The sequence below is a fragment of the Schistocerca nitens genome, chromosome 6, assembly GCF_023898315.1.
Source record: "Schistocerca nitens isolate TAMUIC-IGC-003100 chromosome 6, iqSchNite1.1, whole genome shotgun sequence".
Classification (NCBI taxonomy): Eukaryota; Metazoa; Arthropoda; class Insecta; order Orthoptera; family Acrididae; genus Schistocerca; species Schistocerca nitens.
Genome location: NC_064619.1, coordinates 329,507,624 through 329,651,802, shown reverse-complemented (window position 1 = coordinate 329,651,802; position 144,179 = coordinate 329,507,624). Strand labels below are relative to the sequence as shown.

At 40.7% G+C, this 144,179-nt stretch overlaps 1 protein-coding gene across 1 annotated transcript; it reads right to left on the bottom strand.

Annotated features, from left to right (window-relative positions):
* Positions 1–30,580: 30,580 nt before the first annotated feature.
* On the bottom strand, positions 30,581–138,032 carry LOC126263715 (F-box only protein 28). The gene is made up of 5 exons (XM_049960859.1): positions 137,837–138,032; positions 102,552–102,800; positions 36,500–36,695; positions 36,322–36,419; positions 30,581–31,068 (listed from the first exon to the last, which is right to left on the bottom strand). Exons 1-5 carry the CDS (start codon positions 137,954–137,956, stop codon positions 30,739–30,741), a joined length of 993 nt encoding a protein of 330 aa, XP_049816816.1. The 5' UTR covers positions 137,957–138,032; the 3' UTR covers positions 30,581–30,738.
* Between the last annotated feature and the right edge of the window lie 6,147 nt (positions 138,033–144,179).

The following is a 144,179-nucleotide window of genomic DNA, read 5'->3' as shown; positions in this document are numbered from 1 at the left end:
ATTTGTTTGTGGATATGAAACAAATGTTACATATTAAGAAACTTCCAATTTCAGTGGAAGTGGACAAAATTTATAGCTTTAGAAAAGGTATGTACTCGGAAAATTAAAATTTAAATATAGTAAATACTATATTACCAGTTACTGTGTTGTTTTTACTTATAAATCTATATTTATCTCCATGCAGACAGACAGTGTACGACGACTACTAATGGTATGAAACATGGGATGACTACTACAGGGTTAAACACTATTGACATCAAATTCTACTGCACTATGTCCCATGGTAATGTTGCCATTATGATCCAGCATACAACATTAGCTCATCTCACTATCTTCTTCCTCCGCTGCAATTTTTTCCTTTGAGGGGCAGTTATTCTGTTGTTAATTTGTTTGTAAATAATAGCAGGCGCCTCCCCAATTAAATAGTGTCCCAGAATTAGTGTCCAAGATCTAAATCATGTATGATGGAAACTGAAGTAGTAACATAAACCCTATGAAGAAATTGGAGGTGTTTACGTATATGGGCTGACAGACTTGCATTTCTTAGCTTCAGAATCTTTCTAGGTTCTATACAGGGATATTAGTATCAGGAATAGAAAGGGAAATAATAGTATAGCACACTTGACGGATAAGATTAAGAGGCATATAACAGTGCATTTCGGTACATTTTTCTTATCTGTACCAGTGACATGAAGATAATAATGAATCATGATTTTTTACTGCTTTCATCATTTACCCTAATGTTTGGTTAGTCTTCAGAAAACCATACTGAGTATGAAAATCTATTAATTGTAGAGACTTCATAACTTGAGATGTAAATGTCTAACTCCTCCACAAAGCCTTGCATTATGGGATAATGTATTTCTAGAAGTCCATAATAGATGTCAGTTACAGTTAGAATTTTCTGACAAATAAACAATCCAGTAAACTGTTGTTACTAAGCAATGCAAAAACAGACATAGTGTCTGATAGGATAGCCGCAATCAGTGATTTTACAATGCTACTTATAATCCGTCTTGATTGCAAAATTATAAGTAACATTGTTGTTACTAAATTGATAATATTACCCATTCATGATAGTTTTAGTAGTTGTCTGTTAATGTGTAAATATTCACTACATGCTTACTCATTCACTGTTGGTTGAAGAATCCTGTTGTTAATATATTTGAAAAATGTAGTCACTGCTTCTAAACACTTCAGGATGATGATATATCTTACAGTGAACTGGCAGTGGTTTTCATGTTTCATTCTTTCTTTTAATAATAAGCCTCAAAAATTAATTTGTGGTTGGGTATTTTCTAATGTAAGACACCATGTCTTTCGCCACATCCTGAAGAAGAAACATATTGAATGCCATCTAATATGCAGTATGCCTATTTTATGACAAATAGTTGCACACTGAGATGCATAAATTCTCTGAAATTTCATCATCATTTTCTTTATGATGAATTTGTATGTGAAACAATAAAATAAATGAAATAATGGAGATCTGAGCTCTGCATTTCATATTAACATTCTGCATCACCAACCACAAGGGTCATCTCTCTTGTGATGGTATGTGTTGCTCATCTAGGAAAAAAACAAGTTTCAACTTTTCCTCACAATCAGATGAAAGATGTTAGTGTAAAAAAACTTATTTAGATAGGTAGTATGTAGAGAACTTCCTGCTGTGAGTGTTTTGTGCTGAAATACATGCAGAGATGATGAAAGAAGGGTGGGTACAGACATCAGTACAGCACGAGGATGATTGTTTGTACTCCACCTTCTGTGATGTGGTTGCTTATGGTTTGGCATCATGGCTTGGCTGTGTTTTGGCAGACAGAGAGAAAGAGGTGCTGTCTAAAATGTCAGTGTCCAGAAAGAATTGAACAAAACAGAAGAGAAATGTCACTCTATTCTGTGATGTTATGAGATATACTTGTTCTACTTCACACGAGATCTGTTCACCCAATTTCTATAAATGTTTCATAAGAGCCACAAAATATAGATGAGTCCTTTAAAATACAGTTACGTCATTTCATAACTTGAAAATCATAGAACTTGCTTACAGCCCTGGACCCTCTGCAAACAGAAACAAAGTCACATGGTGAGAGTTGGCACTGCACAGCAGATCCACAGCATTAAGTCACTACAAGAAGTCGATTGTTAGAAGAAAGTCAAGGTAAAAGTTCACAAGCACCATCAGGGTGACAGATCATTGGAATGTAACACGTCTTCTGAGCTCATAACAGCTGTTGGAAACCCTCTTTTTCATTACATTTCATCTTTAACACAAGACTGAACATGTTTGTGACAGATAATTTTGTGTCTTTAATCTTCATTGTAAACTGTGCAAAGTTATAATTTCAGCTTGCAAAAGATTAGGATAATAGAGATCGGAAATGGAGCAAGGACAAGACTAATTTTAAGTGTTGCATCAAGGATCCACTGTTGTGTAAGTGCTATAATGGCTTCCTTCTTTCCTTCCTTTTGTCACATTGTAGTCAGGCGAGGATGGGTCTGGTTACACAATATGAGCTGCTAACTTGACGTGGACAGCTACTGCACCAGTGTACTTGAATGTCAATAGTTCAACTCGCCTCACCTGGTCGCACATGTGCAAGCTGCTGGCTTGAAAGTAGACAGCTACTGCACATGTGTACTCGATTCTTTTCAAATAACAATGTCTCATGCAATGTTGTTACAAAATACATGGCAGGTCATTCATACCCTCATAAAATCAGTTAAAAAACTACTTTGTGCTGAAATACTTTGACCTGAAAGTGATGTATGGGGGAAAAAAAGCAGAATAAAAAAAGAACAATTTGGGTCAGAAATTGGATGGAAAGAAAAGGCACAATGCATACAATATTTAAAGAGCTATATAATAAAGATCCTCAAGGATACAAAGCTGTAATGAGAGTGATACTTACACAAGTGGAAATATTCTTACATTTAATTGCTCCACAAATTCAGTATGAAGATACACATGAGGGATGCTACACTTCAAGAGTGATGTTGGAAATAATCCTGTTATACCTTTCTTCTGAATATTGTATAGACCGTTGTTGATATTTTTCAGAATTTCAAAAGTATCTGTAATTAAAATAGCACCAGAAGTGCGAGGTACTATGAATGAAAATCTGAAATATTTTATAAAAGTAAATAATAATTATTATTTGCAATGAAATTCACAACTGATATTTTAACTTTTTTTGCATGTATTAAAAATGAACCTGGCATAGTAATACAGTAATATATAGCTTAGTTCATGATATTAGAGAATTTCATTATTGCATGAAGTACATCACTTGCAATTATTGGCGAGGATTGTTCCAGTTATGTGGGATGTCCAGACAGTGAAAGTTCATGAGACTGATAGAAAGCAGGTGTTATTGGAATAAAGATTAGTGGTGATGTTTGCAGGAATCCTATTTAGCTGTGGTAATGGAGCAGAAACAGAACTGTAATTAGAAAGTGTATACACGTTTCTAACACAGAGGACTTTCTTATGGCATCTAGAGAGTGTGGCACGTATTTCATGTGTTGCATCAATTCTATCAATTGGCAGCAACTTTCTGAGCTGCACTGCCACATGTCTTCCAATTACATCACATCACATTCATCTTCTGATTCTCGTAAACTCAGGGCATACACTGTGAAACTGTTATTTAGTTCCTTGACTTCATTCACAGATTTTTCAGACAACCAGTTCCCTGATGGTGATGCATGATGTGTTTTTTGAAATTAACACTGCTATTTTATTTCAGAATTTAACAGTAGTATTTTAAGTCAAATCACAGTTAACAATATCATTTTATTTCCAGATATCGAAAATGGAGGAATGGCAAGATATACAAGTAGGGTTTCATTTGAGGTGGAATCCCACAAACTGCTGTGGTGCTATTGATGTGAAACACACAACAATTTAAACACCACCAAATTGTGGTAGTGAATACTGTATTTGCATAGGAACAAACAGTATAGTGCTTATAGCCATTGTGGATAATGATTATTGCTTTAGAGGTGTAGATATAGGCTCATACGGTCATAATGCAGATAGTGAGGTATTCCAAAACTGATTGTTGTATCCTTATCTAGAAAACAACTTACTGCTGCCTGAAAATGATGTTCTAGTTGGAGTTGATGCCTTCCTTTAAAGCTGTACTTCTAAAACCCTACAAACATACACTATAAGGGAAAAGATCTATAATTATAGATTGAGCAGAGCAAGAACAATTTTTGAGAATGGTATTGGAATTCTAGCATCTCGGTTTCATGTTTTGCGAAAACCAGTTCAAGTTACAGAAGACACTGTGGTGAAGATCATCTTATGTCGATGTACATTACACAACTGGTTACATACCACTGCATCAAGAACCTATACACCACCAGGAATGACAGATTACGAAGACATAATGAACTTTCAGATCATTTTAGGGCAGTAGAGGACAGAAATTGATGAATTACAAAGCATATATTGCTTTGGAATCAATAATAGATCAAAAGCAATATCAGAGAATATGTGGGATAAACATAAAAACTACTTCAATGATGAGGGAGCAGTTCATTTGCAAACTAACGTGATTGTGTGATTATAAATATTATAAAAGTGTATCTTACTGTAGGCTTTCCCAGCGTAAACTGTTGTTGAAGGTTTCTCGGGTTTCCAGCTGGGTGGTAGTGTTGCTATATCACGACATTTCACGAAGTGTCATACTACCCATCTTCTAGCGAAGTGATTGTGCAGTTATTAAGGAAATTATAAATAAAATACTATATAATACGAAAATACTTAACAGAATACATTTTATATGTTTTTCTATTAGATTAATTATTTTCATAATGTAACCCATACCATCGAACAATTTGATGGATGGTTTATAGATTTGATCAGTGCCACATTCACTTTGTTTACTTTTCTCTGTTTTCAATAACTCCTGGTTGTATGTAGAACATAATTTTTTTATCTTTTTTTGTTGCTTCATTCGTGTCTTGCAAACCCAGTTTCATGTGAATGTGTTCAAGTGAGGCTTTATGCAAATCTCTGTTCTTATAATTACGATCCAAACAGTTCCACAAACTTAATATTTTGTTTGGATGTCCACCTATCTGTCATTTTATTATTTTAACAGCTCTTAGAAACACAAAATCACATGCAGCAGTGAAGAATGCATCCAGCACAGTCCCAAGTTTATGAGCTACTGTCATTTCACAATAGCGTGCAAGTTGGCGTCCGAGTCCCATGCGAGCTGGTGCTTGTAGCATAGTGGAGGAAGGCGAGAAGTGAATCAAAACAAAATAGTTTTCAGTAACTTGGATACAAGGTATTGACCAACTCACACACTACAGTAACTCGTACGATGTCGACACATGGTGCTAGTAGCTGCACTGCAGTAACTGACTAGGCCAGCTCGGTTGCCAGCTTGCACTGTGTAACCAGCCCCTAGGACGGGCTTGAGAATGGTGGCTCTGTGATCACTTCCTACTCGTCAATTTGTTCTCTCACTCACTTAAGCATGCAGGTTATAAAGCAAGTTGTGACAATTTTGCAGTTCTAATGTAGGACCGATAGCGCAAAATGACTGATTATCGGCATCAGATGGCCTGTAACGAAGCTGTGTTTGGTGGGGCTGCGGAGAGTGCTAGACAAAAACTGAGTGGTGCATTGTATCTAATAGCAAATGTGTTCCCTTGTAGGACGAGTGTTGCCTGGAAAAAGTTTGTTACTGTAGTCTAACCTTCAGATAAAAAAGTTTGTCCAGTGCAAACAAAACATTTGTGTTCTCCACCATGAGAAAACATGAGCTCACTCAAATGAAAACAGTGTGCAGAGCAAAAACACTTATGTCCCGGTGACCAAACAGCGCACCATTTGTGTATTGTTTGTAGTCGTGGAAACTTGTGTTCATGGGCAAATAGCAAGTTGTGTAGCTTATCATTTGTTAAAAGATTTATTTAAATGATTTATCACCAATCACAGAATACATTTCATTCTTGTGTCCCATTTTCTCATCCTATCATTGCAGATTTGGTAATGTGTTGAAAATGTGTGCATGCCAATGTAATTGTTATATGTTCTCCAAACAGAGATTAAATGTCATTATTATTTATTTATTTATTTGGCTTCTGGCTGCTAACGGCTATTTAGCCAACTAAAATAAGACACATCTAGTACAAACCATAAATTGATAACAATGATACATGTACAAAAACATTTAACGATTAACGTTGTTGTAGTGGCACAAATACAGAGTCTACCAGAAAAAGGTATACAGTCTTTGTCAAGCTCTCCATCGAGATACCGATATTGTCATTCGATTTGAGTTATGAGTGTGTTGTAGTATGGTCTTTGGCTCAACAGATGTCAGTACTTTCATCTCGGTATCGAGAAAACAAGATGGCTGCAGCACGCTTGCAATTCGAGCAACGAAAATGTATTGTGAAGTGGCTTTTCAAGTTTGATAATGCTGTTGAAGTGCAATGTCAGTGGAGGCAGGAGTTTGAAACAGAACCACCAACCTGCCTAACAATTAAACACCTCATTGACAAGTTTGAATTGCATGGAATGATTTGTGATATTCACAAAGGAAGATCAGGAAGACGGTGTAAAGCTACAAGTCCTGATTCGTTGGCTCTCGTATTGGAAACATTTGTCAATTCTCCACAGAAGTCTGCTACACAATGTGCATGTGAAGTGGGGGTTAACAGTACAAGTGTATGAAGAATTCTGAAAGCTGCAAAGTGAAAAGTTTACATTCCAAAATTACTGCACGCGATTAATGACAACAATTCTGATCGCCGAATGCAATTTTATGAATGGTATATGGTAACTGATGGCATACAATTTGTGATGAAGGTAGTATGGAGTGACAAGGCACATTTAAACTTAATTGAACCATGAATTGGCATAACAGTGTGTACTGGACACTGGAAAATCCATATGTTTATGTGGATAAAGCGATCAATCTACTAGGGGTTCATGTGTGGTGTGGACTGTCATCTAGGGGCTTAGTAGGACCCTTTTTCTTTGATGCTACTGTGACTGGAGAAGTGTACCTGGAAATGTTACACACATCAATTTTGCCAGGTATATGTGAGCTTTATGGAGCTGATGAATAGGTCTTCTAACAAGAGGAGGGGGACCCACCACACTGCCACCTAGCTGTACGAGCTTTCCTAGATGACAGTTTTACGTGCACTGGATTGGACGAAGAGGGCCCATTGAGTTCCCTCCATGGTCACCAGACCAAACACCTATGTACTTTTACTTGTGGCAAACTGTGAAAGATAATGTCTACCAACATAAGTCATGAACCTTGGAGAAACTTCACCAGGAGATTACAGTGACATGTGCAGTGATATCCACTGTAACATTGACTGACGTAGTTGCAGCAACTGCTCATCATTATGTTACCTGTATAGCCACCAACGGTGAAGATTTTGAACATTTAAAGTAACCATGTGCTAAACTGAAGGTTGCATAACATGTGTGATCAATTATTAAATGTAAAATAAACACATAAGTAATACTTTTCGTTCCTTAAAGTGTGTATACATTTTTATGTGCAGACTCTGTATAAAGATACATATATACACATAACAGAAGTGTTGAATATTATGTGAATCAATTTTACATGGACCCACAAGTTAATAGATTAAAAAAAAAAAGTAGGGCACTAGAAATTCAATTTTTCAGAGCCTAAATTGATATAACTATACATATTAACATAACAGTTAATCAAACAATGATAAATCCGGGATGTAATGTAACAATATTATGAGAAGGAAAGTCGCTACTCACCATATAGTGGAGATAGTTTTTGGTTTCAGTTGCCTGAGACTGCAGCCGTGTGAGTGTGGGTGCGTGCGCACATGTATGTGTGTCTTTAGTTGACAAAGGCCATTGGCTGAAAGCTTTAAGTGCGAAACTCCTTCTGTTGTGCCTACCTGTGACTCAGTATATCCTCTATATGGTGAACATAACAGTTAACATAGTTCCCAGAGCTAAGTTCTTATTATGATGTCTTAGCAGTAGTAAAAATTTGAAAAGCTCCTTGGTATATGCAGCATTATTCAAATAAAATAGAATGGTGGCACTCATAGGAAAGTCTACTTTCAGATGAACTGTACTATTTGGTCACACATAATGCCTTTCAACAATAGCAAGAGGACTGGAACATATCTCAACTACCTAGGGGAAGATACGCCCGTGTTCAGCCTGTTATCCCATGTAGACTGTGGTTTCACAATGTTTCCTTAACCAGATGGCTGATATATACTGTCTGTCATATGAGATTCAACCACGGAAGCTTTCACCACATTGGAATTGCTCCAAATCTGCTCTGTGACTGTAATAACACTGCAGAAGGTGACATCAATTACTTTCTCTTTGCATGTGCAAAATGGGAGAGGAACAGGCCATCCTTTTGACAACAATTCCATCAGAGGGTGACAATTTTAGGTCAATGGAAGTTACAGATGTGGTGGCTTCCTTACAAAGAATATTGACTTCTCCATTACGAATTGTCACAATAAGATTTAACCCGCAGGAATTCTATCATCTGCCTTTGGATTTCACAATGGATGCATTGCCAAAATAAGGGTGCTGTTTTAGAATTCCACCTCTTATACCTTAGAGATTGTAAAACTAACAATTCCGATAAAATGAGGACCTTGGAAACATGAAGGGAGTTTGTAAGATCCACCCACCCTTTTTACTAAACCTCCAGAAGTATCTGTTTGGTTAGGGAGTCTGTAGAAGATGGTGTAAGAGGCACACAGTATGACTGGCCATCCTTTTTCATCCAGGACTTACAAAGATTAAGACAACGTGTTTTTGTGATGTTTAAAGCTTTTCCGTCGTACTGATTGTTCCATAAAAACAGGGGAGAACTGTCAGATGTCAGTAACGTCCTGCCATGATATTTCGGCGCAGAGTCTTCTGGCCATCTTCAGGTGAGTACCACTGTAGTAGTGCTGGCGAGTACGCACTGAGCTCTGCTATTTAAAGCCATACTGAGGTGACATTGCACCTGCACTGCTCAGCGTGCGTGTTCATAACAACTCCATGCACTGCGCCTTGCACCCTCCAAGGTGAATGCTTGGCGTATCGATATCAGGTTGATTTTTATCTTTATGCAGATAACTACGTCAACTACGTAGTTTCTCTATAACAGGATTCCAAGCAGAGTTTAGCTGATAACCGCTATCTCGATTGATGAGAGTCTCGTTGTCAGACAATCTTATTTCCCTGGATTCATTGATAATTGAGCACCAAAAGTTTGATGTATGGGTCAAAACTTTTGTGTCGTCGTAATTCATGGAGTGGTCTGTGGAAGTACAATGTTCGGCGATTACGGACTTGGTGGGTTGAAGGCGAGTATGCCGTTGGTGATCCAAAATGCATTCCTGGACAGTTCATGTTGTCTGCCCTATATATGATTTGCCGCATTCACATGAAATTCTGTAAACACCTGATTTACGCAGACCCAGGTCGTCTTTAACGGATTACACCAGTGATGAAATTTTGGAAGGAGGGCGAAAGATGACTCTCACTTGATACTTTCTCAATATTCTGCCTATCTGTGAAGATATATTTCCAATAAATGGTAGATAAGCAGTTGACCGGAAGGCCTCTTCCTCTTCCTTGTTCTGTTGTTTGTAGGTCTGCATCACTTTGTTCACTTGCCTAGTTGAAAAGCCATTCTTCAGAAATACTTTTTGCAGGTGTTCCAGTTCTGCTTGAAGACTGTCAGCATCAGAGATGGTATGGGCACGGTGGATCAAGGTTTTGAGAACGCCCATTGTTTGTGCTGGATAGTGGAAATTAGTAGCTTGTAGATACAGGTCTGTATGAGTGGACTTTCTGTACACCGAGTGACGAAGTGTGCCATCACTCTTACGTCACACCAAGACGGCTAAAAATGGCAAACATCCATCTTTCTCTATCTCCATGGTAAACTTTATGTTTTCATGTATGGAGTTCATGTGACGTAAAAATTCTTGGAGACAGTCCAGACCATGAGGCCACACTATAAAAGTGTCGTCAACATATCGTCAAAATACTGTCGGTTTAAAAGTGGCAGAGTCGAGTGCTCTCTCCTCAAAATCTTCCATAAGAAGATTGGCCACCAGGGAGACAAAGGACTCCCCATGGTGACACCGTCAGATTGTTCGTAAAATTCATTGTTAAATATAAAGTATGTAGAGGAGAGAGTGTGCTCAAACAACGCTGTAATGTCTGCACCAAACACATTGCCAATGAGGTGTAGTGAGTCCACAAGAGGCACCTTAGTGAAAAGAGAAACCACATCAAGACTGAGCAATAAGTCATTACTTTGCAGCTGTAGTGACTGAAGTTGGCTGATAAAATCACTAGAGTTCTTTATGTGATGTGCACACTTGCCTATCATTGGTTTGAGCTAAGATGCCAAGAATTTTGCTAGTGGATCTTAGGCAGTCCATATAGCCTAGGTGAAACTGAACTGTTTGGTTTCAGTCTCTTGATGACCTCCTTCGGTAGAGAACTATTTGATAAAAGTTCTGCTATTTTTTGCACCACTAGGCTCGTGGGATCATTATCGATTTTGCGATACGTTGAGTCATATAATAAAACATTGATCTTATTAATATAGTCATCCCTTGGAATGAGGACAGTAGCGTTTTCTTTGTCAGATTTTAAGATTACTGTATCCACATCTGCTCGTAAGTTACGGAGCGCTATCCGCTCCATGGACGAGATGTTACTCTTCATCGGTGCACCTCTGGTCAACACATGGCAAGACTCTCGATGAACTTCCTCCGTTTCATCTGTATCAAGACAGTGTACAGCTTCTTCAATGGCACTGATGAAATCCACTAGTGGCGGTGAAACAGGTGTGGGAGCAAAATTCAGTCCTTTTGCTAGCACGGACACAGTCGTGTCATCTAAAATTTTCTCTGTCAAATTAACAACAGATCGTCGAGTTGGAACTTCCTGTTGCAGCTGTGTAGAAAGTCTGTCAATCTTGGCAGTTTGCATCGTCATAGCTTTATCATGGCTCCAGTTTGCTTTAGCCCATGTCACACCATCCACCCAGTCCCACGACAGAGAAGATAGTCTTGCTGCCAATTCCAAATGTATGTGGAACATGTCCTTTGACACACAATCCAATTCACTCTGACTGAAACGAATCCTTTCTCTCACCAAAGCAATGCTTGCTTGTCTCTGCAACTTAATAAGAATACCAATGAGTTCAGCAGCCTCACTCTTCTTTCACGTAACTTGTCAAATCTTCGAATACATTCTATCACTTCCTCCCCGTAAAGTTGCTTGATGTGATGTTTAAAGCTTTCCCGGCGTACTGATTGTTCCATAAAAACACGGGAGAACTGCCGGATGTCAGTAACGTCCTGCCACAATAATTTTGGCCCATACATCAAAATTTGGAGCTCGATTATCAATGAATCCAGGGAAATAAGATTGTTTGACAATGAGACTCTCATCAATCGAGATAACGGTTATCAGATAAACTCTGCTTGGAATCCTGTTATAGAGAAACTTTGTAGTCAACGTAGTTATCTGCATAAAGATGAAAATCGACCTGATATCGATATGCCAAGCTTTCACCATGGAGGGCGTGAGGCGCAGCGCACGGAGTTGTTATGAATGTGCACGCTGAGCAGCGCATGCGCAATGTCACCTCAGTATGGCTTTAAATAGCAGAGCTCAGCGCATACTCGCCAGTGCTACTACAGTTGTACTCACCTGAAGATGGCCAGAAGACTCTGCGCCGAAATATCGTGGCAGGACGTTGCTGACATCCGGCAGTTCTCCCATGTTTTTATGGAATGTGTCTTTGGATTACTGTAAACTGGACCAATTTTGACCCTATGGAGCAAGTTTTTCCCATTTACAGGAAAAAGATAAATTATTTTCCTCCAGAGATTACATTGAAGATCCTGGAAATCCAGGTGTTCTGTACCCTCTGCTAGCTTGTATAGCATGTCTAAATTGGTCACACTGGTTTCCTACTCAATTTTGTGTTGGAAGTGTTGTCACAAAGTATTCCCTTCTCTGGTCTTGGTAAAGTAGTGTAATTACTCTCTAGTTTGTGGTTTTTAATTTCACCCTTAAAATTCGAGTAAGTACCAATTTCTTTACATTATTTAGTATAAAATAACATTAATTTCTGTGTACCTTCTTACAACATATTGAAATTACACTTGGTGTTGCAATATAGGTTATCTAGGACAACTTTATCCCAGGCCAAAGTTGCCCCAGTTTCAATTAAATAAAATATAATTGCTCCATACAGTATCCTATATGAATGGCACAGCACTACAAATGGAGAAAAACTCAAAACTGTACCTATGGATGTTTCCAAGATCTCTTAAGAAGCTAGTGACAGAATATCTTCAAGGAAAAATTAAACCATGGTTTCGTGTTTTAGGGGTTGTGGCATCTACTCTTTTCAAGCAAATGCAGTTCTGAAAATGCTGCTTAGTGCTGAACTGTCTGTGAATGTTGAATGCGCCAGTGAAGCATTCCTTGAAATGGTAATTAGTAAGAGAGCAGAGGCTATACCTGTTGTAAGAAGAAAAAGTAAATCGATAAATGTGGGACCTGGAAAAAGAATCACCTCTGCAGACTTGGAAATGCAAATGCTTGAATCATGTGTAAATGAGAAGGGGAGAAAAGTGAGAAGGCCAAGAGAAAATTACTCGTGTATCAGATCCTCTAGTGAAGAGTCTGACTTCAGTGCTGATGATTCTCCAACTGATGATGTGGATAGTGGACAGGAGGACTGTGACACTAATGAGAACCCTACAAAAAAAGAGGAGGAATTATGGAAGGAAGACCAGAAAGAAAATAACTGTATTGCAACCAATTGTAACAGACTACTCTTCTGGTTTTGTCACAGAAGATAGAACCAAGAAAGTTATGGGGGATGTGAATGGAGAAAAGTACGAAGTTTTGGAAGTGGCCTGCAGAAGGGAAAGAAGATGTAATAACCTATGATTTTTCAGATATAAAAATGAGAATAAATGAACCCAGACAAATTACGAGAGAATAGTACTCTGTTTTGGAACTGGCTAACTTCATTCTTTTCTGATCTCATCAACATACTTCTGGTGTTTGTGTTACACTCTGAAGTTGCCCTAACCCAATTAGTTTTGCACTCTGTGTTAAAACATACTCCGAAACCATCGCTTTTATCACAAGGGACTTTTTTTGAGGGGGGAGGGGTCAGGGGAACACAATAAACATCAATCTTGAAAAACTAGAAAAAGTGGGCCAAGGTTGGCCCAGCTTACGATTTCTTGGTGAACCGTCATGTAGGATTGTCTCCTCCCTGTTTTGCCACAAAGCTCTCTTAGTTGATGTCCACCACAAAAGCAGTGTCAGTGCCACTGGATTCTCTAGAAAGTGTGATTCTATAAATGATGAAGCGGAAAGCTATATTACATGAAATAATGTTTGTAGATGCCCTTGACATGTGTTTTTTTTACAAAATCACCATAATCTTATAATAAATGAAACAATATATTACTTGTTAAGTCAAAACTATCAATGTCTTGATTGAAATGACTACTTTCTTGTGTTGTAATGTTGTTGTAATAAAATGTTTATGACCAATAGCCTTCTCCTAATACCTGTAGTGGACAAGTGGCTTTTATTAGTAAATATTTATTTGACTTGCTTCCCGACAGAATAGCTGTGGTTTCTCTACTTATTGTGCATTGGTGTAACTGTCTTTGTCACAGATAGTCTCGGCTCCTCATCCCACCATCTACTGGCAATACCACCACATCAGTCAGTGTGAGAACCATAATCTTACTCCTGTTATGCATTCTACATTGCTGCCTGATCTTACTGATACCTGCAGACGTGATATAAAATGTAAATCTGGAAAATGAGGAAATAAAATGTAGTTTGAAAATAAAGGATACCTTACAAGCTGACATATTTAAGGCTAGTATGGTTACAGCTTGCACAGAAAAAAAACCGATGTTTCCTTCAGCAGTTGAAACATTTTTGACACAAATGATGGTACACTGTGTGGTGATCCGATGGCAGGGTATGGGTATGGCGAATGCCCAGTGAATGTCATCTGCCAGCGTGTGTAGGCCAATAGTAAAATTTAGAGGTGGTGGTGTTGTAGTGTAGTCATGTTTTTCATGGAGGGGGCTTGCACTCCTTGTCGTTTTGCGTGGCACTATCATAGCACAGGCCTACATTGATGTTTTAGCACCTTCTTGCTTCCTACTGTTTAAGAGCAATTCAGGGATGGCGATTGCATCTTTCAACACAGTGGAGCACCTGTTCATAATGCACGGCCTGCGGCAGATTGGTTACATGATAATAACATCCCTGTAATCGACTGGTCTGCAAAGAGTCCTGACCTGAATCCTATAAAACACCTTTTGGATGTTTCGGAATGCCGACTTTGTGCCAGGCCGCTATTGTAGTGCTGGGCAGTTGGCTGTTAACAGCGTATAGCATTGCGCAGTTGGAGGTGAGCCACCAGCAGTGGTGGATGTGGGGAGAGAAATGGCGTAGTTTTGAGAGCAGATGATCTGGACTAGTGGCCATCAGAGACAGTACATTTGTAAGACTGGATGTCAAGAACTGCTATATGTATTATGACTTTTGAACACTATTAAGGTAAATACATTGTTTGTTCTCTATCAAAATCTTTCATTTGATAACTATGCCTATCAGTAGTTAGTGCCTTCAGTAGTTTGAATCTTTTATTTAGCTGGCAGTAGTGGTGCTCGCTGTATTGCAGTAGTTCGAGTAACGAAGATTTTTGTGAGGTAAGTGATCTGTGAAAGGTATAGGTTAGTTATTCAGGGCCATTCTTTTGTAGGGATTATTGAAAGTCAGATTGCGTTGTGCTAAAAATATTGTGTGTCAGTTTAGTGTTGATCAGAATAGGTAAAGAGCGAAATGTCTGAGTACGTTCAGTTCTGCTCAGCTGTTTGAAAATCAAATAATGTAAGAGGTTTATCTGCATAGTAATTCATTAAGTTTTCTAAGGGGACGTTTCATATGTCGACCCTTAGCCGAGGATACCTCACTGGAATCTTCTGACTTTTTTTTTGTAGTTTCTGTAATTAGTGTAGCTATTGTTTATTGCTAGCACGTAATTATAGAGAGAATTTCCTTTGCAGTTGTAGTTTTTCATTGTTGTACAGTAAAACAGCTGTGGCATGCATATAGATTTGCACCAAGTATTTTGCAGCTGCGCTTGCAATTTAATAGATATTATTTTCAGTGCTATGTTAATGTGTTCTCTTATTTTTGCTCTTCAAATTGTGCTTTTCTGAGTTATCGTGTGAAATATTGTGACAATAATGGCGTGTGAAAAACGCAACACTAGGCTCCAAAGTAAACTGAGAAATAATAGTGACGACGAGCGTAGCTTATCAGCACCACTGTGTAATGAATTAAAAGACATTCAAAGTGGTAATTTGGTAATTGTACATAGGGAAATGGAGCGGGCGGCAAATAATGGCGGGCAGCAAATAATGGCGTAGACAGTGAAACAATTAGTGAACAGGGAAGCATTATCGATTGATTGGTCAGCAACAGCTCGCCTCAGGAATCCGAAATGACAGGACACAATCTCGCAGATACTGTAGATTCAGGTTTTGGATCCTCACTGTTTTCTCAAATAAGTTAAGACACATTTTCTGCTTGTCAAAATGTGAATGTTGCCAGTGCAAATGCTCTGCCGAAAAGCATAGAGGAACAGATTCCAGACACAAATACATTATTATTGCAATTAATGCAACAAATGAAACAAAATCAGAAACAAACACAGCAACAGTTAGACACAATGGAACAAAATCTTCAAAAGGTTAGACACAATGGAACAAAATCTTCAAAGGTTAGACACCACACTTGAACAAACATGTGAAGATTTAACTACTGAGTTACATAACATCGAATCGAAATGTCAAAAAGTCTGTAATGACATAAAAACACAAATTTGTGAGCATTTTCAACCTATTTTTTCACGGCATGAAAATGCATTACAGAATCACGAAGCAGCCATAAAAGAACTGCAAACTACTGTTCATGAAAATCACTAGACCTTGCGGGCTAAAATTGACTCAGTTGCATCTACAGATTCGGTTACGCTACTTGCAAAAACTCAGGAAAACTTAAAGGACACAGTAGATACTCTGAAAATTGGTTCAGAAAGACACGTGGAGGAAATTAGCTCATTATCAGAGAAAGTAGTCGAACTTTCGGATCAGCTAAATAATTTATCTATGAAGGTAGATGATAATCTGAATGACACAAGACTGGTAGTCTTTAATGATACAGAAGAGTACGAACAAATTAGGAAATTCAAACAAAATCAGAATCAAATTAATACGCAACATCAAAGAGAAATCCGGGAAGTACAAGATCAGTTGACAGAGGTAATACAAGAATTACATATTTCAGAGGACACTTGCGCTCCAATACGGGAAGAGGGACATAGAAATACGGAACAGCCACAAAATTAAAACACAGGGCACTTTGGAAATTATGAAAGAAATTGGCAAGGTACACCGAATTTTGAGATGGAACCGCCGAAACGACGTAACATGCAACTCGCTGACGTGATGATTTTGACTATAAGCTGTTTATTACTACACGTAAATTCAAAACATTTAAGAATTCTGGCAACGACATTCATCCACAAGCATGGCTTCATCAATTCTCTCATTGTTTTCCTCCCAACTGGTCATTAGAGCACAGATTAGAATTTATGTGTGGCTACCATGAATGAATGAACCAGCTGTAAGAATGCGATAGGAGAATTTTATCATGCCTTCCTCTCAGCATATTGGTCTCAAGCTACGCAAGACCGAGTAAAACATAACATCATAATGATGAAACATTTCGAACAATCTGAATTTTCCAGTCTTGTCAAATATTTCAAAGACATGTTACATAAGAATCAATATCTTTCAAACCCATACAGCCCCTCAAAACTCATCCGCATTTGCTTAATCAAATTTCCTGAACATTTACGACATATTATTTTGGCAGGACGTTGCAAAGACGACATTGAAGCTTTTCAGGGACTGTTACAAGAATTGGAAATTGACACTGACAATCGCAGGACGCGAAAACAGGAGCACAACAATTACAGGTCACATCCGTCACAATTCTGTGATGACAGAAATAATAACTGGACACGACAAGGCTGTTCTTACAACGTAAATCGTGACCAAAACAGACACCACCCGTATGACAACCGTTGGCAGAGTAGTAATAATTACAGAGAAACTTCCTGGCAGATTAAAACTGTGTGCCCGACTGAGACTCGAACTCGGGAACTTTGCCTTTCGCGGGCAAGTGCTCTACCATCTGAGCTACCGAAGCACGACTCACGCCCGGTCCTCACAGCTCTACTTCTGCCAGTATCTCGTCTCCTACCTTCCAACTGTGAGGACCGGGCGTGAGTCGTGCTTTGGTAGCTCAGATGGTAGAGCACTTGCCCACGAAGGGCAAAGGTCCCGAGTTCGAGTCTCGGTCGGGCACACAGTTTCAATCTGCCAGAAAGTTTCATATCAGCGCACACTCCGCTGCAGAGTGAAAATCTCATTCTGGAAACATCCCCCAGTCTGTGGCTAAGCCATGTCTCCGCAGTATCCTTTCTTTCAGGAGTGCTAGTTCTGCAAGGTTCGCAGGAGAGCTTCTGTAAAGTTTGGAAGGTAGGAGACGAGATACTGGCAGAAGTAAAGCTGTGAGGACCGGGTGTGAGTCTTGCTTCGGTAGCTCAGATGGTAGAGCACTTGCCCGCGAAAGGCAAAGGTCCCGAGTTCGAGTCTCGGTCGGGCACACAGTTTTAATCTGCCAGGAAGTTTCATATCAGCGCACACTCCGCTGCAAAGTGAAAATCTAATTCTGGACTACAGAGAAAGATCGCATTTCCATAGTAATGAATGTGACAGAGACAACCATAGAAACAGACAATATGGGAACCAAAACAATTATTATCAAGGGAGACAGAATAACTTCAGACGCAACGTTCCACCGTGCAGTTACGATTCAGGGAGAAATTCTCCACTTAACCGACAAGAAAGAAACTACAGGAACTACCGACATGACGACAGACGATATAATCATAACGACAGACCTGAATTTCATCAGAACTGGCGGGATTCAGACAGGGCTGGGCCGTCTCGGCAAGGTGAATTTGTAGAAGTTAGGTCTGCTAATCCCAATAACGACGCACGCCAACAAAGAGATAGCAGACAATGACTCGCACCGCAGGCAGCCACGTGCGCTGGCTGGCTACGAGAAAAATATCATAGACGCTAGCTAACCTTGAGAAAAATTTGAGCATTTAGGAAGAGTAAAGGCTTGCACCACATTTCACATGTAAAACCGATTATTGAAAGATAATCTGCTTTTTAACTTTGTCTTTGCCATAAAATTTTTCACTTCACGTTACTAGTATGCTTTGTCACACTTAGAAACTGTTAACATGCAACAATGTTTTAAAGTTAACTATCCAGTCTAGAAACTAGGGAACATATTTAGACAGTATTTACGAGTGCATTGTTATAGTGAATAGACGACATAGTGTTATTGTGTGTGTACATTCTTCCTTGTTAGTTGCACGATTATGTAACGACTATAAGACTCACATACTTAGAACATTTGCTGGTACTGCTAATGAGATTTTGATACAACATTTTGATTTACTTGAAAAGATGTTCTTTATTTGAAGTACATTCTGTGAGATTAAAGATGACTTAGCATTTGGTTTCTTTGATAACTACACGATTATATCACGACGCTACTAATATGTGACACAATTTACATTGTTGCTTTTGAGGCGTATCTGTTTAACTCTGGATAGTTTTTCTGAATTATTCTGGAAAGTAAAACATGTTTTAGTAGTAACTTTGTGGTACAGCTACAATGAGACAGCCTTTTCCGTAGCACAACAATACGTTACAGTACAGTACATCACGACAATAAGCGTAACAACTACGATATCTATAAGCATAGCAATTCACTTTGTTTATTACGAGGTAAGTACATTGACTTCTACAGAACTTTGCTTACGGATGACGATAACAACGACACTTCCACAGAATTATCTTACAACAAGACGCACAGTTTAGCGCTACAGTACACGCATTTGAGTGATTAATTGTGTACTTAAAAACATTTATTTTTAAAGATTTTTGAATTACAAAGATATAAAGGTTTTCCGTGATAAATTTCATTCCATTGCTGTAATCTGTAACACCTGAGGATATAAATACATTAATCCTCAGGGGGGTACACGCTTACTTTGTGTACCATGTGTTTGGCAAGCACAAGGAGCCCTAGCTAATATGGCATTTGCTTATACAACTTTACAAATTGGTACCATATTTCTCTAACACAGCTATCTGATCATTTAACTGAGAGACAAACATTTTTTTTACTACATCAGTGTCACATGTTTACACAATTACACAGTTGGATAACTTCACACTTACGAAACTGTATTTTGTCTGTACTGTGTGAACTGTTCATATTTTTTCAGAACCATTGTAATACTATGAGAGCTTTGAATGTCGTATTTGGTAAGGGAGCATGATTTTTGAAGTACGTTTGAGGTAGATGACTTTATTGAAGGTCTTGAAATTATTGAAAGAAGCTGCGGCGATTTTGAGATGTGACTGATCTGTTATGATGTTATTATTATGATGATGATGATGTGTATTACGCTGTTGAGGTATGTTTATGATCAATAAGATGATGCTACCATATATGAGGAATGTGAGTATGTGTTTATATGTATATGAATAATGAGTAGTGGTTAGGGACTCTGATTTGTGGAAAAGGATGTTGGAAACCAAGAATTGTACTTTAAGAATTATGAAATGTGTGTACATGTGTGAATGTATCACAATGCCACCGAAAATTTTTTGGACACTGTTGTATTTATAGGATTTTGTTTCTACACATTTGTAAAGCAATTTCTCGACCTGTGAAATTTTTATATGAGACTGTCACTGTAGCGGAAACTGCTGTCGTAAATATTTCGGTAAGAAAGGTAAGTGACCTTGACGTAATGCGTTTTGGGCGTCCAGCTGAAAGATAGTCGTCTGAAAAAAGAAAGCCATTAGGTGGAGAAAAAAAGAGGCCATTATCCTCGCTATTGACATTTCTTTGATGAAAGCATCGCAAATACGACACGCTCAAACTTGAAAATATATGATTACACTGTGGAGCTCTTAATTTATATTTACTAAAATGCCTAATGAAATGATGAGAAACATTTTACATCTATTGTCTTTCTAGTTGAGAGATTTTTTTTTGCCTTTGGAGACGCCATTTGCCTAGTGAATGACGTTTCACGCCTTGCCTTATGTATTTATTTGCTCATTTTGTTTAATATCTAGTTTCTAGCTGCACTGCAGCATTGGTTAAAATAAAATTTTATAGATGTACTAATATAGATATTTTATGCCTACAGATCCAGTAAATAATAACTTTATGATCTACTTAAAAAAAAAAACCGAGGGAGTACAAAAAGACATTTCCCCTCACAGGAATTGCATACATAATTTTTGTCAATGACTGGTAACTTTTTAGTAGTGTAAGTTAAGGTGATGCATCACTCTAGTGTTAAGATCTGACATAGTTATTAGACATTTCCTATCTTTACTGTGATATTTTTTCTGTTTGAGCTTTGTCATGTTTAGATTAAGTTATATCATTTGCTGCTGCTGTTTGCCAGGCATAGTGCTACTAAATTTCACTTTGTATTACTCTGTTGAGCCTGTTTTACTACTGATTTATTTTGCTTGTTGCTGCACATTGGCTCATATTAGTTGTAATGTTGCATTTGCTCCGGTAATTTAGATTTACTGCTGCTTGCTTTCCCAATTTGCATTTTTTTGTCATTGCTGTTTGTGTTAATTGTTTTTTACTGCTGCATTGCCTCGTCCCTTAGTATATATATCTGAGCTCATTAGATTTAAGTTAGCTTAAGAGGGGGTAGACTATATAAGAACCTAACTATGGAGAATAGGGAAAGAATGCATTGAGAAGTTATATGAAAAAGATTTGGGCCAAAATGAGTATTGTACAATGAGGGCGTAAGGTACAGTGAAGCGACTCTAACAGCCTCTCCTGTACAAATGTCAACCTCACCTACCCGAGTTGCAGCTAAGGATTGCTGCACGGTACACCCTGTTATTGCTAACGAGGCTCTGACGACCGAATGTTTCCCGGGATAAGGAAACCCCCCCTATCAAGTGCCAACGGTCTCAAAGAGAGTGGATGAGCGGATAGAGGCAGGGCACTCTCTTGTCCTTGGAGTGAGAAATTGCTCCTAAAGGCGGAAGAACTTCACAGTCAACGGCATAGGATGGAGAAGGCAACGGGAAACCACTCCATTAAAGATCACTCAAGATATCCCAAGAATCAGTAGCGCACCATGCCAGAATCTTCTGTTAAACATAAATCCGGAGTAATAGTCCCCCAATCGGATCTCCGGGTGGGGACAATGGAAGGTCAGGCAAAGTTGAAGAATACACTAAAAATAGCAACATGGAATGTAAGAACACTCCTCCAATGCGGGAAATTAGAGAACCTCAAACTAGAGATGGACAGAATGGGAACAGACATAATAGGAATATCTGAGATGCGATGGCCTGAACCAGGAGACTTCAGATCAGGAAATTATCGTATCATTCATACAGGTACTAACCAAGGAACAACTGGAATCGGTGGAGTTGGAATAATTCTAAAAGGAAAACTCGGGAATCTAGTCACAGGATATGTGCAATTTAACTCTAGGATAATACTAGTCAAAATTGGAACCAAACCAAAGAACACGGTAATAGTACAAGTCTATATGCCGACATCGGCAGAAGAAGACGATGTAATAGAAACAGTGTATGAAGACATCAACAAAGTTATAAATTATGTTAAAGGTGAAGAGAACTTAATTATAATGGGAGATTGGAATGCTAGTGTTGGAGAAGAGAAAGTTGACGGAATTGTAGGGAAATATGGTCTAGGAGATAGGAACGAAAGAGGAAGCCGGCTAATTGAATTTTGTGCCAAAAACAAGTTGGTCATAGCGAACTCCCTTTTCAACCACCATAAAAGAAGAAGGTACACGTGGAAAGCCCCAGGAGATACTAGAAGACACCAAATCGACTATATATTAGTAAAATCGCGTTTTAAAAACCAAATCAAGGATTGCAGAAGCTACCCGTCTGCGGATATTAATAGTGATCACAACCTTGTAATGATGAAATGCTTACTCAAACTCAAGCGATTAGAGAGAAAAACGAACAAAGTATGGAACAGAGATAACCTAAAGTCTGAAGAACTAGTGATCCCTTATGCACGGAAAACTGATGAGATGGCATCAAACATTATTCCCGGGAGTACTAACGAGGAGTGGAAACAAATCAAAGAAGGCATACATAAAGCAGCAGAAGAATTTATTGGGAAAGCCAAACCTGTAAACAGGAAAGAGTGGATAACACCTGAAATAATTTGTCTAATGGAAGAAAGAAGACTATACAAAAATGCCTCTGACGAGCAAAGCGAAAACAAATATAGAAAGCTTAGAAACCAAATAAACAGAGAATCTAGGAAAGCAAAAGAAAATTACCTCAACAGCATTTGTAAAGAGGTGGAGGAAAACATGGTTAAAGGAAAAACTGACTTGGCCTACAGAACAATAAAACAAAACTTTGCTAAACGGAAAGTAAAATCTTCAGGAACTATAAAGAACAAAGAGGGCAAGGTACTATTTGGATATGACACGCTGAAGAGATGGCAAGAATACATTGAAGAGCTATATCAAGGAGACCCTCTAACAGATAATATGATAGAATTAAGCGAAGAAGTAGAGAAAGAAGAACTAGGGGACACAATTCTGAAAGATGAATTTGAAAAAGCACTAAAAGAACTACCAGATAAGAAAGCGGCAGGTGTTGATGATATACCTTCTGAACTAATTAAGAAATCAGGAGACAAAATGAAAGCTACATTACTGCAACTCATACAGAAAATATACAAAACAGGTGAAGTTCCTGAAGACTATCAGAAATGCATCATATTCCCCATACCTAAGAAAGCATCTACTATGGACTGTGAAAACCATCGAACACTCAGTCTTCTTTCACACGCATCAAAAATTCTAATAAGAATAATTTTGAAAAGAGTTGAAAACCAATTGAATAGCACTCTAAGTGAAGACCAATTCGGTTTTAGAAGCGGTGTAGGGACGAGGGAAGCAATCTTATCTTTAAGACTAATAATTGAGAAACAAATTTCCAAAAACAAACAAGTATTTATAGCCTTCGTAGACCTCGAAAAGGCATTTGACAATGTTGTATGGCCAGAAATGTTTAGAATTCTGAAGAAGGCTGGTCTGAAATATAATGACAGAAGGATAATCTTTAAAATATACCAAAATGAAACAGCCTTAGTTAAGAAGGAAAACAAAGAAGAAACAGCAAGAATAAGGAAAGGAGTGAGACAGGGATGCCCACTATCTCCAGTAATTTTCAACGCATATATCCAAGAAGCAATAGATAAAATAAGAGAGAATATTGAAGTAGGAATAAAACTTAACGGAATGAAAATAGATATGTTGCGATATGCAGATGATATCGCCATAATTACAGAAAGGAAAGAAGATTTAGAAGCCGCACTCAATGAAATGGAAAACACCTTAAAAGAACAGTATGGAATGAAAATAAATAAGAAAAAGACTAAAGTGATGGTGAGTGGCGCCCTGAACTACAATGAACCCATACGAATAACAATAAAGGGAGAGAAACTAGGGCAGGTTACAGAATTTAACTACTTAGGTAGCAAAATAACAGCAGATGGAAGGAGCAAAAGTGACATTAAAAACAGAATACAACTTGCCAAAATAGCATTCAATGGAAAAAGAAACTTACTGACGAGTAGAAATGTTAGTTTAGACGTAAGAAAGAGAGTCATGAAAACCTATGTGTGGAGTACAGCCCTTTACGGATGTGAAACTTGGACTAGTGGAAAAGAAGAAAAGAGAAGATTAGAGGGGTGCGCTGATGACAGAAAGCATGGGTCACATTTCAGTGGTGTCGGTGGAGTCTATCAGCAGGACGGGTTTCACTAGACACGGCCTGCACCTCAACAGGTATGGGAAGGGGAGGTTGGCAAAGCTTATAGGTGACAGCATAGGTGGGGTTGGTGGGATCACTCATGGGAAAATTCCTGCAGTAGTGTGTGTTAGAGCTGCACCTTTTTTAGATTGAAGTCAGCTGATAGGTATTCCTGCTTAAGGGAAGTCTCTCTAACAAGGGAATCACTTTTGACAAAGCTTAGGTATCCGAGTAATGAGGGAATTAGTATATTTCATCAAAATATACAAGGTATTAGGGATAAAGTTAGTGAACTGCTTATAGATGTTGACTCTGAAATTATTGGTATATCTGAACACTTCTTAAATAAGGAGATAATTCAGAGGCTTCCTTTACCAGGATACAGGTTGGCTGGCTGCTTTTCGAGGAGCTCTTTGCGGTGTGGGGGAGTAGCCATGTATGTGAAAAACGGCATCGCATTTGAGTCAATTGATGTTTCAAAGTACTGCACTGAAAAGGTGTTTGAATGTTGTGCAGGTGTGGTTAAATTTAACGGAGTTAAACTTGTAACTGTTGTTATTTATAGATCCCCAGACTCCGATTTCACAGCATTTTTGCTAAAGCTAGAGGAGGTTCTTGGTTCACTTTATAGGAAATACAAAAAGTTAGTTATATGTGGTGACTTCAATATTAACTGCATAAGTGATTGTGCAAGGAAGAGGATGCTGGTAGACCTCTTTAATTCATATAATCTTATGCAAACCGTATTTTTTCCAACGAGAGTGCAAGGGAACAGTAGAACAACCATAGACAACATTTTTGTTCATTCCTCATTACTAGAAGGGCATTCTGTTAGAAAAAAGGTGAATGGCCTTTCAGATCATGATGCGCAAATTTTAACTTTAAAAGATTTTTATGCTGCAACTCGTGTTAAATATAGTCATCAGCTGTTCAGGAAAGCTGATCCGGTTGCTGTAGAGACCTTTGTAAACCTTATAAAGGAACAAGAGTGGCAAGATGTTTATAGCGCTGAGACAGTAAACGATAAATATAATGCTTTTCTAAAGACCTTTCTCATGCTCTTTGAAAGTTGCTTTCCGTTACAACGTTTAAAACAGGGTACTAGCACAAACAGGCAGCCTGGGTGGCTGACTAGAGGGATAAGAATATCTTGTAGAACAAAGTGGCAATTATATCAAAACGTTAGAAACAGTCAAAATCTAAATGCAGCAGTCCATTACAAACAGTATTGTAAGGTGCTTAAAAATGTTATTAGGAAGGCAAAAAGTATGTGGTATGCAGATAGAATAGCTAAGTCTCAGGATAAAATTAAAACCATATGGTCAGTCGTAAAGGAAGTTGCTGGTCTGCAGAGACAGGTCGAGGATATAGAATCAGTGCGTAGTGGGAATGTCCGTGTTACTGATAAGTCGCATATATGTACAGTATTTAATAATCACTTTCTGAATATAGCAGGTGAACTAAATAGAAACCTAATTCCTACAGGGAATCATATAGCGCTCTTAGAAAAAAGTGTTCCGAGACTGTTACCTGAAATGCTCCTCCATGATACTGACAAGAGGGAGATTGAGTTAATAATTAAATCACTAAAGACCAAGAACTCTCATGGATATGACGGGGTATCTAGCAGAATACTGAAGTATTGTTCTATGTATGTTAGCCCAGTACTTAGCCATATCTGTAACTTTTCCTTTAGGAGTGGTCGGTTTCCTGATCGATTAAAATACTCGGTAGTGAAGCCACTTTATAAAAAGGGAGACATTGATAATGTTGACAATTTTAGACCTATTTCTATGCCATCGGTGTTTGCTAAAGTTATCGAGAAGGTTGTATATACAAGGTTACTGGAGCATTTAAATTCACATAATTTGCTGTCAAATGTTCAGTTTGGTTTTAGAAATGGTTTAACAACTGAAAATGCTATATTCTCTTTTCTCTGTGAGGTTTTCGACGGATTAAATAAAAGGTTGCGAACGCTAGGTGTTTTCATTGATTTAACAAAGGCTTTTGACTGTGTTGACCACAAAATATTACTGCAGAAGTTGGACCATTATGGAGTAAGGGGAGTAGCTTACAATTGGTTCGCCTCTTACTTTAAGAACAGAAAGCAGAGGGTAATTCTCCGCAATATTGAGAGTGGTAGTGATGTTCAGTCCCAATGGGGCACTGTTAAGTGGGGCGTTCCCCAAGGGTCGGTGCTGGGGCCACTGCTGTTTCTTATTTATATAAATGATATGCCTTCTAGTATTACAGGTGATTCAAAAATATTTCTGTTTGCTGATGACACCAGCTTGATAGTGAAGGATCTTGTGTGTAATATTGAAACAGTAACAAATAATTTAGTTCATGAAATAAGTTCGTGGCTTGTGGAAAACAATTTGATGCTAAATCACAGTAAGACTCAGTTTTTACAGTTTCTAACTCACAATTCAACAAGAACTGACATTTTAATCAGACAGAATGGGCATGTTATAAGCGAGACGGAACAGTTCAAGTTCCTAGGCGTACGGATAGATAGTAAGCTGTTGTGGAAAGCCCATGTTCAGGATCTTGTTCAGAAACTAAATGCTGCTTTATTTACCATTAGAACAGTATCTGAAATAAGTGACACTTCAACACGAAAAGTAGTCTACTTCGCATATTTTCATACGCTTATGTCGTATGGTATTATTTTTTGGGGTAATTCTTCTGATTCAAAAAGGGTATTTTTGGCTCAAAAACGGGCTGTTCGAGCTATATGTGGTGTAAGTTCGAGAACCTCTTGTCGACCCCTATTCAAAAATCTGGGAATTCTGACATTGCCCTCACAGTATATATTTTCTTTAATGTCGTTTGTTGTTAGCAATATTAGCCTATTCCCAAGAGTTAGCAGCTTTCACTCAGTTAATACTAGGCAGAAATCAAATCTGCATGTAGAATGCAGTTCCTTGACTCTTGTGCAGAAAGGAGTGCAGTATTCTGCTGCATCCATTTTCAATAAGCTACCACAAGAACTCAAAAATCTTAGCAGTAGCCCAAACTCTTTTAAGTCTAAACTGAAGAGTTTCCTCATGGCTCACTCCTTCTATTCTGTCGAGGAGCTCCTGGAAGAGCTAAAAAATTAAGCAAATTCCAGTGTTACATTGTTGATTGTCTTCATTTAAACTTATGACTTGTCACCTGAATATGTTTTTTTTTTCTATATTTCATTTTATCTGTTTCTAATATCGTGTTATAATTTCATGTATTGACTCGTTCCATGACCATGGAGATTTCTCCTTAATTTGGTCCCACGGAACAATAAATAAATAAATAAATAAATAAAAAGAGGCATTCGAAATGTGGTGCTACCGGAGAATGGAAAAAATCAGCTGGCGAGACAAGGCTACAAACGAAGATGTCCTCAGAAGAGTGAAAGAAAACAGATCTCTTTGGCGAAATATACAGAAAAGAAGAATAACCTTCATAGGTCACATTTTACGGCATAACAATTTCATTAAGAGAATATTAGAAGGAATCATTGAAGGAAGAACTCGCCGAGGACGACCTAGATTAAGCTACATTCAACAAGTAATAAATGACATCGGGTGCCAGACCTATGCAGATATGAAGAAGAAAGTTGACAAAAGAACGGAATGGCGTGCTGCTGCCAACCAACCTGTGGGTTGATAACCGAAGAAGAAGAAGACAATGAGAAATAATTATGTTGAAAGAAACATGAATAGAATACAGAAAGGAGGTATAGATAGGACTTTTTGGGAATAATGATCAATGAAGGGAGATCTCCAAGAAGTAAAGAAAGTTTTGTTTGCAAAATACTGCAGTAAAACAAACCCTGTCCTTTCCTTTTGTATTATTCCGCTATATGTTTGTGTACCCTTGTGTATTTGTATTCTTCCTGTCTTTATATGTTTATCTGATAAGACTTATGCTGTAGAATTTTTCTAATACTCAGCTACATTCACTATGATGAGGAATACTGTTATCCTCAAATATAATTTGCATTAATAATATGTTATTTACTTTGTAAAGATGTTTAGACATTATTAATTCTGTTCTGTTTCAATGCTCATATGTGAAATTAATGTTTCGAAAACTGTTCTCATTATTTTATTTATTTACTTATGTCATAATTCCTGTAACACTGATGTACATGTTTATTTCTATTCTTTTGTAAAGCCTGTATTACAACAAATGTTATCTGTACTATTATGTTCCTTAATGATTTATTTTGTACCTTTGTAATTGTATTCTTATGTTGTAAATTTATAATTGTATAGACACCAGTTCATCAAATTAAGTTACATTTCACTGCACACTGTTTCTGTTGGTCATAGTATATGCACAATACATGAGAAGCTGGGACTGTTAGTGTTTACACGTGTGTTAATAATTCAGCAAGGGACTGATTAACAGCATTGCTGGTTCTAAGGACAATTCCAAAAACTTTGTGAGTGCACAAGTGGTGGTTTATGGACTTGCTATATTGTCCGCAAAACTCTTCGATGGTGATTGTGCACCTGCACAGTCGCAACAGATGGCTGCTGGCCGTCTCTACAAGGACTACAGTGGGTCTGAATCTTTGATGGCCCACCAATACCATTATTTCTACAAGGACTGCAGTGGGGTCTGCACATCTGGTGGCCCACCAATACCGCAATCTCTACCAGGACTACAGTGGGTCTGCTCTGTGATGACCTACTTACTAATATTCTTCAAAACTTCGACTGATTCTGCTGTGGGTTTGCTCTGTTGTGGCCCATTACCTGTCTGCATGTCAAGAGTCAGCATTATCTTTCCGTTGGAAGGACAACACTACTTCTTCAAGACTGCATGGAAATCCACTACTTCCATGTGCATTTTCTTTTACTGCTCAGACTTTGAGATAAAAAAAAAAAAAAAAAAAAAAAAAAAAAAAAAAAAAAAAAACCACTGGACTTTTACTGTGATGAATGATCAGGACTGTCTTTATAGACTGTGAGAAAATTTTAGCTTTTGACCAACATTGTATCAATAAATGTGTGCCTTTGATTTCTTTGTTATTGTAATTATGAAAAAAAATTTCAAATCTGCATTGGCCACTGCCCAAAACAATTTGTAAAATTTTTTGTGGGGAGCATGGGGGCTATGTAAGTAGGCTGTTTAGGTTCTTATATTGGTAACGCCACTGCCACGTAGCGCTCTGTATGAAAATCACTGGCTGTGCTGTGTGCAGTCTGTAGCTGGTTGGCATTGTTGTAATATTCGCTATTGTAGTGTTGGGCAGTTGGCTGTTAACAGCGCATAGCATTGCGCAGTTGGAGGTGAGCCGCCAGCAGTGGTGGATGTGGGGAGAGAAATGGCTGATGATCTGGACATGTGGCCATCAGAGACAGTACATTTGTAAGACTGGATGTCATGAACTGCTATATATATTATGACTTTTGAACACTATTAAGGTAAATACATTGTTTGTTCTCTATCAAAATCTTTCATTTGATAACTATGCCTATCAGTAGTTTGAATCTTTTATTTAGCTGGCAGTAGTGGTGCTCGCTGTATTGCAGTAGTTCGAGTTACGAAGGTTTTTGTGAGGTAAGTGATCTGTGAAAGGTATAGGTTAATGTTAGTCAGGGCCATTCTTTTGTAGGGATTATTGAAAGTCAGATTGTGTTGCGATAAAAATATTGTGTGTCAGTTTAGTGTTGACCAGAATAGGTAAAGAGCGAAATGTCTGAGTACATTCAGTTCTGCTCAGCTGTTTGAAAATCAAATAATGTAAGAAGTTTATCTGCATAGTAATTCATTAAGTTTTCTAAGTGGACTTTTCACTGACATTGATACATCTCCCCACATTCCATGAAGAATGGGCTGCCATTCCCCAAGAAACGTTCCAGCACTTGATTGAACGTATGCATGTGAGAGTGGAAGCTGTCATCAAGGCTAAGGGTGGGCCAAACACCATATTGAATTCCAGCATTAGTGATGGAGGGTGCCACGAACTTGTAAGTCATTTTCAGCCAGGTGCCCAGATGCTTTAGATCACATAGTGTATGTGCTACAGCCCAATAGTTTTTGACATCTGCTTTGTCTGCTAGTTTCCAGCCATTTTTCCATACATTTAACCAGTGCCATTTCCCTTCCACAGTATTTTAGAATTTCTGCTGTTGAATTATCTTCTCCATTGCTTGAAAAGCATTCGTGGAATTTAGAGTAGTTATTTTTTCTTCACTCCAGTTTGCACTTTGATTCCACACAATTTAGTGACTAAATTTTTTCAGTGTCTCGTTGTTGAATAAGTTCACTGGTACACTTATTGTACGCAGCATTACACATATTATTCATGCTGATAATATGATGAAGTTATCAAAGAAAACACTCTCTTCCATGAAAGCGGAAGATAAATATTACTTTTGGATCAATGAAAAAATTGAGAGCAGAGCTGTAATTTATGTCAGGGCTTCTTATTATGTTTATAAATAGGTTACTGATTATTTTAGTCTTAAATAGCTGTAAATAAATACATCTGTAAGTTTATCCACAAATTTTATTAATAAACAGGAAAGGTAATACAACACTGTCAGTATTATAAGAGGGTATTAATAATGTTATTACTGTAGGGTTTTAGGCTGATGGACAATAAGTCTTTCAGGTGAGTATTTTCTTTTTAAGCAGAATATTTGTTCATCATTCACCAACTTCCTCAACTGTGCTGACAACTTTCTGCTTTTTGACAGGCAAGTTGTCTTCATTAGAGTAACTACCACTACATACAGTCTCACATTTCCGTTTGCAACCAGAATCATTTGAAACAACTGTCTCTTCCGAGTGTTCCAGCAACAATGCATTGTCATCATTTACCCTGTTCACCTTTGCTTCAAGTTCTCGTAACTTATGATCCCACTCCTCCAGATGTTGCTTTAGTTCATTAATCTGGGCATCTTGTGCAATGAGTTTAGCATTTTGTTCTTGTAACATTCTGGCCTGTTTGGCAATTCGAATATTGCTTTTTTTCAGCTGAAACAATCATGTAAACAATGAATTAATACACACAATCACAATATACTAACAACTGTTACAGAGAAGTGGAAAGGAGATGGAAAGAAAACCAGCAAATTTGAAAAACTGACACAGATTTAAGTCTTGCTCTTCCCTAATAAGTGTCTTAACAATTCCTCCAACATTTTGTTCACACACAGTACGTAATGAGTTTCTTCACAAGTAGTGTGGAGATTTGAAATTTTGCTGCTAAACATACATACAGTAGGTGGACAAAAATATGAAAACGCAACAAGAAATACATGCTTGAACATACAGGGTGTTAGGATATTCCTGTTACAAACTTCTAGGACTTGTATGGGGACTCAGTAGACAATATTTTGAATTGTAACCCATGTTCAGAAATGTACCATTTGAAAACATGTTACCGGATAGTGATGGTAGGCAGGGCTTACATCCATCCTACCTCTCCGACCTGGTTCGAGCCTCATTCACATGTCTGTGAGTGTTGAAGCAACATGGCTGAGTACACATTTGCAGTATACACAGACATGATCCTTCTCAGTAACAAAGCTCATGTTAATGGAAGAGCTGCTCATTGCCTTTATCAAGATCATTAGCCACGACATCTGACTCCATAGCATATCCTTTTTTTCCCACAATTATTAAATGGCTTTGAGAAAGGCACCATCAGTAGGCATCACTGTGGTGCTGCAAGATGATTAACTGTAAACAACTGTGTTTGTGAAAACTGATTAAGTTTCCTTTTTGTTTCTTCGATTATTAATGACTGAACTGTAAAACAAGTGATGTACTGGGTCATATCCAATAAATTACTTGTAAAAGTGTTCTCATTACCAACATGTAATGGAAACAATGTATCTCCATGCATAGGTTCCTATTCAAAATATTCTGTACTCACTGCTCTCCAAATCCTTGAAGTTTGTAATGGGAACTTCCGAACACTGTTTAAATGCAGATGCTACCCAAGTTTGCAGGCTGCACTATATTATTTGACAACCCGTGCAGTGTCCTCAAAATGTTGCAAATGCTAGTCGTGATTAGAACAGCGTTCTGTATAGTTGTGATTGTATCAAATTTGAGCATGGACAAATTGTTGGTGCTCATATGGTGGCTGCTTTCATAACCATGATAGCTGAAGTATTTGGTATTTCAAGAGGCACTATATTAAACATTTGTACTGAATACAGGGAAAGCTGAAAAACATCATTCACCAAGTCACAGCATGGACGACAGTGTTTGTTGAGTGATCATGACAAACAGTCATTTAAGAGGATTATACTGAAAAATAAGAGGAGGACAACTGCAGAAGTCACTGCGGAACTGAACGCCGCATTTCTGAATGCTGTGAGCACCAAAATAACACAGAGGGAGCTGCAAAGGTAGGGAATTGCAGGGCGAGCTGAAGTTCTACAACCACTTGTCAATTATTCAAATTCCTGTAACAGAAAAACATGATATTATACACACATCAAAATACTTTGGCATCACCAAGGTTCTTAGAGTTCCAGGACCTGTACAGAAAATTGGAACAGAGATCAACATAAATATCATTTCCACCCATTTTATTGCTCATGAAAAGCACATGTTGCATGTTGTACCACCATACAGCGAGACTTTCAGAGGAGGTGGTCCGCATTGCTGTACACATCGGTACCTCTAATATCCAGTAGCATGTCCTCTTGCATTGACGCATGCCTGTATTCATCGTGGCATACTACCCAGAAGTTCATCGAGGCACTGTTGGTCCAGATTGTCCCACTCCTCAATGGCATAAATCCCTCAGAGTTTTTGGGGGGGTCCATAAACAGCCCTTTTCAATCCATCCCAGGCATGTTCGATAGAGTTCTTGTCTGGAGAACAAGCTGGCCACTCTAGTCGAGCGATGTCGTTATCCTGAAGGAAGTCACTCACAAGATGTTCATGATGGCGGCATGAATTGTCATCCATGAAAATGAATGCCTCACCAATATGCTGCCGAAATGGTTGCACTATTGGTTGGAGGATGGCATACACGTACCTTACAGCTGTTATGGTGCCTTCCATGACCACCAGCGGTGTACGTCGGCCACACATAATGCCAACCCAAAACAGCAGGGAACCTCCACGCTGCTGCACTCACTGGACAGTGTGTCTAAGGCATTCAGCCTGACCGGGTTGCCTCCAAACACGTCTCCGACGATTGGTTTAAAGCATATGTGACACTCATCGGTGAAGAGAACATGATGCCAATCCTGAGCAGTCCATTCGGCATGTTGTTGGGCCCATCTGTACCATGCTGCATGGTGTCGTGGTTGCAAAGATGGACCTCGCCGTGGACATTGGGAGTGAAGTTGCGCATCATGCATGCTATTGCGCACACTTTGAGTCGTAACACAATGTCCTGTGGCTGCACAAAAAGAATTATTCAACATGGTGACATTGCTGTCAGGGTTCCTCCGAGCCATAATCTATAGGTAATGGTCATCCACTGCAGTAGTAGCCCTTGCGCGGCCTGAGCGAGGCATTTTGTCGACAGTTTCTGTTTCCCTGTATCTCCTCCATGTCGGAACAACATCGCTTTGGTTCACTCCGAGACACCTGGACACTTCCCTTGTTGAGAGCCCTTCCTGGCACAAAGTAACAATGCGGACATGATCGAACCATGGTTTTGACCATCTAGGCATGGTTGAACTACAGACAACACAACCTGTGTACCTCCTTCCTGGTGGAATGACTGGAACCGATTGGCTCTCGGACCCCCTCCGTCTAATAGGCACTGATCACGCATGGTTGTTTAGATTTTTGGGCGGATTTAGTGACATCTATGAACAGTCAAAGGGACTGCATCTTTGATACAATATGCACAGTCAATGTCTATCTTCAGGAGTTCTGGAAACCGGGGTGATGCAAAACTTTTTTTGATGTGTGTAGCCGCAGTTACCAACTTCTGACCAAGGGTGCAACATGGCAGGGTTTTGGTGACAATTTGGGTAGCTGTATCATGGTATTCCATGGGCCCCATGGTTACTCTGCAAGACTGTATTACTGCCAAGGATTATGTGACTATTTTGGCTGATCAAGTTGATCCCATGGTTCAATGTTTGTTCACCAAATGTTTATGTTCCAGGACAACAGGGCACCTGTTCAGACAGCTCTCATCATCCAGGACTGGTTTTGTGAGTACGAGAATGAACTGCTGCATCCCCTATGGCCACCAGTCACCAGATCTCAATATTATTTAGCTTTTGTGGTCCATTTGGAGAAAATGGTGCATGACTGCTATCCACCTCCATCACTGTTACCTGACTTACTACCATTTTGCAGGAAGAATTTTTTTAAGATTTGCTTGAAAACCACACAGGACCTGTATTTATCTATTTCAAGATGACTGGAAGCTATTTTGATTGACAGCAGTGTTCCTACATCATATTATACATGCTAATGTATTGTGTTTCTGGTTTCTCCACATTTTTGTCCACCTACTGCACATGCATCCTCAGTGTACACTGGATCTTTTTGTTTTCTACGTTGGTTTATTGCTGTTGATCTTTAAAAGGATGATCCTGAGCCAGTATTAATTACAGTTTCTTCAGTTCTGAATTTCATTGATTCTTTGATAGAATCCTAGAAGACTGAGGCCTGTATCACCACTTCAGCACTATTGGAGTTGGAGGAGTACAATGTTAGCAGAGAAGATTACAAAATGACAAATTTACCTGGGCCTCAGACATGCATTATTAATATTCAGTGCAGCATTTCTCCACTGTTTTTGATATCTGCTTCAAACAAATCAGCCTTTGCCTTAAAGACACCTGGAACGGACCCTGACTTTCCATATTTCCCACCGGTTATCTATATTTGGTTTCATATATGAAGAATCATCCTAAATTATCAGCATCATTTAAAAATGTTCTACAAGGCTCCTTCATACAAACCAATACCTTATTTGCTCTTGTGTTGCCTTCTGTTTAAAATAGTAAGCAAGCAAGCAAGTAATGTAAGAAGTAATTTGTTTCCTTATTTGAATCTTCTTAGGTACTGATTTTCTGGCACATTATTTAAATCATGCCTGTCAGAAGCAGCCTTCCAATATCCCTTAATCATCACTTATCATAATCACTATTTTATAATAAGCTCCATACAGGTCTAACAATTTAGGCTCATGAAATTTCAACCATACTGTCTTCACATTTATAGAATAATTTGCACTTGGGAAATGTGATCATCATGGTAGTATTTGTATCTTATCTATGTAGATGGTAATGGACATCAAATAAAGTAAACTTCTTGTTCCAATCTCTCCACATATTGTAATTTACTGAATAATGTAGTCCACTTCATTTATGGTCATGTCTCTATAGCTATTTTCTTTAAATTATTTCATATTTGCTTTGTACACATTTCACTTATGTGGCTTCAAACATAAGGCTGAATTTATTTCTCAGCAAATGGACTACTGACTTCTTTCAACAACTTCTTTGGCTTATAATCCATATTTCATTTTATTTCTTTTAACACACTCATTTTATTTCTGAATTATGCTCTTAGCCAATTAATGCCCTTCAATATTCTCCGTGGTCTAAACTGTACTTTTATACAGCTCTAGTTATAAGACAATACACTGATATATTTCTGCATCTCAGTTGAACAATGTTTACCTCACACTTAATGAGGCATCTGCGGCAACTAAAGGACATTTACACTCACTTTGTGAAAGCTACCCAACTTTACTGCAACTTTGTTATTGTTCTCTACGCCAATACTAAGATTCTCATCCATTTCCTCAAAGTAAGAGTGTAAGATCCCCTATAGTGTTCATTTCAATTACAGCCAATGGGCATATATAAAACTACACACAACAGCACTCTTAGCTTTCAGAATTACATTCTTTCTTCAAGAGGTAAGGAGGAACTAGTTTGGGAAGGCCAGGTATGGGGGTTCGTGTCACCTAGGAACGAGGTTAAGACAAACAGACGTGTGTCTGTCAGCTGTACTAAGAGATGCACCTCTTGAGAGTAAGTACCAGCCAGCTACCCTTCTCAGTGAATTTAGCACTTTCTGGATGCATTTTTTTTCTTTTTATACAGTTAACCTCTTTAATATTGTCATCACATTTATAAAGGTTGCGTGCAGGACACATAGAAGAGAGTATAAAGTTTATCTGGTTTTGAAAATGAACATTTCTCCCTCAATGACAGGGGAATGCCATGCAGAACATGCATTCCTGTTATGACAGCAATAGTTCCCATTAGATGTTACTGTACCTACCCTTTCATCCATTTTTGCCAATATATCCATGTTATATTTTTCATGATTTCTAATGGTCATGAACTGTCGCTGGAAATTTTCTATCCTCCTTGATGGACCTGTTTGAAAAAATTATGTTTTTTAAATAGTTATTCTTTGGAATACAATCAAAATGTCATCAATATATTTAAAGTCATACCAGCTAAGGGATAATTTGGATAATTTTGACACTCCAGCCTGCTTTTCAATATGGGCACAATTTTTTCTTCAAAATGCTCCATTGCCATAGATGAGATGTCTCTTAACTCTTGAAGTGTTTCAAGTGTCCTTGGAGGAGGAGCATCAATACCATAACTTTCCATGTATCTGAGGATTCTAAATATTTCATCGATAACCTATAACATAAGGCGGAAGAGTAGTAATACTAGTAGTAGTAGTAGTAGTAGTAGTAGTACAGAGTATATATAATGAAGCTGTGTTTCACAAAGTAGTAGTAGTACTAGTAGTACGGACTGGTTCTTGAAATCTCAGATTTCGGTAATTTTTTTGTACATTTATATTAATAACTGCCTGCATGAAAAACCCCAAATTAAAATTTTTTTGGACCTTTAATTTCTAAGTTATTAATTTTTAAAACTTGCAAAATTATGTCATTTTTGTTACATTTTGAAACCTTAAGATTACCATATCTCAAAAATTATTCGACCTAAAACCCTAAAATTTGTACCACTTTATTCAGTTTTCTTAAAGCTTTAAAAATATGTGATAACTGATGATATTCATAATAATGCTGACCTTTCCCAGATCAAATTATTATTTAATTTTGAAAATTTCAAAATAGGAACTTTTTTTGCTTTGAAAAAAGAATTTGTGTTCATCGTACATTGTTTGTTAATGTTTGTGCCAATTTCATAATGATATTCCAAAGGGAACAAATTTTATTTTACCGGTAAGTGCAGCACCCAATGTATAGTCTGTAGGGCTCTGGGCTTGTTAAATTGTAATATGTCAAAAAGAAAATAAGGCTATCAAATCACTATTTTTTATTTAGTGACAATCAATGTTTTACAGTATTAGAACTACAGACTTTAATTTAAAATCACATTTGGCTTTCCCATATCAATTGTGAGGATATTATAACAACAAATGCCTGTGAAGGGGTATGAATAATTTACTTAATTATATCTTCATTTTCCAAATACTGTATAGTAATATTAATCAATATTATTAATTTAACAATGATAAAGCTGTTATTGTTTTACCAATGTGTTATTTGTGAACCTTGCAATGAGAAACCTGTAGACTTTGGTTTGAAGGTGGTATACTGGGGAAGTGCACCTATCTACAGAGGAGATTGCTTGCAAACCATTCGCAACCAGTTCTAGAATATTGCTCAAGTGTGTGAGACCTGTACCAAATAAGACTAACAGGGTATACTGAATGTATACAGAGAAGGGAAGCACAAATGGTCACAGGTTTGTTTGACGCATGGGAGAGTGTCAGAGAGATACCGCAGGAACTGAACTGGAAGATTCTTGAGCATAAACGTAAACTACCCTGAGAAGGTCTCTTAACAAAGTTTCAAGACCTGGCTTTAAATGATGACTCTAGGAATATACTAAAACCCCTTATGTGTCACTCACATAGGTTTCGTAAGAATAAGATTAGAATAATTACTGCACGCACAGAGGCATTCAGTCAGTCATTCTATACGTGAATGGTATGGAAAGAAACCCTAATAACTGGAATGGAATGGAAAGTAGCCCCTATGATGCACCTCATGATGGTTTGCAGAGCGTAGGTGTAGATGTAGGATAAAGAAATTTTTTACTCGTTTTCATGATGTGGCGATCCACTAACAATCTTATTACAGTCTAAGATTATGTATTGCTCTTTTCTTTCAAAAGACATAACCTACTTCTCCTAAGCAATAATGACAGATTATTGATGGAACAATGAATTCTTTTCCAATATACTCGGAGGGTTTTCTCAGTTCTTCATCTGGTAGTCTACATGTTTTTCCAGTGGCAGTTGTGAGATTTAATTTACAAAGTATGAAGAGTTTTTTAATGCAATCAATTTATCTGGTCTTCTTGGTTAGGAAAACCAAATAGCTGGTTAACAAGGATGTGTAAACAAAGAATTAACTCTCCTCTTGATAACACACAAGCCATCCACCACTTGTCACAGGCACAAGCAAGAAGTCCTTAATCTGTTCAAAAGCATGCAGCAGCAGTCTCTGAACCCATTTGAATTTTTGGAACATCAAAATCCTTAAAATCAGCAACAATTTTAGCTTTATCTTTGGGTTAGCTCATAGGAATAAATGCACATCACTTCTGTGCCCCCCTGACTACTAAGGCTTTATAATTGTTTTTTGCCAAGCTCCTTTTTTATGCTGCATGCTCATCGTTTGTCCCCCATAGTAGTGACTGATGGTATATATGCTTTGCTCCACTCAAATAATTGGAAGGAAGTTAATATTTGATCGTGTTGTGCTTCCACAATGGATTAATATGAATGTTACGAAAACCACTTCGACTTTTATTTTATTTGCACTTATTAAGCCACTGGTTTCGTTCTGTATGAACATCCTCAGCTGTTAAAGTGGCATAAATGACAACAAGCACATTATTCCACTTCATTGGCCATGCTTGGTATTTGTCATATTCCCACATGCGCCTTTCAACATTTCATTGGGCTACTAAGTATTTTAAATCATGAACTGGCACATTTTCTGTCACTTTATCCCCTGAGCACATGTGCTTAATGAGTTACACATTCACACAGCAATTCTGTTCCTCTTTCCCTCATCAGTGCTTTCCTAATTTTGTCCCAACAATTCATCTCTACTGAAGTGAATTACTGTCACTAGAAATGAATGTTTTATTTAATGAAAAGGTGAATGTTTTATTTAATGACTGACACACAATCACACACACACACTCACACACACACACACACACACAAACATGCTGTTCTGTAAATGTGAACTACAACTACTGTAAATAAAAAAGTTACATAAAATGAAAAATGCATACTCTCTCTTACGTTATCTATGTTAATTGTTGTATGGCATGTTCTAGTACAGTTTTAAAATGATAAAGTGAAATGTGTTTAATCAGTACTCAACAATTTCATTTTAACAATAGTTCCATAAAACAGTGTGTAAACTACATGCAGCTGAGAAACAGTTGGCAATGCAAATAGCAGTAAAATAAAATTTATTTCCATATGTTCCCCTTGGAACCCCAATCATGAAATTTAGCATACAGATTAACAAACAGTGTATGACAACATTGTTTTCAGAACAAAAATTCTTACTTTGAAATTTTCAGAATTTAAAAAAGTTTTGGTATGGACAATCAGAACATATTTTTAAAGCTTATAATAAACTGAATAAAATGACATAAATTTCAAGTCTCAATGACAAATACTTTTTGAGATGTGGCCATTTTAAGGTTTCAAAATGTGACACAAATCTCACAGTATTAAAAACCTTAAAAATTAATTGCTCAGAAACAAAAGTCCAAAAGGCTTTAATTTTGGATTTTATCTTATTTTGATAGGTAGAATAAAATGACAAAAAATTACAAAATTTTAAGCCGCCAAGGTTCAATATTTTTTAAATGGATGATTTCACATGGAATGAACCAATAATAAGCCAGAACCTTCAAAATACTAATGATGTCAAATGCTGAGTATTAAGATTTTACTGTCACAGCCATTGTAAATGTAATACTAACCTGCAACAGGGTTCAAACCTCATCATTACTCAATTTACAGCAAAGTTTTATAAAATAATAACTTCAGTTCGGAATCTAAAACTGACATGATGCATGAATTGGTTCCAAACTTTCAGGTGGACTGTAGAGTAACAATACTGCAGGGAATATGAACATTCTATAACTAATTCATTTCTGTACATATGCAAACTGTATTTCGCTACAGAGAAGGAAAGTAATACAAAACGATAATGCTTGAAACTCTGACAGAAAGAGAACACATAGGTGACATTTTTAGCTGATTCACTGGAGAAATTAGGGCATCTTAGGCCTATATATGACTAAAAGTACGTTTCATTTGCAAAAATTGCCTTATCAAAAAAGAATGTTTACTGCTCACTGAAGATAACTACATCATCTGTATGGGCTGTATGTTCCAATGCCATCAGGTGAAATACAGGATGTGTTATTTTGAATTTCAAACACAGCATCCTGTTTATTCCTTTTTACATTACTTATATTCATTTATTAGCTTTCTTTCCATTTTCATCTATCTCATTGTTCTCTCTCTGTCTGCAGTTATAAAGTATTCCTGCTCTTGGTGGCTTTCCACAAATCTCTTACAGTGTGTTATCACCTCCCAAATTCTTTAATTTCCTATGTACCAGGTCATTGTTTTTTAATTACTGTTTCATTTTTCCATCTGCATTTTAAATTCTATAGTGTTTGACACGTGGCAAACGAATCTGCTCCAGTCCGGAATCCCTGAAGCATTACACCAACAACCTGACAACAGCTTTCGCATCCCGCAACTACCCTCCCGACCTGGTACAGAAGCAAATAACCAGAGCCACTTCCTCATCCTCTCAAACCCAGAACCTCCCACAGAAGAACCACAAAAGTGCCCCACTTGTGACAGGATACTTTCCGGGACTGGATCAGATTCTGAATGTGGCTCTCCAGCAGGGATACGACTTCCTCAAATCCTGCCCTGAAATGAGATCCATCCTTCATGAAATCCTCCCCACTCCACCAAGAGTGTCTTTCCGCCGTCCACCTAACCTTCGTAACCTCTTAGTTCATCCCTATGAAATCCCCAAACCACCTTCCCTACCCTCTGGCTCCTACCCTTGTAACCGCCCCCGGTGTAAAACCTGTCCCATGCACCCTCCCACCACCACCTACTCCAGTCCTGTAACCCGGAGGGTGTACACGATCAAAGGCAGAGCCACGTGTGAAAGCACCCACGTGATCTACCAACTGACCTGCCTACACTGTGATGCATTCTATGTGGGAATGACCAGCAACAAACTGTCCATTCGCATGAATGGACACAGGCAGACAGTGTTTGTTGGTAATGAGGATCACCCTGTGGCTAAACATGCCTTGGTGCACGGCCAGCACATCTTGGCGCAATGTTACACCATCCGGGTTATCTGGATACTTCCCACTAACACCAACCTATCCGAGCTCCGGAGATGGGAACTTGCTCTACAATATATCCTCTCTTCTCGTTATCCACCAGGCCTCAATCTCCGCTAATTTCAAGTTGCCACCACTCATACCTCACCTGTCATTCAACAACATCTTTGCCTCTGCACTTCTGCCTCGACTGACATCTCTGCCCAAACTCTTTGTCTTTAAATATGTCTGCTTGTGAGATGTCTGCTTGTGTCTGTATATGTGTGGATGGATATGTGTGTGTGTGCGAGTGTATACCTGTCCTTTTTTCGCCCTAAGGTAAGTCTTTCCGCTCCCGGGATTGGAATGACTCCTTACCCTCTCCCTTAAAACCCACATCCTTTCGTCTTTCCCTCTCCTTCCCTCTTTCCTGATGAGGCAACAGTTTGTTGCGAAAGCTTGAATTTTGTGTGTATGTTTGAGTTCATTTGTGTGTCTGTCGACCTGCCAGCACTTTCATTTGGTAAGTCACATCATCTTTGTTTTTAGATACATTATTTATTCACTTTGATAACACTATATCATCTGCTGTCAGAAACACTTCCACAAAATTTGTATCGTGAGTACATCCCAAGTGATAAGTAACAGAAAACTAACTTTTTTTATCCCATTAGTTCACATTTCAGATCTATAGGCAGTAGAGCAGACATCACACATCATAGGCTTCATGTACCTGTACAGCCACCAAGAAAATTTAAGTTGTTGGAAATGTTTCAGCAATACTTTGCTACAATGGTCATTAGAGAATAAGTAATGTTAATAATTAGATAATAATCTTTGAGAAAAACAGAGTAACTTATGTAGCCTAACACCCCAAGTATTTACTGTTTACGCTATATACAAATGATATGGTGGACAACACTGTTTGTGCTACTGTTTGTGGATGATGCTGTCACATACCGAGAAGTCACCCTGCCATAAAATTGTAGTTATGTGCAGAAAGACCAGCAACAGAACTGACACTTGTTGCAGGAGTTGGTTGTCAACCCTGAACTTAAACAATATATTGCCGATAAATAGGAGCCAAGCCCAATCATTGTTTGATTATATGACTGGCAATCTATCACTAAAATAGTAAAGACAGTAAAATATCTACAAATATGTGGCCAGAGAGATTTATGATTGAATAACCACACCAAACTTGTCAAAGGAGAGGAAGATGCTGGAAATATTCATGGGAAGAAACCAAAGAAAATGTAATTCACCCACAAATAGGTTCTTAACAAAACACTCGGCTGATCAACTTGTGACTATTGCTTCTCAATCAGGAACCATTACATGGTAGGATTAGTACAAGAAAGAAAGAAAATCTACAGAAAAGTACCTAAAACATTTTGTTACAGGTTTGTTTTGCAAGCACAAAAGTGTCCCAGAGATGAATCTCATTCTGTTCCAGAGATGTACAAACAACACCTGCTTCAGAAACTAAAAAAGTGGTGTGCTTCACAGACAGGTTTATCATCAAAATTGTTTGAGTGTAACATTCCAAAAAGTAGAGGAGCATTACTTCTTGGAATATTTACTTACATATTTACACATAAGAAACCATACTACGAGGGCCGTTCAGAAAGTAACCTCCAGTTGATTTAAAAAAATACACCAAGTTAAATAAAAATATTTTAATATATACATCTTACAACTACATCTTTGCACTATTTTTCTACATAGTCTCCATAGCGATTGAGGCACATATCGTATCTCTTCACAAGCTTTGAAATTCCTTCTGCATAAAAATCACCCGCTTGTGCCTGGCGCCAGCCTGTGACCGCATCTTTGAGCTCTTCGTCATCATCAAACCGCTGTGACCCGAGCCATTTCTTCAAATGCATGAAGAGGTGATAATCACTTGGCGCCAGGTCTGGGCTGTAAGGTGGATGGTTGATAACGTCCCACTTGAAGGACTCAAGAAGGGCCGTTGTTCTGCGAGCAGAGTGAGGACGGGCGTTATCGTGCAAAAAAACGATACCGGAAGTCAGCATACCACGGCGTTTGTTCTGTATAGCCCGTCATAACTTTTTTATTGTTTCACAGTACACGTCTTGATTAATGGTCGTACCACATTCCATGAATTCAACCAACAACACCCCTTTGGCATCCCAAAACACCGTTGCCATCAGTTTTCTGGCAGAAAAATCTTGCGAGGCTTTTCTTGGTTTGGTAGGTGAATTTGAATGTGCCCACACCTTTGATTGTTCTTTTGTCTCAGGGTTCACGTACTTAATCCAGGTTTCGTCACCGGTCACGATTCTGTTTAACAATGGTTCTCCTTCGTCCTCATAACGTGACAGAAAGTCTAATGCAGAGGCCATTCTTTGAGTTTTGTGGTGGTCGGTAAGAATTTTGGGCACCCATCGTGCACAGAACTTACGGTAACCCAATCTTGCTGTCACTATCTCGTACAAGAGATCTGTGGAAAACCAGTAGACAACTCCGACATTGAGAAACGTCGATTTTCACGAACTTTTGCATCAACTGTCTGAACGAGTTCGTCAGTCACCAATGATGGTATACCACTCCTCTCTTCATCATGAACGTTTTCTCGTCCACTTTTAAATAAACGTACCCATTCACGGACAACTCCTTCACTCATAACTCTTGGTCCGTACACGGCACAAAGCTCACGATGAATAGCTGCTGCAGAATATCCTTTGGCTGTAAAAAACCTTATGACAGCACGCACTTCACATTTGGCGGGGTTTTCTATTGCAGCACACATTTCAAACTGCCACAAAAACTAAACTAGCGCAGGTACGAAGTTCACTCGACCACGGCTTGATGCCGACTGACCTGTTGAGTGCGTGAACGCACAGATGGCGTCGCTACTCCGCCCACAACCCGCACTGTGACCAATCGGAGGTTACTTTCTGAACCGCCCTCGTATTTCCGTAGACTATTTAGTTATTTTGCACAGAGTTACAGTAACAATTTACAATTTTTTAAATATAATATTATTTTTTCTTTATCATGTAATTGATGCATTTAAACCACATACATATAAATTAACTGAAATCAAATTTAAATCAATATTAGTTAAGGAGCTAGAAAGATTCAAAATTTTACGGGTGGGTGCATCATGCAGTACATAACTGGCTATGTTCAGATGGATCTACTGGTGGCAGAATGTTCATTTAAGTGAAGTGTTCAAATGAGTGCCTATTTTCCAGAATGTACTACTCAGTGCACCTTCCAAATGACCTGCAGATGAGTTGTAACAATGCTGGTGTCACTTCTCTTGAATCTGTGATGAAGCTTTCTTTGCTTTCATTCCAACTTTCTAGCACTGCTATTAAACAACAATGGGCCTTTCCTATCCCTTAAAACCTTGCTTGGCGCATACTTGTCTAAGGAATATCGAACAATGGTTTTAAATTTCATTCATTTGTGCTCCACATCTTCGTCCTTACCTCTTGGTGAAGTATTCAGATTTCTTGCAAATATATTCTAGATTCTCAATAAACTGACTATACAGTATGCTTACAGATGTTCTAACCTACACAGTTTGGTGTTTATTTATCTGCCTTGGCTGTGGGTTGGATATCAGACATTACTTCCACAGTATGGACTTGTACAATGCTGCCAATTGTCAGACAGTTCACTGTGTTCTTGTGTTAACCTTGTGAGCAACTCATGCAGTACATAAAGAGAAGTGTAACGCCTACACAACAATGATGATGAACAATATTTCAATATGGATCCAGGTGGTCTGAATTTATGGAAATGGCAACAAAAAGCACATTACCAGCAATGGGAAGCACATAATCAGAAATTTTAGAAACAAGTACCTACTACACCTACAACAACTGAGAACAGTTTCACCGATCCAGGCATGCCCTGATCACCCACAGAATTGCTTCTGAGGTTCCCATCACTCTGTGTCAAAAATGAAGATTGGGGCTTATGTTTGAAGCAATTACAGCAGTAGTTCATAGCATCCAAGTTAATGGATGTGTGTAGCAAAAGGGCATTTTTTTTCTTCTGTGGTCCAGCCAAAAAACTTTTCAGTTTTTAATGTAAACTGCCCTCACCTGCAAACCCTGACTCTTATTTACACAAACATGTTATTGACTAATAATGAAAAGGATAGTTACTACTCACCATATAGTGGAGGTGGTGAGTCTGGCTCCAGGCACCAGAGACTGTGGTCATGTGTGCGTGTGCATGCTTGCATGTGCGCGCACAGGGGAATCCTGTAGGGAGGGATTTAATGTCTGGTAGACATATCGGCCTACAGATGTCAATGCAGCTCAGGGTGGTAATTATTCTGAGGGCAGCACAGTGAAAGGTGAGAATAGGCTGGCACACAATTAGACCACACTGTCCACTTGCAATCTAGTTGTGGATAAATAATTATTTGGGGAAACAGCACTTCAATGGTTGGTCAGTCTCCTCACTAAGCTGCTACCTTTGAATGTTTATTGGGTGCACCATGTTACAAATACTAGCACACTGCCTGGATTCTGTAACTGGACATACTTTGGATTATTTGTGGATGTGCTATTTACGTTCCTTGGCTGTGGACTGGATTTTTGATGTTACTGCAATGGTATGAACTCACATTTCCTGCCAGGTATCAGCTCTGCATTGTGTTCTTTCTGTATTGATGTTTTGCACAATTTCAACCACTTCAATAAATCTCAACTTAGCGTAAACACAACACACAGTACTACATAAGAGTAGCTGCAGAACCTTATCTCGAACAATGAAGATAATGGCATATGTAAATGGGACACTTGCTTGGCAAATGAATACAGTTTTATGGAATAAGACATCTTCTCTGTCCCTTTCAAGAATATTTTAAACATTCAAAATAATTTATTGCAAGGGCCACAAAAAGTACGTAAAAAAACATCAACTTTGATCCAATCAAATAAGCCTTCAAAATTACAAATGTCCACAATACCAGCCAATTAAATATAAGAGGCAATCAAAAAGTTTCTGGTTGAAGGCCTTACAGTCCAGAATCGATATGCCAATCACACAAAATTGCCATGCGCACTGTGGCAATCATCCTACCAATGCACCAGGTTGAAGATACCCATCTACTGAAACACCCTTTTTTTTTTTTGGAACCATCGACCAGAGTGAGTGCTTTAGTGTCTCCCACTTGAATTGGCATAACTTCTGCGTTACAAAACTTGCGTCTTGTGTCAAATCACAACCAGCATGGAACTTGGCACACCTTTCCACAATGGTACTTTTCAACAGACATGCTGCTGTCCCACTCACATTCTTCATTCTCCAATGGATGTGCGCTGGTGTTATCCTTCCGCAGCCAAGAAAAGAATAACTGCATACTGATCCCATTTGGACGCATTTGTTAACAACACTACCATAGTTCACGTTGCAGCACACATGTTGTAAAGATACGAATGCTACACTAATCCCTTGTATGTGTGCTTATATACCTACTTTGGAGTCACACTATGCTCCATATATGCTGCAGGAATTCCCTTGAAATGGAAACTTTTTGATCGTCCCTTATACATTGTTACAGGACACAGTCATCACTCTCTCAAAGTGCTAATTATAAAGATAATTCATAAATAATGATTAATAATAATAAAGAAAATGATACTGAATGAAATAAGAAACTAATGTGTGTATTCCATAAAACAAATGCAGCTTGTTACCACCATACCTGCTCACACAACTACATACTCCACACAAGAAGGATTTCACCAGCCACCTTCTATAGATATTTGTAACCTAACAAATCATAAGTAACCCAATTTTTCAGTAAAAATTAAGAATTTCTGAGGAAAGCAGGCTTGAAAACTCAATAAATACACAGTTTGATCAAAATTTTTCAGTCATTTGACTCAGAACTGACACATGTGACCTTAGTGAGAGTTCATTTAGTTTACGAGTACGAAATAGGAACTACCACAGGGTCTGGATTTTTATAAAATATGATGTCTAGAAAATTGTCACTAAAATGACCTGAAAATATTGATAAAATGATATAAAGCACATGTAAAGCGAGTTAAAAATAAACTAAAGTAATGAAAAACTATAGAAGTTTGGAACTGAAATCACAAAAAGGTTAATTATCATAAAACCTCCATTTTTCTTTAATAAATCTCATGCTTTGAATGTGAGCTGTACAAAGACTGTTGTGTAAGCATCTTAGAGCTATTGCAGTGTATGGCAGTATGCATGCAGAGGTTGTTGAAAGTGAGGGAACAACACATGCTTGTAGTTAGAAAATATTTGAACATTTGCTAAAACAACTGGAGCATGTGCTTTGAAATTTTCCTTTAGTTTCAGAAATGAATCTAAAAAATCGACATATGAATACTGATATTTAACAAATGGACATTATGTATGGTACAATATTAATAAAAATATCAATATTTTTATTTCATTACCCATATGAGCCATAACTGGTACAAGTTAACAACAGTAAGTGATGTGACAATGACAGTAACCAGATGACCCATTAATTTATTTTCAACACGTGTGAATACATTCTAGCACAATATTGTAGAGGCATATACACTGTGTGTTCTTCCCAACATGAAAAGAATGGACTGTTTTATCGTAAATGGACATTAAACACCAACCATGTAAAAAATTAAGTAAAATCTTAAATATGACAGCATTCTTGAGAAATTAAACGCCGTATGGCTCTTATATGATAAAACCAAAAAATTAAATTTACATCTGTATCGCCAAAATATTCGGGATTTTAGTCCTTGCCAACAACATATAAGGAAACAAAGATTATATGTCAGGGCATTGCTACTAAGCTATAATAAATTGAAAGAAAGCTGCCGATTGATTGACTGATGAAACTGCTATATGTGTATGTGGTCCCATTAGAAATGATACCTGTGGTGAGAGTTCATCACCCTTCCAGTTTCCATATCACTAGTTATGCACTTCATAAATCTTCAATGGTCACTGGTGTGAAAAAACAATTGCATGGCAAAGCACTCTCAACAAAAACTTACTCTTTCAAAATTCAGGTAATGGTTAACAACTGTCAGGTCTAATTTACAGAATCATATAGTGTTATGTTCCCTTTCATTTGCAGAAGGTGTGTTCACTTGTACTATAGGCCTGCTGCTCTATACTTGTCGGCAGAAGTAAGAAGACGGTGTCATTGTAATTATTGCCAACCGTTGCGATCTAACAAAGGGCAGCATTCACTGGGTAAGTGGTGTACAACAGCCTTCATTTAATTAATTTCATAAGCACTGCTGCAAATAAGCACCACATTTGATAATGAAAGTCTCTATAATGCACTTTTATGAAATCTGGCTGATTGATGCAGCGCGATAATGTTGCCAGCAGTGAATGAAATTATCTCTCAATTTTTTCTTACCAAACAATGAGTCAGTAAGCAGCATGAATGTGGTTTACTTAGAATTCTGTGCATTATGAGGTGTAATAGCATAGTGAAAAAAAGTGGTAAAGGACCAATGTTATAAGTTTTTTGTACGTAATAAATGAATGGAAACCTAAAATGAAAGTGTGGAAATCGAAAAATATACTATCTGTGATTTACTAAATTAAGAAAATGGTGAGTCAAAGTGAAATATCTGTTTTAAAAATCCCAGTTATTATACTAGTGGAGGTTGGATCACAAATCTGAAACAAACAGTACAGTTTTACAATTTCATCTTTGTAGCAGCATCATTCACCAATTGTGACTGTGTCAATGTTACAAGGTTAAGATTACACAGGTATTATAATACATAAACAAATTAGTATGAGTATAGCTTATCACGCCACTTCAAGTACCTAGGAAGTCTTTTTAATAATAACAACAGAACAGATATAGAAATAGATGCCTGTTTAGCAACAGCAAACAAGACATTTTTTAGTTTCATTAAAATTCTAAGAAAAAGATCATTTAGCAGTAACTTCAAAATCCACTTATATCAACCAACCATTATACTTTTGATGTTATATGGATGTGAAACATTAATATTTAAAAAGAAAGATGAAGGAAAACTGTTAATATTTGAAAGAAGAGTACTAAGGGAAATTTTTGGACCTGTATACGGTGAAAATAACATGGAATGGAGAATAAGAAGAAATGAAGAATTAAGAGGGCTGTACAAACACCGTAACATCATCGAAGTGCTCAAGAGGAGAAGGTTGAATTGGGCAGGCCATGTAGCAAGAATGACAGAGAATAGACTACCTAGACTGGCATTCAGCAGAACAACACATGGAATGAGAGGAAAAGGAAGACCCAGAATCAGATGGAGGGGTAACATTCGGTAGGACACAACTATGATGAACAGTGACAGCAACTGGACAAACAGCACATTGGACAGATAGAAGTGGGAGAAGCTCATAGAGCAGGCGTATGGTCAATAAGGCCCTTGCCACATGTAAAGTAAAGCAACACTTGATGGCATACAGAGTGCGAATTTTTTTAAAAGTACATATTGTTCATTTGATTTAATGTAGTAGTAGTAGTAGTAGTAGTAGTAGAACACTTTTTAGACTGTCCAATTTGCTGTTTCACTGTACAGCGCTTTTGGCACAGATTCCTCGAAATTTCACCAATTCCAAGGACTGCGTTTTGGTACACTTCTGGAAAACTCACACGTGTCATAGGGAGCTGACAACTTGGCATGTCTATGTTTTCCATATTGCACATGTTGTTGTTGTGGATTTCACTCCTATTGCTGAATGCTTCAGTTTCCCTCCAATGAGACAAGTGTAGACATACTGACTGAAAACTGTCATCAGTCTTAGAATTTTATTTTATTTTTATTTACATGTTAAGTACCATAGGACCAAATTAAATTACAACGTAAAAGTAATAACAGATAAAAATAAAATGTTTGTGAAGCCAAAAAAAGTCAATCCATAAGTTTAAGTAAACACAATCAACAATACAACAAGAATCAGCTTAATTTTTCAAGGAACTCCTTGACAGAATAGGAGTGACCCATGAGGAAACTCTTCAGTTTCGATTTGGAAGCGCGTGAATTACTGTTAAGATTTTTGAATTCGAGTGGTAGCTTATTGAAAATAATGCAGCAATATACTGCATACCTTTCTGCATAAGAGTTAAGGAAGTCAGATCCAAATGCAGGTTTGATTTCTGCCAAGTATTAACTGAGTGAAAGCTGCTTAAATATCAAAATACCCAGACTTGTGAACAGGGGTCGACAAGACATTTGTGAACTTACACCGCTTATTGCCCGAAAAGCCCGTTTTCGAGTCAAAAGTATCCTTTTAGAATGGGAAGAGTTACCCCAAAATATAATGCCACATGACATAAACGAATTAAAATAAGCAAAGTAGATTAATTTTCATGTAGAACAATCACATACTTCAGATACCATTTGAGTAGCAAAAATGGCAGCATTAAGTTTTTCAATAAGATCTTGAACGTGAGCTTTCCACGATAGTTTACTATCTATGTGAACACATGGAAATTTGAACTGTTCAGTTCCACTAATCAGATGTCCATTCTGTGAAATTAATATGTCAGGTTTAGTTGAATTGTGTGTTAGAAACTGTTAAAACTAAGTCTTACTGTGATTTAGCGTTAGTTTATTTTCTACACGCCATGAACTTAGGTCATGAACTGCACTATATGAAACTGAGCCAATGTTGCACACAACATCCTTTGCTACCAAGCTAGTGTCATCAGCAAACAGAAATATTTTAGTTACTCGTAATACCAGAGGGCATATCATTTATATAAATAAGGAAAAGGATTGGCCCCATCACTGATTCCTGGGGCACCCCGCACTGGACAGTACCCCACTCAGACACCACATCACAGCCATTCTTAACATTGTGAATAATGACCTTTTGCTGTCTGTTAAAGTAAGAGGTGAGCTATTCCCTGTATTCCGTAATGGTCCAACTTTGGAGCAATATTTTGTGATCAACACAATCAAACGCCCTAGTTAAATCAAAAAATATTCCCAGCATTCGAAACATTTTGTTTAACCCATCCAGTGCCTCACAGAGAAAAGTGAATATAGCATTTTCAGATGTGAAAAGACTTCTAAAGTCGTACTGTACATTTGATAGCAAATTGTGTGATATAAAATGATCAATTATCCTTACAAACACAGTCTTTTCAATAACTTTAGCAAACACTGATGGCATAGAAATATGTCTAGATGTATGAAGATGTGTGTTTATAGTGGTCCAGCTTTCTGTTTAGTGTTATGATCATTACTGTGCAGGCATAAGCTGTTGCCAGCACACCAGGCAGCAAAGAGGCTGCGAGAACATTGATACAGGCCAAAGGCAGACTCGCAAGAAACACACCGCCAATGCCCTCTCAGCTGCCATTATTTACATTGTTACTGCAGCCAGTCAGTTCCAATATGTCATCCAGTGAGTCACCAAGAGACCAGTCAGAGCCCACTCGCTTGCAGTCGCAGTAGCAGTTAGCTCAGCCTCTAGCTCAGAGTCAGACAGTACCTGGTGACCAAAATAGTGCACATAGTGGACATGTACTTCACCAGCAGTGAGGCCTAATGTCGACTATTACAGAGAGCTTGTACCACAACACCTGGACTACCTTGAGTTAAGTAGGTTCCTTATTCTTATTAATAAAGAACCCAGTTAAAACTTGTGTGCATTTTGTGTTATAGAAAGAGGATACTGGTCACCAAACAACATCCTCTTCTTGCATCCCATGGCACAAGCCTAAAGTGACAACGAGAATACATAAAAAACTGGCAGCAAGTATAATTCAGCGCATATTTTGATTGCTTCTCATGTGTTTCAGATTGCAGGGGTGATCATACTCAAGTGTTTCCTAATTTTTTGTTGTGTTCTTGCATATATTCCAGGACGGGAGCCACAGAACTAATCAAATTTCTCTTTGCACAGGCTTTAATTGCTTTTTGCTATAACGTATTTGTGTAAACCATGGCTACCCCATCCCCTGCCCCCATGCCTCATCCGCAGTTGGCCAATGTGATGGATCTAACAGCTTTTCAGTTTCAGATCCAACAAATTGCTGCCTTGCTGATGACAGTACAACAACTTCTGGCTGTACATGTAGTGTCGGCCGCACAATAACGACTGACCGACCGACTAGCCCAACAAGTGCCGTCGACCAGTATGCCACCATTCCAGCAATTTAACAGCACTCCTGATGAACTCAGTTATGACGAAGTAATCGCTGCATTAACCATGTACTATGACCAGGAAGTTCAAGTAGCTGCAGCCAGATATGAGTTCCTTCACTTGCAGAAAAAGCCGGAACAGACATGCAGTCAGTGGTACACAGAATTAACAGGCATGACTAGGAAGTGTAAATTTAAGTGTAGTTGTGGCAACTTTTATAGTGACATAATGATTAGGGATGCAATAACATTCAATGTCCCAGATAGTAGAGTACGGGAACGGATCCTAAAGTGCTCTGATCCATCACTTCCTCAGGTGTTGCAAATCTTAGAGCAATATGATGACTAACTGACAACCTCAGCTGCCGACAGGTATTGTTGATATACCTCGATGTGGACAGCTGAAAATGTGTGCCCCGACCGGGACTCGAACCCGGGATCTCCTGCTTACATGGCAGATGCTCTATCCATCTGAGCCACCGAGGACACAGATGAATAGCGTGACTGCAGGGACTTATCCCTTGCACGCTTCCCGTGACACTCACATTCCCAACTGTCCACAATTCTATATATGTATTGTACCTTATAGACATTTGCCCACCCACTCATTACTCGCGCACGCTTTGGTGATTCCCGTAAGAGTTTGGGCAACCTGTGTGCATTCGCACATACGAAGGTCAATGGCTGGGTAGCCTTTAACTATATATACGAAAACAGTAACTTGTTCACGAAAGAACAGTTACTGTTGATGACCGTGCAGATTTTCCCTGGAATAAATGATGACTAACTGACAACCTCAGCTGCCGACAGGTGTTGTTGATACACCTCGATGTGGACAGCTGAAAATGTGTGCCCCGACCGGGACTCGAACCCGGGATCTCCTGCTTACATGGCAGACGCTCTATCCATCTGAGCCACCAAGGACACAGATGAATAGCGTGACTGCAGTTTTAACCTGCAGTCGCGCTATTCATCTGTGTCCTCGGTGGCTCAGATGGATAGAGCATCTGCCATGTAAGCAGTTTTAACCTGCAGTCGCGCTATTCATGTGTGTCCTCGGTGGCTCAGATGGATAGAGCGTCTGCCATGTAAGCAAGAGATGACTGCAGTTTTAACCTGCAGTCGCGCTTTTCATCTATGTCCTCGGTGGCTCAGATGGATAGAGCATCTGCCATGTAAGCAGGAGATCCCGGGTTCGAGTCCCGGTCGGGGCACACATTTTCAGCTGTCCACATCGAGGTATATCAACAACACCTGTCGGCAGCTGAGGTTGTCAGTTAGTCATCATTTATTCCAGGGAAAAGCTGCACGGTCATCAACAGTAACTGTTCTTTCGAGAACAAGTTACTGTCTTCGTATACTTAGGGCAATATGATTCAGGTGCCATAGTGGCTGATAAGTTTGACCGGGATACGATTTGTCAGGTTGAGTCATCCATTGCTTGCGACCGCCCCAAGCAGCAACAAGCGCGTACACAGCTGTGCGGACAGCCATGTAGACAGGTAAACAGGCCTGTGAATTTAGTGAAGTCTTGCCCTAGATGTTTTGCTCACCATAAAAGAATGGATTGCCCATCATGTAACGCAACATGTTACACGTGTGGGGAAAGAAAGGCCATGTCCAAGCAATTTGTTTGCAACGGCACACAAACGCCAATTTTGGCCACTTGCAGAAAAAACAGGCTCGTGCACATCCAGTGAACACTGTGTTTCCCAACAGCTTCTGACAAAAGCAAGATTAAGATTATGGCTCCTTCTCACCCTAGTGCTGTGCAATGACATTCTAACAACTATTTGTCGCATTACACATTGCTGGCCATAATATGAACTTTCAGTTAGAGACAGATGCCTCAGCAACTTTGCTTAATCGTGCCACGTATGAACAGTTAGGCTCACCAGCCTTTCTAAATCTAGCAAGCACCTCACTGCTTAAACAGACAGGAAATTCCAGTGCTTGGATAGTGTAGTTTGCCTGCCACTTACAAATCTCACAGTAGGACAGTTAATTTTACTGTGTTGGAAGCAAGAGACAGTGAGAACATTTTCAGTTTAGATGCCTTTGATTTGTGTGGCCTTAGCATCCACAACAACAGACTTTCCATATTGGCTTTTGCACCGAAAGCTCTCACAATTGTATATGGTGTGACAAAATTCTATCACTATTTGTATGGTTGCAGGTTGTATTTAATGACAGACCTCAAGCCTATGCAGTCCTTGTTTCATCCATCAAAGCTGGTTCCTACATGCACTGCTCAAAAATTGCAACGATGGGCTTTGTTGCTTTCACAGTATCAGTATGAAATTATGTACAGACCTTCGGCAATGCAGACACCCTATCTTGACTTTGATTGGCACAGACTCTGATTTTGATGCATGTGCCACATCTTGTTGCCAAATCGATGTGCAGGACACTGAGTTGCTGGAATCTTTTCCCTTTCGCTACAGAAAAATTGCACAAGCCATGGAAGCAGACCCAGATCTCCAGATTTTGTTGCATTATATTCGCATGACGTGGCCTTGTTCATTGAACAGTATCCAGAACTCAGCTATGCACCGATACTTTGCTTGTCAGCTTAACCTTTCAGTGCAACAAGGAATGATTCTAGTCCAAAATGACAGTGGACAATCACATATGCTTATTCCCAAAGTGTTGCAAAAAGGATGTGTTGCAGTTGCTCCATCAAGGACATTGGGGAATTGTTTGCACTTAACAGTTAGCACAATGGCACTGTACTTGGCAGGGTATGGGCACCCACGTTGAACAGATGACGTCACAGTGCCACACATGCATGGAAAACCAATCAGCTCCGCTCCGCTACAGACATTCTCAGATTGGCCTAAGACTCAATCACCATGGCAACGAGTGCACATTGACTTTGCAGGACCATTTAGGAACACTTGTTGGCTCATAGTGGTAGACCCCTTTAGCCCAAGTTTCCATTAGTGATGCCTATGAACTCTACCATGTCAAGTAGCACTATTCAAACACTGTCCTCCGTATTTTGCACAGGTTTGCCAGAAGTACTTGTCAAGGACAATGGACTACAGTTCACTTCAGGTGGCTCTGAACAGTTTTGAGAATGCACCAGCATTCGTCATCTAACAAGTTGTCTGTTTCACCCACAGTGCAACGGAGAAGCAGAATACTACATTCGCATTTTCAAGCAACAGATGGCCCAGCTCCGCATCACTCACACATGGGAACAGGTGCTGCAACTCTTTCTCATCTCCTATTGCTCCCACCCATGAGATGGACTGTCACTGGCAGAACTTCTCCATGGTCACTGCCATCGGACAATACTACACCCGCCACAGCATCTGGGGTGCCAGTGGTCTGCAATTATCGCTTTGTGCCATTCAGTCTTGTTCTTTTCAGTGTTTATGGCAACTGTGGGTGCTGGGAAAGAAGCATGATCCAGGACACATTGGCTCATATATGTATTTGATTGCAGGTCCTGATGGTTTGCAGTGCCAGCTCCAGAACCAAATTCGTCATTTGCCCCATGGTACTGCTGCTTTTCTTCCCCCAGGTTCGCAGACTCACAGGATCGTGTGGCTTTTACAGCCACCCACTGTTGCCACCAGGGCACCCCAGGAGGAGTGGATGGACAATGTACCCTCGTCCCCACTGTCCCCGCTCGCCGACCTGATGGACCTGGACTTGCTGTCACCGTTACCATCACCAACATCGCCCCAGCACATGCCCTCAAGCTTGGACGTGTGCCTTGACAGCAGTTTTCCAGAGGATGTTCCTGTTGCCTCACAAGCCAGATGGCAGGGTATGGTCGGGAGTACGCCATACTCCACAGCTACGACTCCCAGCTCATCTCTACATCCAGTGTCCTGTCTCCAATCCCATTGTCATTTGCAGCCTTACTACACGACAACGGTGCGGCATTTTGGGGAGGGGGGGGGGGGGGGAGAAATGTGCTGGCATAAGCTGTCACCAACACACTACGTGGCAAAGAGGTTGCGAGAAGATCGATTGAGGCCAAAGGCAGACTCGCAAGAAATGCGCCACCAATGTCCTCTCAGCCACCAGTATTTAGATCACTGCCACAGCCAGTCAGTTCCAGTCTGTCATCCAGTGAGTCACAGAGACATCAGTTGCAGCCCACGCACTTGCAGTCTTGCAGTCACATAGCAGATAGCTCAGCCTCTAGCTCAGAGTCAGGCAGTACCTAGTGACCAGAGTAGTGTGCATAGTGGACTTGTACTTCACTAGCAGTGAGGCTAATTTGGATTATTACAGAGAGCTTGTACCAAAGCACTTGGACCATCTTGATTTAAGTAGCTTTCTTATTCTTATTAATAAAGAACCCAGTTAATACTTGGGTGCGGTTTGTGTTATAGAAAGAGGTTACCAGTCACCAAACAACATCCTCTCCTTCCTTCCCATGGTACAAGCCTACAGTGACAACGAGATGATACAAAGCTTACTGCCCCTCTCTCTCTCTTTCTAATGATATTTTCTTGCAGTCTGTAAAGTGACTGTTATAACTTCAAGTTGAACAAATATATTTCAAGGACAACACAATACATGTAAGTCACAGATCAAGTAAACAAAGTAAGACATGTGTACACTTTAACAGTCAAATCCGAACTGAGTCCAAGTCTAGTGGTCGCTGGCTGGCTGGCCGCTTAGGTGGCGCTGTTGCTGCATGGTTGGCAGACAGCGCCGCATGTAGAGGATGCGTGTAACTGCACTTGACTTGATGAAGGTGGCCTGTAGATTGCTCACGTCCATAGGTGTTGTTTGACTGGTCGTAAAGTCTCGAGGAGGAGGCCTCCCGTACGGACACAAGTGTCCCCGAAGATAACGGGTCGAAATGACAGGAGACGTAAGGGTCGCATCTGCTGGGGCCTCATGCACCAATCTGCCCGTTGCGGCAAGTCCGGTTGTTATAACAGGAGACATGGGCGATGTGTCCGCATCCGTAGGAGAAGGAGGTGAGTACAGTTGTTCCGACAGATGGTGGTCATCTGGTTCCTGCATGGGCACGTCTCCTGTTGGTGGCAGTTCTTGTGCTGGCACCGAGATGATGGTGAGAGGACTGCGTTGTGAGTAATGAGAGATTCCAGGATCCCGAGCGTCAGGTAGAGCCGAAGGTGCTGTAGCAGCATCCGGAACAGGCGTTGCCGGCACACGAGGCTGAAGCTGGTCCGAATGACGCACTGCAACACCCGTGTCCGTCCGGATTTCATACAGGCGTAGGCCACCGTATCATAAGATGTGGCCATGACTCCATTTTGGCCGCCTGCCATATCCCCGTACCCTTACAAGGTCGCCGGCGGTGAACCGGCCAAGCGAAGGCACCCGCGGCCGTGAGGCGGAAGACCGCAGAAGATGAAGTAACGTGCGGGGCTGTCGGTCATGTAAGAGCTCAGCCGGGCTGTGGTCACCCATGGGGGTGAAACGGTAAGAAGCCAGAAATTGGAGAAGCACATCAGCAGCAGCAGAAGAAGTCAGGAGTTTCCTCATCTGAGCCTTAAATGTGCGGACCAGTCGTTCAGCCTCACCGTTTGACTGTGGATGGAACGGAGGGGCCGTGACATGCATGATGCCGTCACGGGCACAAAAATTCACAAAATCGGAAGAGGCAAATTGCTGACCATTATCAGTAACAAGAGTAGAGGGAAGGCCTTCCAAAGAGAAAATGCGAGCTAGAGCATTTGTGGTTGCCACGGTGGTAGGCGACGTGCAACGGACAATGAAAGGAAAGTTAGAGTAGGCGTCGATAACGAGAAGCCAATAAATACCTAAAAAAAAAGGTCCCGCAAAGTCAGCATGAATACACTCCCAGGGCTTCTCAGGCGAAGGCCACAGTGACAAAGATGACTTCAGGGCGGCGGCCTGTGACGCACAAGGGCCGCAGGCAGCGACCATGTGTGCGATTTCAGAGTTGATGCCGGGCCAGTACACATGACGGCGCGCCAGATATTTTATGCGAGACACACGCCAGTGCCCTTGGTGAAGGAGGCGCAAGACTGCAGCACGCAAAGACGCAGGTATCACAACACGCAGCGAAGCATTTTCAGTGGAAAGGAGGATAACACCATCCCTAGCCGTGAGGCAGTAACGCAAAGTGTAGTAGTTCCGCAACGGATCAGAAGTCTTAGTGGACGGACAATCTAGCCAACCCTTCTGAATACAGCGTAAAACCCAGGAGAGGGTAGGGTCAGAACCCATAGCAGCCACCAGCCGGTCCTCGGTGATGGGGAACCCGTCCACAACCCACTGCTCGGCAACATCCAGGTGGAAACACAAAAGTTCGTCCCTATCAAATGCCAGATCAGGACCCATGGGAAGGCGAGACAGTGCATCAGCATTCGCATGTTGAGCCATCGGCTGGAAATGAATCTCATAATTGAAACAAGACAAGTAAAGAGCCCAACGCTGGAGGCGGTGTGCAGCCTTGTCGGGAAGTGACGTTGATGGATGAAACAAGTGGTTTGTGATCCATAACAAGATGAAATTTGGATCCATAGAGAAAAACACCAAACTTTTGAAGAGCATAAATAATGGCCAAAGCTTCTTTTTCAATTTGAGAATACTTTTGTTGGGCATCCGTGAGCGTTTTGGGGGCATAAGCAATGGGTTGTTCAGAACCGTCAGAAAAACTGTGCGCAAGGACGGCACCGACCTCATATTGAGAGGCATCCATGGCAAGAACAAGATGTTGACCAGGTCAATAAGTAGCCAGGCACGGGGTCTGTTTCAGCATAGTCTTCAATTTCTGGAAAGCCGCATCGCATGACACGGACCAGTGAAAAGGCATGTTTTTATGCAACAGGCGATGCAACGGCTGAGTCACCGAAGCAGCAGACGGTAAAAATATGTGATAGTATGCTATTTTCCCCAAAAAGGCCTGCAGTTCCTTAACAGATGCAGGGCGAGGAAGGGCACCGATAGCAGCGACAGTTTGCTGAAGCGGACAAATACCATCCCGAGAGAGTTGAAACCCCAAGTACATGATAGATGCCTGAAAAATGTTGATTTCTGAAGATTACACTTAAGACCCGCAGTCTGTAAGACATGTAAAAGTGTGTGGAGATTCTGAAGATGTTCTTCAGTGGTGGAGCCAGTGACAACAATGTCGTCCATGTAATTTATACAACCAGGGACAGTGAGCAATAATTGTTCCAAGAATCGCTGAAAGAGAGCAGGGGCGCTGGCAACCCCGAATGGCAATCGTTGGTATTGATAGAGGCCGAAAGGCGTGTTAAGGAACAGAAACTGCCGGGAAGAAGCATCGAGAGGAAGTTGATGATATGTTTCTGACAGGTCAAGTTTAGAAAAATACTGGCCTCCAGCAAGTTTAGTGAACAATTGTTCAGGTCGAGGCATAGGGTAAGTGTCAATAAGGCATTGAGCATTTACAGTGGCTTTGAAATCACCATAGAGACAAATATCACCATTTGGCTTAGCAACGACAACGACAGGAGAGGACCACTCACTGGAAGTGACAGGAAGCAAGACCCCTGAAGACGTGAGATGAACCAGCTCCCGTTTGACCCGATCACGAAGGGCCACAGGAATGGGCCGAGCCCGAAAAAACTTATGCTGAGCAGTGGGTTTGAGAGTGATACGAGCTTCAAAGTCGTTTGCACGGCTTAACCCAGGAGAAAAAAGGGATGAAAATGTTGTCGACAAGGAATCCAATTGAGCATAAGGAATAACATCAGAGACGATATTGACAGAGTCATCTATGGAGAGCCCAAAAACACGAAAAGCATCGAAACCAAAAAGATTCTCCACGTTACTATGGTCGACTACAAAGATGGGAACAGTGCGAATGACAGATTAGTAAGAGACCTCAGCATCAAATTGTCCCAAGAGAAAAATCTTCTGTTTATTGTAAGTCCGTAATTGCCTAGTGACAGGACTGGAGAACCCAACTGAAGATACGTGTGAGAATTGATGATAGTGGCAGCAGAACCCGTATCCACCTGCATGCAAACATCTTCACAGACAACACAGAATTAGAATCAGCGTCACGTTCATGAACCTCATGTATGTGGTCAGATTTGCAAACGGATGACACATGACTCTTTCTTTTGCATTTGTGACACACGGCCCAACGTTGTGGACAATCGTCTCGTGAATGTTTCATAAAACGCTGCAGACATGAAGGAAGTTGCCGTGGGTTTTGCTGCAGTTTCTTAGAGGTTTGTTTACGGTTAGGCTGAGGCTGCGCTTGGGAGTGTACTGCGGCCACGTCAGCTGGCAGGGACACGCCACCCGCTTCGTCAACAGCACACAGAGGTTGTATTTCCCCGACGTCACCCCATGCCTCTATTTGTGCTCCAGCGGCGCGAGAAATTTCAAAAGACTGAGCGATAAATAGGACTTCATCAAGAGTTGGATTTGCCAACTGAAGGGCACGTTGCCTAACTTCTTTATCGGGCACCGACCGGATAATAGCATCCCGTACTATGGAATCGGCGTAGGATTCTTTGTGAACATCAGTAACAAATTGACACTTTCTACTGAGGCCATGAAGTTCAGCAGCCCAAGCGCGGTAGGAGTGATTCGGTTGTTTTTGACAATGATAAAAGGCAACACGAGAGGCCACCACATGCGTATTCTTTTGAAAATAGATGGACAGAAGTGAGCACATTTCAGCAAAGGACAAAGACGCAGGATCTTTCAAAGGAGCCAATTGCGACAACAACCGATACATTTGAGATGAAATCCATGAAAGGAACAGAGACTTACATGTTTAGTCATCCGTGACATGAAGTGCCAAGAAATGCTGTCGAAGACTTTTTCGTAATCAGACCAGTCTTCCACTGTCTCATCATAAGGAGGAAAAGTAGGTAGAGACGACGACGAGAGACAGCATTGGATGCCGCAGCGAAATCGTGAATTGCATTTGTGAGAAGCGTTTGCTGTTCTATAAGAACTTGCAATAGTTGCTCTAAAGTAGCCACGGAAACCTGTGGGTCAACGATGAAAAAGAAAAATTCACTACCTCTTCGCCAATTGTTATAACTTCAAGTTGAACAAATATATTTCAAGGATGACACAATACATGTAAGTCACAGATCAAGTAAAGAAAGTAAGACTTGTGTACACTTTAACAGTCAAATTCGAACTGAGTCCGAGTCCAGCGGTCGCTGGCTGGCTGGCTGCTTAGGTGGCGCTGCTGCTGCATGGCTGGCAGACAGTGCCGCATGTAGAGGTCACACGTAACTGCGCGGCTGTGCACTTTGAAAGATCAGCGAGTCACAACAGTGACCCCATAGTAGCAGTCCACAGCTTGCACATGAACAGGAACACGATGCAGTTTCCACATGAATTGATTTGAAAATCAAAGACTGGAAAATTGCTCAAGTCACACCAATATCCAAAAAGGGAAGTAGGAGTAATCCGCTGAATTACAGGTCTGTATCACTAACGTCAATTTGCAGTAGGGTTTTGGAACTTATACTGTATTCGAACATTATGAAGTACCTCGAAGGAAACGATTTATTGACACATAGTCAGCGTAGATTCAGAAAATATCATTCTTGTGAAACACAACTAGCTCTTTATACTCATGAAGTAATGAGTGCTATCGACAAGGGATGTCAAATTGATTCCACATTTTTAAATTTCCAGAAGGCTTTCGACACTGTTCCTCACAAGCGTCTTCTAACCAAACTGCGTGCCTATGGAGTATCCCATCAGTTGTGTGACTGGATTCATGATTTCCTGTCAGAAAGGTCACAGTTCGTAGTAATAGACAGAAAATCACCGAGTAAAACAGAAGTAATATCCGGCGATCCCCAAGTAAGTGTTATAGGCCGTCTATTGTTCCTGATCTATATTAACAACATAGACAATCTGAGTAGCCGTCTTAGATTGTTTGCAGGTGATGCTGCTATTTACCAACTTGTAAAGTCATCAGATAATCAAAATGACTTGAAAAACTATTTAGATAATGATATCTGTATGGTGCGAAAAGTGGCAGTTAACCCTGAATAAAGGAAAGTGTGAAGTCATTCACATGAGTACTAAAAGAAATCAGCTAAATTTCGATTATGCGATAAGTCACACAAATCTGAAGGCTGTAAATTCAGCTAAATACTTAGGGATTACAATTACAAATAACCTAAATTGGAATGATCACATAGATAATATTGTGGATAGAGCAAACCAAAGACTGCGATTCATTGACAGAACACTTAGAAGGTGCAACAGGTCTACTAAAGACTGCTTACACCACACTTGTACGCCGTATTCTGGAGTATTGCTGTGCGGTGTGGGATCCGCATCAGGTGGGACTGACGGATGACATCGAAAAAGTACAAAGAAGGGCAGCTCATTTTGTATTATCGCGAAATGGAGGAGATAGTGTCACAGACATGATACGTGAATTGGAATGGCAATCATTAAAACAAAGGCGTTTTTCATTGCGACGGGATCTTCTCATGAAATTTCAATCGCCAGTTTTCTCCTACGATTGCGAAAACATTCTGTTGCCACCCACCTACATAGGGAGAAATGATCATCACAATAAAATAAGAGAAATCAGGGCTCACACAGAAAAATTTAAGTGCTCGTTTTTCCCACGTGCCGTTCGAGAGTGGAATGGTAGAGAGACAGCTTGAAGGTGGTTCACTGAACCCTCTGCCAGGCACTTTATTGTGAATAGCAGAGTAATCACGTAGATGTAGATGTAGAGACTACACATGCATTACATTCCAGCTAGATGCTGTCATGTGTACATCTCAAGTGAGACTCAGAACAATAGTACTATAAAATCTGAACATCAATGCTGTGATGATTTCTTTGGCATCAAGGAGGTCACATGCCTTTCCCTTGTGGCCCCACGGAGCAAACAAGTTCACCTAGCAGACAGCAGCAGCCCACATCGCTGAAAGCACAGGACTAGTACAATTCCGATCTGCACAAACCATCTAAAAAACTCCTAAAAGTGGGGTGCTTCTATTTATTGCTGTAACCCACAAATATATTTTGTTGGCCAGTGGATATCAAGGATGTGGAACATTTCATTCTGTGAATGACATGTTACACCTCATTACTCTTCCAATAAAGAAACACTAAAAGTCACAGAATAAAATAATTTTTAACGAAAAATCCAATAATTAGGGAAAAAACCTTTAAATTGTCACTAGTGAAAATTTTTTTAGAGAAATAGCACCTCTGACAAATTTTAAGGTCTGTAGATGCATGTGTGTTGATCACAAATACACATGAACTCACACACTGACTCACTGACTGACTTGGACACACAACCTCAAAAGCTTCAAGAGTCTGTATGTGTCAAAATATAAGATATTGAAAGTTGAACATTGAAATGAAATGATTAAAACCATGCTGATTTTTGAAAACTTTTATGGCTTGCTTATCTCTTGACTTGTGTGTGTGTGCTCTGTCAAATTCTTCATGCAGTATCATTTCCCCATTTCATTTTCATCGTCCTCTTCCATTTCCATAATATTGCCCTCATGTAGATCACCCATGTATGGATCCTCTATATACTCCATTCACCTTTCTGCTTTCCCTTCTTTGCTTAGGAGTGATTTTCCATCTAAGCTTTTGGTATTCATACAGATGATTCTCTTCTCTCCAAAGTTCTCTCTAATTTCCCTTGTAGGCAGCATCTATCTTACTCCTAATGATACAGGCTTCTACATCCTAACATCCATCCTCTAGCCATCCCTACTTGGCCATTTTGTACTTCCTGTCAATCTCATTTTTGAGATGTATGTATTCCTTTTCACCTGCTTCATTTACTGCGGTTTTATATTTTCTCCTTTCATAAATTAAATTCAGTATCTCTCCTGTTACCCATGGATTTCTACTAGCCCTCGTCTTTTTACCTACTTCATACTCTGCTTCCTTCACTATTTCATCTCTCAAAGCTACCCATTCTTCTTCTACTGTATCTCTTTCCCCTATTCTTGTCAATTGTTCGCTAATTCTCTCTCTGAAACTCTATACAGCCCCTGGTTCTTTCAGTTTATCCATTACCGATCTCCTAAAGTTCCTACCTGTTTGCAGTTTCTTCCGTTTTAGTCTACAGTTCATAACTAATAAATTGTGGTCAGAGTCAACATCTACTGCTGGAAATGTCTTACAATTGAAACCCTGGTTCCTACATATCTGTCTTACCATTATATAATATATCTGAAACATTCCAGTGTCTCCAGACCTCTTCCATCTATACAACCTTCTTTCATGACTCTTAAACCAAGTGTTAGCAACAACTTTTCCTTCTCTTCCTTTTCCTACTATCAAATTCCAGTCCTCCGTGACTATTAAATTTTCACCTTCCTTAACTATCTGAATAGTTTCTTTTATCACACCATACATTTCTTCAATATCTTCATCATCCGTGAAGCTAGTTGGCATATAGAGCTGTAATACTGTGGTAGGCTTGGGCTTTGTGTCTATTTTGGCTACACTAATGCATTCACTATGCTGTTCATAGTAGCTTACCTGCATCTCTATTCTTTTATTCATCATTAAACCTACTCCTGCATTACCCTTATTTGATTTTGTATTTATAACCCTGTATTCACCTGATGAGAAGTATTGTTTCTCCTGCCACCAAACTTCGCTAATTACCACTACATCAAACTTTAACCTACCCATTTTCCTTTTTAAATGTTCTAACCTACCTGCCCAATTAAGGGATCTGACATTCCATACTCCAATCTGTAGAACGTCAGTTTTGATTTCTGCTGATAATGACATCCTCCTGGAGATCCAAATGTGGGACTATTTTACCTCTGGAATATTTTATCCACAATCATTACCCCAGCTCCAGGGAGGTAGGGTCCCCTTCCCTATTCCTCCACTGGGGTAATTCCTGTCTGGCGCGTCCACGTCACGGGAGTGGGCATTCTACACTTCAGTAGGCCGGAGTGATAGGATGGCTGAGTTCAGGCAAGGACCCAATCCTGTGGGGTATAACACGGAACCCATGCCCAGGGTTACGGGTGAAGACCTTAATGGCAGCAACAGTGGAGAAGAAAGACTTTGGAATTGCGTAGCTGGCAGATGAGGCAACCCTCCTTTCTGGGGATTAAATGAGAAGGGAACCACTGCCTTGTGGTGGAGGAGAAACTCCTAAGGCTAAGGGAGACAAACCCAACAGAAAATCCTTTCTTGCATTAGGCCTAGCAAGCCAGTAGGAAAGTCTTCATATATTGCTTTCAAAACACAGACAAGCTTCGGAATGGACAGGACTCATCAGCACCCAGACCCGGCAGTAGCTGGAGTGGGATTCCGATATAGATTGATAGTAGTTAGAATATTTTACCCAAGGGGACGACATCATCATTTAACCATACCATAAAGCTGCATGCCCTCAAGAAATATTACGGCTGTAGTTTTCCCTTGTTTTCAGCCGTTTACAGTACCAGCACAGCAAGGCTGATTTGGTTGTGTTACAAAGCCAGATCATGAATCAGTCAGACTGTTGTCCTTGAACCTACTGGAAATGGTGCTGCACCTCTTCATGGACCACATGTTTGTCTGGCCTTTCAACAGATACCCCTCCATTGTGGTTGCACCAACGATACGGCTATCTGTACAGCTGAGGCACGCAACACGCAAGCCTCCAACCAATGACAAGGTCCATGGTTCATTGGAGGGGGGAGGGGGAGAGGGATGTTCCACACATTGGAGCAATATTCTATGATGGGTCCTATGAGTGATTCATTAGCAATTCCTTTGTAAATTGATTGCATCTCCATAGTATTCTACCAATTAACCAAAGTCTGCTACCTGCTTTACCCATCACTGAGCCCATGTAATTGTTTCATTTCACATACCTACCAAGTGTTACACCCAGATATTGTATCAGCTTATCAATTCCAACTGTGACCCACTTATATCATCATACGATACTACTATTTTCACCTTCTGAAGTGCACAATTTTACATTTCTGAACATTTAAATCAAGCTGCCAATCTTTGCACCACTTCAAAACCTTATCAAAATCTGATCGAATGTTTGTGCAGCTTCTTTCAGACCATACTTCATAATGGATAACTGCATAATCTGCAGAAAGCCTGAGGTTACTACTAATATTATCCGCAACATCATTAATATACAACAAATACAACATGACCACAAAGTGACCCTACACATTTCAATGGGGCACACTTAAAGTTATTTCTCCATCTGTCCATGCCTCTCACTTCTATATTACTTGCTACAGACACCCTAACAAAAAATCCTCAATCCAATCACAAATTTCACTAAATGTGTGATGTGACCACACTTTGATAATAAGGATAGCTCTGGTGTTGAGTCAAGCTTGATTTGGAAATTGAGAAATATGGTTGGCACGGAGGAGGCCCTTCTGTTTGAGATATTTATTACATTTGAGCTAAGAATATGTTCTGAGATTCTACAAAAAATGAATTACACAGATACTGGAAGGTAGTTTTGTAGATAATTTCTGTTACTCTTCCTATAGACAGGTGTGACCTGCACTTTCTTCGCACTACTGCACATGGGTTTTTGTTCATGGGATCTATGGCAGAATAGTTAACAGAAGGTCTAACTCAGCCACAAAATGGGTACAGAATACTCCTGGGTTTTCTCTCTTGTAAAGTAATATTTGTGAGCAGCATTAAGCATTTATGCTTTTGCTTTGCTACTCTGAATTTCAGTTTCTGTCTCATCTGTGAATGACTTGACACTAACTTTGGTGTCACTAATAGCCTTTATGTTCAACTGTAATTTCTTCAGGTCTTGTGAATGATCTTTTGATAGTATTCTGCTATGGTAGTCCTAAAGGCTTCACATATTGCCCTCTTCACAGCTGAACACATTTCACTTAGCATCTCTCCACCTATAGCCCTATGCTTTGTTTTACACCTATTTGCAGTAGCCTCCGTTTCTTTATGAGTTTCTTTATAGTGACTGTATACCATTGAGGGTTCCTATCATTACAAACTGTCCTACTGGGTACATATCTATCCAGCGTGTGGTCAACTATTCTTTTAAACTTTTGCCATAGTTCCTCTGCATGCTCCTGCCATGAGCTAAAAGTGTCAAATTCCTCACTCAGATATGAAACTACTGCTTCTTTGCCTAGTTTATTGAATACACACATATTTCTACTTGTTTTAGTTGCATACTGTACTTTGGTACTCATAGTTACTACATCTCCATCATGGTCAGTTTCAATGTGGACATCCTTAAAAAGGTCAAATCTATTTGTCGCCATTAGATCCAATATACTTCCATCATCAGTGGGATTCTGAAATATTTGTTCTCAGCAAGTTTTCAGAGGAGGCATTTAGTAATGTTTCGCAGAATGTCTTGTCAAGCCCACTACTAACAAAACTGTAATCATCCCAACTGATTAGTGGGTGACTGAAGTATCCCCTGCAGATTACAGTATGATTGGGGATCTTATGTTCTAGCAATCTGAGGTTTTTCCTAAAGTTTATGGTTATATGACGATGTGGGTCTGGTGCTCGATATAAAGGTTCAATTATAATTTTATGCCTATCCCCAATACTGAGTCTTGCCCTAAAAGTCTCGAATGCAGCATCAGTTTCTATCTTGATGGATTTGAATTTCTTGTCTACTGCAACAAATACACTACCCCCAATTGCCATTAGCCTATCCTTTCAGTATATACTTAAATTTTTCCCAAAAATCCCACTGCAGTCAATCTTAGGTTTTAACCAGCTATCTGTACCTAGTATTATGCAGCCTTCATTATTTTTTAGGAGCACTTCAAACTCTGGCACTCTGTTGCAAATGTTTTGGCAGTTAACAGGTAAGATTTTAATACTCTCACCTATGGGAGACATTTCTTCAGATCTTACACTGATACCTAAGGGTTTCCTACAGCTGTCATTATCTGCACTGGATGGAGAGTCACCAAATCTAAAAAAACCCTTGCATGCTCCCCAAACACAGTCAGCTACCTGGGTAGCTGTCTCTGATATGTAGGGCACAGCTGGTCCATTAAGGAGGACCCTACAGTTCTCAACCCCAAGGCGCAAGTCTAGAAAATCACAGCCTAGCTTATCAGAGAACATTCACAGTCAGATTCAAGCCTTCCACTCAACTCAGAATCGAGGGGCCATGATCTGTTTCTGGGGACAATGCTGATTGTGAGGTTTATTGAGACCCCATAAGCAAGGCTCATATTCTCAACCTTCTGTGCTAATCACTGCACTGCCCCAAATATGACCCCAGAGTCCAGACATTATTTGTCCCAATGTGTTCCACAATCTGCAGTTGGTTGCACCATTCCCTAGATTTTGTACAAAGGGAAAGTGTTCTCAAAGTCAAAAAGTGCTTTCCATACTTGGTACACTGACTGTGCACTCAAGGACTCAGAGCTGAGAAGGTATTTTGTAGCTCTAATACATCTCACCTGTTCCAATGGCTTTGCAGTGTCTGTACCTCTGCATCATACACGGTGAATTTAGTATGAAACAGGACAGATTGATACTCATTATGGTAAGCAGCATTTGCTGGCAGACAGGCACACTAAAAACAAGACTGCTAGATATTACCAGTTATTGGGCTAAGTGCTTCATCAGATGTAGACAACACTCACACCACTTCCCAGGGACCTATTCGCATCCGCACTACGTGTGACAAGAAAATAGTATCACTAGCATTCTGCCCCCAGCAGCTATAAAGACCAGTGCCCATTCTTCCAGTTTCTAGAGCTTCTCCTGGCCTCCAGGCATATGCTGCTCATTTCATCATCTCAGGACACTCTCAAAGCCCATCGTAGGGACCAATGCCACTGTTCTATGCTTTCATCATTACATCCTCTGTGGACTTAGACTGTATTAGGACAGACTTCTGTGCCTCTGTTGGTCCTAATCAGGATGACATTCTCGGGACTTGGATTATTCTCTGCAAGTGTATTTTCCTATGAAGCTCCTAGTGGTATTACTACATACTAGAAACAGCCAGGCAGCCTTAGATGGCAGCTCTGTCAAGGCTCTGCACCAGTACCTAGTGAGAAACTGTATTTTGTACCTTTTGTTCTTACCGTCAAAGCATTGTTTTCCCCATGTCCCCATGAGGGGCACTTCAGCTAGTCACGAGGTAAAGTAATGGACCTTTAAACACAAATGTGTCTTCCAATCAACTGCTCATATGCTCCAACAGAGTCACAAGTGCACCCCCATTATGACAGAATGTGTAGATTTGTCATATAATCTACTAGTTGTCCTTCATCAGCTACAACAAAATGTGGAACTATTGTATGAATGTTTAATTGCCTGTGCATCCACTTAAGCTGGACTTCTTCAGTCACCTGGCAGCTCTCTCATCCAATCTCTGGACTTCGTCCGTCTCCTCTCGCTTTCCAACCATTTGACAAACAGGTGGACCCATAGGGAGACTACATCGCCTGGCTGGAACAGTATTGCGTTGTCCACAAAACAGTGGGGAATAACAATGGCAAGCCTATTTCCTCACCTATGTCAGCCCCAATATTTTCCACCTCCTCAAGCAGTTAAACCCTGAAGCAGGGCCACTCTTAAATAATAGAACCCACCATGTTGTCCTCAATGGCGAGTGTTCATCAGAGACTAGGGGATTGTCAGGAGTGCTCCAGGGAAGTGTGATAAGACTGCTGTTGTTCTCTATATACATAAATCATTTGGCAGATAGGGTGGGAAGCAGTCTGTAGCTGTTTGCTGAGGATGTGATAATGTACACTCAGGTGTTGAAGTCAAGTGACTTTAAGAAAATATGTGACGACTGACAAAATTTCCAATTGGTGTGATAAATGGCAGCTAGCCCTAAATGTGGAAAAATGTAAGTTGATGCAGATGGGTAGGAAGATAAAACCTGTAATGTTCAGAAACAGTATTACTGGTGTTCAGCTTGATGCAGTCAAGTCATTTAAATATCTGGGCATAACATTGCGAAGCAATATGAGATGGAATGAGAATGTGAAAATTGTGGTAGGGAAGGCAAATGGCCGACTTACGTTTATAGGGAGAATTTTATGAAAGAGTGGTTCACCTGTAAAGGAGGACACTGGTGTCACCTATTCTTAAGTACTGCTCCAATGTTTGGAATCTGCACCAGGTTGGATTGAAGGAAGACACTGAAGCAATTCAGAGGAGGGCTGCTAGATTTGTTACTGGTAGGTTCAAACAAAACTTAAGTGTTAAAAAGATTTTTCTGGAAATCATATGAGAATTCCTGGTGTGGAGGTGGCGTTCTTTTTGGGAAAGACTACTGAGAAACTTTAGAGAACCAACATTTGAAGCTGATTGCCAAGCAGTTCTGATCCCGCCAACACACATCGTGCTTAAGGACGACAAAGATAAGAAATAAGAAATTGGGGCTCATATGGAGGCATACAGACAGTCATTCTTCGATTGCTCTATTTGTGAGTGGAACAGGAGGGGAAATGACTATCTGTGGTATAGGGTAATCTCTACCATACACCTTACCATGGCTTGCACAGTATCTATGCAGATGTAGATTCGCTCCTGTAGTAGCCACCAGAAAGATCGCGAGAGGCGCACATTGGCACGGCGCGTCACGGGCGGTAGTTGCCGCAAGTATAGTCCCGTCCACCAGAGGGCACGCGAGAATTCGGACGCGACCTCTGCCGGCGTAACAACAAGAACAAGAACAACAACAACAACAACAACAACAACAACTCCAGCAGCATGGGCCGTGCCCAGTCAGTCAACATCGGGCATGCCTAGAACACAGTCCCAGTCTACGCTAAGTGAAGTGCGACGTAACGTGAACAGTGTTACTACACAATTGGCGACGAGTAGGGTGGTTCTTTCGCGTGTTGCGTCATTGTTCTGGTTTCGCAGCTTCTCCACGGCATGGAGGATTTGGTACGGGTTTTGGTGGCGCAGCAGACGGAGCTCATGGCCACCATGAAACAAGTGCTTCCGGCGTTGCTCTCCACGCCATCTGCTCCGGTGCAGTTCCCTCCTCCCTTTCCCCCGTATGACGAGACGGCGGAGGATTGGGACGCATATGAACATCGCCTTCGGCAGCATTTCCAGGCGTTTCATGTTGCCGATGCGGAGGTATGTCGTGCTCTCTTCTTGTCTTGGATATCTCCCTCGCTGTATCAAGTTTTGCGGCAGCTAGCGCCGTTGCAGGAACCCTCGTCCTTGTCTTTTGACGCATAGTGTTCACTGCTGTCTTCATATTATCGCCGCCGCACGCATGTTGTGGCTGCTAGGGTCAAGTTCTATCAATGCAAGAAACAGCCCCATCAGTCTTACCGGGCGTGGGCCGCTACCCTGCACGGTCTTAGTCGCAAGTGTCATTTTGTCACGGAGCAGTCGCGAGAGTCGTATGCCCACGTTATGGTCCGCGACGTCATTGTTCGTTCGGCCCCTGATAGGGAGGTCCGGCAACGGGCCCTGCAGTTAGAGGACCCTTCCCTCGAGGAAGTCCTGTCCATTGCTCAATCGTATGAAGTCTCTCACGCAGCAGGTCAACAGCTGGAAGCGTGGTGCGACGTCGCGGAGGTTCAGGGCGGCGCGGCCGCGTCCACTGTGTCCGGGATGGACGACGTGCGAGCGGTACAATCCGGCCGTTACGGCCGCTCCCGCATGGCGCGTAAACAGAATTCCGGCCGCCGGCCCCTGTTGCCGTCCTGTGCGTCGTGCTATATACATCATGATAGGTCAGAGTGCCCCCAGCGTTGGGCCGTTTGTCGCAAATGTAATAAAAAAGGTCACATTGCTAAAGTTTGCCGCTCAGCCTCGAAAGAATCGAAGGAAGCACGTACAGAGGACATGGACGTTGACATTCAGGAAGTTTCATCGGGCCAGGCTCCCGACGCATCGGCACGCAAACTCTTTATCGAGGTGTTGGTTCGGTCGCGCCGGTTACAACTGCAAGTAGATACGGGCGCAGCAGTTTCGTTGTTGAATGCACAAACTTATTCCGACCTTGGATCGCCCCCGTTGGCGCCAGTTTACCGGCGTCTACGCAGTTATGGTAAACAGTTCATTCCCCTACTGGGTCAATTCACTACCGACGTGACTTACAAATCAGTCACTCGGCCTATTAGTTTTATTGTTGTCAGTGATGCGAGCTCCGCTAACCTTTTTGGCCTGGATGCCTTTCAAGCTTTCGGTTTTTCTATTGCTGACACCATACAGTTGGTCTCCAAAGACGTTCCCTATCACTCATTGGAATCTTTGATCTCAGACTTTCCTGATATTTTTGAGGAGGGCCTGGGGCGTGTTTCCGATTTTGAAGCTCACTTAACGTTGAAGGCGTCGGCTCGCCCGCGTTTTCTACGCGCGAGACAGATCCCCTTGGCTCTCCGCCCTCAGGTAAAGGAAGAGCTAGACCGGCTGACAGCCCTAGGAGTCGTTCTTCCCGTTTCTTCCAGTGAGTGGGCTTCGCCCCTCGTTATTGTCAAGAAGCCCTCAGGAAACTTACGTCTTTGTGGCGATTTCAAGGCCACCATTAATTCCCAATTGGTGGTGGACACCTATCCTTTGCCTCGTGCTGATGAATTGTTCTCCGCCGTAGCAGGTGGCCAATATTTTTCGAAAATCGATCTGTCGGAGGCTTATCATCAGATACCTCTTGATGAGGACTCCAAACGGCTGGCGGTCGTCAACTCCCCGTTTGGCCTTTACCAATACCAGCGGTTGGCTTTTGGAATATCCAGTGCCCCGGCGATATTCCAGCGTTATCTTGAGCATGTCACGTCGACAATCCCTCATTGTATTAATTACCTGGATGACATAATTGTCACAGGCCGCAGCACGAAGGAACACTTGCACAACCTTCGCACCCTCTTTCTCAAATTCAGGTCTGTGGGCTTGCGTTGCAACCTGCATAAGTCAACCTTCTTCCAACCGTCCATTGAGTATGTGAGCTACACCATATCTCGGCATGGCATACAGCCACTAGGAAGTTTGGTCCAAGGTATCGTCAACCTTCCTCGGCCCACTTCGCTGAAAGAGTTACAAGCTTTTTTAGGCAAGATAGCCTATTACCACCGGTTCATTCCCAGGGCTTCCACTATAGCCCACCCCCTGTACTGCCTCCTGCACAAGGGTGTTCCTTTTGATTGGTCGCCTGCATGCGAGCGAGCGTTCACCTCGTTGAAGGGCCTCCTCACTTCAGCCCCTTGTTTGGCTACTTTTGATCCCCGTAAGCCGTTGGTCCTGGCTACAGATGCTTCGCAGTATGGGGTGGGGGCGGTCCTGGCCCATCGCAACATAGACGGTTCCGAGCAACCACTGGCGTTTGCGTCTAAAACGCTTAGTCCCGTGCAGGCCCATTACTCCCAGGTGGAAAAAGAGGCTTTGGCCATTGTCTACGCTGTTACCAAGTTTCACCCTTTCTTGTACGGCACGAAGTTTCAGTTAATCACTGACCATAAGCCGTTAATATCGTTATTTGGCCCCGCCTCTCAGATTCCGGATAGGGCGGCCCACAAACTACAGCGCTGGGCCTTGTTCCTCTCTAAGTACCATTATGACATTCATTTTCGCCCTACAGGACAGCATGCCAACGCTCTTTCCCGTCTTCCGGTGGGCCCGGATCCTACGTTCGATCGAGAGGAGATTATGTGTTTTCATTTGGATGTGGCATCCTGCCAAGCAGTTGATGGCTTTCCGATCACTAGTTCTCGAGTCGCCAGGGAAACGGCGGCTGACCCGGTTCTCCGGCAAGTAGTTCGCCTCATTCAGCAGGGGTGGTCCTCCCGCCCTCCGGGCCGGGCCTTGGACCCTCTTCGGAATTATTTCCTTCTACGAGACCGCTTCTCGGTCTTGGAAGGAGTTCTCCTTCTGGCTACCGATGATACAGCTCCTCGCGTGGTTGTTCCTGCAGGTTTACGAAGGGAGGTCCTCACGTTATTACATGCGGGGCACTGGGGTGTTTCCCGTACTAAAACCTTGGCTCGCAGACATGTGTACTGGCCCGGTATTGACAGAGAAATTGAGCACTTGGTGGCCGCCTGTTCCCAGTGTGCGAGCCAACAAGCATCTCCCAGGGCAGCGTTCTCTTCATGGCCGCCGGCAACCCAAGCATGGGAACGTGTTCACATCGATTTTGCGGGCCCGTTTCTCAATGGCTTTTGGCTCATTGTCATTGATGCTTATTCCCGATTCCCATATGTGGTTCGCTGCTCCTCAACCACTTCAGAAGTTGCAATCCAGGCACTAGCAAAAATCTTTTCTGTGGAAGGTCTGCCAATCACCCTGGTCTCAGACAATGGACCGCAGTTTCTTTCGCAGACCTTCCAGGATTTTTGTAGGCGCTTCGGTATTCGGCACGTTTGCTCTCCCCCCTTCCATCCACAATCGAATGGGGAAGCCGAGCGCATGGTGCGCACATTTAAGACGCAGATGAAAAAGTATGTGCACGAATTTCCTGCAGAGGAAGCCTTGATGTTTTTCTTGACGGCATACCGGACCACACCAATGGGCGACCGCAGCCCCGCAGAGCTCCTCCATGGGCGTCAACCTAGGACTCTGCTGCACCTCCTCCGGCCTGGTCCTCGCCAGTCTTCACAAAACAAAGTACCTGGCTTTCCACTGGGTATGTCGGTCTGGGCCCGTGGGTTTGGTCGCAATCCACGTTGGATACCGGCGGTGGTCCTGCGCCGAAATGGCCGCCGGCTCTATACCTTGCAGGCGGGGGATCGGGTGGTACGTCGTCACCAAAATCAGCTACGTCCACGTTCGGGCACCCACCCTCCGACCTCTCGGACACCGGCTTCCCCATTGCCAGCACCTGTATTGGTTTCACAGGGGACGTTACCTCCTCTCCCCACTGTGACTCTGCCGCACTGCAATGGTTCTCGGCCTTGGCAGCCTCCAGTAGCTCCAGCACCGGCATCGCCATCATTCGAGATGCCCCAGCGAGAGCCGGCCCCCCTAGCAGGTTCGGTTTCTCAGGGGGCTAGTTCACCTGTGGTTGTCCCTTCCCCTTCGTCCCCACCACTGGGTCTTGCCCCTCCCGAGGTGGAACGGGATCCGGAGTTCGACAGCTTGTCACCCGTTCTGTCCCGAGCTCCGGTTGTGGGACGACGGGGGCCTCTTCGTGTGGGTCACTTCCAGCCGTATTCGAAGGTTCCAGCTCGAGGGTTGGCAGATCCCCTCGACTCCGGCCATCCAATGGATGTGGAGGTCATCGCTCCTGCCCGACGCTCCACCTTCCGACGCAGTGGATCACAGTGGCTTCACCCCCCGAAGGAGGAGGAGTGTAGTAGCCACCAGGAAGATCGCGAGAGGCGCACATTGGCACGGCGCGTCACGGGCGGTAGTTGCCGCAAGTAGAGTCCCGTCCACCAGAGGGCACGCGAGAATTCGGACGCGACCTCTGCCGGCGTAACAACAAGAACAACAACAACAACAACAACTCCAGCAGCACGGGCCGTGCCCAGTCAGTCAACATCGGGCATGCCTAGAACACAGTCCCGGTCTACGCTAAGTGAAGTGTGACGTAACGTGAACAGTGTTACTACAGCTCCTTTATAAATAACCAAAGTCCAGCCTTCTGGAATACTTCAACACGCAGGTCCATGTCACAGCAGCAAGACACAAATTGTTCAACTGTCATAAACAAGTCAATCGCCCAACTACAGGGTGTCTCCAGAGACTGCCCTTTTCAAAGCACCAACCCCAATTGTAAACAGTCTTATGCTGCGTCGTTGGTCACAGTCATGACTCTTGTCCACACGCCAGACAGCAGTCTTTGCGCAGACTTACACAAGTAGAAGGATCTTCCTCTGGAAACATGCCTCCCTATCATCCATGCATTTGAACAATCACTTCATTCAACGGCAGCTATACAAGAGCCTCTGCCAGTGTTCATGACCAAACTGCAATGCCCATATATTCAGAAACAAGACACAATCCAGATGGAGCCCTGTAACCATGCCGATCACTCATGCCACCAACACACACAGCAACTTTCCTCCTGTAGTCAAAACTTCATTCACCATCAGCAGCAACAATGCCGACTCAGCCAGGCAAAGTGTAGCAAATGTGATAAGATGGAGCATCAAGCAGAGGTCTGCCTGTCGACTTCCAAAAAGGCAGTAAACTGTAACAATTGGGACGAAACTGATCATGAACCAGAAGGTGACATTACTTACAGCAGTAGCCGGCCGCAACACAAGCAGCAACAGGGAAGTAACTGATTTTGTGACTTTTACGAGTTCCTAACCAGGAGCGAATTACATAATATCATCTGTGGGCTTTAATAGTTTAGTTTCTTGGATTTCTGTGGGTTTATTTAATATCTAATAGCCACAGCTCTCACATTTTTGTTTGCATCAGGAAGTAAATCGATTTTGTGATATATTACAAGTTCCTAATTGGGGGCGAATTATTTAGTTTCACCTGAGTGCTTCGGTAGTTAGATTTTTGAATCTCTCCTTGTTAATCTAATTCATTGGACACAGTTCCTGCGTTTTCGTCAGGGTTTACAGTAGAGTTGTGCAGCATGTGCTGGTAGTCCATTTATCTGCTAGTTTAGTTTTCCACAGTCTTTAGTATGGACAGGGACTGCGATTGTTGTGTGCAGATGAGAGCCAAGTTGGTGACACTTCGCTCTCAGCTTCAGGCTGTGATGGATTCAGTTACACAGTCTGAGGTTGAAGTGGATGGGCACCACTGTTGTGGGCCGGCTGTGGGGATCCAACGGACATCCAGCATGGCCAAGTCCTCCGATAGGTCCTCACTGCTGGACAGCCCAATTACTGCTCGCACTGAGGTTGATCCCTCACCTGCAGTTGAGTGGGAGGTCGCCCCGGGGTGTAGCAGGCGGCAATAGACTTCCCAGGCGGCCGCACATAAGGCCTCCCTGGTTTGTTTGACAACAGGTTCCAGGCGCTGTCTGTGGCTGATGCTGTCGCTGAGCCAGATGCTGTCACCTGTCCTGTTTCAGAGGAAACCTCTCAGCTTGCAAGATCCAGACAATCACAGAGGGTGGGATTATTGATAGTTGGGACCTCCAATGTTAGGTGCATTATGGGGACCCTTAGGAACATGACTGCCAAGAAGGGAAAGAAAACCAATGCGCACTCCGTGTGCATACTGGGTGGAGTCATTCCAGATGTGGAACAAGTCCTCCCAGATGCCATGAGGAGCACAGAGTGCAGCCAACAGCAGGTGTTTGCTCGGGACCAATTATGTGTGTCACTTTGGATTAGAAGAGATTCTCTCTGGTTTCAAGCGGCTAACAGAACTGGTAAAGGCTGCCAGTCTTGCTTGCAAGATGAAAGCAGAGCTGACCATTTGCAGCATAGTCGACAGGACCGATTGTGGTCCTCTGGTACAAAGCCAAGTGGAGGGTCTGAATCAGGGGCTCATACGGTCCTGCGACCATGTAGGCTGCAGATTCCTTGACTTGTGCCAAAGGGTGGTTGTGTTTCAGGTTTCGCTGAATAGATAAGGTGTGCACTTTACGGAGGGGGCGGCTACATGGGTAGCAGGGGCTGTGTGGCATGGACTGGGCAATTTTTTAGTTTACAGGGTCTCAGGAAAACACAAAAGGGCTTCAGCCACAAAGGGTGGAGGCCTAACACAGGAGGAACGTAGATGCAGGAACCATCAGTATAACAGTTGTAAATTGTCATAGCTTTGTTGGGAAAGTGCCAGAGCTCCAAGAGCTAATGTAAAGCACTGATGCTCAAATCGTTATAGGCATTGAAAACTGGCTAAAGCCAGAGATGAGTTCAGCTGAAATTTTTGCGAAGAACCTAACAGTGTTCTAAAAGGATAGGCTAAACACAGTTGGCAGCGGCATGTTTGTTGCTGTTAGAAGTAGTTTATCTTGTCGCGAAATTGAAGTAGATAGTTCCTGTGAGTTAGTATGGGCAGAGGTCACTGTTGGCAATCAGAATAAAATAATAATTGGATCCTTTTACCGACCTCCTGATTCAGATGATACAGTTGCTGAAAGGTTCAAAGAAAACTTGAGTTTGATTTCAAACACGTATCCGACTCATATGATAATAGTGGTCGAAAATACATGTTTAATTTTGGAGGTACACATAAAACATAATCCGAAATTGTGCTAAACGCATCCTCTGAAAATTATTTCGAGCAGTTAGTTCATGAGCCCACGCAAATAGTAAACAGTTGTGAAAACACACTTGACCTCTTAGCAACAAATAATCCTGAGTTAATAACAAGCATCAAAACAGATACAGGGATTAGTGAACACAGGGTTGTCGAAGGGAGATTGAATATTGTAACCCCCAAATCCCCCAAAAATAAACGAAAAATATACCTATACAAAAAAGCAGATAAAAATTCATTTGACGCCTTCCTGAGAGACAATCTCCACTCCTTACGAATTAATGATATAAATGTACACCAAATGTGGCTTGAATTCAGAGAAATAGTACTGACAGCAATTAAGAGATTTATACCAAATAAATTAATAAACAATGGAGCTGATACTCCTTGGTACATAAAACGAGTCAGAACACTGTTGAAGAAACAATGAAACAAACATGCCACATTTAAACAGATTCAAAATACCCAAGATTGGTAATCTTTTACAGAAGCTTGAAATTTAGCGCGGACTTCAATGCGAGATGCTTATCACAGTTTCCACAATGAAACTTTGTCTTGAAACCTGGTAGAAAATCCAAAGAGATTCTGGTTGTATGTGAAGTATGTTAGTGGCAAGAAACAGTCAATGTCTTCTTCGCGCGATAGCAATGGAGATACTATCGAAGACAGTGCTGCCAAAAAAGAGTTACTAAACACAACCTTCTGAAATGCCTTCACAAAAGAAGATGAAGTATATATTCCAGAATTCGAATCAAGAACAGTTGCCAACATGAGTAATGTAGAAGTTAATATCCTCAGAGTAGTGAAGCAACTTAAATCACTTAATAAAAGCAAATCTTCTGGTTCAGACTACATACCAATTAGGTTCCTTTCAGAGTATGCTGATGCATTAGGTCCATACTTGACAATCATATACAACCATTCGCTCGACGCAAGACCCTTACCCAAAGACTGGAAAGCTGCGCAGGTCACACCAATATTCAAGAAAGGTAGCAGGAGCAATCCACTTTATTACAGGCCCATATCATTAACGTCAATACGCAGAAGGATTCTGGAACATATATTGTGTTCTAACATTATGAATTATCTTGAAGATATCGGTCTATTGACACACAGTCAACGTTGGTTTAGAAAACATCATTCTTGTGAAACACAACCAGCTCTTCACTCACACAAAGTGTTGAGTGCTATCAACAAGGTATTTCAGATCGATTCCATATTTCTGTATTTCCAGAAGGCTTTTGACACTGTACCACACAAGCGGCTAATAGTGGAATTGCGTTCTTATGGAATATCATCTCAATTACGTGACTGGATTTGTGATTTCCTGTTAGAGATTTCCTGTTAGAGGGGTCACAGTTCGTAGTAATTGATGGAAAGTCATCAAGTAAAACAGAAGTGATTTCTGACATTTCCCAAGGCAGTGTTATTGGCCATTTGCTGTTCGTTATCTATATAAACGATTTGGGAGACAATATGAGCAGCTGTCTTTGGTTGTTTGCAGATGATGCTGTCATTTATTGACTAATGAAGTCATCAGAAGATCAAAACAAATTGCAAAACGATTTAGAAAAGATATCTGAATGGTGCGAAAATTGGCAGTTGACCCTAATAACAAAAAGTGTGAGGTCATCCACATGGGTGCTAAAAGAAATCTGTTAAACTTCAGTTACACAATAAATCAGACAAATATAAAGTCTGTAAATTCAATTAAGTACCTAGCAATTATAACTATGAACAACTTAAATGGGAAGGAATATACAGAAAACTTTGGGAGGAAGGCTAACCAAAGACTGCGTTTTATTGGCAGGACGCTTAGAAAATGTAACATATCTACTAAGGAGGCTGCCTACACTACACTTGTTCGACCTCTTTTAGAATACTGCTGTGCGGTGTGGGACCCTTACCAGATAGGACTGACGGAGTATATTGAAAAAGTTCAAAGAAGGGCAACACGTTTTGTATTATCGTGAAATATGGGAGAGAGTGTCACTGAAATGATACAGGATTTGGGCTGGACATCATTAAAAGAAAATCGTTTCTCACTGTGACAAAAACTTCTTACGAAATTCTAATCACCAACTTTCTCCTCCGAATGCGAAAATATTTTGTTGACACCAACCTACATAGGGAGAAATAATCACCACGATAAAATAAGGGAAATCAGAGCTTGCACAGAAAGATATAGGTGTTCATTCTTTCTGTGCGCTATATAAGATTGGAATAATAGAGAATTGTGAATGTGGTTCGATGAACTCTCTCTGCCAGGCATTTAAATGTGATTTGCAGAGTATACATGTAGATACCCAACAACTGAGTTCGTTCAGCCTACATTACCGCATACCATAAGTTCCATGCACCTCTCCCTCCACAATAATGGATATCCAGCCAGCTTTCAGATTGACACGGATCTTCGGCTACCATCATTGGTTGGATCGCATACTCCACTTTGGGATACCTACCTCTCCAGCAATTCAGTGAGCATCTGAGCAGCTACACTAATGATATCATTAACATCAAAGGACAGTTTCAGTTCACAATATCGTATCACTCTTACGCCATTCAGAAATGGGTTCTGGTAGCAAATATACTGCACCATGTCAATCTTCTGGGGATGGACTTGTTCTCTGTTCTCGGACTTGAAATCTATGATGCAGAACATGCCATCTATTCAGTGGACACAAACTCTTATGTGACATAAGTTCACTTCTGTTTCAAGTGCTCCCCCTCCAGAGTTTAAAACTATGAAGTGCATATCAACCTTCTTCCCCCAGCCTGTCCACATTTCTACAAAGTCCACAATGTTCCATTTGCCCTTAAAGACAAGTTGTGGCTCCAAGACGTGGGCATCATCACTCTGATGGCCATCAGCCAATGAGCAACTCCCATAATTTTCATAGGAAAACCTAATGGTGCACTACAAGTTTGCGGAAATTGTAGTTCAATGGCCAACTCACAAGCCATTGTGAAAGCGTATCCAATCACTACGATGGAAGACTTGAAGGCCCCAGTGGCTGGGAGGAAAAAAATCTACTCCAAAATCAATCTTAAAGACACCTGCATACAACTTGCTTTGGATGAGGCTTCCAAGTGAATTTGACTATTTTAATACAATCATCTTCCATTCAGCATTGCTAGTGTTCCCGCCATATTTCAACGGTATCCTGAGCATTGTCCCATCACTTCCTGGCACAGTCAACTGTCTGGATAATATACTAGTCACCAAAAGGATGCCAAGGAGTTAGCACACAACCTCGAGGCCCTCTTCACAGTACTACAAGAGACCAATATCAAATGTCACAAAGAAAAGTGCATTTTTTTGCCTCCCAAGTCACATATCCAGGATACTTGTTCATGCCCCTGGGCATTCGTCCTACGCCGAAATGTGCTGATGCTATTCAACAAATGCTCACTCCAACGAACACAACTCAGCTGAAACTGTCCTGGGACAGCTAAACTATTGCAGATGTTTTATCCACCATACAGGTGCCATTGGAGAACCACTACACCACCTACACTACTGGCCATTAAAATTGCTACACCAAGGAGAAATGCAGATGATAAACGGGTATTCATTGGACAAATATATTATACTAGAACTGACATGTGATTACATTTTCACGCAGTTTGGGTACATAGATCCTGAGAAATCAGTACCCAGAACAACCACCTCTGGCCGTAATAACAGTGTTGGTACGCCTGGGCATTGAGTCAAACAGAGCTTGGATGGCGTGTACAGGTACAGCTGCCCATGTAGCTTCAACACGATACCACAGTTCATCAAGAACAGTGACTGGCGTACTGTGACGAGCCAGTTGCTTGGCCACCATTGACCAGATGTTTTCAGTTGGTGAGAGATCTGGAGAATGTGCTGGCCAGGGCAGCAGTCGAACATTTTCTGTATCCAGAAAGGCCCATACAGGACCTGCAACATGCGATCATGCATTATCCTGCTGAAATGTAGGGTTTCGCAGGGATCGAATGAAGGGTAGAGCCACGGGTCATAACACATCTGAAATGTAATGCCCACTGTTCAAAGTGCCATAAATGCGAACACGAGGTGACCGAGACATGTAATCAATGGCACCCCATACCATCACGCCGGGTGATATGCCAGTATGGCGATGACGAATACACGCTTCCAATGTGGGTTCACCGCGATTTCGCCAAACACGGATGCGACCATCATGATGCTGTAAACAGAACCTGGACTCCTCCGAAAAAATGACATTTTTCCGTTCGTGTACCGAGGTTCATCATTGAGTACATCGCAGGCGCTCCTGTCTGTGATGCAGTGTCAAGGGTAACCGCAGCCATGGTCTCTGAGCTGATAGTCCATGCTGCTGCAAATGTCGTCGAACTGTTCGTGCAGATGGTTGTTGTCTTGCAAAAGTCCCCATCTGTTGACTCAGGGATTGAGATGTGGCTGCACGATCCATTCAAGCCATGCAGATAACATGCCTGTCATCTCGACTGCTAGTGATACGAGGCCATTGGGATCCAGCACGGTGTTCCGTATTACCCTCCTGAACCCACCGATTCCATATTCTGCTAACAGACATTGGATCTCGACCAATGCGAGCAGCAATGTCGCGATACGATAAACCACAATCGCGATAGGCTACAATCCAACCTTTATCAAAGTCGGAAACGTGATGGTAAGCATTTCTCCTCCTGACACGAGGCATCACAACAACGTTTCACCAGGCAACGCCGGTCAACTGCTGTTTGTGTATGAGAAATTGGTTGGAAACTTTCCTCGTGTCAGCCCGTTGTAGGTGTAGCCACCGGCGCCAACCTTGTGTGAATGCTCTGAAAAGCTAATCATTTGCATATCACAGCATCTTCTTCCTGTCAGTTAAATTTCGCGTCTGTAGCACGTCATCTTCATGGTGTAGCAACTTGAATGACCAGTAGTGTATTAAGCAAAAGTGCCAAGTGTGAATGGACTCCAGAATGTGACATGACACTCTCGACTGGCAAACAGTTGCTCCTGCACCCAACATGCTTAATGGCTTACAATCCTCAATACCCAGTGATACTGATGGTGGATGCCTCAGAGGTCTGAGGGTGGCTTTCTCTCACATCAATGGCATCACATGACCAACTATGTTTGTGTCCAAAACTTTGTCCATACGGCAATGCAATTACAGCCAAACAGAGAAAGAAGACCTGGCCATCACCTCTAGCGTCACAAAGTTCCTTGATTTTGCCTACGACTGTTGCTTCAGTCTACTGACCATCCACAAACTGCTTCTATAGTTATTCAATGCCACAGCCACTATCCCACCAATACCGTATTGTGCCTTCAGTGGTGGACCCTTTTGCTGTTGGCCTACGAATATGATATCCAGTGCCGAATCTTACCACAATAAGGCAACATGGACCTTCTATCCCATCTACCTGTGGGTAATGACAAGGAGTTCAACCATAACCCTGAGGTGTGTTTTCACGTCAACACTGTGGCAGCTGAGGCCATCATTCGCCCATCATTTGAGACAAAACTCATTGCACAACACACCAGCAAAGATCCCACTGTTAGGGCAGTTCTCCAGATGGTCCAGAACCAATGGCCCCCTAGATCAGATGGGCATTAGGAACCCTGACTTTCAATTCTTCTGGCATCACTGGCACCACCTCTCATTGCTGCATGGCATCGTCTTCATATAGGGTGCAGCAGGTTCAAACTGAGTAGTTATCCCAACAACCATCCAGCAACGGATCCTACAGCTCTGCAACGCAGCTCACTGGGGTGTCATCTTGACTGAGCCTCATGTGGCAGAATTTCTATTGGAAGAGCATGTAAACAGCCTTTACCACCTTAGTCTCCTTTTGTCCTACATGCCAAAGTAAACAGGAAGCTCCTTCTCATCATTACTACCCTGGGCCAGACGCCTCTGAGCCTTGGCTCCTCCTGACTTACTATGGTCAATATGGGGAGTGGCTTTCCCTATGACACAAAAATATCAAACATATCCTCTGACTGCATCATCAGTGCTCTTTCACACATTTTTCCATGAAGCAGTTCCCAAAACAACTGTTTTGGACAATGACCTGCAATTCACTTCCACTACATTCCCACAGTTTTGCAAGAAAAATGGCATCCAACTGATCAACACAGCACCTTTCCATTCAGCTTCCAATGGCAGGGCTGAGAGGTTCATCAGGACTTTCAAAACCCAAATGACCAAATTCCAAAAGCACCATCCATTGGAAGATGTCCTCTTGTTATTCCTGGCATTCTATCGAGCGACTCCCTAGGAGGGCTCTCCCAAATGGAGAAGCTGCACTGATGTCCTCACCAGTCCCAACTCTCTCTGTTACACTCTCAATCTGCCCCCGTCGCTTCTTGGCACCTTCGCCACCACTGCTCTGCCAGTCGAGAACCCATGTAGGTCCTGACATTTTCTCGCAGCTGACAACAATGGTTCCCTGTCACCATCTCCCATCACCTTGGCTGAGCTACAGTGGAGGTTACTTTGGCTGATGTTGTCATCTGCTGGAGGCACATAAGCCAGCTTCAAAAATGCCTGGACCCTGATATGCTCAACAGTGGTATAACTCCAGTTTCTGTTCCAGGCCTGGTAACGAGAGTACCGGTATGAACAAAATGTGAAACTACTTCCTAAGATAAAATTTTTTGCTTGCAGTATGCATAATAGGCTTCTGATATTGGTACCTCATCAATTATACTGTGTTGTGTTATTTATGTAAATGAGATAGATAAAAATGACCATTTGTGCCAAAACAGTCTCACTTATTTGGTGTGGATTACTGATGCTGAAATATTAGAAAGGCCTATTTCATTTTATCTTGCGACAGTGACAAAACGGACGTAGTCAAATCGAGAGACCACACCAGTCTTCGACACTATTTGTATTAACAGCTCTTTCAATACTAGACAACCACATTTTGATTTTTCAAGTAGCAAAACCTTTGTCCCACTTCTTTAGCAGAAAGGAAAGCACGAGAGTGTAAAACTCTTAACATGATTAGAGAGAAAAAAATGCTGGGACCTAAGGATTGAAGAAATATGTACTGTCTTGCTTGTCTCTTGCCTTTATTGGTTATGTTTCCTATATTTAATTTTATGTCATACAAGAGAGTAAGTTATTAACTAACAGGCAATAATGAGTGCAAATTTTCTAAACAGTTCTTATTCTCCTGGTCACAAATAATTCCACCCAGTATTAACTGTAAGGGTTTAAAAAAAAAAAAAAAAGGGGGGGGGGGGTAGGATTTCAAACCGACCAACTGGGACCAAGGGACATTTTAATTTCCACTGTCCTGAATACAGGTTTGATGGCTTCCATTACAAAATATACACCATTGAATTCCACAGAGTGAGGAACAAAGATGTGCGATAGAAGAATGCTGTGTGAAGAGATGTGGCACTCCACTTTGGCACACATAAGACCACATTACACGTTTTATATTTCCTCGAACATATGTGTTTTATAAACCAACCCCTTCAGAAAGATGTGTACTGCAAAATTAATATATTTTTGAAAAACTGATTTTTTTTCAAATTTTTGATGTCCTATCTCAAATGCCCAAATGGGGGTAGGGAGCACCACTAACAAGTTTTTGCCCCGGTTCAGAAATATCATAGATCTGGGGCTGGTATCTAACGTAACCACATTTCAACCACTTCCCTTCTAAACTGTCATGTTAAAGTGTCCACACAATAACAATCTTTTGTGGCTGCCCAGGTTGGATGCCAGTATTTTCTATTTCATCCACTGTCATTTTTACACTTAGCTGCCTAGGATACACATCGTTTTGCACATGCACTTCACCATTACATTTTATAAAAACGAAAAGAATCAATTTTTCACAAAATAATTTAATTGGATGGATAAAAAAATCTATGCACCAAGCGGCGGCAGAACACATACACAAAAGAGGAAAAGGACTGGAGAGGTCTAGGAAAAGGGATAGGTTTCGGGAAAGTCGCCCAGAACTGTGGGTCAGGGGAGACTTTCCACACAGGATGAGAAGGAAAGACTGATTGATGGAAACTGCTTCGGACAAGATTTGAAAACGTCAGAGCTTAAAGGTGGAAGCCAGGGTAATACACAAATTGGATATGCAGGTGGACTGGTCCCTATTGTAGTATCAGTTTACTGTATGCCAGAAGAAGAATGAAGCATGTAACATAACTGGAAAAAGGTGCAGGTCATTTCAGTCTGTAAGCGCTGTCAACAATCTATACACAGAGCTACTGACCTACCTCACTGACACTCAACCATGGTTGTTGTTCTTATAACAGAAATTTATTCACCCAGATAGCACAAAAATACACAATAGTTATTACTTTCAGTGAAATTAAATCATCATATTTAGATGATTTGCAGAGAAAAAGTTTTTACAGGCCAATCCATTTCATTGACCCTATAAAAATTGTTTTTATAGAAATGATATGAAGATAGAAATTTAATTTTGCTGAAGCTAGTAATCATTGCACATTTTTATGTGACTGGGCAAATAAACTTCTCTAACAAGAGCAACAACGGTGTTTAGATTCTGAGATCGCCTCCAATACAGCTGACAACGTTAGGTATCATCATTTATTGACACCCATGTTGGTAAAAATATGGAAAATATATCATTCTCATGTATGATGACTCTCCTGAATAGCTCTCTTGTAGAAACCAACATGTTATCTGCAAGCGACGATCAAATGAATTTGTGAGGGTATAGAAATTATGCTGAATGAAAGTTGGGAATTTTTTCCGTAAGTGTTCGAGGTGTGAAGTTTTCTGTACCTTGTCGTCAATAAATGAGCAAAAGTACTGAGAATTTCATTATAAAGGTTACATTATTTAGATACTATGCAAGTACATCATTTCTATACAGGGTGAAGAAAAAAATGCCACACTTGGCGGTCGGTATGCGATTCCTCATCCTCATTACTTGTGGACAAAGATTACCAGTTTCCAATAGGTCTTGCTCCAGGTGACAAAAAACATTCTTACCAGTATGGCACCTTTGAGCATACAGTGCAGCATATGCATGAGCAGCAGCAGCAGCAGCAGCAGCTTGTTTATTGGCTACACCCAGCACCAAATGTACATTGAAGTATTCATCATTTGTGTACTCCTTCGGGAACCCCCCCTAAGTGAACTTGACAGAACCAGTTATGATTGAGCACTGTGCAATTAGTACACACATGAATGCAGTTTAACGGTCACACTATCATGTGACAGGCTATTGTCATGTGACAAAATGATGTTCTGCTTATAAATGATAAGAACAAGGGAACGGACATCTAAAAGATAAAAAAGGAACCAGACAAGGATTCAAACCACGGCTCTATGGTGGATTTGGGTTTGATGTCCCACCAGTTCACTGAGTGACCTATGATGGCTGACACGGTAGTGCAGGGTGATACACATTCCTCAATGCATTCCAATGCACTGCATGATATGATGGGTGTTGCTAGCTACTCATTTTCAGACATGTATTTTCAAAAAGCACCCTATCTGATTTTGCTTCATAAGCTTTTGTTGTGAATCTGGACGAGGAATCACATGCTGACTGCCATGAGAGGCATTTCTTTCTTCACCCTGTATATAGGATATTCTGTATTGGTTCAGTAACATTTTGCTTCTTATTATTTGTTTTAGGTATGCCTTGGAAAATGTGAGATTGGAGTTTGTCAGCAAATACTTCTACATCCACAGCAGGTGCTGCATGGAGTATCTTGCACTACAAGAATTGCCCGTGAAAACTCAGACAATAATGTATACACATTTGATGCTGAAAATTTTGAAAGGTCCAAAGTTAGCGTGAGCTAAGCATAATCCACTCAATATACAACTCTGTCTTCCCCCATGAACCATGGACCTTGCCGTTGGTGGGGAGGCTTGCGTGCCTCGGCGATACAGATGGCCGTACCGTAGGTGCAACCACAACGGAGGGGTATCTGTTGAGAGGCCAGACAAACATGTGGTTCCTGAAGAGGGGCAGCAGCCTTTTCAGTAGTTGCAGGGGCAACAGTCTGGATGATTGACTGATATGGCCTTGTAACATTAACCAAAACGGCCTTGCTGTGCTGGTACTGCGAACAGCTGAAAGCAAGGGGAAACTACAGCCGTAATTTTTCCCAAGGGCATGCAGCTTTACTGTATGATTAAATGATGATGGCGTCCTCTTGGGTAAAATATTCTGGAGGTAAAATAGTCCTCCATTCGGACCTCCGGGCGGGGACTACTCAAGAGGACGTCGTTATCAGGAGAAAGAAAACTGGCATTCTACGGATCGGAGCGTGGAATGTCAGATCCCTTAATCGGGCAGGTAGGTTAGAAAATTTAAAAAGGAAAATTGATAGGTTAAAGTTAGATATAGTGGGAATTAGTGAAGTTCGGTGGCAGGAGGAACAAGACTTTTGGTCAGGTGATTACAAGGTTATAAATACAAAATCAAATAGGGGTAATGCAGGAGTAGGTTTAATAATGAATAAAAAAAAATAGGAGTGCGGGTTAGCTACTACAAACAGCATAGTGAACGCATTATTGTGGCCAAGATAGACACAAAGCCCATGCCTACTACAGTAGTACAAGTTTATATTCCAACTAGCTCTGCAGATGATGAAGAAATTGATGAAATGTATGACGAGATAAAAGAAATTATTCAGGTAGTGAAGGGAGATGAAAATTTAATAGTCATGGGTGACTGGAATTCGTCAGTAGGAAAAGGGAGAGAAGGAAACATAGTAGGTGAATATGGATTGGGGGGAAGAAATGAAAGAGGAAGCCGCCTTGTAGAATTTTGCACAGAGCATAACTTAATCATAGCTAACACTTGGTTCAAGAATCATAAAAGAAGGTTGTATACCTGGAAGAATCCTCGAGATACTAAAAGGTATCAGATAGATTATATAACGGTAAGACAGAGATTTAGGAACCAGGTTTTAAATTGTAAGACATTTCCAGGGGCAGATTTGGATTCTGACCACAATCTATTGGTTATGATCTGCAGATTGAAACTGAAGAAACTGCAAAAAGGTGGGAATTTAAGGAGATGGACCTGGATAAACTGACTAAACCAGAGGTTGTACAGAGTTTCAGGGAGAGCATAAGGGAACAACTGACAGGAATGGGGGGAAAGAAATACAGAAGAAGAAGAATGGGTAGCTCTGAGGCATGAAGTAGTGAAGGCAGCAGAGGATCAAGTAGGTAAAAAGACGAGGGCTAATAGAAATCGTTGGGTAACAGAAGAAATATTCAATTTAATTGATGAAAGGAGAAAATATAAAAATGCAGTAAATGAAGCAGGCAAAAAGGAATACAAACGTCTCAAAAATGAGATCGACAGGAAGTGCAAAATGGCTAAGCAGGGATGGCTAGAGGACAAATGTAAGGATGTAGAGGCTTGTCTCACTAGGGGTAAGATAGATACTGCCTACAGGAAAATTAAAGAGACCTTTGGAGAGAAGAGAACCACTTGTATGAATATCAAGAGCTCAGATGGCAACCCAGTTCTAAGCAAAGAACGGAAGGCAGAAAGGTGGAAGGAGTATATAGAGGGTTTATACAAGGGCAATGTACTTGAGGACAATATTATGGAAATGGAAGAGGATGTAGATGAAGATGAAATGGGAGATAAGATACTGCGTGAAGAGTTAGACAGAGCACTGAAAGACCTGAGTCGAAACAAGGCCCCGGGAGTAGACAACATTCAATTAGAACTACTGATGGCCTTGGGAGAGCCAGTCATGACAAAACTCTACCATCTGGTGAGCAAGATGTATGAGACAGGCGAAATACCCACAGACTTCAAGAAGAATATAATAATTCCAATCCCAAAGAAAGCAGGTGTTGACAGATGTGAAAATTACTGAACTATCAGTTTAATAAGTCACAGCTGCAAAATACTAACGCGAATTCTTTACAGACGAATGGAAAAACTGGTAGAAGCGGACCTCGGGGTAGATCAGTTTGGATTCCGTAGAAATGTTGGAACACGTGAGGCAATACTAACCTTACGACTTATCTTAGAAGAAAGATTAAGAAAAGGCAAACCTACGTTTCTAGCATTTGTAGACTTAGAGAAAGCTTTTGACAATGTTAACTGGAATACTCTCTTTCAAATTCTGAAGGTGGCAGGGGCAAAATACAAGGAGCGAAAGGCTATTTACAATTTGTACAGAAACCAGATGGCAGTTATAAGAGTTGAGGGGCATGAAAGGGAAGCAGTGGTTGGGAAAGGAGTGAGACAGGGTTGTAGCCTCTCCCCGATGTTATTCAATCTGTATATTGAGCAAGCAGTAAAGGAAACAAAAGAAAAGTTCGGAGTAGGTATTAAAATCCATGGAGAAGAAATAAAAACTTTAAGGTTCGCCGATGACATTGTAATTCTGTCAGAGACAGCAAAGGACTTGGAAGAGCAGTTGAACGGAATGGACAGTGTCTTGAAAGAAGGATATAAGATGAACATCAACAAAAGCAAAACGAGGATAATGGAATGTAGTCAAATTAAATCAGGTGATGCTGAGGGGATTAGATTAGGAAATAAGACACTTAAAGTAGTAAACGAGTTTTGCTATTTAGGGAGTAAAATAACTGATGATGGTCAAAGTAGAGAGGATATAAAATGTAGACTGGCAATGGCAAGGAAATCGTTTCTGAAGAAGAGAAATTTGTTAACATCGAGTATAGATTTAAGTGTCAGGAAGTCGTTTCTGAAAGTATTTGTATGGAGTGTAGCCATGTATGGAAGTGAAACATGGACGATAACCAGTTTGGACAAGAAGAGAATAGAAGCTTTCGAAATGAGGTGCTACAGAAGAATGCTGAAGATAAGGTGGGTAGATCACGTAACTAATGAGGAGGTATTGAATAGGATTGGGGAGAAGAGAAGTTTGTGGCACAACTTGACTAGAAGAAGGGATCGGTTGGTAGGACATGTTTTGAGGCATCAAGGGATCACAAATTTAGCATTGGAGGGCAGTGTGGAGGGTAAAAATCGTAGAGGGAGACCAAGAGATCAATACACTAAGCAGATTCAGAAGGATGTAGGTTGCAGTAGGTACTGGGAGATGAAGAAGCTTGCACAGGATAGAGTAGCATGGAGAGCTGCATCAAACCAGTCTCAGGACTGAAGACCACAACAACATACAACTCTGTGTATAAGCATACAATAAATATTTATTATTGTACAAAATTATGAAAAGTCATTTTGGAGAAGTTTAATACAGAAAGATTACCAATCAATTTCAATTTGATGAAGACATCCATGTCAGGTATTTGATACGTTTATGCCACCCAGAACCCTTTCAAAGTACAACTTACTACAGCCATCGCTACATCAACTAGATAAACAAAACACAAAAAATCCAAACAGATATGTGACTGGACTGAATACTTCCTATTAAATAGACCTCAATCATTCTTAATGAGGAATCATTTTCAGCAAAGGTAATATCCCATGTACCTCAAGGTAGTGTGATGGGATCGCTGCTGTTCACAATATATTTAAGTGGAGTTGGAATGCCCTATCCCGGCAATGTTAAATTTAATGACTTTGCTTCCCTGTATTTCAAGAACCACTGTAGCCATTGACATGAAACTTTTACAGGACATTAAACTGTATGTTCTGAGTCTACTGAAGTAAAAGAATTGCATTTTAGCCACTGCTTTCAGAAATAATTTTTTTTAATTATACAATTAAATTTTGTGTACATTCTTTGTATGTTATCCCAAATAATTTTAATTATACATAACATTATGTTCTTCTTTTAGTTCTGTACACTCAGGATATGTATCTTATTATTCCCTGAAACTTGAATACTCTATTCGAAGTGGTTACAGAGATTTAGGGAAAAATGCAACTGAAAATGTAAATTTTCAGGAACGGCTTCTAAAGTTTCAAAAGACTGTAACTCACTTAATATATGCTTAATTTTTTATTTTTAATTAATCAGAGGCACCCTACACCATACTGTAAATCATCCTCTTGATCTTTTTCCAAGTTTTTTCTTCTTTTCTTCTTTCTGGACTCCTTAGTGGCCAACTGGTGCTGCATACTCCGCTTTATCAATGCTAACCTTGTCCATCCATTCAAGTTCTCTGATGCAGTGTGCTCCAGGAATTATTCCCATATGTTATATTACTTTCAAGCAATAACATCATCACTGACCCCCAACTTTAGTGTCTTCATTCCAAAAAAACATATTTTGGTGAGCGAGTCCTTATAACATTACTGAACAACTCATTGTGATTTTGAGTCTGACCATGCAGACACTTCTTCAGTAACTCAGGATTTTCCAGGTCTCTCTGTAAGTAGGTTTTATGATATCAATGACTGCTGCTGGGATGGAATGTTTGTGGTTGTATGAACTGTTTGAGTACTGGGCATTGCAGTAATTGCGCCATGAATCAGGTCCAGGAGGGCAAAGGTGGTGTACTGGTTATTCATCAGTTGACAGTTTGTGGAAGAAGGTAGCCCATAGTGCCTGCTTCATTTTCAACAAATCCTCAGTATTATTTCTAATGGCTGACCCATAATACTGCTGTAGTTCATCAATCATTTTGTCTGTCAGCCAACCTCTTATGGTTTTGCCATCAGAAAGTTTCTTGTCTCTCAAACTTTGTTTCAACTTCCTCAACCTGGTGACCATCCACTTGGACATGATCAACACAAAGTTTTGTGATAATCTTCTCACCATAAGGCTGAGCGGCTACTACACTGTTATATGCTTTTGAGTCTCCATCACCTAAGAATGGTTCAAATGACTCTGAGCACTAAGGGACTTAACTGCAGAGGTCATCAGTCCCCAAGAACTTAGAACTACTTAAACCTAACTAACATAAGGACATCACACACATCCATGCCTGAGGCAGGATTCGAACCTGCGACCGTAGCAGTCACGCAGTTCCAAACTGTAGCGCCTAGAACCGCTCGGCCACTCCAGCCGGCTCCATCACCTAAGAGCTTAGTGTAACACACTCCCCTTTCGTTCACAGATCGACTTAAAATTTCAATAGCAGCACCACTTGTTATTTTATAATTTCTGTCATAGATATGCCCTTACGCTTATAACAATATTTGGTTAAAATCTGGAAATCTATTACCTTTCCAGTATCCACACTGGTCACCATAGCAACAGAATTCTTAGAACTGTAGTTGCACTTCTGCCAAGTGCCATCAAAAGCTGCTGGTATGTCAGTCATACCATCATTTATTTCAACAGCTTCATTTGCAGCACCCTTCATTGACTAACATGCAACAGGTTCCACAGCAGCCCCGATAAATCCTGCATACTTGTCGATTTTACAAGGTGGGTGTGGCATATTCATCATGGCACACATTGTTTCTGCTGCAGTGTGTCCTTTGCCAATAGCTCTCAATACATAAAACCACCTAACATTTACTTCAAAATAATTATCTTTACACTTATCAGAATTCCGAAATGAATATTTACAACTGGCACAATTAATGATAAGTTTCCTGGCTAGTCCATTTGATACCTAACTGGCCCTCCACATATTTCACAATACACACATTCACCTAATACACTTGTTAGGATGTGTAAATCTATCAGAATATAACCTAGCCTACCATTTACATCACTTTCATTTTGAGAAAACTGTGTATCACAACATTTTATTTTAATCTTCAAAGCACTAATGGGTGTTTCCCTCGATACTGATGAGTTGCATTGTCTGTAACTTCACACGCCACATGTTGAACACAATGTTTCCCATTATTCGAAAATCTACTAGCATGAAACCCATGTTTCTTAAAAACATTTCGTTTTGGCATCATACTTACTTTTTGAGAGATTTGCCAATCTATTAATCACTTTTCCTTGGAAAAACATCAGCACTTCTACATGCAACGCATGTTTATATTACAAAACAATACAATACCGTTTTTGACAGTGCTTCCAATACAAACACATAATTTAACCTCAATGAGATTTTCACTCTGCAGTGGAGTGTGCGCTGATATGAAACTTCGTGGCAGATTGAAGCTGTGTATCGGACTGAGACTCAGACTCGGGACCTTTGCCTTTCACGGGCAAGTGCTCTACCATCTGAGCTACCCAAGCACGACTCCGGCCCACCCTCAAAGCTTTACTTCTGCCAGTACCTCGTCTCCTACCTTCCAAACTTTACAGAAGCTCTCCTGTGAACCATGCAGAACCATGGGTAGCTCAGATGGTAGAGCACTTGCCCGCAATAGGCAAAGGTCCTGAGTTCGAGTCTCAGTCTGGCATACACTTTTAATCTGCCAGGAAGTTTCATATCGGCACACACTCTGCTGCAGAGTGAAAGTCTCATTGTGGAAACATCCTCCAGACTGTGGCTAAGCCATGTCTCCGCAATATCCTTTCTTTCAGGAGTGCCAGTTCTGCACGGTTCGCAGGAGAGCTTCTGTTAAGTTTGGAAGGTAGGAGACAAGGTACTGGCAGAAGTAAAGCTGTGAGGACGGGGCAGGAATCGTGCTTGGGTAGCTCAGATGGTAGAGCACTTGCCTGCGAAAGGCAAAGGTCCTGAGTTCGAGTCTCAGTCCGGCACACAGTTTTAATCTGCTAGGAAGTTTCACATAATTTAACCTTTATAACACAGCAATCCACAGCCTTCTATATAAGAAATTACCGATTTTATTAGATCTTGAAGTAATGCACGTAAAAATTTAACTTTTTCTACCGGTGAAGATTATATTAAAAATAAATAAAATACTTCCCATGTGAGTTTATAAGTGACACATATATCATTTTATTTGGAAAATTGCAAATTTTATAATGAGATAAAAATCTGAAAATGTGAAAAAATTTTTTTTTTCTGTTCTAACTCCCCTTAAATGAGTTGGCATATAGTTTCCGTAGCTCAATGACGCCATTCACAGATGGTGGAGTTGTGTACAGGGAGATGACAGTGTTAGAAATGCACAGAGAGACTTGCAGATGATTAATGCTCGGTGTAGAAGTTGCCAGCTGAATCTAAATATAAATGAATGAAATGTGATGCTTTTAAGTAGACGAAATGCTCTCTTATCATTTACCTATGTGACTTGCAGTCAGTCATTGGAAGTGTCCAGGGTCTCTGTACAGAGCAATTTAAGGTAGAATGACAACATAAGTCTGACCATTAGTAAAGTAGATGTCAGACTGAGATTTATTGGAAGACTGCAAAGTAAGTGTAGTTCATATGGAAAAGAGGTCACTACAAACCCCGGTTCAATCATTTCTTTGTTTGTTGGTCTGGGACCATTATGAAGCTGCATTTTCAGGAGTGATAAAAGCAGATTCAAAGAGGAGTTGCACAAAACATCAGCAGTTTGTGCAGTCAGTGCAAGAGTGCCACAGAAAAGCTCGACATAATGCAGTTGGAAACTGTGGTGTCACCGCTAGACACCACACTTGCTAGGTGGTAACTTAAATCGGCCGCGGTCCTGTAGTACATGTCGGACCCGCGTGTCGCCACTGTGTATTCGCAAACGTAGCGCCACCACAGGGCAGGTCACAAGACACGGACATGACCTCGCCCAGTTGTACGGACGACATAGCTTGCGACTAGACCTACCTAGTATTCCTCTCATTTGCCGAGAGACAGATTAAATAGCCTTCAGCTAGTCCATCGCTACTACCTAGCAAGGCGCCATTGGTATCAGTGATAATTGCTTACTACTACTCACGAGATGTATTTCAACAAGAAGAACATCATTAAAAGTTAAGTAATCTACCCAATACGTTCTTTTCTTTATAGTTTTTCATCCAGTCTCCTGTTTCAGAATTTACGCCCGTCTGCGTTAGTTTCGCGTGCACCTAGCCACTCATTGTGTCGAGACCTTAGGGAATCGACACAACAATATTTTGGCGACGAGGATGGGATGCCGCGCCCACGTTGCAGTCTTTGTGTTATACTTGCTCTAATTTGTTTGTGTCATGGCTTCGCCGCATTCTCCAGATGTACTATCCGAATTTTTTCGCTTGCAGAATCAGCAGACGCAGGCGTTATTGGAAGCCCTTGGACAGCTCGTCCAGGGTCAACGTGCGCTGCAAACCGATGCGGCACCCGCCGCTTCATCGCTACCGCAGCCACACAACGCTGTCGCACCGCCATTTAGGCCCTTTGCGGCCACAACCGAAAGCTGGACTGAGTGGGCCGATCAGTTCAACTTCCACCTCACTGCTTATGGAATTCAAGGTAAAGAGCGGCAGCCGTTTTTGCTTTCTTGTGTCGGTGTGTCTACCTACCGGGTGATAGTGAAATTGTTTCCCCGACGCGACGTAGCAACTCTGACCTACGAAGAAATTTTGTCTGCTTTAGATGCCTATTTCAAAGAAACAGTTAATGTTGTTGCAAAACGGTATACGTTTTTTCGTACAAAACGTACGGCCGGTCAGACTAATAGGGAGTGGGTAGCAACTTTGCAAGGCCTTACTAGAGACTGCGCGTTTGCCTGTGAATGTGGCCTCCCATATTCAGATACTATGGTGCGTGATGCAATTGCACAGAACGTTTCTGATGTTCGCATAAGGGAACAGATTTTGAAGCTAGTTAATCCCTCCCTGCAACAAGTGATAGACATATTGGACAGGCAAGACACACTTGACTTTGCTCAGGCATCATTTGAAACTTCGCCAGCCGTGTGTCACATTAATCGGCCCGCCCGGCCCGCTGCACGGGACGCTAAGCGGCCCTCGCGCCCGACTTCGCTGCGGCCGCCTAGCTTGCAACCACGTGCGCCGCGTAAGCAAGCAAATGCAGTGAAATCTTGCCCGCGGTGTGCAACTAGACATTCGCGTGAAAATTGCCCGTCACGCCAAGCTATTTGCTTTTACTGTCACAAGAAAGGACATGTACAAAGTGTTTGCCAGAAAAAGTTAAGATCAGACAATCACACAAATTCCAGGCCTTTTGCTTCGCGCCGGAATCGAACCCAGGACAATCAGGCTCGTGGACCTTCACCCATGGACATCCATGTAGTACATTCCCACCCGTCCAGTGACACTTTAGCTAACAGTGACTGTGTTCGTCCCACCCAAAGTGTGCGTCGACGTCGCCGGAAATCCCGTAAAGTTGCAAGTGCTTCTGTACCTGTATCAGTTCAATTTGCACGTGACAGTCGCTCTTGTCGTCAGCAGGACAATAAACTTTTTGTGGACCTAGACTTTGCAGGAAAAGTGATCCCATTCCAGCTCGATACCGGAGCTGCTGTTTCATTGCTCAATCACGACACGTACGAACAACTGGGCGCCCCGCCATTGCGTGCCGCAAATGTTACGTTAACTAGTTACTCCGGACAGCGTATACCTGTGTTGGGACAGTGCAGCCTTCTTGCCACATACAAGGGACAGACAAAACTTGTGTCATTTTATGTTCTTCGTTCCTCTAGTGCAGTGAACTTGTTTGGTTTAGATTTGTTTCAATTGTTTAATATGTCTATAGTAAATCAGGTCCTATCAGTGAATCAGACTGTGCCTTCCGCCAGCGTTTCTAGTCTTTGTGAAGAATTTGCAGACATTTTTGCACCGGGCCTTGGTTGCGCTAAGAACTATGAAGCGCATTTGGAACTGAAAGACAACGCGCAACCGAAATTTTTCAGAGCGCGCAATGTTCCCCACGCATTGCGTGATGAGGTCGCACGAACATTGGCCGAGTTAGAATCTCAAGGTGTAATTGAACGTGTGCAGGCTTCTCTCTGGGCCTCACCCTTAGTAATTTTGCCAAAACCTTCCGGAAAATTGAGACTTTGTGTGGACTTCAAGGCAACTGTGAATCCACAACTTGTGACTGCTACTTTTCCTTTGCCCCGCCCGGAAGATCTTTTTGACAAACTGTGCCCGGGAAAATATTTTTCAAAATTGGACCTAGCAGATGCGTACTTGCAAATACCTGTGGACGAAGAATCCCAGCGCGTCTTAGTGGTTAACACGCATCTTGGCTTGTATCGCTTCAAAAGACTGCCATTCGGGTGTGCATCCGCCCCTGCTTTATTTCAGCAATATTTACAAACTATTTGTGCGTCGGTCCCTACTGCTGCGAACTATCTGGACGATATTGTGATCTCAGGAAAGACAGAAGCAGAACATTTGCAGAATCTCCGAACATTATTTCAGGTATTGCGTCAGAATGGTCTTCGCTTGAGGAAGGACAAATGTGTGTTTTTTGCTCGTGACTTACCGTACCTGGGGCATGTCATAAATGCCCAAGGTATACATCCGAGTCCAGAGCACCTTCGTGCCATTCAGGACTTGCCGTCACCGCAGAACTTAAAACAGCTACAGAGTGTGCTGGGTAAGGTAAATTATTATCATCGATTTGTGCGCAATGCTTCTTCCATTTCAGCTCCGCTTCATCGCTTACGCCGTAAAGGTGTTCCGTTCGTCTGGACGACGGAATGCGAACGCGCCTTTCGCCAGTTGAAATCGGCGTTACTTTCAAATACTTGCCTTACGCCATTCGATCCCCGAAAACCCCTTTTGTTGATGGTAGATGCATCGGATTTCGGGATCGGTGCTGTGCTTGCGCACAAGGATGGCTCGCATGATCGCCCTATTGCCTTTGCGTCCAAATTGCTCTCATCTGCGCAAAGAAATTATTCACAAATAGAGAAGGAAGCTTTGGCTCTTGTGTTTGGTGTCACAAAGTTTCACGATTTCTTGTATGGTCGTCCCTTTACCATCATCACGGACCACAAACCGTTGACATCGCTTTTTCATCCGAACAAGCCTGTACCTCCACGTACAGCGCAGAAATTCATTCGCTGGTCGCTTTTTCTCTCGCAGTACCGCTACGATATCTTGTATCGGTCCACTGCTAAGCACGGCAACGCTGATGCGTTGTCCCGTTTGCCTGTTGCTGAGGATAAAGCATTCGATTCTTCCGAACTTGCTTGCATGTTCATTGATTCGGAAGCCGATGACGTGGTCGCATCGTTTCCGATTGATTTTCGTCGTGTAGCTACAGCCACAGCTGCTGACCCTGTCCTTGCTCCTGTTTTGCGTTTTGTTGCTACGCAATGGCCCTTGTCAAAGTCACGGATCGAGGATCCTTTGGTTCGCCGATTTTTTGCCCACAAGGAGAGACTTTTTGTCCGACGTGGTGTTTTGTTGTTGCGTTCCGATAATGATCAATCCCGAGTCGTGGTCCCAAGTTCGTTACAGTCCTCTGTCTTAAAGCTTCTTCACCAAGGACATTGGGGTATAGTGCGAACGAAACAACTTGCTCGACAGCACTGTACTTGGTTCGGAATCGATGCTGCGATTACAAATATGTGCTCCTCTTGCGTGGCGTGTGCCGAACAACAATCCGCACCGCCGCGGAAATTCTTTGCATGGCCGAAAGCTACTTCCCCTTGGCAACGCTTGCACATCGATTTTGCTGGTCCATTCTGGAATGCTCGATGGTTGGTTGTGGTCGATGCTTTCAGTAATTTTCCTTTTGTTGTCCGGATGTCTTCCACGACGTCTTCTGCCACAATCCAAGCCTTGTCTGCTATCTTTTGCATTGAGGGTCTTCCGCAGACTATTGTTTCCGACAATGGCCCACAATTCATGTCCGCAGAATTTCAGTCGTTCTGCAAGGCCAATGGTATTCAACATCTGACATCCGCGCCGTTTTCGCCTCAGTCAAACGGTGCCGCTGAACGATTGGTCCGGACTTTCAAGTCGCAGATGTTGAAGTTGAAAGAGTCGCATTCTCGGGAGGACGCTTTGTTGCTCTTTTTGTCCTCATATCGCTCTCAGCCCCGCGATGGTCGCTCGCCGGCTGAGTTGCTCCATGGTCGCACTCATCGAACTCTGATGTCTTTGCTGCATCCGCCACATCAGGTTCCTGTGCAGCGGCAGACTCCTGCTTTTGCTCCTGGCGACGTTGTCTATTATCGCAACTATCGCGGTTCACGGCGTTGGCTCGCAGGGCGCATTCTTCGCTGCCTCGGCCGCGCGATGTATTTGGTTTTGGGGGCCTCTGGTGAGGTGCGTCGGCATCTCAATCAGCTGCGCCTCTGTCGTCGCCTGGGTTCTGCCGCTCCCCGTCTGCTTTCAGCGACGGAGCCGTCAGGTCAGCGCCCTGGGGACCCATCTACTGGCTCGCCTCATCCCCAGGTGTTACCGACGCTGCCTTCCATTTTGCCTCATGGCGTCGCGCCGCCGCAGCCGCCGCCGGCGCCGCCAGCAGCGGACGCTTCGCTGCAGCCGCCTCGCGCCTCCCTGGGTCACGCGCCGCCGCTTGCTTCCCGTGACCAGCCGTCCTCCGCCATGGACCTCTTGCCCGCTCCGGACCAGATGTCGTCTTCGCCCGTCGGGTGCTCCGACCACATGGAGGTCGACCCCGCGGCTCCTCTTATATCTTTCCGTGCGCAAACACCTCATGTTGACGTGCACCCTGGACTAGGTTTGCAGGCGTTTCCTAGCTCCCCTCGGACCGAATGGCCGGGTGCGGGTGGCACAGCCTCGCCTGTTGTTAGGCTCCCCACCTCATCGCATACGTCAACATGGGGTCCTTCCCACGGCGGGCGGAAGCCTTATCTCACGACCGTTCGCCGATTTGCGGGGGAGGAATGTGGTGTCACCGCTAGACACCACACTTGCTAGGTGGTAACTTAAATCGGCCGCGGTCCTGTAGTACATGTCGGACCCGCGTGTCGCCACTGTGTATTCGCAAACGTAGCGCCACCACAGGGCAGGTCACAAGACACGGACATGACCTCGCCCAGTTGTACGGACGACATAGCTTGCGACTAGACCTACCTAGTATTCCTCTCATTTGCCGAGAGACAGATTAAATAGCCTTCAGCTAGTCCATCGCTACTACCTAGCAAGGCGCCATTGGTATCAGTGATAATTGCTTACTACTACTCACGAGATGTATTTCAACAAGAAGAACATCATTAAAAGTTAAGTAATCTACCCAATACGTTCTTTTCTTTATAGTTTTTCATCCAGTCTCCTGTTTCAGAATTTACGCCCGTCTGCGTTAGTTTCGCGTGCACCTAGCCACTCATTGTGTCGAGACCTTAGGGAATCGACACAACAGAAACATTATTAAGAAATAAGATGGACACGACAAAATACCTTAGCCACATTATTTTGAGTGTTCACTGTCCAAAATGAGCCAAGAAACATACTGCTTCCTCCAACATACATCTCACACACTAGCCACAATGCTCAATTTAAAGAAATTCTGAGAGAGCTGTTCCAGCAGTCTCTTTCTACATACTATCTGCAAGTGGAATAGCAAGTGTGAAAATTAATACTGAGGCACACTGCACCCTCTGCCACACACAGCATGGTGGCTTGCAGAGTACAGATGTAGATGCAGATGACTGTAAATGCTGACATTTCATAGCAACACCTATTTTCTCTATGCTCTAAAATTACTGCCCTTTTCAATTTATTTATTTGCTCATTAATTTTTTTATTACATTTAGAGACTAACAACATTTTGCATCAGCACTCTGTGTGGGAACCAGCAGACATCTACTAATTAGACTTAACAAAACAATAAAATTTCTTGTTTCCACTGAGGAGCCCACATTTGAAAGCAACCAGATAACCAAAGGGAAACATAGTATAAGAACAATGTACTGGCAAAGGGCCCATTTTCTCTGAATTTGCAAATATATATTTTTATGAGACACATCTTACATATCATTCTAATATTTATACTGTACCTCTAGGAGACAGTACAGATTTGAATACCCACAGGCATGCATGCATGCACACACATCAGTCAAGAAAAGTGACAAAAATTCACTGACAATTTCACTATGACCACTGCGTCTGCCTTTCACACCAATTATTTGCTATGTACATGGCACTAATTTTTATCCTAGCACCAGGTGAAGTACAACCTCGCTGAAAGTAACCTGTGGGGCTGAAAAGTAATTATGAACAGATTGGTGTCTTACATATGCAGAAGTGGCTGAATTCAGCAAATTTAACTGATTTGGTGATTATGAAATTAGCTAGCAGATCAAGAAAATCCTCTCCATATACCATAGGTTTCTAACGAATCAAAAATTATATGCAAATTTTACCTACCTTTCCTGGTATGAAGCAACACATTCCATTAGAAATGAACTTCATAAAGGTCATAGAAAGCATAGACATTCGTGTCTCTATACCACTCAGAATGTCACAGTGTTTTGAGAGAGGATGATTTCTTCTCTCAGACTCACGTCTTGGAAGCTGTGACTTTATCGACTTCATACATCTTGAATGATATTTTTCAGCTTTCAAAAATCCACTGGTCAGTAATTTTCCACAAATTCTATTAAACCGCTGACACACCTATAAAATACATTCATTTAACAAATTATGTAACACATCATTAACACGAAAATCATACAATTTTAAAAGAAGAAAAAAATCTGAGCATGCGGTATGTAAACTTTAGAAACAAAAAGCAATAATGATCAACCTGGCAAAGTACAATCCTACAACACACATATGTAGACAACATAGTTATTAACTAACTACGCACTACATGTATTACAAGAACACAGAAACAGGTATAATTTGCAGGATAAATTACTGTATCAATAACTGTGTTTGTGTTCTCTTCTATTATTCTAAAGTCATTAACTTTGAATTCGCATAACTGAAAAACTCCTGGTGGATCTGAATGCCTACACAACAACATTTATTGGCACACTGTACTCTGTCAATTCCATCATGAAGGAGACCTTTCATGGGTGTGGAAAGTGTCTAGTTAGATATTAACTTCTGTAAAATATACTAACAAAAAATTATGACTAGCTCCAATCTGCTCAAACTGATAATTACAGTAATTACTTCTAGACGGCTTCATACACATACCTTAGAAGAAAAAGAGTTACTTTAAAAAATGTCACTGCTACTCTTTTTATACTACTCGATTGCTGTTACGATACAACACTTCAAACGAAGCATTTTAACTTCATAGACCACTATTAGCTGTTTATACAAGGTCTGTTCGAAAAACTCCTGAACATTCGTAATTTCTTGTCAATGGTGTGTCAGAGAGAAATGTGGTTGGGATCCCTGCACACGCCTGTGTTTAATGTGTAACCATGAGAAGTTTCATTTTTGTATGTCTGTTAGTTATTGTTCAGTGCTGTATTGAGTAGAACATTGTGTCACACAGTTTGTGAATTTGAGATGGCAGAGTTAGAAGAATAATATGACTGCATTAAATTTTGTGTCAAACTCTCGAAAACTTTTACAAAGGCACACCAAATGATGCAGCAAGCCTACGGTGATGAGTGCTTACGCCATACACGGTTTATGAATGGTTCACATGGTTTATAAATGGTGGCATGGAAGTTAAAGATGACCCTCATTCAGGATGCCCTTTGTCATTTACCAACAACACTCACATCAGGAACATCAAGGAAATAGTGTGTGCCAATCAAAGACTGACTGTCCAAGACATTGCAGAAGAATGTAACATTTCAGTTGGATTATGTCACAAACTCTTTACACAGCATCTTGGAGCACATCATGTCGCCGCCCAGTTCATCCCACGACTCATGAGTCAAGACCAGGAAGACCTTCATCTCGCAATCTGTGAACAGCTTTTGGATCACGCAAATGAGAACGAGATGTTCCTTAAGAGAACCATAGCTGGTGATGAGATATGAGTTCACAGTTATGATGTTGAGACCAAGGTCCACTCTTCACAATGCATTAGGGAAAGAGTCTCCAAGACCAAGGTCAAAGTCAAATGTCAAAGCCATACCGATAGTTTTGTTTGACTTCAAAGGATTAGTTCAACATGAATTCATGCCACAGGGACAAATTGTTAATCAATGGTACTATCAGGACATGTTGCAAAGCCAGCGGGAAAATGTGAGAAGCAAATAGTCTGCAAGGTGGTGAGATAATTCCTAGCCCTTGCATTACAATAACGCACCTGCACATCCATCCCTGCTGGTGTGTGACAATTGCACAAAAAACAAAATCACTGTGCTGCCTCATTCTCCATACTTTCCTGATCTAGCCCCTAAGGACCTTTTTCCTATTTCCAAAGTTGAAAACCCTGTTGAAAGGACAAAGATTTGCAACAACAGACAAGACAAAATAAAATTTGCTGAGGGCGCTTCATGCAATCCAGCAGAAGGCGTACCAAGACTACTTCCGAAAGTGGAAACGGCATTGGGAGTGGTGGTATCAATTGTGGAGGAGAGCATTTCGAAAGATGCCGAGCACAATAAGTGAAATGTAAGTGTAGAAAAATTTTGTGGACAAAGTTCCAGTTGTAATTTAACTGCACTTTTTAAACTGCTGTAATACATATGGACTAATAGTCAAATAATTAACCCACATTGAAATAGTAAATATTTAAAAACCTGTGAGTTACACAGCTCAATAAAATTAAATTCCAATCTTAGGTTAAAACCACAGAATTTCCTGATATTTTAGAAAATTCCTGAAATTCCAAGATATTTCCCTCATTTTTCCAGGTTAAATGTAATCCCCAGAGAACCCCAGAAAAATCATCACCCTGGTAATATACACTGAATAATCCTTACACCCATGGACATATAATGACAGTGAAGCTATAATGTGTACTTAAAACTTACTTAGGCAAGTTTCATGCTGTAAACATTACTTTGTATGCAACATGGAACATCACTAATATTCAATCAGTTTTAAGTTAGCACAATGGCTTGTACAGAAATCATAAAATAATTAATTTTCTTAAAAGAAAAAGTGCAACATAAAACATATTGAGCAAAATATTAAGTACTTGTTCTCCTCTGACATGTTGCTCAGACCCAATGACAATATAGTTTTCTATATAGACTGAAATGTTATGGTTACAACCTTCTATACGATATTAATAATCATCAATGTTTTGCACTCACAATGGAATTATTCATACAACTGGTTAATGATAATGGCCGGAAGTGTATTGTGTACATAGCGTTCACAACAGTATAGCACATCCATACATCTGCATCTACATCGGTACTCCGCAAGCCACTGTATGGCGGATGGCGGAGGGTACCCTGTATCACTACATGTCATTTCCTGTCCTGTTTCACTCACTAACAGAGCAAAGGAAAAACAACCATCCATATGCCTCCATAAGAGCCTTAATTTCTCATATCTTATCTTCATGGTCATCATGTGCAATGTATGTTGGCGGCAGTAGAATCGTTCAACATCAGCTTCAAATACTGGTTCTTTAAGTTTTCTCAATAGTGCTTATCAAAAAGAACGTCACCTTCCCTCCAGGGATTCCCATTTGAGTTCCCGAAGCATCTCCATAACACTTACATGTAGTTCACACCTACCAGTAACAAATCTAGCAGTCCGCCTCCAAATTGCTTCAATGTCTTCCTTCAATCCAAGCTGGTACAGATCCTAAACACTCAAGCAGTACTCAAGAACAGGTCACACCAATGTCCTATATGGGTCTTCTTTACAGGTGAACCATCATTTCCTAAAATTCTCCCAATAAACTGAAGTCAACCATTCAACTTCCCTACCACAGTTCTCACACACTCGTTCCACTTCATATCGCTTTGCAACATTATTCCCAGGTATTTAAATGACTTGACTGTGTCAAACAGGACATTAGTAACACTGTATCTGAACATTATAAGTGCTCTAGAGCACTTGCCCATGAAAGGCAAAGATCTCAAGTTCGAGTCTCAGTCCGGCACACAGTTTTAATTCTGCCAGGAAGTTTCATATCAGCGCACACTCCGCTGCAGAGTGAAAATCTCATTCTGGAAACATCCCTGAGGCTGTGGCTATGCCATGTCTCCGCAATATCCTTTCTCCCAGAAGTGCTGCTTCTGCAAGGCTCGCAGAAGAGCTTCTGTGAATTTTGAAAGGCAGGAGATGAGGTACTGGTAGAATTGAAGAGGTGAGGACAGGTCGTGAATTGTGCTTGGGTAGCTCACTCGGCAGACCACTTGTCCACAAAAGGCAAAGGTCCTGAGTTCGAGTTTCGGTGCGGCACACAGTTTTAATTCTGCCAGAAAGTTTCACACTCCGCTTCAGAATCAATATCTCATTCTGGAAACATCCCCCAGGCTGTGGCTAAACCATGTCTCCGTAATATCCTTTCTTGCAGGAGTGCTAGTTCTGCAAGGTTCAGAAGAGCTTCTGTGAAGTTTGGAAGGAAGGAGATGACATACTACAAAATTGAAGCTGTGAGGACAGGTCATGAGTCATGCTTGAGTAGCTCAGTCAGTAGAGCACTTTCCCATGAAAGGCAAAGGTCTCGAGTTCAAGTCTCGCTCCAGATCTAGTTTTAATTCTGCCAGGAAGTTTCAGAAATGACCCTTTTATGCAAAGACAATAATTACACTGAAGTCACCACAATTTTAGGAGATCTACTGGACATTACAAAAGACAGGACAAGGTTCTTATTATGAAACACGTTCACCACAGATGGTGATGCATGCTCTGCAAGATGCTCCCATGCTGGCTACAAAATTGGTAACGAGTTCTTGTGGTAAGGCATTTCATTCTTCCATCAGTGTGGTTGAAAACTGTCAGATAGTCATTAGTGCATGTGGACATGCTGTAATATATCTCCCCAAAGCATCCAATATAGGCTCAATGAGATGTAAGTCGGGGAAATGAGTAGGCCAGTAATTTGCCGAATATCCTCTCATTCCAAGAGCTCCTCCACCTACACTGCTCAATGTGGCTGCTCATTGTCATCCACAAAAATGAACTCATGGTCAAATATACCCCTGAAAAAGACACATATTAGGGGAAGGAGTACAGTGTCACAATAATATTGACCAGTGAGTGTACTGTGTTTGAAGATTGGAGGTCAGTAGACCAATGCAACATTAAGCCTCCCCACACCATAAAATCCGAAGCATCAAAACAACCTTGTTTGACAATGTTCCTGGGTTCACTGTGTGTTTCTACCTCTCATAATTTGATGGTGTGCCCAGCATTAACTAACATGATTGTTTTGGTGACATCATATTCCATGGGTGCCCTTATCTTTGAACAGAGTTATTGAGACAATGTACCCTTTCCTTATGTGTGCCTTTCCAGGGATGCATTCAGCACTGACTTCATTTTATGGATGACAATGTGTGACTGCATCAAATTGCAAAAGTTGAGAAACGAAAGGATATTCAGCAAATGGATTGACCTGCCTGATCCCCCAACTTAAATCGCATTGAGGACATTAGAGATGTTTTGAGGAGGCACACTATAGCAAGTACACATGCACCAGTGACCCTCCAGGAGTTGTCAACTGCACTGTTGGAGGATTGTAACATCTTACCACATGAACCCCTTACCAGTCTTGTGGCCAGCATGGAAGCACATTGCAAATCATGCACTGCTATCTGTGGCGATCACACACCCTATTAAGAACCATGTCCTGCCTTTTGTAATGTGCACGAGATCATCATAAATTGTGGTGATTTCAGTGTAATAATTGTCTCTGAATAAAAGTGTCATTTCTATTCATCTCATCACGTATTTCTTTTGGTCACCTTTTGCACTTTACAGTAGCAGTTCTTTCTAATGTATCGTTCAAGTTTCACCAAGCTGTTACTTGACAGTGACACCATGTGCAAAAGTTCCTTTCGTACTTAAGTTTTGGACACCAGTGCATTTTTCTGAAAACAAAAAGGTAGCATCTTGGCAAGTGTCCCTTCTTCCCTGTTAAACATAAAAATTTAGTTTGGCACAGATGAATGTCCTCACCATGACCACAGAAATGGTTTTCCCTAAAGCCGATATCCTTCCACAACACACAGATGGTTTAAGAAATTTGTGCATAATTGATTTACTGGCAGAAATTTGCATATTAACTTTATGTACTTGATTAGCATACAGGCAATCGATCCGTGTTTGCTATCATTCAATTTGCAATTTCATCAGCTACAAGAATCTATGATTTGAAGTTAATTGTCTGTATTTATAGCATCCTCTTTCTTTCTATGGGCTGATGTGATGGTTGTCTTGGCTTTGCCAGTGTGAGTGTGAATAGGGTATAGGGCAATTTTTTGAGAGTGGAGGACCAATAACAAGTTACATGTAGCTTTTGCAGGCAGACCACTGCCACAGATTAAAAAACTTACATAAAATTTCATACGCTGGGAAGAAATTACGTAGTAAAAATCATGGTTTCATAATGTTATTGTGGTGGGTTAAACATGCAGCAATGAGGGTTTTTTATTTTCTTTTTTTTTCAATAAATTGCTTTGTGGAAATAGAAAGTAATCTATTAATTTTGTATTGGTGTCTGGAAGATTTTAATGAAATACAGTGCTGTCAAAGTCTGTGTAGATCAGGCCTGTTGAGTTATACACTAACATTCTTTTAATCTATTCTGCTCATACAATATTTTGTGCCTCGTTTTCAAATATTTTTTAGATCTATAATAACATTTAGTAGTGAAAAATTAGCTATCTGTGACTAACTTACAGAGCATGCATAAAGACCAGCAGATTTTATCAAGAACTTCTGTTCTGTAATAAAAAAAAATCACATAGTTCCATTTGCATCTTGGTTCTTATGGTTACGATAATATCTCTAAAAGAGCATTATCAGAATCTTTAGCACACCAAGAAGCACATAAAATGAAGTACCTGCCTCATCCCACATGTGTGACTTTATCAAAGAGGCCAGTTGCCTGAAATTTCCTTGCTATCAAATGAAGCAACTTGGAAGCCTGGATTGAAATGGTGCCAAAGCTCTGCCTCCAGAAAAACTACCCTGTTATCAATACTAGCTATAGCAAAACCATCCACAAGCACTGTCATGTTGGGCATTGTAAAAACCAAAAGACAACCTCAGCCTTGGGTGACCAACATGTGTCTCCCAATGAATCAAAATGACTCTGCTTGTAGAAGGTGCAGATGGATAACTGTTCCCCAAAGCCAAAACATTTATAGTTGCTTACACAGTGTGTTAAGTTGGCAGTGCAGCATTACAAGCTCCAGCTTGTTTGCCATGATATATCCACCAATATTAGACTAGTAGTTTATGGAAAAAGAAGGGAATAAAGTATTGAAACAGGAATGTCATTCCCCAAAGGATAAAAACAAATTTCTGTTGAAAAACTGAATTGTATGTCCTCTCCCAGTGTAAGTAACAAACATGTTAAGAATGATGCAGTGTCTTCCAAGTGGAATCACTAGCCCTAACAAAACATTTCATTGCTAATTCAGTGAAAGAATTGCTAATGTGATTCAAGTTATCTGTGGCAGGTTCGAATGCTATTACCATTTGCACAATTACTGTCTGAAAACACTCAGATAATTTTCCTTCTTGATTTTGACAGTTTTCAACATTTATTAGTCACGTTTTTTGAAAACACTGCAATGCTGCAGATCCCTGTTCAAAGAAACGGTTGTTAATTCCTGACTAAGTTTTGAAAAAAGGCAGTTGCATTCATCCCTTTTGATAATTTCAGAGAGTAATCCACTCCTACAATGTTAATCATCTTAAAATTTTAATCATTTTAAAAACTGACACAGTTCAGAAGAACAAATTCCCATCTTCACACACACACACACACACACACACACAATCACAACTGCCCTTTTGCTGTTCACAGTTTAATGTTTGTCATTAATTTCTCTGGCGAACTGGCCTGTCAAGCTCTCTTCGGAGTTGGGCGATAGACATAACCAGCAGTCCATCTTAAGATTGTTGTCAAAGCTCCAGTGATGTTGTAGAAGCCAGAAAACATTACGGTACCTGAAGTTTTCTATGTGCTATATATAATGCTTCTGAGTCCAGGTCCTCAATCTTTTAAATAAGCATCATAAATATACAATGGCATTCACTGCATGATGTAGAAATGCACATTTTTGGTTATTCACTTACTTTTTCTGATCATATTCTCAGCATTAAATTATTATTAATAAATCATGGTGGAGAAACACACTCATTTATATTAATTTTTGAGTGGTCAGAGTCACCTGATTATTTAAAGGTTGGGCATATACCAACTGAAGGAGGGGCATGTGTTAGAGACTAGTTGCAGCATATACAAAGCCTGAAGTTTAATGAAGACCATTTGGTTGTAATCACACAGTGGACACACACACATACACACACACACACACACACACACACACACAACTCAGACACACTACACAGAAAGAACTTTTTTGATAACTTAAAAATATCCAACAGTTTTCTTTTCAATGGGCTTCCCTGCCATTCAACACCTCCTCTATGTGATTTACCCTAATTCAAGATTTTATTCCACTTGGCAGTCACAAACAGAGCATGGAAATGTTACAAGACTGAGAGATCTGTTTTGTCAGCTATCTGTTACAATGTAAATAGATTGCCCCCTTGAAGGAGGTGAGGAAAAAAAAGAAAAAAAAAGTCTGTAGATTCAGGCTAAAAACTGATATATTCTCCTTGCACTGTTGGTAGAATTCTTTTAGATGTAATGTGTCACCAAAGAAAAAGAGGTCATGAAAGAGGTCTTCAGTACACATGTATGTACATAATACACCTTCTACTTCTGCCATAAACCCTAAACTGCCTGGCAAATTGAGAAGCACACATTTTAAAATTGATGCAATGTGACAGCAAACACTCAGCCATCACAGATGACCAAAAGAGGGTGGAACTGTTTAAACTTAACACTCAGATCCAGGCCATCAACAGCAGGCAGAAAAGCTGATTCAGCTGTGCCAAATAAAGTATGCTGCTGTTCTTTCACTTCTGACCTTGCGGAAAGGAAAAAAAGGGTGCAGAGACAAACATCACTAATAACTAATAAATGGCTTTCATTATGCTGTGAAACATAAATGAACTTGAGAACATATATACTTCTTGTAGAGACAACACATTTTACACCTTAAGGCAATCCACACGGAAAAGATGATTATAGTGAGAATATACTGAACGCAGTTTTCTGTCCTTATGATCGCCAATATACTACCCCTTCCACTCATTTCACTACAGATTTTCAAGTAATTGCTGTAAGCATGGGTCTATCATTAACCTTAAGAGAATATTCTGTTTATTTCAATCAATGCAAAGTGCAGATCCACATTTGCCTCCATATACATCACCCTTTCCTGTATCTTCTGTCGCTGAATAAGCATAACGTTATGTTGACATATTTGAGCCAAATCTGCCCATAGAAGCCACAGTTATCATAGCAGTACATTATCTATCTCAGCAGAGAAGACTTTGGAGCATGTGATGAAGTGCTCATATGCCTGGGTTACATATAGCATGGGTCTTAGGTTAACCAACTGGATTGCCTGGCTTGTACAAAACTGTGCCAAAGGCTGGATGGATGTTGAGGTGAAACAGTCATCGGTGAATAAACATTCTGATAATCTGTCACACCTCAGTTGTACAGGGCTTATCCAGTCAAAGAGGGTCCTAATTCACTTTTAGAGCAGTTATAGAAGGTTCAATTGATAACACAACTCTAGATGCTGATTCATGCAGCTGCTTTCCCTGTGGAAACAACTACTCATAGACTTGTTTTTGCCCACATAAGACTTGTATTACAGTCGCAGCTGTAACCGTACACTCAGTGCATGTTTCAGCAATGAACATCTGGTGTAATACTGTGTGTCACAGAGAGCAGGGGTCTTAAATTACTCACCTGGATTGTCTCGCTAGTACAAACCTACAACAAGGGCTGGGTGGCTGTGAGATGAAATAGTCATCATTGGAAAACATTTCAGTAACCTACCACACTTCAGCTGTATAGGACTTACCCAGTCAAACAGGGCCCTCATTTCCCTAAGTGAGAGAACCCACCTGCTGTGAGGATATCTTCATAACTCTCTTTCATCCTAGTGTCTGACTGACCTGCCACCTTTTTCTAGCTTCCACAAACTATCCCTCTTTTCACCTTGAGGAAGGAACAAACAGCTGCTAAAACAAGGAATAATTTCTTGTGCTTTCACATTTGACTATAAGCAATAGTAAGAATTTTACCATCTTAACGGCAAGTTTGGCCAGTCATTTTCTCTCAAAATTCAGTACTTGCTGAGCTACTTGTGTGTGTGTGTGTGTGGTTTTTTTTTTATAAAAAAATAAAAATAAAATAAAATAAAAAAAGAGCAGAGTGCCACACAAAGCCTCTAAACCTTTGGATGCAATTATGTTGTTGTGGCCTTCAGTCCGAAGAATGATTTGATGTGAGCTCTCCACAACTGTCTATCCTGTGCAAGACTCTTCATCTCTGCACAACTATTGCTACCTATTTCCGTTTGAATTTTGGTACTGTAGCCAAATCTTCTCTCCCTCTACACTTTTTACCTCCCACACTTGCCTCCATTACAAAAGTGACTATTTCTGGATGCCTCATGATAAGTTATATCAGCAGATTCCTTCTTTAATTAAGTTTGCCATATATTTCTTTTCTCCCCAATTCAATTCAGTACTTCTTGACTTGCTACTTGTACTACGCATCTAACATTCAGCAATCTTCTATAGCATTGCACTTCGAAACTTTCTATTCTCTTCTTGCCTGAACTGTTTAACATTTATGTTTCACTAGTGTACTAGGTTACACTATAGACAAATACCTTCAGAAAATATTTCCTAGCACTTGAATTGATATTAGATGAAAACAAATTTATCTTCTTCATTAGCACTTTTCTTGCCATTGCCAGTCCACATTCTATATCCTTTTTACTTCAGCCATCACCAGTTTTTTGCTGCCTAAATAGCAAAACTCATCTACTACTTTAACATCTTTTTTCCCTCAGCATCACTTGATTTAATTCAACTACATTCCATTATCCTTGTTTTGTTTTTGTTGATGTTCATCTTATATCCTCCTTTCAAGATGCTGTCCATTCCATTCAACTACTGTTCCAAGTCACTTGCTGTCTCTGACAGAGTTACAGTGTCACTGGCAAAACTGGAAGTATTTTTTTCCCCTTGAACTTTAATTCCTCTTCCAATTGTTTCTTTGATCTCCTTTACTGCTCACTCAATAAACAGACTGAAGACCACTGGGGTTAGGCTACAACCCTGCCCCATTCCCTTCTCAGCTACAGCTTCTCTTCATTGTCCTTCAGCTCTTACAACTGCAGTCTGATTTCTACAACACATTTGTTTTACCTTACATAAATGTATAGCCAAGGTCTAAAGGAAGATGCCACATAAATTTTTCAAAACCAGTGAAGTGAAATAAAAATATATTTGCAGCTGACAATTGAATTTCATTCTGAAATTCACATTTTTCTTCTAAGGAATTAGAATTTTTACAATCTTCTTGAAGTGTGGGAATTTGTCTCATAAACTTGGTTACCAGGTGGAAAAGATTTTTAATGGTACATTCCTCCAAGGATCTCAATAATTCTGAAGGAATATTGTTTGCTTCAGGGAATGTCATCTGCTTTTGAATTAGGCATTTCAGTGCTCTGCAGCATTCTTCTTGCAGTATTGTATCTTCCATCTCATCTTCATCTACTTCCTCTTGCCTTTCCATATATTGTTTTCAAGTTTGTGTCCTTTGTATAGCCTTTCCATACACAAACTGTTCACATCTTTCAGCCCTCCCTTCCTTGCTATGTACTGGTTGGCACCAGAGCTCTTTAAGTTCATACGGTTGTTTCTCTATTCACTGCAGGTTTCTTTGGTTTTCCTATATGTAGCATCTATCTACCCTATAGACACACATACTTCAACAACTTTGCATTTCTCCACTAGCCATTTTTTTATATTTCTTCTATGTCTGTTAAATTGAATATTTCATATTTTATCCAGTTTTCTACTGCCGTTCTATTTTTACCTATATGTGTGTCTACTGACATCACTGTTTCACCTCTCACAGTCACCCATTCATTTCTTTCCCCTGTTTCAGTCAACTGAGGCTTAATGCTGCCTTTGTAAGTCTCAACTACCAGTGATTCTTTCACTTTAGTCCCATATCCTTCATCTGGTACCTTTTACAATTTCTTCATTTTCAATCTGCAGTTCATAAGGCATTAATTATGGTGGGAATCCTAATTATGGTTGGAATCCACATCTGCCATTTGAAATATTATGCCTTTTGAAATCTACTTTAGAAATGCCTTACTTAGGATTATGTAATCTATATGAAACCTTCCAGTGTTTCAGATATTTTTCACGCGCAGAATCTTTTTGTATGATTTTTAAACAAAATGTTATAAATGACTGAATTGCAATCTGAGCAAAATTCTACCATACAGCTTCTCCTTTCATCCCTTTCTCCCAATCCACTTTCTCCTACTAATTTTCCTTTCCTTTTTTCCTAATTCCAAATTCCAGTCACCCATCACAATTAAATTTTCACCTCCCTTACCAATAGGAATAACTTCTTTTTTTAAATCATAGATTCTTTTAATCACATCTTAATCTGTGGAACTAGTTGATATATAAGCTTGCACTGGTGACCAGTGTGGTGAGTGTCGGCTCTGTCTCTGTTGTGTGTGTGTTTGTTTTTGTAGGGGGGGGGGGGGGGGAGGGGATGCGGGTGCTCAATAGTGTGCTCACTTCGTGTCTATCTTGGCAATGATAGTGCATTCACTAATGTGTTCATAGTTGTTAAACAGTATTCCTGTTTCCTTCTTCATTATCATACCTTCTCTTGCATCCCCCCCCCCCCCCCCCATTTGATTTTGTGTTAATAACCTTGTACTCATCCAACAGTTAACTAAGTTCCATTATATCTCATTTTAATGTAACCATTTCTCTTTTTAAATTATCTAATCTATCTGATTAAAGAGTCTTATATGGTATACTCTGACGCACAGAATGCCAAATTTTTTTTCCCAATTGCTCATGCACAACAGTAATAATTTATCAAACCAATTTTCTTCATGTGTTTTAACTGCAAGCATGTTCTGTATTATGGAATATGTCCTGTTAATATCCATAACCAAGCACAGTTCTCTTACACATAAATGAAAATCAAGTTGCTCCCATTAACAGCTAGGGATCTATGGAATTCAATTAAGTGTGGCATCCAATGGTGGTCATTGACTCACATTCATACATTTGGCATCAGAAGGCTGCTGGTGGTAGCAAGGCCTAAGCTAAGGGACTACAGTACCCCAAAGTTCACACCCAGCTATTGCTAGTTGGTCCCCTGAGAAGAGCAAAAGGACAGTAAGGGAGGATGATAGTACCGCAAAGGCTCAAGAGTGAATGTTTGCCAATCAAAAGAGGTACATTAAATTGATTCTTTTCATGTCTCTAGTGAAAACACACAGGTATTTTTGGAAGACATGAAGAAATTAAGATCCCTATTGACACACTCCAAGGTTAAGTGTCCACACAGTGTTACACCAACTTCACTAACTTAGGAACTAAAATGGAATTCTTCATTGTGCATAATATGTGGAAGTGTGAACTGGTCCTGTCTGCAGTGAGTTATGCCTTGGTATTTGGTTGATTTAAACTATCTCACTTTTCCACCCTGTTCCAACAGAGTTGGAGATTTTGATTACAGGAGTTTATGAAGGATGACAATTACAGTGAAAATGGAGGAATATAAATTTTCAACAAAAATAACAATAATGATAATAATATACAGAACTAAGGGCACTGATTCATGTTTGAGTGGTACCTCATGTTATGCTTCTCATAGCATTTTTGGTGTTCTATTAATTGTGCGCTGTTAGCGACCTGTTAAGGTACGATTTTGAACTTTTCTGTACTGTGGCAGAATGATGAGTTTCTAATGTAACAGCACAAGCAATGTGTCTAAATACAGGATGGCAAACACTTTAATGAAAGCAAAAAAGTTTTTAATTTTATCTAGTGCTTGATGAACCAGCAGATGTGCACACATAGTGTAAGCATCACCCCAGTGTATCAGGTGAGTAGGCAAATAAGCTGGTGGAAGCCATGACAAATGTTACTGACCTAGGACTCTGCACAGGTGAACACACTGACTGGTCACAGAGGAGACTGTGACAGACAAGAAGACTGCCAAGGAAAGTAACCAAAGACAACTTTGTCTGAAAGCTTTACAATTTGTTTTAGTTAACTGATGTGTACTTTGGCGCACAAAGGTGGAAGTTTGTTCTTAGGAACTGCATCAACTATAATGTGATTAAAATTTTGAGATGATTAGTGTTATGAGAGTGTTTGAGATGACTTTTTCTCTTAAATTATCAAAGGAATCAATATAGCTGTCTGTTTTTGAAGTTTAGTCACGATTATTATATTTACAATATGTTCCTTTATTTATCAGTTCTGAGAACCTCCTGATTCTTTACTTTATCAGTCCACCTAATTTAGCAATGCATCTCAATGCTTCACTTCTCTTCTGTTCCTATGTTCCCTTAGTCCATGATTCACTACCGTACAATGCTGCACTCCAAAAGTATATTCTCAGAAATTTTGTTAAGGTCTATTTTTTATGCTAGTGATTTCTTTGGCCAGGAATTCCCTCTTTGTCTGTTCTAGTCTGTTTTTTATGTTCTCCTTGCTTTGTCTGTAATGGGTTATTTTGCTTCCAATGTAGCTCTTCTCTCCGTGTTTTTGGAGAGGGTCTGCCTCGAACAAAATACAATTTTATATTTTTTATTTTTATTCCTACACACGTCTTGCTGAAGTTTCAGCCTCATCAGTTTTTTTTTCCTTCTATAAAACAGGAGAAATGCTGTTTACTGCTTGTACACATATAAATTTGATTTTTGAAGACAGTATTCACATATCTGAAAAATGACAAAATTTTATATATGCTGTGTGTTTGCTGGATTTTATGTAATTTAATGCAGTTGTTCCCCCCAAGAACCATGGACCTTGCCGTTGGTGGGGAGGCTTACGTGCCTCAACGATACAGATAGCCGTACTGTAGGTGCAACCACAACGGAGGGGTATCTGTTGAGAGGTCAGACAAATGTGTGGTTCCTGAAGAGGGGCATCAGCCTTTTCAGTAGTTGCAAGGTCAACAGTCTGGATGATTGACTGATCTGGCCTTGTAACACGAACCAAAATGGCCTTGCTGTGCTGGTACTGCGAACGGCTGAAAGCAAGGGGAAACTACAGCCGTAATTTTTCCCGAGGGCATGCAGCTTTCTGTATGGTTACATGATGATGGCGTCCTCTTGGGTAAAATATTCCGGAGGTGAAATAGTCCCCCATTCGGATCTCCGGGCGGGGACTACTCAGGAGGACATCGTTATCAAGAGAAAGAAAACTGGCGTTCTACGGATCGCAGCGTGGAATGTCAGATCCCTTAATCGAGCAGGTAGGTTAGAAAATTTAAAAAGGGAAATGGATAGGTTAAAGTTAGATATAGTAGGAATTACTGAAGTTTGCTGGCAGGAGGAACAAGACTTTTGGTCAGGCGAATACAGGGTCATAAATACAAAATCAAATAGGGGTAATGCAGGAGTCGGCTTAATAACGAATAAAAAAATAGGAGTGCGGGTAAGCTACTACAAACAGCATAGTGAACGCATTATTATGGCCAAGATAGACACGAAGGCCAGGCCTACTACAGTAGTACAAGTTTATATGCTAACTAACTCTGCAGATGACGAAGAAATTGAAGAAATGTATGATGAAGTAAAAGAAATTATTCAGATAGTGAAGGGAGATGAAAATTTAGAAGCTGCCTTATCGAATTTTGCACAGAGCACAACTTAATCATAGCTAACACTTGGTTCAAGAATCATAAAAGAAGGTTGTATACATGGAAGAAGCCTGGAGATACTGAAAGGTTTTAGATAGATTATATAATGGTAAGACAGATTTAGGAACCAGGTTTTAAATTGTAAGACATTTCCAGGGGCAGATGTGGACTCTGACCACAATCTATTGGTTATGATCTGCAGATTGAAACTGAAGAAACTGCAAAAAGGTGGGAATTTAAGGAGATGGACCTGGATAAACTGACTTAACCAGAGGTTGTACAGAGTTTCAGGGAGAGCATAAGGGAACAATTGACAGGAATGGGGGAAAGAAATACAGTAGAAGAAGAATGGGTAGCTTTGAGAGATGAAGTAGTGAAGGCAGCAGAGGATCTAGTAGGTAAAAAGACGAGGGCCAGTAGAAATCCTTGGATAACAGAAGAAATACTGAATTTATTGATGAAAGGAGAAAATATAAAAATTCCCATAAATGAAGCAGGCAAAAAGGAATACAAACGTCTCAAAAATGAGATCGACAGGAAGTGCAAAATGGCTAAGCAAGGATGGCTAGAGGACAAATGTAAGGATGTAGAGGTTTATCTCACTAGTGGTAAGATAGATACTGCCTACAGGAAAATTAAAGAGACCTTTGGAGAAAAGAGAACCACTTGTATGAATATCAAGAGCTCAGATGGAAACCCAGTTCTAAGCAAAGAAGGGAAAGCAGAAAGGTGGAAGGAGTATATAGAGGGTTTATACAAGGGCGATGTACTTGAGGACAATATTATGGAAATGGAAGAGGATGTGGATGAAGATGAAGTGGGAGATACGATACTGCGTGAAGAGTTTGACAGAGCACTGAAAGACCTGAGTCGAAACAAGGCCCTGGGAGTAGACAACATTCCATTAGAACTACTGACGGCTTTGGGAGAGCCAGTCCTGACAAAACTCTACCATCTGGTGAGCAAGATGTATGAGACAGGCAAAATACCCTCAGACTTCAAGAAGAATATAATAATTCCAATCCCAAAGAAGGCAGGTGCTGACAGATGTGAAAATTACCGAACTATCAGTTTAATAAGTCACAGATTCAAAATACTAACGCGAATTCTTTACAGACGAATGGAAAAACTGGGGGATCAGTTCGGATTCCGTAGAAATGTTGGAACACGTGAGGCAATACTGACCCTACGACTTGTCTTGGAAGCTAGATTAAGGAAAGGCAAACCTATGTTTCTAGCATTTGTAGACTTGGAGAAAGCTTTTGACAATGTTGACTGGAATACTGTCTTTCAAATTCTGAAGGTGGCAGGGGTAAAATACAAGGAGCGAAAGGCTATTTACAATTTGTACAGAAACCAGATGGCAGTTATAAGAGTCGAGGGTCATGAAAGGGAAGCAGTGGTTGGGAAGGGGGTGAGACAGGGTTGTAGCCTATCCCCAATGTTATTCAATCTGTATATTGAGCAAGCAGTGAAGGAAACAAAAGAAAAATTCGGAGTAGGTATTAAAATCAATGGAGAACAAATAAGAACTTTGAGGTTCGCCGATGACATTGTAATTCTGTCAGAGACAGCAAAGGACTTGGAAGAGTAGTTGAATGGAATGGATAGTGTCTTGAAAGGAGGATATAAGATGAACATCAACAAAATCAAAACAAGGATAATGGAATGTAGTCGAATTAAGTCTGGTGATGCTGGGGGGATTAGATTAGGAAATGAGACACTTAAAGTAGTAAACAAGTTTTGCTATTTGGGGAGCAAAATAACTGACGATGGTCGAAGTAGAGAGGATATAAAATGTAGACTGGCAATGGCAAGGAAAGCGTTTCTGAAGAAGAGAAATTTGTTAACATCGAGTATAGATTTAAGTGTCAGGAAGTCGTTTCTGAAAGTATTTGTATGGAGCGTAGCCATGTATGGAAGTGAAACATGGATGATAACTAGTTTGGACAAGAAGAGAATAGAAGCTTTCGAAATGTGGTGCTACAGAAGAATGCTGAAGATTAGATGGGTAGATCACATAACTAATGAGGAGGTATTGAATAGGATTGGGGAGAAGAGAAGTTTGTGGTACAACTTGACTAGAAGAAGGGATCGGTTGGTAGGACATGTTTTGAGGCATCAAGGGATCACCAGTTTAGTATTGGAGGGCAGCGTGGAGGGTAAAAATCGTAGAGGGAGACCAAGAGATGAATACACTAAACAGATTCAGAAGAATGTAGGTTGCAGTAAGTACTGGGAGATGAAGAAGCTTGCACAGGATAGAGTAGCATGGAGAGCTGCATCAAACCAGTCTCAGGACTGAAGACCACAACAACAACAACAACACAGTTGATTTGTTTCAAAGTTTGTCATTGCAACCATATCAACTTAACATTGGACAGTTATTTAAATTGAAAATTTATGACTGGGCATGTTATGGTTATGCCTACCATTTACTAATACTATGTGGAAAATTTGTGTGTGTGTGTGTGTGCAATATATTTTGCCATAACATGCACAGTCATATATTTTTGAAGTAAATAAAAATTCTACATTACATTATATATGGCTGCAAATGACAAACTGTGAAACAAAATAACTGCATCAAATTACATGAAATCCAGCAACTCCAAAGAATGAAGTAACACGGTATATATACAAAATTTTATCTGTTTATCAAATATGTAAACACTGTCTTTAAAAACTCAAATTTATATGTGAACCAGCAGTAAAAAGCATTTTTCCTATTTTATAGAAGATAAAAAAACACTGATGAGCATGAAACTTCAGCAAAACACATCTGCTGAATAAAACTAAAAATAAAAAATTGTGTTTTACTCAAGGTAGACCCTCTCCAAAAACAAATCTAGAATTCCTTAACTTCGTCTGGTTTGTAACCACCAATTTTGATGTTAAGTTTCTCACAATTCTAATTTGTGCTACTTATCCTTACTTTTTGTCTTTTTCTGATTTAGTCTCAATCTATTACCCTGTGCTCAAGAAACTGTTCACTCCGTTCAACATATCTTGCAATTCTTCCTCCCTTCTCTGAGGATAGCAATGTTACCAGTGAATCTCATCACTGATGTTTCTTTGATACTCAATTTTAATCCCACTTTGAACCTTTCTTTTATTTCTGGCATTGCTTCTTCAATGTGCAGATTGAACAGCTGGGGAGAAAGACTGCATCCTTGTCTTAACCCTTTTTAATCTGAGTGCTTTGTTTTTGGTCTTCCAATCTTATTTCTCCTTCTTGGTTCTTGGACATATTGCATATTACTCAACTTTCCCTATAGCTTACTCCTATTTTTCTCAAAATTTTGAACATCTTGCATTATTTTACACTTTTTAGGCTGACAAATCCTAAGAAGTGTGTCTTGATTTTTCTTAAGTCTTGCTTCCATTATCACGCATAACATCAGAACCAATTCTCTGGTGCCTTTATCTTTCCTAAAACCAAACTGATCATCATGTAACAGATACTAAATTTTCTATTTCATTCTTCTGTATATTATTCTTGTCAGCAGCTTGGAAGCATGGGGTTTTAAGCTGATTATGTGATAGTTTTCGCACCTACCTGCCCTTGAATATATTATATTTGTCCGACAGTCTGGTGGTATGTCACCACTCTCATAGATTCTACACACTAACTTGAACAGCCATTTGGTTGCCACTTCCAACAATGATTGAAGAAACTCCAATGGAATGTTATCTACCCTTCTGCCTTATAGCATATCAAGTGTTCCAAAGTTATCTTAAAGTCTAACTCTAATACTGTATCTCCTACCTCTTCCATATTGACTCCCATTTCTTCTTCTATCATGTTGTCAAACCATTCCTCCTCTTCGTAATTTCGCCATAGGTTCTTTTGAACTTTTCTATATGTAGTCCTCCTTTCCAATTATCATTTCTTTTTCAATTGTTTCACTTTTTCCTGTATGCATACTGACTTGGCTTCCCTGTACTTCGTATTTACTTCATTTCTGAGTGGTTTACATTGCTGTACTTCTGTCTTTCCCTGGACATATTTGTACTTCCTTCTCTTGTCTATCAATTCAAGGATTTAATGTTACCCATAGTTTCTTTGCAGTACTTTCCTAGTACCTATGTTTGTCTCTCCAACATCTGCTATTGCCCTTTTTAGAGGTGTTGACTTCTCTTCAACTGTACTGCCTATAGGGATGTTTCTTATCACAGCACAGCATCTTTATCGAACTTCAAATGCATCTCACCATTCTTCAACACTTCAGTATCCCACTTTCTATGACACTGATTCTTCCGTGCAAATCTCTTAAACTTCAGTCTACTCTTCATCATTATTAAATTGTGATCCGAGTCTACATCTGCTACTGGCTACGCCTTAGAATCCAGTATTGGATTTTGAAATAACTGTTTGACCATGACATAATCCAATTGGAATCTTCCCATATCTCCAGGCCACTCCCAAGAATATGCCCTCCTCTTGTGGTTCTTGAACAGTGTATTTCCTTTACTAACTAAGATTTATTGCAGAACTCTGTTCGTATTTCTCCTCTCTCATTCCTACTGCCAAGCCCATATTCCTACTTAACTCTTTCATCTATTCCTTCCTCTACAACCATATTCCAATTGCCCATGATTACTGATTTCATCTCCTTTACATACTGAATTATCCATTCAATACAGAGCTGACAAAAGTTCGATAGCAATGTGCAGGTTCACATACGCAAGATATAAAGGATATGAATATAATAGAGGGAAACATTCCACGTGGGGTAGTCTTTCCGCTCCCGGGATTGGAATGACTCCTTACCCTCTCCTTTAAAACCCACATCCTTTCGTCTTTCCCCCTCCTTCCCTCTTTCCTGACGAAGCAACCGTTGGTTGCGAAAGCTAGAATTTTGTGTGTGTGTTTGTGTTTGTTTGTGTGTCTATCGACCTGCTAGCGCTTTCGTTTGGTAAGTCACATCATCTTTGTTTTTAGATATAAAGGATAGCTTCATTTGTATTCCAATGATTCATGTGGAAAGGAGTCGAATGTGATTATGGCCACACGACAGCAATTAACAGCCTCTGAAGGCAAAACAGTAAATGGAGCTATTTGCTTGGGACATTCCATTTTGGAAACTGTCAGAAAATTCAATATTCCAAGATCCACAGTGTCAAGAGTGCGCTGAGAACCAAATTTGATGCATTACCTCTCACAACAGACAACACAGTGGCCAATGGCCTTCACTTAATGACCAAGAGCTGCAGCCTTTGCGTAAAGTTGTGGGTTCTAACAGATGAGCAACACTGTGTGAAGGAACTGCAGAAATCAATGTGGGTTGTATGACAAACATATCCGTTAGGAATGCGTGCCAATATTTGGTGTTAATGGGCTATGGCAGCAGAAGACTGATGTCAGTGCCTTTGCTAACAACACATCACCTGCAGTACCTCTCCTGGGCTCGTGACCATACTGGTTGGACCTCAGACAGCTGGAAAACAGTGGCCTGGGTAAATGAGTCTTCATTTCACTTGGTAAAAACTGATGGTACGATTCAAGTGTGGCGCAGACCCCAGGAAACCATGGACCCACATTGTCAACAAGGCACTGTGCAAGCTGTTCGTGGCTTCGTAATGGTGCAGGCTGTGTTTACAAGGAATGGATTGGGTCCCCTGGTCCAACTGAATTGATCATTGACTGGATATGGTTATGTACAACTTCTAGAAGATCATTTGCATACATTCAATGATGGAATTTTAATGGATGACAATGTGCCATGTCACTGGGCCACCACTGTTCCACTGATCACAACTGGCTTGAAGAACATTCTGGACAATCTGAGCGAATGACATGGTCAGCCAGGTCACCCATCGTAAATCCTATTGAACATTTATGGGACATAACTGAGATGTCTGTTCTTGCACAACAACCTTCACCGGCAACACTTTGACAATTATGGGTCACTATAAATGCAGCATGGCTCAATATTTCTGCAGGAGACTTCCAATGACTTGGGTAAACGTCGTATTTAGTTGCAGCAATATGCTGTGCAAAAGGAGGTCCCACATGATATTAGGAGGTATCCCATGTACACAGAAGTGTACGCTATTGTTATCAGCATTGGTTTGCTATCAAACCTGATGAGAAAAAACTTATCACTGAACTGTCCATGTAACTCACTCTCTGCTGTACTTTCCTACTGATAATGAATCCTAGTCCCACTATAGCATTTGCTGCTGTTGCTGATTTTACTCTGTATTCATCTGACCAGAAAACCTTATCTTCTTTCTCTTTTGCTTCGCAGACTACACTGTATCAAGATTGCGCCTTTGCATTTCCGTCTTCTGATTTTCTGGCTTGCCTACCACATTCAAACTTCTGACATTCCACATTCCAACTATTAGAATATTACCCTTTTATTGCATATTCCAAAATTTTTTTTTTTTTTTTGCAATCTCCTCACAGATATCCAAACGGGGGACTAATGTGGAATCTTTTGCCAATAGAGAGATCATCACGACACTTTTTCAATTACTGGCCACATCCTGTGCATACACCTTACATGTCTTTAATGTAGTGATCTCCTATGCCCTGTGCATTCTCATGCCTTTGATCATAGCCGATTCTACTGCCTTTTAGGGGTATTTACCCACCTAAAGGACAAGAGAAGGCCTAGATCCTCTGTCTGCTCCTCCCTCTGTGACAAGGCCTTGGCAGGACAGGGGTGAATTCCTACACTGGAAATCCTTTGCTGGCATTGCCAATGACTTTTATTCAAAATTTAAGCAGTGGCTAGGTTTGAACCCAAGACCCATGATTTTTCATTACTACTGAAAGACACTTCAATGGACCATGGCACATTAACATGGTTATAAAACTGCCGAAGGCAGCGCACTCCGACTTGTTTCACCTAATCCTTCACCATTCTTTTACTATGGCTTATTCACTGTCAACATTGGTGCAACAATCTGCTACTACGCAAGATAGCAGCGTGCTCTGACCTCCATTACCTTGGTGTCAGATTTGCAGTGCCCATGTGTGCTACTAATTCCATTACATCACAGTAATAGACCATTGAAAAGATGCTGGAATAGAGGCTATGCACACCTGCCGCCCATGGTCTGTGCTGCCCCTTCCAACAACTCTCTAGAACTCTCATGGCTAATTGGGTTCAAATGGCTCTGAGCACTATGGGACTCAACTGCTGAGGTCATTAGTCCCCTAGAACTTAGAACTAGTCAAACCTTAACTAACCTAAGGACATCACAAACATCCATGCCCGAGGCAGGATTCGAACCTGCGACCGTAGCGGTCTTGCGGTTCCAGACGGCAGCGCCTTTAACCGCACGGCCACTTCGGCCGGCCTCATGGCTAATTAACAACTTCCATTCTATTTCTGTATTCTCCGTGGTGCCCATCATGGAAAGATTGCTGCAACTTTCATTTGTATTGAAGGATATTTTGTAATTAGATTAAAATTCTACAAACTGTTTCTTGTACCTAACCATCCCACCCATCCCAATATAATCTTATTGTAACTTTCAGCAGAAACATCTGCACTATGACAAGAAGTCCAATGCTAAGAATATATAAAAATTACACTAAAATTCTACTGTCTGTTTCTTGTCTCTAACGGCCCATGTGTCCGGACATGGAGAAAGTTTTAGCAGAAACATCTGCACTATGACAAGACATCAAATGTTGACATGGTCATAGTGACAGGAGAATTTCTGTGAAGCTATGAAATTAAAAGTACTTGAAAAGAAATCCTAAACAACTGGAGAGGGTTGTTTCATGTCCAGTGATCCCGGCCTGACCCTTTCCAAACTTAATGAAATTTCGCACAGATATTACCCACGGAAATATGAGGGTTGACTGAAAAGTAATGCCTCCACCTTCATAGCTCTTCAACAGCTGGCAGTGTTGGTATGCAGCAGGTACTGGTCTCTTCCACAGCCTCTTCTCTACAGCTCCAGATGGCGGGAAGCCTTAGCACTGAACGGTTGTGTTGTTACAGTGTAAAGTATGGAACCCTGCATAGACAGTCTGTCAAAGCGATTTAAGCAAAGTGCAGTCATTGAATTCTTGACAGCAGAAGGTGTCACCCCAAAGGAGATTCATCAGAGAATGAAAGCAGTTTATGGTGATTGTAATGATGTGAGTACTGTGCGTCATTGGGCGAGTCAGTTTAAAGATGCTGAGGTGGGAACATCTGACCTGCACGACAAACAAAGAGTTGAAACTTCCTGGCAGATTAAAACTGTGTGCCCGACCGAGACTCGAACTCGGGACCTTTGCCTTTCGCGGGCTAGTGCTCTACCAACTGAGCTACCGAAGCACGACTCACGCCCGGTACTCACAGCTTTACTTCTGCCAGTATCTCGTCTCCTTAGAGCACTTGCCCGCGAAAGGCAAAGGTCCCGAGTTCGAGTCTCAGTCGGGCACACAGTTTTAATCTGCCAAGAAGTTTCATATCAGCGCACATTCCGCTGCAGAGTGAAAATCTCATTCTGGAAACAAAGAGTTGGATGTCCTGTGACAGCAACCACCGGGTTTCACAAAAAAAATGTTGACAGAGTGAATCAGGACAATCGTTGTATCACTCAGAGAGAAATTGCAAGCACAATTGGCATTTCACAAGAACGTGTGGGTCGCATTATTGCAATGCTTGGCTATTGGAAGATCTGTGCACGATTGGTACTCCGGAGCTGACTCCTGAAATGAAAGTGCACAGACTTGAAATTTGCCAGGAGCTCCTCTTGCATTACAAGAATGAAGGTGATGCCTTCCTCCATTCAATTGTGACAGGAGACGAAATGTGGGTGCACCATTACGACCCGGAGACAAAATGTCAGTCTATGGAATATCGACACAAAGACTTGCCCCAGAAAAAGAAATTCAAGATGCAGTCCTCAGCTTGAAAAATCATGGCCACAGTGTTCTGGGGCACAGATGGTGTTATCCGTGTTGATTTCCTTGATCACAGAACAACAATAAATTCAGAGTGTTACATCACAATGCTGTGAACTCTGAAACGGCGGCTAACAAGGGTCTGAAAGGAAAAGGGAAATGTTTTCCTGCAGCATGACAATGCAAAACCACACACTTCACATACCACCACAGCAGGACTTCAGAGACTGAGTCTCACCACTGTACGGCATCCTCCTTACAGTCCAAATTTAGCACCGTCTGACTTCCATCTGTTCCCGATAATGAAAGATGATCTGCGAGGACATCATTATGCTTATGAAGACATCGAGAGAACTGTGAGACTGTGGTTGCGGAAACAGTGTCGACTTCTTCCATGACAGCTTCAGAAAACTTGTTCATATTGTGTTTATTGGTAATTAAAGATCACATCCTAGGGATTATTTCTGCATTTGATTTATTAAAATATTCCCATCCAAACCCAATTAACGAGGGTGGAGGCGTTACTTTTTATTCAACCCTCATAATTACGTTGTGCAAAATTTGAGCCCAATGCTTCAAGAGGATTTCAGTAGAGGACTGTTGTGTGAGATACACAACAGTTAAGACAGCTTAAAAGTGAAGCTAGTAGTAATGCATTAAAGATGCTTGTCATAAATTCAATACTTTGTGTGCTCAGTACTCTGTTACAGTTGCAACGCTCTTATCATCCACCGGTTTTGTGCTACATAACATCAAAGTTGGTGGAAAACCAAGCATGATAATTTTTGAACTGTTTTCAACCATAATAATTTTTTGAAAGAATTCAGTATATTGACTGCTCTTTAGTACTCTCATAGAGAAGTTATTTGTTATCAATTCTACAAGTAGCAGCAGTTACTTATGAGTATTGTAGAAGTTATTAATGTGTAAAAATGTCACATAAAATTTTTGCATAAATTTTTTAACTAATGTGTACCACAATATTTTTTGATAAATGATACTGACCAATCTTTAATAATGGCTTAGAGAAAACACTTGTTATCAATTGCTATCACATTGAAAAATTTGTGCATGTTGTTAAATACTCGTTCTATTACCTGAAATTGTCCTTACTTACATTTTATTAGGAAGAGCAGATTTTATTGTATTAGAAAAGCTTTATTTTGTTAGGAGACCATCTGGATATGTTCAGAAATGAGCTTGAAATACTAACGTAAAATATTCAGAAACAATCTTTTTAAAAAGTGAATTCTGTATAACAAACTTAACATGTTTTTATTGCAGTTACATTCATTAATCTAATTATCTAGTACAATATTTTTTAAAAATTCTGTTAAAGTATAACATACCATTTAGTGCATTCTGATTCTAACTAAATTTGTTGTCTTCAAAGAATGCTAAAACCATATTTCATGTAATCACAAAGGACTTTTGTTCTTGCCAGGCTTTGGATAAGGCAATCAGCTGCTGATTAAGCTTCCTAGCTTTTCTTGACAATTCTGGTTGAAACTGAAAAATCTGAGGGCATTTGCTCTATCACCCAACTTTAAAAGCAAATGTTAACATTTGAAATTTCTCTAAATTTGAGGAAACTGTGAAGTAGTGTCTGAAAGAAGATACGTAAATATTCAGTCAGATCTACATAAGATTTCAAAGTGGTGCAATGATTGGCAGCTTGCTTTACTGTTCAGAAATTAAAACTGTGCATTTCACAAAATGATAAAGCACAGTATCCTATGACTATAACATCAATGAGTCACAGTTCGAATCAGCCAACTCGTGCAATTACCTGGGTGTAACATACTGTAAATGGAATGATTACATAGGCTCTGTTGGGGGTAAAGCAGATGATAGACTTCAGTTTAGTGGTAGAATACTGGGGAAGTACAATCGGCCCACAAAGGAGATTGCTTACAAATCACTTGTGTGACCCATTCTAGAATATTGCTCAAGTGTGTGGGACCCATACCAAATAGGACTAATGGGCAATATTTAACATGTACAGAGAAGGGCAGCATGAATGGTCACAAGTTTGTCTGACCTGTGTGAGAGTGTTGCAGTGATGCTGAAAAACTGAACCGGGAGACTCTTGAAGATAGATGTAAACTATCTCAAGAAATTCTACTAACAAAGTTTCAAGAACTGGCTTTAAACGAAGATTCTAAGAATATACTACAACCCCCTATGTATCGCTCACACAGGGATTGTGATGACAAGATCAGAATAATTACTGCATGCACAGAGGCATTCAAACAATCAATCTTCCTTCGCTCCATATGTGAATGGAATGGGAAGAAACTCTAATAACTGGTACAATCGGACATACCCTCTATCATGCGCTTTGCAGTGGCTTGGAGAGTATGGATGTAGATGTAGAAACTGGAGTGGATGGAGCATAATCTACAGATGCGCCATTTCCATGATGTCATCATGACGTAATCGATTCTGTCATTTCGCCCCGTCAGTTTCATGACAGTCAGTCGTAGCCCCCAATGACAACGCCGTCAAAAACTTTGGATTTAATGCAAATTTGATGTGGCAACTTAACAGAGAACTTTTTATTCACTGTGGATGCGTTTTTGCAAGAGTTACAACCGAGTTACTTCATTGACTGTGTTAGGTAGATCTCAACAAGAAGAACTATTATGGATGCAGAATGAGTCACAGTACATATTAACATAAAGCAAAGATACAGGAACTTAATCTGCATGAGTATACTGCTTAATGCTACTCACACTTATGCCATCTAAGATGGATCAAGTAAATTAACAAGAAAGCTGTTGCCTCATCAGTTTTACTACATAGTTGCCATTTAGCTGTATTCATAGCTTAACATTTACTTGATTCCAAAAGTATTTTTCAAATAATATATTTCTACATCTATAAATAGTGAGTCCTATTTACAGCAAATTACTGTCATATAGCTTTATAACAAAACTGCTACTTCCCATCTAGCTAATAGATCACTGAATCCAGACACTCAGATATTTTTTAATTTTTTTTTATTTTTTTTTTTTTTTTAACTGGTAGTGATTCCCAGTTTCTTGCCTTATGTTAGACAGGAGTTTAATCAATATGTTAGCACCAGAGTACATAACTCTGTTCTGGAACCTGGAGGTTACATAAAAATTATTTTTGTGTACTTACTGTGACTAAGTGTATCAAATTTCAGCTGGAACCAATTTTTATTATCAGCAACAAAAAACTTTAAGGGGTGAGTATATTGGGAAGTGAGTGTAAGAATTCAAAGATCCTTAAAAATGCTTCTGCAAGATGTACTGTTATTCACTTTACACAACACTCTTATTGCTCAACCCTGATGTACAGACACCATGTTTAAGGTGTACTACTCCAGAAAATAATTCCATAACACAACAGAGAATGATAAAACGTAAAATAAGGCCATACTCTTATCTTTAGGCCAATACAATGAAAGGTGATTCTAAGAGCATAATAAACTGAACTATGCTTCTTGACGACTTTATCCATGTGCTACATCAATTTATAGTTGTTATCCAGCTGCTCTAAAGAAGGTTTATACCATGTGTTAAATTCAGTGTATGACCATTAATGTCTACCTTCCGTATTAAACGGTAAAATTGCTTGTTTGAAACACCACAAAAGAAGTCTTTGTGAGATTATGATCTACACTGTTAGCTGTGTACCATTTGTAACCCTGCTGGGCTATCATCTGAGTATCCTTTAGGGTTGAGTTTGAATCGTTGGTTAGTATGCTTGTGTCATTAGCAAACATTAATTTTTTTGAGCCATTCTTTAAAGACAATGGAGGATCATTTGTGCAGGATAGAAAGAAACAGTACTGATCCCTGTGGCACTACACGTTATGTTCCTCCATTCTTAGGTTATTTTCATGCCTGTGATAGAGTCTGTTAATGAGACCCTCTGCTGAATGTAAGGGAGTTAAGATTCTATCCGTGCAAGAGGGATGCAACCATTGCCATAAAACATTGGTGTGTTAAATAGAATTTTATGATTCACACAATGAAAGGCTAGCAAGGTCACTGAGTGAGAAATAGGCTTCACTATGAAATCAGACCATGAATTTGATTTGTGGCTATGACCACAACATAATATCAGCAGTCTTTGTTGATCAGACTGGAATGCATTAAGTTAAAGGGTCCATTTTTTACAATTATTGAAAAAGGTTAAATGACATTCTGACTTTTCCAAACAACCAATTTTGCAAGTGGTGAGTCAGGACCTAAATCTAGATCCACTTACCCTCACACCAAATCAATTCTAATTAGGCACACTTGTGTTTAGAACACCCTGCCGGGGCTGTACACAATCAAATATTTGGCAAACATAATAAAATTTGACAAACTGTTTGATCATTTACAGAGCCCTTACTAATAGGAACCTGAAATGATTGAACCTTATTTGGTTTCAAATCAAATTTTTATTACCACATAACATGCCTCATACAATCAAAGACTGTGACATAGGTGACATCAATTTTGAGACTAAGATACAGACTAATAAACTATTACTTTACATTTGAAATAAAATAACATGACTGAGAGCAGAACAGCACTTTTCATACGTGAGCCTGGTTGAATAAACATTGATATTGCTGCCAGGTTGTCAAGTGAAAGTAAAATTACAGAGTTGAGTTCAGTTTATGCCATCTTCTGGATGGGAAAAGATGAAGTCTCTGCCACATGCATGGTCTTCGGTTTGCTGTGGAGACTAAATTGCTCCAATTGCTGCCAGCAAAAGAATAGTCTTTGCAAATCCCACTCTCTGGAGGTGAATTTATGACTTATCTCTGCATACATTCCCACCTTCAATGCTGATGTAGACACTAAAGACAAATTCTACAACCTGCTGAGCACAACCATCACCAAAGTACTGCCTAGAGACAATGCCAGAATTGGTAAGAATCATCAGTTGGGGAGCAATGTGATAAGGAAGAAAGGATCTGGCAACTGCAGCACCAATGGTCTATTGCTCCTTGTTCTATATGCTAAACATGAACTCCCTATCCCTAACACTCAGCTGCTCCTGCCTACGTGCTACAAGAGTACTTGGATGCATCCCTGCTCGCAGCACTGGCACATCCTTCTACATCTACATCCAAAAACTGAATAGCCACTCTGCAAATCACACTTCAGTGCCTGACACAGGGTTTGTTGAATCATCTTCACACCAGCTCCCTATTATTCCATTCTTGAAGAGTGTGTGGAAAAAATGAGTGCTTATATCTTTGTGTGTGAGCTCTGATTTCCCCTATTTATTCTATAATGATCATTTCTCCTTATGTGAGTCAGTGTCAAAATATTTTCAAATTCTGAAGAGAAAGTTGCTGATTTGAAATTTTGTAAGAAGATCCAGCAACAATGAGAAATGCCTTTGTTTTCATGATGTCCACCTCAAATCCTGTATCATGTCCATGATATCCTCTCCCTATTTCTCAGTAGTACAAAATGTGCTGCCCTTCTTCGAATTTTCTCAATGTACTCCATTAATCCCACCTGGTAATGATCCCACACAGCACAGGTACTCTAAAAGATGATGGATAAGCATAGTGTAGGCAGTCTCTTTAGTAGATCTGTTGTACCTTCAAAAAGTTCTGCCAATAAAATGCAGTCTTTGGTTCACCTTCCCCACAACATTTTCTACGTGTTACTTCCAATTTAAGTTGCTTGCAACTGTAAATCCTTGGTATTTAGTTGAATTTAGAGCCTTTAGATTTGATTGATTTATAATGTAACTGAAGTTTAATGGATTCCTTTTAGCATTTATGTGGATGACCTCGCCCTTTTCATTATTTGGGATCAATTGCCAATTTTCCCACCATATAGATATCTTATCTAAATGGTTTTGCAATTAGTTTTGATCTTCTGATGACATGTATTCTAAATCATTTATACATAAGGAACAGCAGAAGGCCTATAACACTACCATGGGGAATGCCGAAAGTCACTTCTGTTTCACTCGATGACTTTCCGTCGATTCCTATAAACTGTGATCTCTCTGGCAGGAAATCACAGTCGCATAACTAAAACAATATTCAGTAAATGCGCAATTTGATTACAGCCACTTGTGATGTATAGTGTCAAAAGCCTTCTGGAAATCTAGAAATACCAAATCAATCTGAAATCCCTCGTCGATACCACTCAACACTTTGTGAGAGTAAAGAGCTAGTAGCGTTTCACAAGAATGTTGTTTTCTAAATTCGTGTTGACTATGTGTCTTTGAGGTAATTCATAACATGTTAGAAAATCCTGCTGCATATCAATGTTAATGATATGGAGCTGGTATTTAGCGGATTACTCCTATTGCCTTTCTTGGATATTGGTGTGACCTGTGTAACTTTCCAGTTTGTGGGTATGGATATTCTGTTGCGCGAGTTGTTGTATATGACTGTTAAGTATGGAGCTACTGCATCAGCAGGCAGTGGAAAAAAATGATGTCCTTGTCATTAGAACCACAAGAAATTTCAATGATCATATGTTCCTTTTAGCCTAAAAAGATCAATCAAAAACCTGCCAGACGGAAATACACTTCAAATTAAATGCACTACTAGAGATTACTGGAATGCAGTCTCAAATAAGCTAGCTAGTCATCCAGCCAGCACTAATAATGCAAATCACGAGTGGCCACACTTCAGGAGGTCATTGCTGAGTCACCTGAGGAAACAATTGGTTCTGCGCAGAAAAAAAGGCACTACTGGTCTGATGAAAAATAATGAAAAAATTGTGTGTCTGATCAATGCCAAACACGAAACCAATCTATCCTTTCTTCTTTCTTCAAGATCCACCTTCTAGCATGAAACAATAATACTTAATGGAACTTAAAAGTAAATGTGACACACAAATTAAAGAAATCAAGAATAATTGGAGGCATTAAAAAGCTGAAGAACTGCAAAGACTACTTGTTGTCCAAAGCCTGCAAAACTTCTGTACACGCAGAAAGGAGATATAAGAGCCAATACGAGCCTCATCAGGGACACTGAAGCCTACTGACAACTCTATCACTTTAACTGATTGTGAAAAAAATCTTAGAGCATTGGAAAGAACATTTCTCCGCACTTCTGAATCATGCCTTCAATGTTGCTTATGACTTTCTTTGTAATGTCCCTCAGTAACTGCAACAATTATTGATGGCAGTTCCACCGACATACAGGAACTTTACCAAAGCATTCAATCGACTAAGACCAAGAAAGGTTCCTGGTCCTATAGATAACACTCCTCTGGAACTGATACAAAATTGAGGTATATCTTTGAAGACTAAGCTTCTTACACTCATCCTCTTAATTAGGGAAATTTTAAAAGTACTTGAAGCATGTTACTGTTATCACTAGCTTCAAGAATGGCAATTGTGGTGCATGTAGGAACTACTATGGTATATTGCTAGTGACGATTGCAGGTAAAATTCTTGCAATAATTTTATTAATTCGGCTCCAAATTATTTCAGAGAGGTTTCTGCCTGAATCTCAATGTGGTTTCTGAATCTCCAGAGGCACGACAAATATGACCTTCTTTGCTAGACATCATGAAAAATGCAGATAACAACAGAAGACTCTAAACTTAGTTTTTATATGACCTGGAAAAAGCCTTTGACTCAGTACCTAGATCTGCTGTGTGCAAAGTACTGAGACACTTTGGATGTCCTGAATGCTACGTGGAATTGCTTCAAGCTCTTCATGATGGCTTGTCTCGGCAGGTTCTTCATGGTAACTCTGTACTGGATTCATTCTCAACCACTCAGACTTTGAAATACGGCTGTGTGCTTGTTCCAACATTTTTTGCTCCGTACATGGCTATCGAGCTATACGAATAGCTATACGAATTACCTACAAACAATTAAAGCATGGAGATGAAGTTTTGTTTAGGTGGAGGTCTCTTCACTCTGGCAAGACTTCGTTCAAAAAGATGTTCGCAGGTTACCTGGATGACAGAATCACAGTATTACCATCAATGTATAAAAGAAAGAAAGAATGAAAGGGAGAAAAAATACCGAAGGTACTCGCACAACCTGCCCTGAGATGAACTCTTCCTGAGTTCAATGCCTCCATCTTAAGACACAACACTGAAGCTGGTTGATCAATTTTCATATCTTGAACACATCTTGCCTGACGGCGTATCTACGAACAGGATGTTAATAAAAGAATTGGAGCTGCCTATGCAACATTCGGACAGTTAATGCAGAGTCTTCATGAATAAAAACGTAAAGCTGCATACTAAACTCAGAGTGTTCACAGCTGTGGTCATTTCCACACTCCTGAATGGCTGTGACTTTGGACACAATATCGCTGTGATATCAAGAAACCCGAGTGCTTCCATCAACAAAAAATGAGACGCATCTTGAACATTAAGTGGGAGGACTATGTGAGCAACACAGTGTTTCTTGAAAAATGGCATCTAAACAGCACTGAGTCAACCACCATCTCTCATCACCTGAAATGGTCAGGCCATGTTCACCGTATGAGTACTACTAGGCACCCACGCCAAGTCGTTTACGGCAAACTCTGCTCTAGTAGTAGACCTCATGGAGCTCCACTTAAGTGCTTTAAGGACCAGCTGAATCACATCATGAAAATGAATGCTGTAAATATACAAAAATGGGAAGAATGTGTTGTTGACCGTTTACTGTGGAGGAACACTACATCCACCACTGTCAATTTGTTTCAAGAAGAAACCAAGTGCAAAGCAAGCCCTCCTTCAACCCCTCAGTGTGATTTGTGTGGGTGCAAGTTTTAAGCCAGGATTGGTCTATCCAGTCATCAGAAACACATCCATAAGCTGAGCTGAAACGCTCATTCTACACAGGAAGAAGTCCTGCATATTTGGAAACAAGTTGCAGCTGACAATGGCAACGAGTCATTTGATCTAACTTCAGCATTATTCTGCAGTACCACACATCAAAAGCTTCTATTCCCTACTTGTCTGATTTGTTTAATATCACTTCTGTACAAGGCTATGGTCCAGAAAAATACCTTCAGAAAGCATTCACAGCACTTACTTCTTTTTTTTTTGTTTATTTATGATACTTATTCACCCAGAATCATCTGCAGGCATGTCATACTTCCCAGAAAACTTTCCTTTCACCCTCACTCCTAAGAGTTTAAATGTTTGATTTATATGACTGACCACCTCATGACTGTAAAATTTCCCTTGTATAAAAGTACCAGGTCAGAAATGATATGCATACTGTTTTGTCGCACTTAGGTGTTAATCTGTTCTCTGAAACCTAATTCCAATGTTACCAATTACCTTTTAGCTAGACCATTGACATTCCATTTCACATATTTCACAATAATTCTTGTGTGATTGAAAACGAGAAAAATTTCTGAATCATCTGTCATGTTTAGTGGCATATTCATCTCTACCAATAAACTTTTTTAATGGCTGACTAGCAGCAAGAAGTGATTATGAACTATGCTGCACAACTCTCATAGATCATTAACAGTTTTATTCTCATACAAAACAAGGTAATATGTTGAGCACCATCACATTCTGCCCTGATACTTCTTTCCCAATTTAACATGTAGTTTTATTTTTGTTCTGAAAGATTTTTATTCTCTAGGTGCAATGCATTGATTTAACCTTTCTGGCGACTCTCTTCACAATTTGCAGTACTGTCAGTTGTGCAAATATTTAACTGGGCTAGGACTGTCCCTCATATTATCATAACGTTCCCATTTTCTTCTACATGATATCCTAATGCAATCAATTGTAGACTGGTTGCTTATTAGTACTGCATATCTGCCTGCAATTTTTTTAATGAGAAGCAGTTATCCAAGAAAAAAACATTAAAGTCTGCAGAAATGTATTATATTTGTCATTAAGCTTGTCTATATTGTTACCAAATTTGTCCTTCAGGAGTGGGTTTAAATGTCTTCATTGACAATGGACTATATCTAAATATTTTGTTAAGCACTTGGAGATATTACTCTGCCTTGATTCCTTTCAGTATTAGCTACTACCTTTGTGTCACAATGACATAAGCCATTACTAATTTTTCTCAAACTGTGCCCATAATACTTGGTAATAGTAATCAATGATGGAATAAATAACATAATGATATGGTTTCTAACTGTGCAGTTTTTTCTCTGAACTATAGTTGGAAAATACATTGTATCAAGCTGAACATTTAAAAAAAAAATTGATGTTCGTTTTCAAATCCTCACTTACCTAAGCAACTACTATTACTGAAAATTGTACTAAAAATAACATTTGTGTGTTAGTCTAGTTCAAGATAGATTTAAGGAAAAAAAGTTTATTGTTTGTGTATGTGTGTGTGTGTGGGGGGGGGGGGGAGGGGGTTAAGATTTTTGTGGTTTGTCAATGTCGCTAGCCTAGATCAAGGACTAGGCAGTTAGTGGGGAGTACGTACGGAAATAGGTTATGTTTTACACCTTAGAATAACAGTTTTTTAAATATTAGGCCCTAGCCACACTGAGGTAGATAGGCTAAAGTCCAAATCATAATACACAGTGCATGCATCTACTCGATTTAAAAAAAAAAAAAAAAAAAAAAAAAAAAAAAAAAAAAAAAAGATATCCGCATGCAATTTTGGCCCACTGCACTCCTGTTTAACTGACATCATTCACAAACGCCTTGTTACACTTTGAACTGAACATCCAACAAAAGTTGCAGTTTTTGTAGGACACTGGTATACTGTAGGAAACACCAGCATAAACAAAACAGGTCGCTATGCGCAGAATTTAAATATTTATTAATTATTAATAGTTTTGGAATTCTTGATGGTGAAGGGTACTTGACATGAACAATTTAAACACAACTGCGTCATGCTTCTCGGTAATATAATTAAATTCTTCGCATTTTTGTCTAAACGTGCGTCACTGCTCTATATTAAATTCACGTTAACTCTTTATTCAATGACGGCCAGATTATCTGAAATGTCTTCATAACCAACATTTAGTAAAAATCAATAATTGTTGGAAGGACTCACTTGTCTCTTTTTTGCGATCTCATCATAACTCAGATATAAAAAAATCTTTTCCAACACTATGTCAGGCAAATCATGTAACGCCCTTATTTCTTCAGCACACACTTCTTTACGTTCGTTCATAATGATCAAAACGTCAACATCTAACAAAACATCAACTTTTATTTCTTTTGTGTATGTGTCGCAGATGCATCGTCCCTTTAACACACGGACAAAGATATTATTTGTTATTAGCTTGGTGAGCGCATGCGTACATTGTACCGTAGGGCGTGGTCAGTATTTTAGTTGCTTTAGGAGAGCTGAGGGGGCCTATTACATTTCTGTGTGAGATTTGATAATTCAAACACCGTTTCTCAGCAACAGTTTTATTTTGCAACTTACTTGCAATTACCTTTTTCGTAAAACAAGATGTAGACGAACCAAAAGCGCTGGAAATAGCTGAAGAGAGGTGTACATCTACAGCAGAGGATGTGGCCCAGTGCTGTACCCTTTAGTGAAGTAGACAGATTGAACTTTGTATTTTCTGTTCCCTCCTACTGTGACACCTAGCTTTGTTTTCTGTGAAACCCCTCTTCTAAAAGTATGCATTCATTGTTTCTGCTTTGTGCTTGGACTGTACTGTTTATAGTATCCAAGTTATAGAACATGAAGTGCACCTTTCTCTTAAGGCTTTCCTGTTCTATTCTTGCTATAAAATATGCTCAGAAGTTAAGGGCTCAAATTTGACCACTTCAGATTGCGAGAATTGGAGCATTCGTTCACTGGATTATTTCTTGTTTACAAAGGATCTTGGTGAAACGTTAAATTTGATGTGATGTGGCAGGCGCGACACTTCAGTATGATGACAGCAGTCGTACAAACGTTTTCAAGTTGTCAAGTGAAGATTAGCGGGAAACTTGGAAATGGCAGAGTCAGCTTTGTTTAAAGGAACATTTCTTTCTCCGACTGTATCAGTCAGTGTCCATCACTTGCGAGAGGAGAAGAATCGTCTGATGTATATCAATATTAATCGCTCAACGAAAGTTCAGTTCTGGCGCTGTAGGTGGTGGGGGAGCAGAATCGACCAGTGATCTCCATATAGTATAGAGATCACTGGAATCGACCAAAGTCGAAAGAGAGTGTACGACTTTAATACGATATTCATTTGTTTCGGATGTCTGCCAACCTTTGTCTAATATAGGTGCTGGGCAATACTATAATTGTTGTTGTCAATCTGTGTTGCCTTCGGTGTGTTGAGTTTTATGTTGTGGGTAAATACTGTTTTTAAACTTGTTTCGTAATGAGTGATGCTGGTCCTTCTGGGGAGTTGTTAACTCCTTCCACTCCTAAATGCAAAGGGGGTGAAAATGTTGCGTAGCCAAGCACGTAAAATAGTGCTGAATGTCATAAAGTGCCGCAAAGAAGAAAAATAGCAGAAGAAATTGTTCTACCCACTTTCACAGGCGGGGAAGAGAGCTGCTAAGTACACAGGACGAAGTGTGTCGAGTGTGAAGAGAATGGTAAAGTTTACGAAAACTAATCCTGGCAAGTCTCCAAAAACGCCAAAAAAGAAAAGATTAGTGTAATTTAGTAGTCTGCTGTTCCACTGTCCTTCGGTACAACCCTCTATTGGATGTTATTTTTTCTTTTCATGTGTCGTTGATTACACTTGAATGACTGTGTGTATAAATACTGTATTGTATTTCGATTTAGTCACTGTACAATGTGATCAAAGTTTTGAAGAGTTTCTTTCCTTAATAGGAGACGTAGTAACATTCAAGAGGAGCTCGATGAATTTGACAAGCGTGTCATTCGTGACATGATAGGAGACTTTTATACTATGCAGAAAGTTGCTCCCAGCGTAACGAAACTGTTGCCAGCTGTGAGATTCAAGATAGGATGGAACTGTTGTGGTACTTCGCTTACAACAATTTTGAAGTCAATGGGTTTCATGTGGAAAACGTCTCAAAACAAGACGACATTGTTACTCGAACGTGAGGACATTGTGGAGTGGCGATCTCGTTTTCTTGTTGAGATGAAAGCCTTTAGGGAGGCAGGAAGCGAAATTTTCTACCTAGACGAATCTTGGCTCGATAACAATCTTACTTGCGGCAAATGTTGGTGAAGCGAAGACATGGTTGGTGTGACAGCTTGGGGAAGAGCTTCTACGAGATTAATAGTAGCATATGTTGGTTCTAAGAATGGTTTTGTGAGGCCAGAACCAGCCAAGGAGATTACCATGGGCAGATGAACTCCAACAACTTTGAAAAGTTTTTTGAAGAAATGGTTTTACCCAATCTTCCCCGTAACTCAGTTATTGTGTTAGACAATGTGCCCTATCAAAATAGGCAGCTGGACAGACCTCCCACATAAGACGATTCCAAGGCGGAAATGCTCGAGTGGCTGAGGAAAAAATAAATAAAAAAAAAACATCGAGTGTGGCGCGAGCATGAGAAAGATGGCTCTCTTCTCGTTAATTCGGCTACAAAAGCCTGCGGATAAATGCTGTGCTGTCGACACGTTGGCCGCAAGCAAAGGTCACAGAGTGATACGCTGTAACTGTGACCTAAGTGCAATCAAACTTGCGTGGGCGAAAGTAAAGTGTGTGTTTAGGGGAAAAAATGTCACTGGGGACATGTCTGCGGAAGATCTCCTTATACTTGCGGACGATTCCCTTATGTCAGTCACTGAGGATCACTGGGCAGGCTACTGTCGTAAGGTGGAGCATTTGGAGAGGGAGTACTGGACAAACGATGGTATTATGGAAGTTGTCATTGATAACAGCCGGCAGCGGCGGCCGAGTGGTTCTAGGCGCTTCAGTCTGGAGCCGCGCGACTGTTACGGTCGCAGGTTCGAATCCTACCTCGGGAATGAATGTGTGTGATGTCCTTAGGTTAGTTAGGTTGAAGTAGTTCTAAGTTCTAGGGGACTGATGACCTAAGATGCTAAGTCCCATAGTGCTCAGAGCCGTTTGAACTATTGATAACATCAATTTTGTTTTTGGCACAGGTGACTCCCGTGATTCGTCAGAATCCAGTTCAGATAGAGCTGAAGATGTTAGTGGGGTGTCTGACCTTGAATGACTTTGGACAGAGTTCATATTGTTTCTTCTTCATTGTTTCATACTGTAAAATGTGTATATAAAAATATAAGTAAAAATCAGTAGTGAACTTCTAATCGATTTATCACATCTGCCTAAATACCTTCATACAGAGATTTCGTAGCTATAGCATTACGCAAATTGTAGCAGTGGATATGTTAATAAGCATGATGTTCAATAAGTTAAGACTTCTTCAACCATAATCACTGAAGGAACACATATAACACTGATGCTATCGCTAACTCTCTCACGTCTGCTACCATAAACAAACACACGACGCACTAACACTGTAATGCTTTCTACTAGTGCGATCGGGTTAGGTTGGCAGCGAGGGAAAGCTGTCACTGACGGTCGGATGCATTCAATTTGTATCGAATCAACCACCTGGGTGTCAACTTTGTTTGCGCGATTAATACAGGCAACGGGGCAATACACGGGCAGGTCATATCATCAGAACGGCACTTGAAGTGGAATCTGGCATTCTTCTAAGAAATTAGATGAAACATAAATCTGGGACATCCTTGTATTAGTATCTGAATACCCTTCGTTGCAACGATTATGCACGCTGTTCGACTGTTCTTTTTTTTTTTTTTTTTTTTTTTTAAATGACAAAAGATACTTCATGTCTGTAACAGAACACACGTCGCTGCTTGCGGACATTTTCTATGACTTAACGCAGTGAACTGAGAAAAGAGTGATCCAAATGCAAGCTTGCCTCTTTCGCTACTTCATCTTCGTATTCTCAAAACACTGTGTCTTAAATACCACTTTCCTGAATTTTCGCAGATGACAAAGCTTCTTATTGAGAATCTGCGTTCGACTAAGAATTCGCTAGCTACACATGGAAATACTCGGGCAGCTGGCACTTTCAAAATCAAAATTGGATGAGCAAAAGCGAAAACAGAAGAAATCATCAACACAGTGGAGTCAGTCGAAGAAGAAAGAAGCTCGTACCTGTTTCTGTTGCAAGAAAAGTTGGACATATTATTGCAAACTGCTGAAAACACATGGCCACAGAAGAAATAAAGGCGACTGCTAGCAATAAAAGTTATAGTTTCAGCTGAAAAGTGCACAGCAGACCAAATACATTTTTCACCACTGGCTTTTTACTGCACACTGATTTTTATAGTGGTTACTCTTGGATTTCTGACTGTGGCACGACACCCACATTTCACCAAATAAATGGCATTTCGCTAAGCTAGAAAAATATCTTCCATACTGAATACAGACAGCTGGCAACGTATTTTTTTTCACATGGGACTGGCAGTATGAATAATGAAATACACAATGATGAGTCGAAACATTATGATCATTGCCCACAGCGACTCTGGATGGCGTCGCGGGCACATGTCACGGTAACAAGAGTATGTAAGCGTAGCAGACACGGATGGTGATCACGCCAGCGAAGATATGGGCTGCTAATGAGGAAATCCATTGAAATGAGCGACTTTGACAAAGGGTAGATTATATTACGCAGAGCCTGCGAACGAGTACCTCGAAAACGGAGAAGCTGGTCGAATGTTCACGTGCTACTGTCATGAACACCTACAGAAAAAGGTAGAAGGATTATGAATCTACCACTAGGCGCTAAAAGGTTGATCGTCCACAAATCTTCACAGAACATGGGGTTTGGTAGCTTGTCTGATTCGTAAAATAGGATAAATTGTGATCTGTGGCATCTCTGCCGAAAGAGCAGAGTGCTGGTGCACGCACAAGTGCTATGAATCTACCACTAGGCGCTAAAAGTTTGATCGTCCACAACTCTTCACAGAACGTGGGGTTCGGAAGCTTGTCTGCTTTGTAAAATAGGATAAATTGTGATCTGTGACATCTCTGCCGAAAGAGCAGAGTGCTGGTGCACGCACAAAAACTTTGTAGCACACTGTTCAAAAAATGGCTCTGAGCACTATGGGACTTAACATCTATGGTCATCAGTCCCCTAGAACTTAGAACTACTTAAACCTAACTAACCTAAGGACAGCACACAACACCCAGTCATCACGAGGCAGAGAAAATCCCTGACCCCGCCAGGAACTCGGGCGTGGGAAGCGAGAACGCTACCGCACGACCACGAGTGTAGAACACTGTTCATCGTAAATTGTTGCACAGGGGGCTCTGCAGCATACCACCCCTAGGTGTTCATAAGCTGACCCAACGACTTGGTCAGTTACGATTGCAGTCGGCTTGGGACCATTGGGATTCGACCATCGATCAATGGTAACGTATTTTGTTACACTAGGTCAACGGCCGTCTCCGTAAATGCCGTAATCGAAGTGAACGCCTGCTCGAAACGTGTAGTTCGCCACGGACACAGGCTGGTGGGAGCAGTATTATGCCATGGGAGACATTCTCCTGCTCTTGCGTGGGATCCGTGGCAGTAATAGAAGACACTCTGATAGTTGTGAACCACCTATATCCCTTCATGCTTGATGTCTTCCGCGACGGCAATGGCATCTTTCAGCAGTATAATTGTCAGTGTCTTGGAGCCAGAACCGTGCTACAGTAGTTTGAGAAGCATTATGGTGAACTGACGCTGATGTCTCGGCGACCAAATTCGCCTGATGTAAATCCTATGGAACCCACCTGAGCCACACCATTACCGGATACGCAAATCGGCGGCCCGTTATTTACGCAAATTACATGATCTGTGCGTGGGCATCTAGTGCCATATACCGCCACAAACCTACCAACAACTGTCGGAGCCGGCCGTGGTGGCCAAGCGGTTAAAGGCGCTACAGTCTGGAACCGCGCGACCGCTACGGTCGCAGGTTCGAATCCTGCCTCGGGCATGGATGTGTGTGATGTCCTTAGGTTAGTTAGGTTTAAGTAGTTCTAAGTTCTAGGGGACTGATGACCTTAGAAGTTAAGTCCCATAGTGCTCAGAGCCATTTGAACCATTTTTGAACTGTCGGACCCTTGGTACACAGAATCAGTTATGTAATTCGTTCCAGAGACGAGCAAACAAGATATTAAGCAGGTGGTCATAATGTGTTTTTCATCAGTGTACATAAACCGCAAGTGGATGCCTATTTTGCTTGAAAATGTTTGGTATGTACCTGATGCCAGATACCAGCGTTTCTCTGTTCAACAAGTTGCTCAGCCTGGATACAATATGACATATGATGATAAAAATTTTATCGTTCGGTAACACAAAGAAACAGTCGCAACTGGAAAACTTGTTGATTCAGTGTACATTATGAACATGATCATTGTTATCCAGATTCACAAATAAAGATTGACTTGGCAACGTCAGAAGAACAATTAGAA

What these genes read in the sequence shown, in the direction of transcription:
- LOC126263715 (XM_049960859.1), bottom strand. Translation starts at nt 137,956, where the DNA reads ATGAACGAACGTAAAGAAGTGTGTGCTGAAGAAATAAGGGCGTTACAT. An exon ending in AGATCGCAAAAAAGAGACAA is followed by an intron (nt 102,801 to 137,836) that starts GTGAGTCCTTCC and finishes TGTATTTTATAG; the next exon opens with GTGTGTCAGCGGTTTAATAG. An exon ending in TCCAAATTATCCCTTAGCTG is followed by an intron (nt 36,420 to 36,499) that starts GTATGACTTTAA and finishes TTTTTCAAACAG; the next exon opens with GTCCATCAAGGAGGATAGAA.